Here is a 104,932-nt window from a genome sequence, read left to right on the forward strand (position 1 = left end):
AACGAGCGAACAAGAAATGTGCCTGGCACGGTGCTAAAAACAAAAACAAAAAACGGCAAAACATAGTCCCTGCCTTCATAGGGCTCACGCTCCAATAGGGGAGACACGAAGCAAGCTATATACAGAAAAATAGGAACTAATTAACAGAGGGAAACCGCTGGAATTAAGAGGGGTTGAGGAAGGCTTTGGGACGTTAAAAAAGATAACATGTAAAGCACTTTGCAAAAAAAACAAACAAACCTCAATTATCAATGCTAGCTGTTACCATTATTATTATTTCAGTTTTGCATTCTCTTTTTGGAGACCTTGGGCTTGGCACATAGCAAGTATTCGCAGAATTAGGCTGAGGCTTGTTGGAGAGTGAATAACCCGGGTCCAGTTTGAGATTTAATGTGTTTTTTTGGCACATGGCAAAGCTGGGGCGGGGGGGGGGGGGGAGGAGAGGTCCTAGGAACCAGCGCGCCCCGCCACCCCCCCCCCATTTTAAAGTGGGGAAGCCGAGGTCCGGGACGGAGAAGCAATTTGCCCAAGGTCACACAGTAGTAAGCGACGAGGCTTTCAATGACCAGCCCTCGGGTGCAGCTGGCTCCGGCGCCCCCTCCACTCAGCTGCCGCAGCAGCTACCGCAGCCCCCCGCCCTCACCGGGCGCCTCCCAAGCGACCTTCCCCTTCGCCGCCATCTTAGAGCCTGGTACTGGCTGGCCCACTGTCTCGTATACATCAAATAAGCGCTGAATCTTCCTCTTTCCCGCCCTCTGAGATCAGCTAGTTAGCTCAAGGCCACCTCGCCACCTTTCTAGAAAGTGAAGTCTTCCCTGCAGGAGGAAACTTGCCCACGCTCAAGATGGCGGCAAAGGCATCAGTCCTCTCCCGGGGACCTGGTGCAAGGCGTCATCAGAAGGCGCCAGCCTCTAAGGGGCGAGGAGGCGGTCGGGAGCCGTCTCCATGGAAACCCCTGGGCATAAGGCGCGTCCAAATAGTAGAGGGTGGAGGCGGGGGAAGACAAGAGGCGCCTCGAATCCCAGGCGTCCCGAATCTGACCCTGGCCCCCATCTAGGTTGGGGGTCCAACCCTGATTCAAGCCCCAGCTCAGGTTCGAGCCTCCGCCCCCGCCCCCATCCCCACCCCGACCAAGAGCCCAGTCTTGACCCAGGCCCTTATCAGGACACCGGCCGCGATTCTGAACCCAGCCCCGATCTTGACTTCGGCACCGATCCTGATCCTATCTCCAGTCCCGGCCCCGACTCCGGTCCTGACTCCGGTCCTGGCCCCGGCCCCGGCCCTGGCACCGGCCGCGACCCCGGCCCCGGCCCCGGCCCTGGCCCCGGCCAGGCTCCCGGCATGTTGCGGGACGAGACCCTGGACGGGGCCACGGTGCCCTCCCTCTGGAGAGGGTCCCTGGAGATCCGGAGTGAGCCGGTGAGTGAGCGGGGGAGGGGGGAACTCCCCGCCCCGAAGGACAGGTGGTGAAACCCATTTCCCTCCCCTCGGTGCCCCCCAAGCCCCGCCAGCCCCTTTGCCCCCCACTCCCAATCCAGCCTGCGGCTCTTCTGACTATGTAAACTAAGAAGAGTCACTACCCTTCTTTTGGACCTCAGTTACCTCATCTATAAAATAGGTTTGGGGGTGGACAGTTGGACATTGGACACAATCAAAATGCATTTATTAAGCTTCTTCTGTATGCCAGGTGACTGACTATGAGGCGAAGGGGTTCCAGATATAAAAAATGAAATAAACAGCCCCTACTCCCAGGGGCTTACATTCTATTGGCAGAAATGACATGTACACATATAAGTGTATACAAAATAAAGAGATACTGTCTCCATGACCTAAATAGGTGATTCTAAATTTAAGCCAAATGAAAATACGTTTAGTGTAACAAGTCAGGGATTTGGGACTTCGGTTACAATATTAAACATTGTTATCCTGAAAGGTAGCACCAGCAGAGTTTCTGAGGGCATTTAGAAAGTGTCTGTACAGCTTTATAAATGATGGCAAAAAAAAAAAAATAAATGATGGCGAGCTCTATCTGACCCATTGCGGTTGAGGCCAGGTGGACAGCTCCTTCTGAAAAAGGTATAGCCCTTGGGGCTGTTGGTGGGCAGCAGAATGCCAGAGCTGGCTGGCTCTATTATAGTGTCTGTTTCTAAAGGAGTGAACTGCTTTTGATTGGTCAGAGAGACCCAGAAGACAGTCTCTTGTTTCTAAGGGGAAGCAGTCGGGAGCAGGGGATTAGGTTCTAGCCCTGGCTCTGCTACTAACTAGCGTTGTAATTTTTGGTAAATAAATCACTTAATCCTGTTTAGGTCTCGTTTTCCTCTATAAAATGAGGGATCTGGATTGTATGGTCTCTCAGTTCCAAACTTTGGATTCTGTGTTCTCTTCCTTTCCAAAAGATTTTTTTTTTGCTTTCTGGTTTCAGAGTCACCAACTTCTTTTAATGCTGGGGAACTTTACTTTCTGCTTAACTTTTGAGTTTTGTTTTTTGTTTTTTTTTGTTGTTGTTTTTTAGCAATTTTTGCTGTTGTCTGGCTCTTCTGAAAATGTCCAGAGACTATTTCAAAATATTCTCCAAAGCTATATTATTTAAAACCACAGTTCCCAGCTCATCTGTTTTCCCCTGCTGTGCTCCAAAGGAGGCAGGCTCACCAGGAGTTTTGTGTCTTTTGTCTTGTCTGAGCAAGAATTTTGCTAACTTAATTGAACTCTGCTTCTTCTAAACTCTTCATTTATCACTGGTAGCACTCATTTGATACTTAATCTTGAACTGCCTTGCATTTAGTTACTTTTTTTTTTTTCTCGGGGCAGTGAAGATTAATTGACTTGCTCAGGGTCACACAGCTAGTCAAGTGTCTGAGGCTGGATTTGAACTCAGGTCCTCCTGAATCCAGGGCTGGTGCTTTATCTACTGAACCACCTAGCTGCTCCACATTTAGTTACTTTAAAAAAATATTCATTCAGTATCCCCAATTAAACTATATGTTTTGGCATCTAATCCTGACTTTACCATTTAACACACTGACTTCAGAAAAGTCATAGGTCTAGAAATGTAAGGGACCTTAAGGGTCTTCTAATCCAACCCTCTCATTTACCAGATGAGAAAACAGGCCTACAATGGGTAAGGGATTTCTTAAGATAAACCCCAGTAATAAGTAACAGAGTTGGGATTCAAAACTAGGCCTAGTGACACCAAATTTAGCATTCCACGTTGGGTGTTCTTTCCCCTGTACCATACTATCTCTATCCTGGGTTTCACTTTCTTCCTTTGTAAAATGAGGGGTTAGTGGATAAAGCACCGGCCCTGGATTCAGGAGGACCTGAGTTCAAATCCAGCCTCAGACACTTAACACTTACTAGCTGTGTGACCCTGGGCAAGTCACTTAACCCCAATTGCCTCACCAAAAAAAAAAAAAAGAAAAAAGAATCCCAGTTGCTTCACCAAAAAAACAACCAAACAAACAAAAAATTATAGCTACCAAAAAGTGAAATGAGCCTCCTGCCTTGGAGTTCCCTCTCACTAGATGTCTTCAGACAAAGGCTAGTTAACTGACTACTTATGTGGTATGTTGTTGGGGATATTTGGGTTTTTTGTGTTATGTGTTTTTTTTAGTGGGGCAATGGGAGTTAAGTGACTTGCCCAGGGTCACACAGCTAGTGTCAAGTGTCTGAGGGCGGATTTGAACTTAGGTACTTCTGAATCCAGGGCAGGTGCTTTATTCATTGTGCCATCTAGCTGCCCCCGGGATATTTGTTTTTTTAAAAAAAGGTTTATTAAAAACATTGGACATCAAAAAAAAACCCCAAAAACATTGGACATCAATATAACCAATTAATCATGCTTAGTAATAATTCACATTTAAATTAGTTAATTTCCATTTATAAAGTATCCTAAGAGGTTTTTCCCCCCTATAATGCCCCCTAAGTCCTCATCAGGATTCCATTCTATTAATTCTCATTCTTTTTTATAGACTATATAGTGTGGTAGTAACCAACTTTAGTATAGTTAGTGCACACTCCATTCTTTTACAGTTTTCACATTGCAGTCTTTCAAAAAGGACTTTCTAGGGGGCAGCTAGGTGGAGCAGTGGATAAAGTACTGGCCCTGGATTTAGGAGGACCTGAATTCAAATCTGGCCTCAAACACTTGACACTTACTAGCTGTGTGACCCTGGGCAAGTCACTTGACCCTCATTGCCCTGCAAAAAAAAAAAAAAGGGCTTTCTAGGTGCTTCTCACACCTGTTTTTTCACTTTTTTGTGTGTGTGTCATGACTTCCTTGGGCAGTCTAAGGAAATTTATGAACTTCTTCTCAGAATAATATTTTTAAAATAAATAAAGTTATATTGAAATACAGTAATTAAAATATTAAAAAGCTCACAGGGCTCAGGTTAAGAACCCCTGCATTATAGCATTCTATTACATAAACATATGATGATTTTTTTTTCTTTCTTTTTTTTTTTTTTTCAGTGAGGCAATTGGGGTTAAGTGACTTGCCCGGGGTCACACAGCTAGTAAGTATTAAGTGTCTGAGGCCGGATTTGAACTCAGGTACTCCTGACTTCAGGGCCGGTGCTCTATCCACTGCACCACCTAGCTGCCCCAACATATGATGATTTAACCATTTCTAGTGAAGGAGATTCTTGTTCAGCTCTGGGTTAGTCTAGGTAGCTTCTGAGGTCCTTTCCAATTTTGAGATTTTTATGATCCCAACTGTGAGATGAAGAGGACTAAGATGAAGGGACCAACTAAGTGCAGATAGAGACTTATCTCTGATGAATATTTTTGAGTATAGCAGCTCATGAAACTCAGTACTAAGGGAGGGAGAAGCTAGGATGGAAAGAGTGCCTTCAAAGGTGAAATTTTTAAAAAGGGCTTTGGAAGTATTGAAAAAGTTTTCAGAGTCAGCAAGTGGACAAAGTGGACTAGATTATTGAGGGTTTGGGGAGATAAAAATGGAAAATTAAGTCAGGACTAGTTTGTGAAAAGTCTTTAAAGTCAGGCTGGTCACCTTGGAGTTTGTGGTACTTTTTTTTGTTTGTTTCCAACTCTGCTACCACAAAAAAAAGTTGCTGTAAATATTTTCTTATTAGTGGCCTCCTTGGGTTAAAAACCTCTGGGTCAAAGAGTATAGACACTTTTGGAAGGAAAGAAAGAAGCTGTGTGCCAGGAATTGTGTTTACTTTATAAATATCTCAATTAAGGGCATGTCTCCATTTTGAATTTGTGATGGGGATACAGTATAAGATATTGGTCTATAAAGCAGTGTTATGTAAAGATTACTCTGGCTGAGGAGTTTGGCCTTCATTCTGGAGGCAGTGAGATGCTATGGAACACTTTTTTTTTTTTTTTTTTTTGGTGAGGCAATTGGGGTTAAGTGACTTGCCTCGGGTCACACAGCTCTAGTGTCAAGTGTCTAAGTCAAATTTGAACTCAGGTCCTCCTGAATCCAGGGCTGGTGCTTTATCCACTGCGACACCTAGCGGCCCCAAATGGAAGACTTTTGGGCAAGAAGATTAGGAAGCATAGGATAAATTGGCTGGGGGAGGGGGGGAGGTAGCCTGGAAGTAGAATGATCAGTTATGAATCTATTCCAATAATGCAGGTGTTAGTTTATAAATATGATTTTTTTTTTTTTTTGCTGGGCAATGAGGGTTAAGTGAATTTCCCAGGGTCACACAGCTAGTAAGTGTCAAGTGTCTGAGGCCGGATTTGAACAAAGGTATTCCTGAATCCAGGGCTAGGGCTTTATCCACTGCACCATCTAGCTGCCCCGTGAGTTTATAAATATGAACTAAAGGGGTGGCTATAGGAATGCAAGGGAGGAGACAAATGCAAGAAATTATAGGGATAGAATTGAGTTGATGTGGCAATGGAAGAGTCAAAGATGACTGAGTCTAGATGGTTAAGAGACTGAATGAAGGTACACCTAACAGAGAGTGGGAAGCCAGTTTTGTTTGGGGGGAGTAGAAAGTTTACATGTTGACTTATTCCTTTTCCCTTATCCTACCCTACCTCCATATCCAATTATTTGACAAGTCTTGTTGATTCTGCTTCCATAACATATTTTTCATCCATCCCTTTATCTACACACACATTACCACCTATCTAGTTCATACCCCCATCACCTGCTTTTTGAATATTTCCCAACCTAGACTATGAAAAGTTGATTCCTTCTTGTCTTTCCCCTCTCTGATCTGTCCTATTCACAGCTACCAAAATAAGCTTCCTAAATTGCATTTCTGATTCAGAGATGTCACCTGATGTTCAAGAGCCATCAGTGGTTCTCTGTTGCCTGTAGGGTACAAATTCTGCTTAACAGCTAAGGCCCTTCACAGTCTGGCTCCAACCTATCATTCTAGGCACATTTCATATTCTTTCTCCTACACTCTACATTCCAGCAAAATTGGCACACTTGCTGTTCCTCAAACTCGGTATTCTTTCTTCCATCTCTGTGCCTTTACAACAGGGTATTGTGAGAAATGATTATTAATAACCAATATCGGGGGCGGCTAGGTGGCGCACCGGCCCTGGACTCAGGAGTTCCTGAGTTCAAATCCGGCCTCAGACACTTGACACTTACCAGCTGTGTGACCTTGGGCAAGTCACTTAACCCCAATTGCCCTGCCCCCCCCCCAAACCCGATATCTTGGGGAGATTTAGAGCTTCCTCCCTTCTTCCAAAGTCCTGACTTTTAGAGCTTCAGTTTCTCCTTCATAATAAGATTGCATTAAATCTCTTCCTTTTGATCAGACCCATCCTAAGCTTGTAAGGAATCCAGGGTGGGGAAGCTCATTGTGTTCTACTCTAGTTTGTGTGGAGAAGGATGTTTGTCTGGAGAGGAAGGCCTCTCTCTCCAGGGAGGGGTCACTTGTCCCCCCTCCCCCCACCTCCACTCCCATTGAAGAGGAGGACATTCTTTGATAGTCCGGGGCTGGAGATAATCTCTCTGCAGGGGTCAGTTCTTGGCCCCATTGACCACCTACTGTTTCAAGCGTATTTAAGCTCTGTGCCCCACTACCGTGATAGTCTTTGGTCTGAGAGAGTTGGCCAATGACCATGCTTCTTTAAACAACCTGCTGGCCTTATTAATAAAGTAGTTAAGTTACCCAGAAACTATATTTCTCAAATTTGTAGTCATCAAATACACCCAGCTTCCTCACCTCTGCCTCTTAGAATCTCAAACTTCCTCCAAGGTTCAGCTGACCTTCTAAGAGAAGCCCTTCCTGATCCCCCTAGTTGTTAGTGCTGTCTTCTTCCTCAAATAATTGTATATTTACTCTTCTCTTTACAGAAGAATAAAAACTTCTTAAGTGTAGAGACTGTTTTGATGTTGTCTTTGTATTCCTAGCACTTAGCACTATGCCTTCCACATTAGGATAAGGATAGGGAATGGACCTGTGATTTCACTGGTTTAAGGAACTTCCCAAGTGAGGAAACCCCCTCTACCAATTCAGGTTGGCACCTTTTCTGCAATTTGTAGTCTTATAGAATTGCCTTAATTCCATCCCCTCTACCCTCTCCAGCATATTGATTACACTATTTCCCCCTCTCTCTAACCATCTGTCTTTCCCTATCTACTTGTTCCTTCTTTCCTACCCAAGCCTCCTCAATCCTTAAAAACCCCACACTAGATTCCAGCATCCATGCTGGCTTTCATGCTGTATCTCACCTACCCTTCTCAACTAAATTCCTGGAAGAAGTTGTCTGACCTTAGTGTCTCCACTTCCTCTCTTCTCACTGTCTTCTAAGCTCTCTGCACTCTCTCATCTGACTTCAGCATTCAACTGAAACTGGGTTCTTTAAAGTTACCAATGTGGCTTAATTGGCAAGTCTAAGGGGTCTCTTCAATCTTTATCCTTCTTGACCTCTCTGTAGTATTTGACACTGTTGATAACTTTCTATTCCAGAGTCGTCTTTTCCTTTCTTTCTTGGTTCTATTCCTCTCTCTCTAACCACTCTTCAGTCTCCTTTGCTGTGCCATATCTATATCCCACTCATGTACCCCACGGCTCCCTCCTGGGCCCCCTTCTCCCTCTATAGACTCTCTTATGGTGATCTCGTCACTTCCCCTGGATTAATTTATTATATTTGTGCAAATGATGCCCAGTTTTTTGTAACCAGTCCTAGTCTTTCTTCTGAGCCACATCACAAACTGCCTATTAGACACTGAATTGGATATTCTGTGGTCATCTCGAACTCGACTTGTTCATCAGAGAACGCATTATTATTCTCTTCAAACCGACCACTCGACTTGTTCATAAGAGAACTAATTATCCTTCCCTCCAAACCTATCCCTTTCCTTAACTTTGCAATTAGTGAGGAAGGCACCACCATCCTTGCAGTCACTAAAGTTCAAAACATTAATGTCATTTCTGACTTCTCATTCTCACTTACCTCACATATCCAGTCATTTGACAAGTCTTGTCATTTCTATTTTCCACATCTTTCCCATGTTCCTCTTCTCTCACACAGCTATCACCCTAGTTCAGTCCCTCATCATTTCTCTGTTAGACTGTTGTAATAACCTCCTATTTATTCTCTTTGCTTCAAGTTTTTTCTACTCAGCTGCCAAAGTGATTTTCCTAAAGTGCTGTTCTCCCTCCCTCCACTGCCCCCACTCAGTAGACTCCAGCATCTCCCTTATTACCTTCAGGATCATAAAGTTTTCTAGTATTTAAAACTCTTTATAACCTGGCCCATTGACTTTATGGTTTAGTCTTTGTTACATATGATATTCGGTCTCATCTGTTTTTTTTTTGGTGAGGCAATTGGGGTTAAGTGACTTGCCCAGGGTCACACAGCTAGTTAACTGTTAAGTGTCTGAGGCTGGCTTTGAACTCAGGTTCAGGTCCTCCTGAATCCAGGGCCAGTGCTCTATCCACTGCGCCACCTAGCTGCCCCCTCATCTGTTTTTTTTAAAAATTCAATTTTATTTTATTTTAGATTTTGATTTCTCTCCTCTTCCCCACCCCTTCTACATACATTGAGAAGGCAAGAAAAGCAAAACCCATTACAGATATGTATAGACATGCAAAATAAACTCCCACATTAGCCATGTCCAAAAAAAAAAATTAAGAAAAAGAAAGAGGGGGCAGCTAGGTGACAAAGTGGATAAAGCACCGGCCCTGGATTCAGGAGGACATGAGTTCAAATCCAGCTGTAGACACTTGACACTAGCTGTGTGACCCTGGGCAAGTGACTTAACCCCAATTGCCTCACCAAAAAAAAAAAGAAAGAAAGAAAAAGATAGAGAAGAAGATGTTTCAAGCAGTACTAATTATAAGTGGATAGTATGTTTCATCATGAATCCTTTGGAATTGTGGTTGGTAATTGTGTTGATCAGAGTTATTAAGAGTCTTTCAAAGGTGATTATCTTTTCATATGTTGTTATTATATAAATTATTCTCCTGGTGCTGCTTACTTCACTTTGTATCAGTTTATACAAGTCTTTCCAGGTTTTTCTGAAACCATCTCCATCATTTTTTAGAACACAATAGTATTCTATCACATTTATATACCATAACTTGCTTAGCTATTCCCCTGTTATGTGGCATTTCCTCAGTTTCTAATCTGTCACCATAAAAAGAGATGCTATAAATATTTTTGTACATATACATCCATTTTCTCTTTGATCTCTTTGGGGTTTAGAGCTAGTAGTGGTATTGCTAGGTCACAGGATATGAACTGTTCAATACCTTTTTTGGGCATAGTCCAAATTGCTTTCCAGAATAGTTGGGCCAGTTCACAGCTCTATAAGCAGTGCATTAGTGTAGCTGTTTTCCCAAAGCCCCTGGAATATTTATCATTTTAGCCAATCTGATGGATGTGAGATGGTACCTAAGAGCTGTTTTAATTTGCATTTCTCTCATTAGTGATTTGAAACATTTTTCATATTGCTATTTATAGCTTGAATTTCTTCCTCTGAAAACTGTCAATCCACATCTTTTGCCATTTATCAATTTGTAAATGGCTCTTTTTCTTGTAAATTTGACTCAATTCCCTATATATCTTTGAAATGAGACTTTTATTAGAGATTCTTGCTGCAAATATTTCCTCCCCAGTTTACTAGTTTTCTTCTAATTTTAGTAGCATTAGTTTTGTTTGTGCAAAACCCTTTAATCTTATGTAATCAAAATTATCAATTTTATCTCTTGTGAACCTTTATCTTTTGTTTGGTCATAAACTATTCACCTACCTATAGATCTAACAGTCAATATCTTCCATGTTTCACCAACTTGCTTATGATGGCTTTTTTTAAATCATAAAAGTATTTTATTGTTTTCCAGTTATATGTGGAGATAGCTTTCAACATTTGTTTCTTTTTTTAATTAATTAATTAATTAATCAATCAATTAATTAATTATTTTTGTGGGGCAATGGGGGTTAAGTGGCTTGCCCAGGGTCACACAGCTAGTAAGTGTCAAGTGTCTGAGGTAAAATTTGAACTCAGGTACTCCTGAATTCAGGGCCAGTGCTTTATCCACTGTGCCACCTAGCTGCCCCTCAACATTTGTTTCTATAAGATTTCTAGTTCCAATTTTTTCCCCCCTCCCTCCCTTCCCTCTTCCTTCCCCAAGACATCAAGCAGTCTGATACAGGTTATATATGTACAATCACACTAAACATATTTTTGCATTAATCATGTTGTGAAAGAAGAATCAGAATAAAAGGGAAAAACCTCAAAAAAGAAAAAAAAAGTAGGGTGCAGCTAGGTGGCACAGTGGATAAAGCACCAGCCCTAGATTCAGAAGGACCTGAGTTCAAATCCAGCCTCAGACACTTGACACTAGCTGTGTGACCCTTGGCACTTGCTTATGATGTTATCTTTTATGTCTAAATCAATTACTCATTGAGCTTATTTTGTCATAGGGTATGAGATGTTGGTCCTATACCTAATTTCTACCAGACTACTTTCTAGTTTTTCCAACAGTTTTTGTTGAATAATAAGTTCTTGTCCCAATAGTTGGAATCTTTGGATTTATCAGATACTAAGTTATTGTGGTTCTGTTTGTTTGTTTTGTTTTGTTTTTTTGCGGGGCAATGGGGGTTAAGTGACTTGCCCAGGGTCACACAGCTAGTAAGTGTCAAGTGTCTGAGGCTGTATTTGAATTCAGGTCCTCCTGAATTCAGGGCTGGTGCTTTATCCACTGTGCCACCTATCTGCCCCCAACACTAAGTTATTGTGTTCATTTGCTTCTACATATTGCATGTCTAATCTGTTCTGTGAGACAACCTATCTATTTATTACCCTGTACCAAGTTATTTTGACAATTAAAACTTTGAAGTATAGTTTGCTATTTGGTATTGCTAGTATCCCTCATTCCTATTAAAAAAAATATTTCCTGTATATTCTTTTTTTGTGTGTGTGAGGCAATGAGGGTTAAGTGACTTGTGTAGGGTCACACAGCTAGTAATTGTTAAGGGTCTGAGGCCGGATTTGAACTCAGGTCCTCCTGAATCCAGGGCCAGTGCTCTATCTACTGCGCCACCTAGCTGCCCCTCCTGTATTCTTGATCTTTTTTTTTCCTCCAGATCAATTTTGTTTTTATTTTTTCTGTTCTATAAAGTAATTCTTTGGTAGTTTGATTGATATTGCACTAAATTGGTAAATTAATTTAGGTAGTTTTGTCATTTTGATTTTATTGGCTCAGCCTACCCATGAACAATTTCTCCAATTATTTAGATCTGTCTTTGTCAGTGTATTTACGTAGTTCCTGTGTGTGCCTTGGCAGGTATTTTATAATATTTGTAGTTATTTTAAATGGATTTTTCTTTCTTTATTTTCCTTCTGGACTTTGTTGGTAACATACAGAAATGCTGATGATTTGTGTGGGTTTATTTTATATCCTCAGCTTTGCTGAAATTGTTAATTGTGTCATTTTATCTTCTAGTTGACTCACTAGTGTTCTTTAAGTAAATGATCATGTCATTTGTTCATGTTTCTCTGTATCCATCCCATTCTTTGTGGTTTGGGTATTGTTTGAGGTATAGATCTGCCCTGAATACTGCATTCTTTCTTCCTCCCTAGAAAATTTGCCAGACTGCCAGCATTTCCACTTCAGAAGATGCCTGCCAAGCCCGAGAGCAGGTTGATGCCGAGGTGCAGACTGATCCGCCTTGTCCTGTGGCCCTACGCTATGCATCCCAGCAAGATATCCCTGGGTTGGCTTCATTCCTCCGTCGGGTAGAAAACCTTATTATCCGGGAGCTGGATAAGAACTGGCAGAGCCATGCATTTGATGGCTTCGAGGTGAACTGGACAGAGCAGCAGCAGACGGTATGGAGGGGTGGGGTAAGAAGATGGGAATTAGGTTCCCCATATCCTCTGACAACTCCAAGCCTCTTATCTTCTCCCAGTTTTAGTTCCTACTTTGAGCTTTTCCTATTAGGACTTCTGCAAGCCTCTAGGGCTCAGAATTATTATTCCATGAAAATGGTTATCCGGCCCTAAAGAATTCAGAGAACCTGAGACCCAGGAAAGTTTAAATGATATTTTTTTCTCAGTCCTGGGCAAGGAAATGGGTGTTCCATTGAGTCTTTGTGTATCTAATTGTGGTTTGCCTTTCCCTGGTGACTTAGGGGAAGAACTTAATAAAGATACTTGCCCACAAATATAATTGAAATAATTTGAAGACTACCGTGATTGCTTTAGTAATTCTTCCCTTGTTTGGGTCCTGTGGGACTACTGTCCTTTCTGGATAGCAAATTTTCTGGCTAGCCCTAAGCAGTAACATTTAATTTATTTTTACCATTTGGGATGGAAAATTTTCTAAAAGATGTCACACATTTCCCTGCCTACTTAAAATGGAGAATATCACACACAATGTTACTTTCTTAAAAAAATATTTTATTGATGCTCTATTTTTTTTTATTTTAACAGTATTTTATTTTTTTCCAATTACATATAAAGATAGTTTTCACCATTCATTTTGGGGGGGGGGGCAGGGCAATGGGGGTTAAGTGACTTGCCCAGGGTCACACAGCTAGTAAGTGTCAAGTGTCTGAGGCCGGATTTGAACTCAGGTACTCCTGAGTCCAGGGCTGGTGTTTTACCACTGCGCCACCTAGCTGCCCCCTCACCATTCATTTTTGTAAGATTTTAAGTTCTACATTTTTCTCCATTCTTCCTTTCCCTCCTCCCTCCCTAAACCAGCAAACAATCTGATATAGATTATTTTGTTTGTTTAGAATTTTATTTTCCAAAATATATGTAAAAAGTTTTTTTGACATCAATTTTTTAAAACTTTGTGTTCCAACTTCTCTTTTTCCTTCCCTTCCTAGCCCTTAGCCCCAAGAACTCAAGAAATTCAATATAAGTTATACATGAGTGGTCATGGAGAACATCCCCACATTAGCTAGGTTGTGAGAGAAAACAGATAAAAAACAAAACTTCAGATTAAGGAATTGTCCAAAAATAAATGTGTTTCAATCTGTTTTCAGATACCATAAATTCTTTCTCTGTAGATGGATTGCAATTTTCATAAGTCCTTCAGGGTTATATTGGATCATTGCCTTGCTGAAAATAACCATGTGCTTCCCAACAGATCATCTTACACTATTGCTGTTCTTTTGTATGCAGTACATTTCACTCTGCTTCAGTTCATGTAGGTCTTTCCAGGTTTTTCTGATAACATCCTGTTCATCATAACTTTTATATAGTACCTTAAACTTGACAAAGAATTTTTTTCACAATAGCCCAGAAAAGTAGGTACCATACATTTTGCCATTATAGTCAATCATCATAACTATTTCCCTCCATCCTATTCCCTTCTCATGATATTTACTCTTATTTTTTATCTTCTTTTACCCTATTCCTCCTCAAAAGTGTTTTACTTTTGACTGCCCCCTCCCCCACTCTGCCCTCCCTTTTTTCACCCTTCCCTCCTTATCCTCTTCCCCTCCTACTTTCCCATAGGGTTAAATAGATTACTTCTCCCAATTGGGTGTGAATGTTATTCCCTCCTTGAGCCCACTCTGATGAGATTAAGGTCTTTGAGTTAATTCTGTGTTCTAAATTTTTCTTCCTCCCTCCTCACTCAACCCTCCCTATGAAATCAAGCAATTCAATATGTCATACATATGCAGTTATGCAGAACATCTTCATCTTCCTAGAAAGTGTTTGGCTTTTTACTGCTCTCTCCCCCAATCTGCCCTTCCCTTCTTCCCTTCTTCCCTTCTTCCCTTCTTCCCTTCTTCCCTTCTTCTCCACCCCCCCCCATCTCCTTCCCCTCCCACTTTCCTTCAGGGCAAAAATATATTAGTATAACCACTCGAGTATGTATGTTATTCCCTCTTTGAGCCAATTCTGATGATAGTAAGGTTCACTCACCCCCCCCCCACTCCTTTCCCCTCTTCCCCTCCCCTCCATAACCTTTTTTCTTGTTTCCTTCATGTGAACTACCTCTCCCTAGTCCACCTCTTCTCTTCCCCCTCCCCCAGTCCATTCCTCCTACCCCTTAACCCTGTTTTGTTTTTTTTTAGTGAGGCAATTGGGGTTAAGTGACTTGCCCAGGGTCACACAGCTAGTAAGTATTAAGTGTCTGAGGCCGGATTTGAACTCAGGTACTCCTGACTCCAGGGCCGGTGCTCTGTCCACTGCGCCACCTAGCTGCCCCTTCCTTAACCCTATTTTAAAGATGTCATCATGGGTCAGCTAGGTGGCACAGTGGACAAAAGCACCAGCTCTGGACCCGGGAGGCCCTGAGCCCAAACCTGGACCCAGATATAAGACACCCCACCCTGTTTGCCCCACAAAGAACAAGGATAAACAAAAAAATAAATGCTTTACAGATATCATCCCTTCATATTCAGATCAGACCTGTATCCTCTGTGTATTCCTTTCAGTATGTATTTTCAGTATACCCTCATACTGAGAAAGTTCTTATGAGTTTGAAGTATTATCTTCCCAAGTAGGAATGTAAACAGTTTAATCTTTTAATCTGATATAGGTTATTCATGTAAACATATCATGTTAAACACATTTCCACATTAGTCATGTTGTGAGAGAAGAATCAGAACATCACAAGAAAAAAGAAATAACAACAACAATAACAAAAGAAAAATGAAAGTGAACATAGAATGCGTCAATCTGAATTTAGACTCCATAGTTCTTTTTCTGGATGTGGAGAGCATTTTCCATCATGAGTCTTTTGGCATTATCTTCAACCATTGTATTGCTGAGAAGAGCTAAGTCTATCACAGTTGGTCTCTATTTTTTTTTTAAATGAACCATTTTATATTGAAGATTTCAGTCATCTTTGAACATGAAGGACAACACTGATGTAAAGTGACTCTCATTAGGGTTTTCCCTTGGCATATCACAAAGGCACAGTCTTTTTCTTCTCCTTTAGAGCTAGATTTTTCTTTTCCCATTTGTACATAATTTTAAAATCAGCCTAGGGGCAGCTAGATGGTGCAGTGGATAGAGCACTGGCCCTGGAGTCAGGAGTACCTGAGTTCAAATCTGGCCTCAGACACTTACTAGCTGTGTGACCCTGGGCAAGTCACTTAACCCCAATTGCCTCACTAAAAAAAAAAAAAAAAATCAGCCTAGCTTTGTAATTTATACAGCATATTCTTCTGCTTGTGAGATTCCAACTTTGTTGCCAATTAGAAATAGTAATTACTTCTACTGATTGTAGTATAAGTTTGCAGTAAAGCTTTGAGGCTAGGATGATAAATTATAGGTTTTAGAATTTGTTTGTACATTGTATTCATTTACTAGATGGAATTAAATACACTACATCAATTCCTGAAAATTTGTGTTATTTCCCTCTTCCCTAAAATCTCTCTGAGATACTATGATATCTTCTGCTGGAATGATAAATTCTGCTAGTGTGGCAAAGAAGAAAATAGTTTACTTTCATGTTAATGAGAAGTATATCTGTGAGTCATGAGATCCAAAAAAAGATTTCAGTAGACCAACTAAAACATAAAAGATCTTGTTTTAAATATAACCATAACTTAAAAACAAAGCCACAGAGATTTACAAGTCTCTGAGGCTCATAGCTGATTTTCATAGTAATTTGAAGAACTTCTAAGAGAAGCTGCTAAAATGTACTGCCATAGTTCAACTTTGCAGCCTCCTTTGTGTATATGACTACATTATTTCCACAAAAAAATTTTAATTTTTAAAATTTAAATTTAAATGCAATTCCTGCTATGTTCAGATTTTTATCTAGGATGTTACTAAGATCATGATTAGAAATGTTCTTTGGGGGGCGGCTAGGTGGCGCAGTGGATAAAACACCGGCCCTGGAGTCAGGAGTACCTGAGTTCAAATCCGGCCTCAGACTCTTAACACTTACTAGCTGTGTGACCCTGGGCAAGTCCCTTAACCCCAATTGCCTCACTAAAAAAAAAAAAAGAAATGTTCTTTGGGAACATTGTACACAGTATCGTCAACACTGAGTGTTGATCTACTGTGATGGACTATATTCTTCTCACCAATGCAATGGCACAGAAGAGTTCCAGGGAACTTGTGATGGAAGAGGATCTCCAAATCCAAGAAAAAAAAAAGAACTGCGGAATATAGATGCTGAATGAACCATACTATTTATTTTGTTTTTGATGCTATTGTTTTTTTCTATTTTGAGGTTTTTCATCATTGCTCTGATTTTTTCTCTTATAACATGACTAATGCAGAAATATGTTTAATGTTATGTGTGTATATATATATATATATATATATATATATAAAACCTATATCAGATTACCTGCTGTCTGGGGAGGGGGGAGGGAGGGGAGGGAGGGAGAAAAATCTGAAATTGCAAAGCTTGTATAAACAAAAGTTGAGAACTATCTTTACATGTAACAGAAAAAAAAAAACTTTATTAATTAAAAAAAAAAAGAAATGTTCTTTGGGGCTGAGCACCTTCCTATCTGGTAGCATGCCCATGCTATTGATAAATTCAAGGACATATAAATTAGTGTTATTAGATTAGGGACCCAGTTTTTGAGTGTTTAAGAGAAATTATTGCAAAGATTCTATAGTTTTTGTTTTTCCTTTCTCTGACTGGGCTTAAGTGAAGGAGAAAAGATATATCACGTGGTTTGTGCTCAGGCCCAGCTTGGCTCACGGTTCATATAGAGAACCTATTTCTTAGATTAAGAAACTTCATCCTAAAAAAAAAAAAAAAGAAAAAAAAAAAGAAACTTCATCCTGATACTTAAGATATAATCATCTGGAAAGTTTCCTTAGCTTCTCTTAGTTTGGAAGTCCATAACTTTGTAGGGGAGTGAGGGCCATTGGAGGTAGGTGAATCTTGGATATGGGATCTGATAATGCAATCCTATTTCAATTCTTGCTGCGCATTGTTTAATCAGTTTTGAATCTGTAAGAATTTTGTTTTTCTGAAAAACATACTGGCTTCATTTATTTATTTTTATTTTTTATTTTTTTGCGGGGCAATGGGGGTTAAGTGACTTGCCCAGGGTCACACAGCTAGTGTCAAGTGTCTAAGGACGGATTTGAACTCAGGTACTCCTGAATCCAGGGCTGGTGCTTTATCCACTGTGCCACCTAGCTGCCCCGATTTATTTTAAAATTTAAAAAAAATTGTTTTTTTTTCAAACAAGAAAGTTGCAAGGATTTATTGTACAGGTGTGCTACACTAAGCCACAACAAACAATCAGTCTGGAATGATAGGTGTCCCATGGCACAAAATCAAGAAGTAGGTAGGTGGAATCTGTATTAAGAAGTGGCATGTCCTTTTGTCAGGGAGCTGTCAAATGGTGGTGAGAGTCCTTTGTCAGATGGTAGAGCTAGCAGCATAGTGCTTTGTAGGGAGAGTGAAGTTTCCAGATGATTTCTGCCTTCCTGAGAATGTCACCAAGGGTCATTCCATCTCTGCTCCTGTGGCCTCAGTGCTCAGCACGGTCTGATTATTTGGACCTCTGCCTCATCTTTCTACTCTTGCGTTTCAGCCTATGCATTTGCTTCTTCCTCCACTTGGCTCTCATGGCGCAGTGGAAACTAGGGAGAAAGGAAAACAACAAAGTTAGTCTGGACGGCGGGTGGCAAACGCTGACTCCCGATGGCAGCGGATTATGAACTCCGGCTAAGGGGGTGGAAAAGGAGAAAAGCCTGGCTTCATTTATAACGTACTGCTTTTCTCTGAGGTGTCCTCCATCTGCCCTTATGTTGCCGGCCATCTTCTTACAAGCCTGAAAATCCTGTGGTACAGGCTGAGAACTTCTTGTCATGTTGCTTTTATCATCTCTGAATCCCTTCTGTGCCTTCTCCAGTCCTCCCTAAATAGAATCATCATCAGGGTTGTGAAGTAGACTGATCAATGGTGTCCATCACACCCTCTTCTTCTCTCCCCCCCCCCACCCCCACCCTGCCCCTGTCCTTGTGAGAAGAGGGAGTGTCAGGAGCTCCTTGAAACCAACAGGGACAGACCAGGGTCTGGGGTGATGCTCTATTTTTTACATTACTTTCACTTCCCAGTTAAGTGGACATGCCTTTAGTTTCCAGATCTTTGCTATTATGAAAAGAGCTACTGTAAATATTTTTGTATATAGGAGTCTTTTCTTCTTATTTTTTTATTTCTTTGGGTTATAGGCCTAGTAGTGGTATTATTGGGTCAAAGCCTGATGATTTGGGGGGTATAATTCCAAATTGCCTTCCAGAATGGCTATACCATTTCATAGCTCTGTTGTCATCATCACCATCCTTATTATATATAATGTAATGCAATACAATACAATATAATAATATATGATGTGATATGATATAATACAACATAAATAATAGGGTATAATATAATTAAAATATATAACTATATATAATAGAATTATAATACATTCTATTATATAATTACTATATTAATGATAACAATAACTAGCTTTTGCATAGTGCTTAAAGGTTTGCAAAGCATTTTATACATATTAGCTCATTTTATCCTCATGATAACCCTAGGATATGCTGCTATTATGATCTCTGCAGCAGACAGGTTAAGTCACTTGCACAGGGTCACACAGCTTATAGGTATCTGAGGCACAATTTGAATTCAGGACTTCCTAAGTCTAGCAATTCACTGAACCACATTGCTGTATCAACAGCATTTAATATTTGTCATTTTCCTTTTTTCTCATATCTGTCAACCTGATGGATATGAGCAGTGGCTTTAATTTGAATTTTCCTAATTATTAGTGATTTATAATATTTTTACATCTGGTTATTGATAGCTTGGATTTTTTCTTTAGAAAACTGTCTGTTCATATTCTTTGACCATTAATTGGGGCAGTGGCTCTTATTCTTATAAATTGGAATCAGTTCTTTACTTATTTTAAAAATGAGACCTTTATTAGAGAAACTTGTGCAAATTTTTTTTTCCTCATTCCCCATTTCCCTTCTAATTTTAACTGCATGGTTATTGTTTGTGTAAACACTTAAAATTGTTTCTGTGATCAAAATTGTCCATTTTGTCCTCTCTTGGCCTCTACCTTGTTTGGCCCTAAGTGTTTCCTTACCCATAGATCTGAAAGACTGGGGAGGGGGGCAGCTAGATGGCACAGTGGATAAAGCACTGGCCCTAGATTCAGGAGGACCTGAGTTCAAATCCGACCTCAGACACTTGACACTTACTAGCTGTGTGACCCTGGGCAAGTCACTTAACCCCCATTGTCCCACCAAAAAAAAAAAGATGAGGGGACTCCAAACCTTTTGGTTGTTTCCCTAGAATCTTATGCTTCCTACTATCATAACATCTTCTGATTCTCTCCTTTCCTTTCCTGAGGCTGTCCCCACCCTGCTGCAGGCCCTCAACATGTGCCTGAACCATTGCAAGAGGTTGCTGGTTGTTCTCCCTGCCTCAAGCCTCTTCCCACTCCAGGCTGTCCTCCCCTCAGCTGTCAAAGTGACCCTTCTCAAGCAGAGGTTTGACTGTGCCACCCTGGTACTCAGTAAACTCCCGTGGCTCCTTCTTACTTCCAGGATCAAATATAAAATTCTCTGTTGGCTTTTAAAGCTCTTCACAACTGGTCCCTTCCTTCCTTTCCAGTCTTCTTTACACTTTCCTCCCCTCCTTGCCCTCTGTGACCCAGTGACCTTTGCCTCCTTGCTGTTCTTCACAGACAACACTCCATGTTCCAGTTCTGCCTTTTCCCTGGCTATCCCCATGCCTGGAGTGCTCTTTCTCTTGGTCCCCAGCTCCTTGCTTTTCTGGCTTCATTAAAATCTTAGCTAAGTTTCTGTAAGAGGCTCTTCCCATCCTGCCTTAATGCTGGTGCCTTCTCTCTGAGGCCACCTTCAATTCAATCTGTGTGAGCTCCCTAACAGTAGGTCTTATTTTTGCCTCCCTTTGTATCCCCAGCACTTAGCACCAGGCCTATTATATAGGAAGTGTTTAGTAAATGCTGTAGTTTTTCCTTAAGGTGAAATTACTTTTGTTTTTTACAATTTTTCTGTGACCTTATTGTCCAGATGCCTCTTATCACTCATAGAATTGTAAAATATTTCGGCCTTAGGTGGCAACGCTAAATATCTAGGGAGAGGAACTGGATCTGGGATTCATTTATGTGGGTAATTTCTGGATGCAGATTTTCCTATATCAATGCAGATTGGCACCTTTTCTTCAATTATTGTCTAGGAGATAGGACTTGAGCCTGAAAGGGTAAGTGATTTGCCCAAGGTCACACAGCCTATCCATGTCAGATGTGGGACTTGAACCCAGGTCTTTGTGACTTGCAGCCACCAGTCCTCCATCCACTTAGTACACTGCTTCTCTGCTGACCAGATCTCTAAGATGGTTAGAATGGTACATAAAATAGGAGGCAGCAGAACATGATGGGCTTTCAGTGAGGAAAAGCAGGACACATGAGTGTATTGACTTTGTGATCTGGCTGTTCAGAGGACTCTTGGGCTTCTTTCATAGTACATTACTTTGTTCCATGTAGAAGATATGTTAACTCTAAGTGGCTCTGTTTCTTTCTTGTGCAGGGGAGAAATAGTAGGGAAACCTTTGGAGCATGCTTGTAAAATCTCTGTATTTCTTTCTCCAATCTGGGAGGGCCTTCTCTTCGCTTCAGGCCCAGAGAGGCCTCATCAACCTGGGCTAAGGAATGTGTGACTTTTTTGTTTGGCAGGTGATCTGCCAGCACACCCTGTGCTACCCTTTGGCCCAGGCTCAGAAGCTGCAGGTGACCAGCGTCTCCTGGAATGCCACTGGCTCAGTGGTGGCGTGTTCCTATGGTCGGTGAGTATCTGTGAGAGGGGACAATAGGAGCTTAAACCAGTTTGGAGTTCAAGCCGAGTCTAGTCTCAGCTCTGCCATTGATCTGCTTTATGATCTTGGATAAATGATCTTTCTGGACTCTGGATTTTCTTTCTTTCTTTTTTTTTTTTTTTTTGTAGTGAGGCAATTGGGGGTTAAGTGACTTGCCCAGGGTCACACAGCTAGTAAGTGTTAAGTGTTTGAGGCCAGATTTGAACTCAGGTACTCCTGACTCCAGGGCTGGTGCTCTATCCACTGTGCCACCTAGATGCCCCCCAAAAATCTATTGTCACAGAAAAAAGGAAATAGGAAAACTAAACCCTTCTAACAAACGTGCATAGTCTAGCAAAACAAATTCCCGAATTGGTGACATCCCCAAATGTCTATTTCCTTCTGTCCTCTGAACCCATCTCCTTTGTGTCAGCAGGTGGGTAGCACCATCATCAATACTCTGCAATCATGGTGGTAAGCTAGGCAAAACTTAGAAACTGATTAGAGGAATTGAAGGCAAGAGAAGAGTCAGGGATGGCTGTGAGGCTGTAAACCTGGAAGGCTACAAGGCTATTGGCCTCATCAATAGACATGGGGAGGTTTGGATAGTGAATACTGTTTTGGACAGGCTGAATTTGAGATGCCTATAGGACATCCAGGGGCCTCTGGGTGGTCTAGTGGATAGAGTGCTGGGCCTAGAGTCAGGAACACTTATCTTCTGAGTTCAAACCTGGCCTCAGACATTTATAAGCTGTGTGACCCTGGACAAGTCACTTCACCCTCTTTGCCTCAGTTCCTCATCTGTAAAATGAGCTGGAGAAGGAAATGGCAAACCACTCCAGTATTGCTACCAAGAAAACCCCAAAGTGTCAGGCATAACTGAAAGGACTGAACGACAATAGGATATCCAAGTGGAGGTACAGTCGATAATACGAAACTATAGTCAAGATTGAGTTGGAAGTAGGATATATAGTTTTTGGATTCATCTGCATAGACACAATAATTGAACCCATGGGAGTGGATGAGCTCACTAAAGGAGAGAGCATATTGAGAGAAGGCCCAGGGAAGAGCCTCGGGGTATACCCATACTTAGTGAGCAGAGCCCCAGAAGAGGCCATCAGACTTGTGGGCAGGGACCCAGGAGAGAACAGTGGCATAGAAGCCTTGGAAGGTGAGAATGTCTAGGGAAGGGGATGGTCAGTAGTGTTAAAAATGGCAGAGAGATTGAGGTCTGAATAAAACCATTGAACTTAGTAAAAATTGCTTGTTGGTAACTTTGTTGCCAGCACATCCACTTGGGGGATTGGTGAAGGATTCCCATTTTCTAAGGTAGCCCCCCTTTCCATTACTGGACAGCTCTAATTGTTCAAAGATTCTCCCTTCTCCTGTACTAAATCCAGTCACGGAAGTTCTCCTCTTCAGGGGCCATGTGCAGTCAGTTTTTTCCACTTGACAGACTTCCATACATTTGCATGTGCCCATCCTGTCTTCTGTAATCATCTCCTCTTCAGGTTAAACATTTCTCAGTTCCTTTCCTTCATTCTTAAATGACATGGTTTTGAGTTTCCTCAGAATTCTGTTCCCTCTTCTCTGGACTTGTTCTGGCATGTCTTCGGTCTTCTCCCAGGTGGGTTCTGCCCCAGGTGGAGCACAGTGGTACTGTCACCTTCCTCATGGAGGATAGCACCCCTAACTTCAGGGAGCTCACGTGGCTGCTGCGTCACACGTATTGAGCTTAGCTATAGCTAGCTATAACCACCAGGATTTTCCCATAACCTGCTGACTCATCTGTTTTGTACTTGTAGAGCTGACTTTCTTCAACCCTAGTGTAAGAGAGTATCTATCTCTCTGATTACATTTGCTCCATTATCCTAGGCTGCTGAGATTTGTTTAGATTCCAGGTCTGTCAGCTATCATGTTGGTCCTCCTTATCATTTTGTGTATCACAAATGTGATGATAAACATGCCATCTATGTGTTCATTTAAACCACTGATAAAAATGTTGAGCAGAATGTGTTATTTGCAGCTTGAGTACATTGTGATCCTTTTAACTTGTCCAATTACTAGGACAGGGCTGGACCAGGCCAGCTGGATAATGAGAATGTGAGAGAGTATTAGTGAGGGAATGGGGCCAGCCCACAAGGTGTTAACTTGTTTACTCAGAACAGGGATCTGCCTCACCCCAGGTTATCGTTACTGCTGTTGCTATTATTCTTATAATTATTTCCACTTCATCTTCAATGGGGTTCAGATGGAAATGGTTCTGGGACAAGTTGCTATCCTGCTACTATTCTTTAGTATTTAATGTTCTATTGCATAGATAATTAACATAGCTGTTTTTTGTTGTTGAGTAAAAGTATTGGGATGTTAGCTTGTCAAAAGCATCTTTGGCACAGCTCCAGAAGCACACAGGACAGGATGAGGATTGTTCTAACATGATGTTTATTTCCTCTGCTAAGTTTCTATATTTTGAAAGCTATTTATTGCATGTAGTTTGGAGGTTTTGCCTTTTATTTTATTTTGAGGCAGTTGGAATTAAGTGACTTGCCCAGAGTCACACAGCTAGTAAGTGGCTGAGGTCACATTTGAACTCAGGTCCTCCTGACTCTAGGGCTGGTGCTCTATCCAGTGTGCTACTTCACTGCCCCACTTGGAGATTTTGAATGATGGCTATGGGGAGATATATTAAAAACACTGTTAATTTTTTATGGATTTAGAGTTATATCTTATGATTATTGTCATAATGCCTAATAATATAATACAGTATAATTATATAAAATATAATAATAAACAACTGGTATTTACAAAGCAATTTAAAATTTGCCAAATACCTTTGCATACATTATTTCATTTAAGCCTCAAAACTACCTTATAAGATATTGAAGATATTATTCCCATTTCACAGGTTAAAAATCTGAGGATCAAAGAGTTAAAGTGACTTGCCCACAGCTCATAAATATCAGAGGTGGCCTTTGAACCCATATTCTGGACTCACCATTCCTGTGAAGTTTCAGTGATTTAATTTAGGTGAGGCTGTAGCTCCCATACCCTCCTCCTTGGGCTTTTTATTTGTACAGCCTACATCAGATTATATCTCTGCTACTTGGAGGGGTTTTTAAAAATTAACTTTTTGAGGGTGCAGCTAGGTGGCACAGTGGATAAAGCACCAGCCCTGGATTCAGGAAGATCTGAGTTCAAATCTGGCCTCAGACATTTGACACTTACTAGTTGTGTGACCCTGGGCAAGTCACTTAGCCCTCATTGCCCTGCAAAAAATAATAATAATAATAATAAATTTTTTGAGCTAAATGTTAGCTTAAAAATAAGTTTTCATTGTGTTCTGTCTTTTTGTTTTTGTTTTTTTTTTGCAGGGTAGTGGGGATTAAGTGACTTGCCCAGGGTCACACAGCTAGTAAGTGTCAAGTATCTGAGGCCAGATTTGAACTCAGGTCCTCCTGAATCCAGGGCTGGTGCTTTATCTACTGCGCTACCTAGCTGCCCACTGTGTTCTGTTTTTTACATCATCATAGTTCTCCCCAACATCACTCCCTCCCTCCCAGAGAGCCATCACATGTAACAAATAGTATTTTTTAAAAGATAAGGAAGGATGGTGGAGGAAAGGCAGTGAGCTCTCTAACTCATGACAGGATCGCTCCAAAAAACATCCAAATAACTCCATAGGAAAATGCCCAGAGCAGCAAAACTCACAGAATAATGTGCTGAAATCATCTTCTAACCAAGAACGGCTTAGAAAGTCAGAAGGAGGGAGCTACTGTGCTGAGACAGGAGTGGAGCCCAACCCCACAGATCCAGTCCCAGGAAGGCCTCACCAGAGAAGGAGACCCCCAGAGCCTCTGAATCAGCTGAAGTGCCAGTGTCGTCTGGAACTAAGCTCATAGTCTGGTGAGAGGGCCAAGCCCTGGGCAATGGGGAGACTACAGGAGGTCTATGCTGGTGCTGACGAAGAACGTGGATTTTTCACCCCTGCTAAGAACCAGGAGGTAGGCTTGAGTAGCAGTGGCCCAGGTGGGAGAGGGGCACAGGCTCGTCGCCACAACACGCAAAGCTGGTTGATTAGCAAGTTGGTCTGGAGTCATCTACAGACCAGGGAACAGGCTAGGCAAGTGAAGAACCTGATCCTCCTTAAATCATACCACCTGGGACTTCTTAAGCTTGGGATACTGCAGCCTGGAAACAGTGCCCCACTTTAAGGAGCTAAAAGTCAAGTAAAAGAAAGGCAAGATGAGCAAAGAGAAAAAGGTGAGGACCATAGAAAGTTTCTTCAGTAACAAGGAAGACCGTGGTGCACCCTCAGAGGAAGATGTCAACATCAGGGCCCCTATATCTAAAACTCCCAAGAAAAATATGGTCTCGGGCCATAGAGGTGCTCAAAAAGGACTTTGAAGATAAAGTTAGAGAGGTAGAGGAAAAAATGGAAAGAGAAATGAGGGTGATGCAGGAAAGACATGAGAAAAAAGTCAACAGCTTGAAAAGTCAAATTGGCCAAATGGAAAAGGAGGTACAAAAGCTCTCTGATGAAAATAATTGCCTAAGAATGAGGATTGAACAAATGGAAGCCAGTGACTTTATGAGAAACCAAGACACAATAAAGCAAATCCAAATGAATAAAAAAATAGAGGGCAATGTGAAATATCTTATTGGAAAAACTGCTAACCTGGAAAATAGGTCCAGGAGAGATCATTTGAAAATTATTGGTCTACCTGAAAACCATGATCAAGGAAAGAGCTTAGACACCATCTTCCAAGATATTCTCAGGGAAAATTGCCCTGAAATTCTAGAAGAAGAAGCTAAAATAGAAATTGAAAGAATCCACCGATCACCCCCAGAAAGAGATCCCCAAAGGAAAACTCCTAGGAATTTTATAGCCAAATTCCAGAGCTCTCAGGTGAAGGAGAAAATATTGCAAGCTGCCAAAAAGAAAGAATTCAAGTACTGTGGAGCCCCAGTCAGGATAACACAAGATCTAGCAGCTTCTACATTAAAGGATCAGAGGGCATGGAATGTGATATTCCAGAGGGCAAAGGAAATGGGATTACAACCAAGAATCACCTACCCAGCAAAACTGATTCTTTCAGAGGAAAAAATGGGACTTTAATGAAAAAGAGGACTTTCAGATATTTGTGATGAAAAGACCTGAATTGAATGGCAAATTTGACTTTCAAATACAAGACCCTAGAGAACCATAAAAAATTGGAGTTGGGGGACATTCCTGGGGTCATACAGTGGGTGACTGTCTTGTGTCTGAGGCTGGGTTTTGGCTGGGATACCCCTGGGTCCAGGGGTTATGCTTTGTCCACTGTGTCACCTAGCTAGGTGATGACATCTTTAGGGTTAAATTGAGGTGTGAAGGGAATGCACTGGGGGAGGGGGGAGGGCAGAGATGAAATCCTACATGAAAGAAAAAGGAAAAGACTTATGGAGTGGGGGAAGAGATGGGAGAGGAGCAGGGTAAATGAATTTTACACTCATCAGAAAAAGCTCAAAGACCTTAAACTCATCAGAGCTGCCTCCAGGAGGGACTAACAGACACACCCAACTGGGTGGAGTAATCTATTTAATCTGGGCAGTAAATGAGCCTAACACTCATCAGAATTGTCTCAAAGACCTCAATCTCATTAGAATTGGCTCAAGGAGGGGGCAGCTAGGTGACGCTATGGATAGAGCACTGGCCCTGGATTCAGGAGTACCTGAGTTCAAATCAGGCCTCAGACACTTGACAGTTACTAGCTGTGTGACCCTGGGCAAGTCACTTAACCCCCATTGCCCCGCCAAAAAAAAAAAAGAAAGAATTGGCTCAAGAAGGGAATAATGTACATACTCAATTGGGTGGAGTAATCTCTCTAACCCTGCAGGAAAATAGGAGGGGAAGGGGATAAAGAGAGAGGGGCAAAAGAAGGAAGGGCAGAGTGGGGGAAGGGAGAAACAGAGGCAAATCCCTTTTGAAGAGTGATAGAATGAATAGAAGATGGATAATAGAATAAATATCACGGGGAAGGGAATAGAATGGAAGGGAAACAGTTAACAATAGTAATCATGAAAAAGAGAAAAGGGGAAAAAATTGTACAAAAAATATTTATAGCAACTCTTGGTGGAGGCTAAGAATTGAGAATCAAGGGAATGTCCATCAATTGAGGAATGATGGAAAAAGCTGTGCTATATGATTGTAGTGGAATGGTCTTGTGCTATAGGAAATGACAAACAGGATGATCCCAGAAAAACCTGGAAAGACTAATGAACATTGATGTATAATGAAGTGAGCAGAGCTGGGAGGACATTGTACATAGTGACAGTAGTATTGTTCAATTAGCAAATGTGAATGACTTAACTACTCTCAGCAGTGCAATGATCCAAGACAATCCCAAGGAACTAATGAGGAAGCTTACTATGCACCCCCATAGAAAGAACTGATAAAAAGAACACTTGTGGATTGTACATATATAACCTGGTTGTGATCTTGTGGAGGGGGGAGGAAAGGGAGGGAGGGAGGGAGGGAGAAAAATTTGGAACTCTAAATCTTATGAAAATGAATGTTGAAAACTACCCTTGCATGGAACTGGAAAAAATAAAATAAATGTTTGTTGCTAAAAAAAAAAAGATAAAGAAAAAAGAGGGGAAAAAAATCAGAACTGATCAAAAGCTTGAAAAAGTAGGGTGGCTCAGTGGATAAAGCACCGGCCCTGGATTCAGGAGGACCTGAGTTCAAATCCGGCCTCAGACACTTGACACTTACTAGCTGTGTGACTCCGGGCAAGTCACTAAACTCCCATTGCCCTGCAAAAAAAAAGGAAAGAAAAAAAAAGAAAAAGTCCAAAAATGTGAGTGGGTAATTTCCGTGGACCTGTTGCCTCCACAAAGGAGCAGGTTGCGTGTGTCCTCTCATGTCTCTTTTATAGAAATAGGGGAGATTAGGGAGACGTTTGATCAGATTCAGAGCTACCCATGGTTAACCTACTGCTGAGAGGCTGAATTTATAACCCAGGGAAGATTCTTTCCTCAGTTCCTTATCAACTCCCTGTTCTCCCAAGGGATTTTGGGGAGATGGACAAGGGATGTTATATCATTACCCTGGAACCAGAAGCCAGGTTAGGTTTTGTTCCCCGCCTTCTTTGCCCCTGTTCCTGATTCAGCCCACAAGTCCCAACTGCTTACTTTGAAGGGATTCTACTTCAAAGCAAGTAAGTAAGCAGAATGCATTTGAAGAATACTGTCCTGGGAATCAGGAGGCTTGATTTTTGCCATGACACTCACTTGTGTATATTTGTCAGGCCAGTCACTGCCTCGCCCTGGCTGCTCTGTTTTTTGGCTATTCTCCCTGGGTTATTGCCTTGTGACCTCAGGGTGTTGTGCCTCTCTGGTAGTGGAGCCCTATGTGTGAGTTGGTGCAGCTTGTTGTTGGCATGTGATGGATGGAGACAGGACCGGTGTGTGTGTTCGATCCTACACACCATTTTCTTGGGAGAGGGATAGTGTAGGGATCCTCAAATCAATGAAAATCAATTAGAGGTCAAAAGCAGTGCTTGGCTTATTGCATTAGAATTTACTTACCCTAGTTTTTAAGTGAATTTTGTCTCCTAATGTCCTAAAACACTAACACGTTGAAAGTTTTTATTCAATGGGAGGATGTGGTCCCGACCACCCAGTTTTGCTTTCTAGGAGAGGGGAAAGTGGAGACTTAGAATCTTGTCCAGTATAAGTGTGTCTGGTGTAAGATAAAGGTGCTTTCTCAGGTCTCTAGAGTAGGCATATGGTTACAACTGGCAGGAAACTCCATTTCTACTCCTCTTTCCCCCCTCAGTTTAGATGATGGTGACTGGAGCATGGAGAAGTCTTTTGTGTGTACCTGGAACCTGGATCGTCGGGGACTGAACCCCAGGCAGCCTTGTGCTGTGGTAGAGGTGCCCAGCTCAGTCATGTGCCTGGCCTTCCATCCAGCACAGCCCTCTCACATTGCAGGTAAGCCCAAGCCTCAGCCTGTTAACCAATGCCTTGCTCTTTTCCAGTGTGGCTCCCCAAAACGGGCAGGCAGAAGGGCCTCTGGGAAAAGTAAATCCACAGTTCTCTAGGGATAAGCTACTGTGGGCATGACATCAGGCCTGTGCCCCCCAAGGCAGTGTGTGTTCAGAGGACAAAGACAAGGAATGATAAAACTGGCTTGTCAGGGGCAGCTAGGTGGCATAGTGGATAAGGCACTGGTCCTGGATTCAAGAGGAACTGAGTTCAAATCTGGTCTCAGACACTTGACACTTACTGTGTGACCCTGGGCAAGTCACTTAAACTTCACTGCCCTACAAAACAAAACAACAACCCCCCCCCTCAAAGAAACAAAAACAGGCTTGTCCTCAAGGAGTTTACATACAGATAATGAAATACAGTCTGGTTTGGGGAGTGAATCAGCAATTAGGGAGATCAAGACAAGCTTCCTAGAGGTGCGCTGCCCCCTGAACTAAGCTTGGAAAGATCCGAAGCCTGAAGAGGCAGTGGTGAGGGGGGTGTACTCCAGACCCGGCAAGGCTGCTTGGAGGCTGCTGATCCAGGAAGGGCAGGGAGACCACAGTGGAGGGTGGAAGCACTCTTGGTTGGGGTGCCTAGGGAAAGTTTCCTAGAGGAGTTAAGACTGGGTCAAGACGGGTCCTGAAGGATATGTGGGCAATGAAAGGTAGTGGCAGGATGACCCGGGCATGGGAAACGGGGCAGTTTGCATGCATGTCTTCTCTGTGTGTTTTAGAATGTGGTCTGGGGGGAGGGGCTTGGAAGGGGACAGGAAATGGAGGGGGTTTGAATCTTGCCACCGTTCTCATTCCTCTTTCCTCAGGTGGCCTCTATAGTGGGGAGGTGGTAGTCTGGGACATGAGCCGGCCTCAGGACCCCTTGCTCTGGAGAACAGGAATGACGGATGACACTCACACAGACCCTGTCTATCAGGTCAGCACAGGCCAGCTCTGGGAGACACATGGTTGCATAGAGGCTCCCTTTAAAGGAACAGAGGCAGAAGCTGAGGGGCCTTGGCTCCTCCCTGATTCCTCTACAAGGGTCTTATATCTATAGTATGTCCTTAGGAAACATGCAAGGAGCGGAGCGATGCTACAATGAGAAAGTAGCATCTCTCCAACCTCCTTGTCACAAAAGAAGTCCAGGGGCTCCCATTTAATCCAACCAAATGTGAAAGCTCATCCTCCTAGAAATGAAATCACTGGGAATCAGGGAGATGTTAGCTAATAAGTAGCTAGATGATCTCATCATTCTTCATTGTCATCGTAATGACTCCCACCCACCTCCCAGAGGCTTCCTAGTCAGTGCCCCCCCCCCCAAATGTCTAGACAAAAGTGTTATTGAACTGCCTCCAGTTGTCCTGGCTTCTGGCTGGCATAGGAGTCCACAGCCAGAGTGATCTCAAAGCTGCCACTGTTTGCCTGCCCTGGGTTCTGCGGCTATTGTGAGAAAACTCCTCGGAGGAGCCCAGCACATCCCATGACGGGATCTGAAGCCTGGCATGGATTGGGTGCAGTTCTGCCCCTTGGGGAGTGGTCCTCTCTTGCCCATCCTGCCCTCTCTTGTATTGTGGGTGGGTGATTAGAGCAGTTGATGGGGAGGTCAGTAGCCCAGTAGCCCAAGTTCTCCTGCTTGCTGGGGTGGAGTTCTGTGACCTTTCTCACTTGTGCCCAGGGAAGGATATCAAGGTCACACTGAAGGCCCAGAGAGCAGAACCAGGGAGACACCGGCTAGAAGTTCGAGGAAAGCAGGGTTAGGCTCTGAAGAAAACATCCTAATGATCAGGAGTTTTCCAGTGTACCATGAGCTACTTGAGGATATGTTGGGTTCTCCCATCCTGGGAATTCTTCCCACAGAAGCTGAACAACCACTTGGGGATACTTTAGATTTCTGCTTGGGGTTGGGGTTAGGCTTCAGTGAGCATGTGTCTTTACTCACAAACTTTAACTCTGCTTGCCTCAGGAGGTCCCAGAAACCCAGCTGTGCCCTGGATGATGCCATCGCGAAGGCACCCAGGGCAGAGAAATTAGACTTGAGAGCCCTTAAGAACCCCTCCACTCAATTCTGATGCCAGACTCTCTGCCCCTATGGAAAGGGTGGGGGGGAGTCAAGGCTCCTGTGTGCTACTGAGGTGGCAGGGAGAAGCAAGCCTCTGCCCATTCTGCCATCTCCAGCCGTGAACTCTCCCTTCCCTCGTGGTCTCCACAGGTTGCCTGGCTGCCAGAACCGCGGCACAGCCACCGCTTTCGGCTGCTGAGTGTCTCCACAGATGGAAAGGTGCTGCTGTGGCAGGCGGCCGGTTCAGGACAGCTGCAGCTGACAGAGGGCTTTGCTCTGGTTGTCCAGCAGATCCCCCGAAACACCAAGCTGAAGAAGGTGGGCAGAGCCAAGGCTGATAGGGAGGAGCTGATCACGGGGAAAGGGACCAAGGACGTCCTCAGGGACCAGTCAGAGCTGATGGTGCCCCTCTCCCACCTGCCTTCACCTTCCTGAGGACAATAGAGGCCTAAGACCCATGGAGGCGAGGAGCCTAATATGGGAAATGCCCACGCCTGAACCTGAGGAGGGCTAACCTGGCTGGTGACTCCTTGGAAAACAGGGCTGGGTGATAGGAAGGATTCTGAGCATCAAGGAAGGGTGGTGGAGCTCTGAGCCCAGTTCTGGTTTCCAGAGCCATGTCCACAACTTGGTCTAGTTGAGGGAACACTGAAGTGGGTAGGCAGGAGGCCTTAGGTTGTATCCCTGCTATGTCACTAAGTATGGAAACTTGATCTGATCCCCTTAAAGAAAGGAGCTGGCCTCGATGCGCTCTACTGTTCCTCTCGCTTTCTAATGTTGTCTGATTTCACATGGGGAGATGGGTAATGCTTGTTGGCTGACCCTCCTATTGATGTCTTCCTGTAGCCTACCCGGGGTGAAACAGAGGTAGGGGTCACTGCCCTAGCCTTCTCCAGCTTTGACCCCAGCTTGTTTATCCTGGGCACTGAAGGTGGTTTCCCACTCAAATGTTCGACGGCAGTGGAAGTGGCAGCCCTTACCCGAATGCCCAGCTCCCTGCCACTCCGAGCGCCTGCCCAGTTTACCTTCTCCCCTCATGGTGGCCCCATCTACTCTGTGAGCTGCTCACCCTTCCACAGGTAAGGTCCAGATATTCAGAACCAGGTGAGTATGCAGCTTCTCTCATTAGTCTACAAGACAGTCATTCTTTAGACCAGACTTTTCCTGCTTGTGACTCCTTTTTGCCTCAGAAAGTTTTACACGGCCCCAGTATATAGGTATATAAAATAGGTACATGTGGGGGCAGCTAGGTGGTGCAGTGGATAGAGCACTGGTCCTGGATTCAGGAGGACCCGAGTTCAAATTTGACCTCAGACACTTGACACTTACTGGCTGTGTGACCCCGGGCAAGTCACTTAACCCTCATTGCCCCACCAAAAAAAAGAAATAAAATAGGTACACATAACCTTTTACCGTTGCTGAATTTTTTGCAACCCCCACATTGTTATGCAACCCCATATGGGGTCATGGCCTACAGTTTAGGAAGATTAGGCTTAGAGCAGGGGTCCTTAACCTGAGGTTCATGAACTTGTCTTTTTGTTTGTTTTTTTGCGGGGCAGTGAGGGTTAAGTGACTTGCCCAGGGTCACACAGCTAGTATCAAGTGTCTCTAGATTTGAATCCACTGCACCACCTAGCTGCCCCCATGAACTTGTCTTAATGCAGAGCATAGCTTGCTGATCTTAGGACAGTATAGTTCAATGGCTAGAGACTTCTAAAAAAATCTTTGACATTTGATATAATGAGTTGGAGTTAAAGTACGGCTGCTTTTGGTGGCCTCCCCTTTTCAGTTGCTTTTTTTCTCTCAAGGCTTTTGCAGCCACAAGTTCAACTTGTCTTTTTCCTTTTTCAATGACTGAATTTCAGTTGGTTTTCTTTGTAATCCAATGTCCTTTATTTTATGCTTTTAAAACATTCTGAGAAGGGATTCTTAGGCTTCACCAGACTACCAAAGAAGGGTCCAAGGACCGCTCCCAAAAGTCCAGAATGCTTGTCCAAAGGGCCCTTTGACAAGTCACTCATGCTCAATGGGGTTGGTCTACCAACCCATTGACCCCCATTAATTCCACTTTCCTCTCCTAAGGAAGGTTATATATCCTTTAATGATTCAGACTTTTGATCTCTACCCCTCTATTTCATTCTATGTAGACCAGCAGAATAATCTTTTTAAAGATTAGGGGAATGCAGAGTGTGGTGCAGAGCCCTGGACTTTGAGTTCAGAGATCTGGGTGAGGGTACAGCTCAGACACACATTTGCTGTGGGACCTTGGGCCAGTCACTTATCTTTGTTTCTTCATTTGTAAAATGAGGAAGATGGACTCAATCTTAAATGGATGTTATGATTCCGTGACTCACTAAGTTTTAATTAAAGGCTGCATCCACTCTCCTCTATGAACCCCAAGTCTATTCACTATCTCTTGAGCATGCCTTACTTTTTCCTTCTAAATCTTTGCTCACATCAGTTTTTCCCTCTTTATTCAAATACTACCTATACTCGTCAAGGTTTAGGACAAGTCCCAGGTCTGTGCCCGTACTTAATCACTGTGGCTCCTTTTTGTTCAGTCATTTTTCAGAGTACTCACTTTGGGTTCTATTTGGTGGCACTTATACCTCAGAAGATTAAGAGCATATACTGCTTATTGTTATTTATCTTTGCAAAGTATCTTGGAATCCTTTTGTACATTAGAAAACACTGGGAGGGGGGCGGCTAGATGGCGCAGTGGATAAAAGCACTGGCCCTGGATTCAGGAGTACCTGAGTTCAAATCCGGCCTCAGACACTTGACACTTACTAGCTGTGTGACCCTGGGCAAGTCACTTAACCCCCATTGCCCCGTAGTTAAAAAAAAACAAAACACTGGGAGATAAAATGGGAGCCCAGTACACGATCATTTTTGTTGCATGTTGGGTTTTGTCTACTGTATAGGCTCACTGGGTAGGCTGACTTGCTCCCTTGCTTTTTCCTAGGAACTTGTTTCTGAGTGCTGGGACAGATGGCCACATCCACCTCTATTCCATGCTGCAGGCCCAACCCTTGACGTCGCTCCAGCTCTCCCACAAATACTTGTTTAGTGTGCGCTGGTCTCCTGTCCGTCCTTTGGTCTTTGCTGCTGCCTCTGGGGAAGGTGAGGTTTTCCTTTGTTTTAGAAAGCCTAATTGTGTAGGAGAAATTCCTGCTCCTCTTCAATTTCTTCATTGGAGTATGGGATGAGATTGTCATAGCTGCAGTAATTTAATTTTAATTTTGGGTCTGGGTTTCTGGAAGCCTGGCTTTAAAGGATTCCAGTGATAAGGTGGCAAAGAGGAAATTATTTCTTATCCTTTTGATGCAGAACTGACACCTTGAGAGCATTCATCAAGCAAGCAATCATTCTGTACAATTCCAAGTAAGAAATTCCTGTCCTCAGAATTTACATTCTTACCTTTTTCTTAAAGGAGACATCCAGCTGTTTGATCTCAGGAAGAGTTCCCAGAAGCCCACAGTTTCTATCAAGCAAACCCCGGATGAAAGCCCAGTATACTGTCTAGAATTCAATCTTCAACAGACTCAACTCCTGGCTGCTGGGGATGCCAAAGGGGTTGTAAAAATATGGCAGCTAAGTACAGAGTTCACAGAACAAGCACCCCGGGAAACAGAAGATCTGGACCAATTGGCAACTGAGGTGGCTAGTTAAGGACTAGCTTTCCTTTTGCAAGAAGGTAGTGACAAGCAGACATGAGCAGCATAGGGCAAACTCTTACCCATGGTATAAGGAATGTTTAAAGGCTTGGAGGGAGAATTCTGCTCCTATAAGCAGATACTTGAGTAAGTCTTTGGGTATAATGAAGATTCAGGCATTTGCTAATGATTAAAAAGAAAAAAACCTTTTTTGGGGGTTGAGTCATTTATTTATCTTTTGCATACAGAAAATTGGGAGGAAACAGGAATGAAGTGAAGCCAGCTTTATAGATTTATTCCCCTTCAGGTCTGGTTGGGGTAAGCTGGTTTTAGGACATATAGGAGACAGGGTGAAATCCCATAATTTTAAACATAAATCTCCTAACAGTGATCCAGCCATTTCAACTGGTCTCATAACATTTTATTGAAGCACCATATTCTCTAAGTATAATCCCCAAGCTAAGCAGTTTTAAGGTTACATTTGGAAGTAACACTGTCTGAATTTTTTTTTTCCTTTAAGAGCACAAAGATGGACAGACATGCAGTGAGGCAGCAAGACGAGCAGTGTTTGGCTGTGGCTAACACTAGGGGGGGTCTGAATCAATTCACAAAGAGAGAGCGGGTAAATTCTACGTAGTCAAAAGCAGAGGGGAGTTCACGGCCCTTGCCATCAACATAGGGCTTCATGTGTGAGATGCAGTAGTCTGCTTGCTCCCTTGTCAGATTCTGAAAGGAGAAAAGAAGAGAGATTAGGGCTAGCATCACCTCACCCTGGGTGAGGAAGCTGAACTTTTGTCTTTCACCAAAACCGACTCTCATGATGTCCTGAGTGGGGACATTCCCACTATCTTTCTACATAAGGTATTGGGATGGTCTATCTGCAGCTTATATAGGAAGACAGATTCTGGCTCAGTGGGAAGAGTTTAAATAACAAACATGGAATGGGGCTGCCTTGTGAAATTCCGGTTACTGGTGATGCTCTAATCTGCTACCCTCGTCTATTAGTGCGACTCATTATAAACCCCAGTGATTGAAGCCTCTCACTCTCTTCTTGAGACAAGAATGCCCTACAGTCACCTGGTGGATGAGAACCATGCATTTCACGCATACCTGGTACAATTCTTCCTTGGTCACATAGGGTTTCCCCTCAGAACTGAGGGCACGGAAAGCACTCTCAATCTCCTCACTAGATTTGACATTTTCAGTCTCTCGGCTGATCATAAAAGCCATGTATTCTTGCAGTGATACGTGGCCATCCCTAGGAAAGGAAGAAAGAGAAATGAGTAAGATAATAGAACATCCATCCTAGAGACTGCGAAACTTTTTTAGCTTGGCCATCACCTTGCATGATCCATTGTTCTTGCCCACTCTTTAGTTCTGGCACACTGTACCTGTTTGGATCCACGGTGTCGAGGATGGCTTCAAACTCAGGGTCTGGTTCTCCTTCTTCCACCATAGGCAGATCGTAACCCAGAGAACGCAAGCAAGATTTAAACTCTTGGTGATTGAGTCGGCCAGATTTATCCTTGTCAAAATGTCTGGAATGCAAAGAGCCAGGGAATTAGCTCAGAATTGGGTTGGGGAGTACAAGGCCCAAAGTGATACACTTTTTAGAAAGCTCCTTAAAAAAAAAAAAAAAAAAAGCTCCCTTTTAGGGGCAGCTAGGTGGTGCAGTGGATAGAGCACCGGCCCTGGAGTCAGGAGTACCCAAGTTCAAATCCGGCCTCAGACAGGTAACACTTACTAGCTGTGTGACCCTGGGCAAGTCACTTAACCCCAATTGCCTCACTAAAAAAAAAAAAAAAAAAAAAAAAAAAAAAAAAAAAAAAGAAAGCTCCCTTGGGAATTGTGGCAGTACTCACTTAAACATCATGCTGAACTCCTTCAGGGCCTCTTCAGTCACACCAGTTGTATTCCTGTAAACAAAAGCAGAGTTATGGACTTACTCATGTAAGCTGGGCACTTGCATGTGCCAGCGACTGGGTGCTCACTTGTTTTTTTTTGGCCAATGAAAACATGGTCCTCTCGTTTACCTTTCAAACACTTGAGTCCCTAGAGAGTCCTGAATCTTAACTAGATGAATGGCTGTTTGTTAAGTGGTGGTGGTTCTATTTTCATGAATCTTCCTGTTGATAGTAAGATCATTACCCTCCTCTTATCTAGAATCTCTAAGACCCACCCAAGTTTCCATGAAAAATAACGAGAAGAAATTTCTTCTAATCTCACCATACAGCAGCCTAACATCTTGGACAGATGGCATACCTGGCCTGGATCTGCTGCTCCAGGTTGTGCTGCATTCGCATCCCAAGTTGGTCCAGTTGATCCCACTGCTGGGCCAGCCCTACAGTGCTATGCTCAGTGTATTTGTTATCCAGGATAAGGGCTTCCTCCATGGCTGCCCCCAGGTCCTCGATCTTCTTCAGCTGACTCCTCATGGCCCGGATCTCCTGGTGTTTACGCTGTGGGCAGGAAGGGGAAATTAAAAGATACAGGGAAGAGCTGGTGGCAAGTCATTTTTTTTCTTTCACTTTTTGAAGAAAAAAATTCTGTTGGATTCAGTTTTTTTTTTTTAAATTAGAATAAGAGAAGCCTAGTGAGGGCAGGAGGAAGAACCAAAAAACCCCTGGCTCTCACAGAGCAGGCCCCCTGGCAGCTTCTGGGGTTTAAACACCTTGTACCAAACTCTGGATCTCACTAATTAAAGGAGCAAAATGCCATACCCTCACGGGGAAGGGGTGCTGGCATTACTTCCAGGAAGCCAAGCAGAGCCACTCCTGGAGTGACCTCAGGCAGAAGAGAGAACAGGAGCCATGTCTGGCACTTACTTTAGTGGCTTCCAGCTGGGATTCCAGGGTCCCAGATTCTTCCACCATACAGGACCTAAACAAAGAAGCAGGATAAACACTTGGGGAAAGAAGAGCAGGTTGGGGGCTTGAAATTAACCCCATCCTCTCAGGAGTGAGATAATAGCTTTTGCACTTCGTTTAAACCATCTCTTTCATTAGCTGACATCTCTTCACAAACGCCCCACGAGGTGGCTAAAAGCAAGCACCTCCATTTTATAGATTAGGAAGCTGAGTTAGGCAAAGAAAGATTGAGAATGGAGACAGGAATAGAACCAAAGCCTCCTACCTCCTCAGCCTGCTACTTTAACCACTTGCTGTGCTTTAACTGTCTCATACTATGTTCCACCGCAGTCACATTTCCCCACTTTTCCCCACAGTCCTAGTAGGTTAAATGGAGATCGCTCAGTTTAGGCATTTTAGTGACTTGGGAGTCAATTTCAAGCCCCACGACTCCCACAGAAAGAACTGATAGTTTGTGCCCACCTTTCTCCCCACCTTGTAAGATTAGAAACACAGTGCAGCTCCAACAATCGTGTTCTACATACGAGAACAGTAGGAAGCTCGGGAGAAGGGTGACATAGATGGCCAAGACGAGAGGAGGCTAGAGGCCAAGAACATTAAGGTTGGTTTGCCAGGGGCTCAGGGCCTTTCTGCCATCTGTACACGGTGGGAGGGGCATCTATGGTGCTAATACCAAAGTGCATGGGTATAGGCAACACTGAAAATGAGGCCAATACCTTAGAAACTTCGTTAGGGAATTGAATAATCTTTTCTGCTTAAGAGCTGCTAAGACTGCTGGCATATATTATTTTTTAAAGTTTCTGTAAAACCTAAAAACAGTGACTGGTCTCCTGGGTTCCTGTTCCAGACTAGGTTACACATCTCCACAAGTTTTTTTTTTTTGGGCAGGGCAATGAATGTTAAGTGACTTGCCCAGGGTCACACAGCTAGTAAGTGTCAAGTGTCTGAGGCCGCATTTGAATTCAGGTCCTCCTGAATCTAGGGCTGGTGCTTTATCCACTGCGCCACCTAGCTGCCCCATGCACAAGCTTTTGATGTTGATGGGCAAAGGTTCGATGGGAGTACTACTAATCTGCTTTGGTTCTTAGATGCTCTGGGCTCTTAATGTGTCAGTGTGAGGTTTCACAGCAGGCAACCAGTGAACAAAGAACAGGTTGTGGTTACCATGCAAGGACAAGGTAATACTGTGTTCTTGATGGAGGAAGTTTAAGTTTATGTGCCATCTACTACCTCTGCCCCTGGAAACTACCTTTCCATATCCCTGGGGGTTGGAGAACGTGATTTCATCAGGATCAAGAATTTCTGATTAAAAAGACAAACCTCCCTCTACCAGCAGTTACATGCCTGCCAGAGGCAGAACTTCAACTCAGGTTTTCCTGATTCCCAGGATTTCTCTTTAGTTATGCTGAGACTCTGTCACCCCTTGAAACTAAGGATCATAATTGCTCTAGCAATGGAGATCAATGAAGCTTTCTCCTATAAGAGCAGGTCAGATCTAGTTCTTTATATTATGCTCTAACCCTATGGGAAAAGCACACACCAGGACCTGGGGTAGGGTGGCAGGGCAGGGTGGGAGTCTGGGCACTGGTGCAGGGGAAAGGACAGAGGCCCCTCCTTCCCAAGCGGCCACAGGCAGTGAGTTAGTGAGGAAGCAGAGCCGCCCAGGAAGTCAAGAGTGCATTGGGAAAACCACAGTGAGGTAAGAAGAGAAAATAAGAGGAGAAAAACCTTCCAGACAGATCATCCCCAACTTCATACTGATAGACACGAATGACCCGACGATATGCTATGCTATTCAAAGAAAAGAAACCAAATGAATACACACCAAAGAGGAGGAAGGGAAAGAGGCAAGAGCACACAGATGCAAACACACTATGAGGTCCGAGCTGGCAATGCACAGAGAACAGTGATGTCAAAGCCAGGCAGGTGTCCAGTGCGGACTAGCACCTCTATCCACAAGGGACCACAGGCGGGTGCTTTTTAACTCAGACAACTACGGTGGAAAGGTACAAGGACTTTGTGGGACCCACAAAGAAAAATGGAGCATTTTACTTCACTCAGACACCACTGGGGCAGATAGAGACGCAAGGGTTTAGAGGGTGGGAATCTGGGAAGGAGAGCCAGGTGGCCAATTGTTCCAGAGGTCTCTAGTTTCTTTGGTGTTGACCTTCTCTTGCTAAAGATCCCCCTTTCTACTCTCCCAGTAGTGGCTTCTGACCTGGTCCCCTAGCTTGTGCTCTCTAAGACCATACTGATCCCATCAACCAACTGATTAAGCAAGGTGGTGGGGTACCAAGGTGTGGCCTAACTTCAGTGGATCCAAAGGCTATGGATGCGGGTGTTCCTGTCTTGCACTGGAAGAATCACAGTGAATTTTACATCCTTTTCTCAGCCACTGACTTAAGAAAAGGAACACTCAAAACTCTTTTTCCCCAGGACAGATTCCTCACAGGACCCTTTACACCTCCTTGATGGTTTAAACAAAAGCATATTTTTCTTCCAGAGACCCAATAAGAGTCTTGAGTCTAAAATGAGCTATCACAACCCAATCAATTTCAAGTAACTTGCACTAATGATACCAAAATTGACAATAAGCTGATGTTTCTCTGAACTACTCTGAGCTTTCTCGCTTTACAAATTAGATTCCACCTGGCTTTGCAACAAAGTACCTGAATGGCAACTATTTTCCTACTGGGCAGATGGGGGGAGAGTAGACACACATGATAAGCTACATTAAAGGAGAAACAACAGTTAAAAACACAGATGAATCCAATCAATGCCTTGTCTGATCACGCCGCTTTCACCAAAGGAGACTGTCTGGTTGACCAAATAAAAAAGAAATGGCTCTCCTCCCCAGGCTTAGGTCCTGAGGGGAACAAGCATACTTTTACAATTAACTGATATCCAGGCTGGGCATTAGGGTCGGGGGCACGCTCCCTTTTGGGGAGGGATGGTACCTGGCACATCAACTTCAGGGTGGTACAATCCACCTCTGGACAGGCAGGCCCAAAGAAACACTTTAAGCCAAGCCACTGGGCAAAGAGGGAAACGGAGGGGTGGGGAACAAGCACACAATACACCAATGCCACAATACAAGCCTGGGGAGAATAAAAAGGTGATATTAACCCATCGAGGAGATACGTTCTGTGAAGACATGGATCCAAGAAGTAGGAGGTGGCATCAGGAGAAGCAACCATTAAAAAGGGAGAAAAAGGAAGAAAAAAGACATTAGTATAATATCTATGCATGGTACAATTCCACTAGTTCATCAACAACTAAGCACTGAGCAACTAACTGCTACACACAATTCACAATGAAGAGAAACCTTTCTGTTCTTAATTCCTGGATTTGCAATTGATCCCTTTGGGAAAATGGTATGGAAAAACTGCTTTGCCTTCTCTATCCAATCTCCTCTAACTGGAGAAACAGATCTGTGTCTACATTTTCTTCTCCCTCCGCAAGCACCTACTACAGTCAGACACATGAGAGCTTAGGCAGCGAGGGTATAAAAACAACCATCCCTGTCACGTCCTAAGTTTTGCTGGAGTATGGGGAATGGCTGCAGCAAGACTGCCATAGGCTTTTTTTTGCAGGGCAATGAGGGTTAAGTGACTTGCCCAGGGTCACACAGCTAGTAAGTGTCAGGTGTCTGAGGCCGGATTTGAACTCAGGTAGTCCTGAATCCAGGGCCGGTGCTTTTTCCACTGTGCCACCTAGCTGCCCCTGTCATAGGCTTTAAAAGACAAATAAGAGTTTCTATTTTATCCTGGAGGCAACAGGGAACCATTCATTACAAGACAAGCCATAAGACATCTTCTCAAATGAGAGCTAGGTTTTGGAAGACTGGCAGTACTGCCTCAGAATAGAAATTCTGCAAAGAATTGATGGTCCATAATTACAGAACGCTTGCTCTAAGGGCACTGTCATTTTGCTGTGTAATGAACTAACAGAAAAAAGTTAATGGATATCCCTGGAGAGGGTCTAGCTGAGCAGGATCACCCTCACCCCAGCTGCCCCTCAAGACTGGTGAGGTCCACTCTGTGCTGGCTTAACAAGGGGATGGGCACCTGGTTTCCTGGATCCACTGGTGGAAGGCATTGGCATGCTGGGCAAACTCCTGTCGTAACTTGTCATTCTCCTCTTGCCTGCGCTGCTCCTTCTGTAGCTCCAGCTCCCGCTCCTAAGAACCAGAGGGATGATGCAGATGTAGTATCCAGGAGGACAACAACCAGGTCAATAAAGGGGCTCACTGAGCTTATGGCCTGTATAGACTGACTGAAGCAACGAGTGATGCTTAGATTGGAGACTTATCTTAGATGGGCTGGTGTTGGAAAAGCACCAGTCTGGTTGTTTTTTTTTTTTTGGTGGGGCGATGGGGTTTAAGTGACTTGTCCAGGGTCACACAGCTGGTAAGTGTCTGGATTTGAACTCAGGTACTCCTGAATCCAAGGCTGGTGCTTTATCCATTGCGCCACCTAGCTGCCTCCCAGTCTGGTTTTTAATTGGCACCAGAGGACAGAACAAGGCTCAGTGGACAGAAGCTGCACAGAAGAGTGGTTTTTTTTCATCTTTAACAATCAAAGAATGGAATGGGCTCCCTGAGTTTTGCTGCAGTAAAGGGCCTGGAATTTATTACTTGTTGGGGACCCTTCAGAGAAGGCATTCTCTCTCTCTTTTTTTTTTGCAGGGCAATGAGGGTTAAGTGACTTGCCCAGGGTCACACAGCTAGTAAGTCTCAAGTGTCTGAGGCCCAGATTTGAACTCAGGTCCTCCTGAATCCAGGGCCGGTGCTTTAGCCACTGCGCCACCTAGCTGCCCCAGAAAGTGTTCTTAACCTGGGATCTGTGAACTTGGGTTTTTAAAAGATATTTTGATAATTGTATTTCAATATGATTGACTGGTGTTATTTTATTTTATGCATTTAAAAGGTTAAGGAATCTCCTATTATAGAGTTCTTTCTACTGGGGTAGAAGTAGCTCAGAAGTCTTTTCCTTCTCTTGAGATTATGTGATATACTGGCAGGAAAGGTGAATTGGGGATGGAGAATCAATGAGTCAGAGGGATGTGGCTTAAAGTTCTGCTTAAAAGGATGTAGAAAACTTACTTTGATGATCTTCTGTAGGTTCCTCCAGGTTTCTTCCAGGGCCTCCATGGTGAACCAAGTGTAGGGATTGGAGGCCACCCGGAAGCTCTTGATTTGTCTATCTAGCTCAGCCAGCTGATTAAAATCTGCCTGGGCAGAGCTAAGTGAGGAGCGGAAGGCGTCATGGGCCTCTCGCAATGCTTTGATTTCCTCCAGTGAATTGCAGCGAACAGGGTCAGTTAAGTCCTCCTCAGCATTCTCAAACCAGCTGTTGAAGGCTGAAGCCTTCTTGGCAAAGGTCAGGAAAAGATCTTCCACCTGAAAGCAGAGGAGAACCCGGTTTAGGACAGTCACTAGGTGATCAACACAGCCTAGAAAAATACCGAAGACTTATGGCATCAGGAACACATGCTGCTTTCTGGTCCTCTTTACATTTTAATCCCTACTTCTGTCTGATTCCTCTCATTTTCATTTCTGTAGAATTACAAAGTCTTTTTTGCCTACTAAATCATCTACATATGCTTGCACTATGTGTCATATGTAGCTATCTATCGACCACCTGTGGTTTACAGATATTACTATAACAAATAACGCCCTGGTTCATACATCTCAGAAAATTGGGCAGTAGTCCAGTTGAGCCTCTAATCTCCAAGAGCAGACTCATTCTGATCTTTACCTTTCGGAAATGTTCCTGGGCTTCTAAAAGCTTCTTCTTGCGGGTGGCTGAGTTGGCTAGCAACTGGTTCCAGCGCTTCATCAGAGAGGCATGCCGTGCCTCGATGGCCTTGGACTGAACGTGCTTGGCAGCCACCAGCTGATCTTTGAGGGCTGTGATGTTGGCGATGCCTTCCTGTTGGAAGGCCTGAAGCCCTGCATCAAAGGTTTCCTGTGATGATAAAGGGGTTAGGGTGCTGAGAGACACATGGAATAAGCAGCTCACTTACCCTTCTACGGGGCAGGGAGGGGCACTGACCTGCTTGGTGAGAAGAGTTTGAACAGAGGAGAGGTCCCGGCCATAGTCATCGGTCTTCAGACTGTTTTCTTTCTCACCTGGAAATTTAAGTTTGAAAACTATGTATCACCCTTCTCTACAAAGTAAGAAGGGAAAAGCAACACTTTGAACAAACTCGAATTCTATCAAACTTTCTCCAAACAGTCTTTGCTGGTTGTGTGATCATGAGCAAGTTACTTCACTTATAAACTTTAGTTTCCTCAGTTATAAAATGAAGGTGTTAACGAATAGCTCTATACCCCAAAGAGATCAAGAAAAAGGATAAGGACCCATATACACAAAAAATAGTTATAACAGCTCTCTTTGTGGTGGCAAATAACTAAAAACTAAGGGGATACTTATCAATTGGGGAATGGCTGAACAAATTATTGTATATGAATGTAATAGAATACTAATATTATTCTAAAAGAAATTAAGAAAGTGATGATTTCAGAGAAACTTGGGAAGGCTTCTATGAACTGATGCAGAGTGAAGTGAGCAGAACCAGGAGAAAAGTTTATAGCAACACTGTAAAAGAGAAGAAAAACTTATGAACAATCAATACAAGGACAAACCATAATTCCAGCAAACTGATGAAAAAGCATGCCATGCACTTCCTGAGAAGTGATGGGACTTGATACAAAAAGAGATGTATATTTCTGGATAAGGCCAATGTAGAATTTGTGTAGCTGACTTGATTATGCATATTTGTTATAAAAGTTCCCCCCCCCCACAATGGGAGGGCATTGAGGGAAGGTGGGGGATGCATGCAAAAATGCTTGCTAATTAAAAAAAAGAAAGTTAAGAATAAAATAAAGATGGTAAACAAATGATATTCTAGGGCCTTCATTATCTATGAAGGAAATCTAATCAGCTGTGACCTGCATCCATAATATTCCTTTACCTTTCAGATCTGGGTAAATCATGTGATCCTAATGATCAGAAATGATGGATCTTGCAGAAAAATCACTTACCAATCCAAGATTCTACCACATCAGCCTTCCAGTTGAACTGAAGGAAAGCTGAGTTCTCATCTAGCTTGGCCTTCCTCTGAGCTGCAGCTTTTTCTAGGTCAGACACCTTTCCATTCAGGCCCTTCATTTTAGCAGAGATATTCTCCTCGTGGTGATTATTCTATGGGTTCAAACAAACAAACATCAACTCCTGATCTAGGGCCCTGAAAGTGGCCACCTTCTATTCTACCCTTCATCCTAACTCAGAAAGGCAACATTCTGAATGAGAATGGACATTTAGAGATGAACAGTTCTATGCAAGAGGGTAATTAGCTAAGACAGTAAAACAAGAGATAAGCTTTCACCTTCTGTTTGCCTAAGGCCAGTAAATATTATTTCCTGACCTGCTAAAAAGAAAAGTGTTACTTTTTGTGGGATTTTTACCAGGAAAAAAAATTGCAGAGCAAGTTCTCGGGGTCAATCACTAAGCAGCCTACCTACTTAACCACAGGAGGATTAGCAGGTGGGAAACAATTTTTCTTTTGATCTATGTTTACCTTCTTAATGAGGTCTTGTCCATTAGTACAAACATCATTCACTCGGTCTTTGTGGACAGTGAAGTCTGTCTCAAATGCTTCATGTTTTTTCAGCAAGCCCTGTGGGAGAAAGACAGTACCTGTAGCTGTGACTCAGAGCCAGATTAATACTGACTCATAGTTTGCTAGCTCCATCTGTTCTCCAAAAGACAGTAAGAAGTAGGGCAAAGGTTTAAACTAAACAAGTTCAGCAAAAACAAAGCCAACTTAAATTTTTTTTTGGTGGAGCAATGGGGGTTAAGTGACTTGCCCATGGTCACCCAGCTAGTTAGTGTCAGGTGTCTGAGGCTGGATTTGAACTTAGGTCCTCCTGAATCCAGGGCCAGTGCTTTATCCAGTGCACCACTTAGCTGCTCCCAACAGGTAATTATTTTAAAAATTTCCTAAGGTACTTTCTATTCAGGGATAATTAACAGTATTTAAACTGTGAGTATGGGCAATAGTTTTTCATTTGCTCTTCTATGATATTCTACATAAAACTTGGAAAACAAAGTTAATCAAGTTTAATTCAGGCTAAATAATCATGCCGAGCAGGCTACTGACTCACTTAGTGGTTCAAAGGTTAGAGAGCCTATTCTGTAATGGCAGTTTAGGGAATTCCAAATCCAATTCAGCTTCTCACAGGGCACTATCAGAATGTCTGAGGTACATTTCTGATCTCTGAGAACCAATACCATGCTCTCTCATAAAATGTCCTTTTGTGCCACCATCAGACTGAAAGCTGGCTGGCTGGATCTCAGGTCTAACCTAACCTGTTATTTCCATGGGAAAGATGAAATGTGGTATCCAGGTGGGCATTATCAGCAAATAGAAAACTAGATCACTTTCATGCTGTTCTAACAAAAAAGAAAATTATTTAAAAACAGCAGCTATTCCAAGAATGCTGACCTTTTTAGTGTCTCATTTACCTGTATAGCAGCGAGAGTATCTCCATAGTCCTCGCTAGCTACCAAGGTCATTTTTTCATTGATCCAGGCTTCCTCCTCCTCTACATTGGCTACAAACTGCTGATACTCCAAGGACTCTTCCAAACGCTGGCCCCTATTAGGAGTAAAAAAAAGCCATTCTAAGTGGACCTCTGGTGTCTGATCACCTGGTATACAAAAAGGATGCTAAGACTTCCTTTCCCATATTAAACAGGCAACCACCATTGCAGGGATTATATAGATCCTGGAACCCTATGTTGGATCTGGATGTGATTGCACTTCCTTGCAGTCAGAGTATAACACAGACTAGAACTGGCAGATCCCATGGATATGAAGGCAGCTTCCAGATATGGTGTGTGATGGGTTATGTATTTGCTAGAGGAGGGTCCAGGAATGGGCTAAGAGACACCAAAGTGTCTTTTAGTTCAGTCTGACCTTAGGGGACAGCAGACACTGTTAGCATTTGATACTGCACACAAAGAGGAAGAATGGCGTCCTCACTTGCTTCATGAAACTCAGAGCAGCAGGCTCAGGGTTTCACTCACCGAGCAGCTGCCAACTGCTTCAGCTCCTTCCAGTGCTCCACAAACTGAGCCAAGCGCTGCTGGATCTCCTCTTTGCCGATTGTATTGTCATCAGACAATTTCTTTCCAGTGTCTAGAACAGCCTGAGGGGTACAAAATGATCAGATGAACACTGCTCTCCCACCACCCAGTCCTATCACTTGGCTGTATGCCTTTTTTTTTTTTGGGTGAGGCAATTGGGGTTAAGTGAATTGCCTAGGGTCACATAGCTAGTAAGTGTTAAGTGTCTGAGGTCGGATTTGAACTCAGGTCCTCCTGAATTCAGGGCCAGTGCTCTATCCACTGCGCCACCTAGCTGCCCCTGTATGCTTTTTAAAATGACCAAATCAGATGCCCTGCCCCCCCCCCCCCATTCCCTCTTTTGGGTCTTTGGATGTATTATAAGGTAACTGAAATGCCTATCTATGCTGGAAATGCCAATTACTATCCTGATGATCCCTCAATCCCACTCCTCTCTTCTCTTCCCTTTTTTGGGACTTACTGCTCTCCCTCTGTCTGATCAAAAGTTCACAGCTCTTTCCCCACCCTGACTCCCACAATTCATTTACCTGGATGGCAGGTTCATGTGCAGCTAACTCAGCTTCTAGGCGTTTGTGTTTTTTCCTTAGGTTCTGTACACCTGTTAAATCCCGGCCATAGTCCTCTGAACTCACCAGAAGCTTCTTTTCTCTGTAGGAGAGCAAAGGAAAAAGCTAAATTTAAAGATTTTTTTAGGGCTTCGTTAGGGTAATGAATTGGGAAGTTGTATTTTGGTTTGAAGGATGACTCTCAGTGTAGGCAAGACCCAAAATGTCCTTCGACCCTAACTACAGATATCTTCAAAAATCCAACCCACTCCCCTATTCTCTCCAAAAATGAGTCTTCTGGGATGTCAACTATAACCTTCACTGGCCAAAGAGAACTAAGTAATTAATTCCCTGACCCTTCTTTGCAAGTTCTCTTGGAGAAAAGGGCTTCTGCATGCCCTAGGAAAGGCCTTTTTACTACTCAGTTTAGCTCCAGTACAAAAACATATTTTAAGAGGATAAAATCTCTTTTTGAAGAAAGGATATCAAAAAGTTCCAGGTCATGATACCCACCAGAAGCTCAGACTGATTTACAAGCATGATCTCATCTATCTTCTTTAGAATCATAAAATCTTAAGAGTTTAAAGAGAACTCAGAGATCTAGTTCAACCTCCTCATTTTACATATCAAGAAACTGAGGCCTGAAAGACAACTTTCCCAAGGGTATACAGCAAGATAGCCCTAAGGAACAGAGGCAGGGCTGAGGTGATTTTGCCTAATGTACTGCTGAAGACCATCAAGGCCTACAGTCCAAAGGGATAGGCCTCAGGTCATACAACAAATCAACAGCAACAGACATCTGAATAACTGACTGCCATTGACAGTGCTTGATGCCCACTGGTTCCGCCTATCTGCCTTAGGTAAAGACTTGATGACAAGTCTCAGAAGTACATACTTGATCCAGGACTCCTCATCATCCATATCCCGGAAGAACTGGTGCAGCCGATGAGACTCATTCAGCTTGGCTCTCCTGGCAGCTGCCATGCCTTTGATCCTCTGGAAGCGGCTGTTGATGGTTTCGCGCTTCTCCTTCACTTGAGAAGTGTCGAAGGCGCTACTTGTCATCAGGCTGTCCGCTTGGCCATTAAGATCCTTCAGACGATCCTGTGGATATAGGCAGAGGTGTGGGAGAGCTGGGTCTCTAGCATCTCGATTGAAAGCAATGAAACAAGAAAACCATCAGTTAAGCGCCTAACTTTGATAGCACAAGCATCCCATCACCAGCTCCCAGTATGTTGTGCTGGGTAAGTGAGTCCTCTTGAAGGAGTGAGCATACTGCAGACTCAGAGGCATCAGATCGCAAAAGCCATTTGTGTTACTGTCACAGAACCCACCCTGGCATGTCCTGTGCTCTCTGCACTGAGAGGTCTTATCTGTCTTTTCTGGAGGCAACCTTACCTCATGGGCTGAAATGTCTGCCTCAAGCAGCTGATGCTTCTTCAGTAGATTATTCACAGAGGCTAGGTCTTTACCATAATCTTCTGATGCCAAGAGAGCCTCCACCTGGCAAGGGAAGGCCCAAAGATGAAGATGCAATTTCACACAAATTGATTAAAACAAAACTAAACTGACCAATGAAACACCCACATGCCTAGCTTTTGCATGAACTATTTAATTCTAGGTTTTACATCACTTAGGCCTGTCCTGGTTGCCTATCCAGGACAAGATTAGAGAAATAGCCAACCAATCTTAATATTAGCATAAATAATTCAATTTCAAGTTCTATCCACTGCAGAAACATTAGGGTGAGTTCAAAATCAAATAAATGATTTTATCATCTCTGTTCTGCCTTATAAGTCAGGAACTTTTGCAACCAAAGCCAGACCAAGTACAACATATTTCTTCTCAAACCCTATTCAGGGAGGTAATTTACAGTAGACGAGCCATCTGGGCCAGGGTACGTTTAAAAAAGTCTTGCATCCTCTCTTTAAATAAGGCAAGTAAGGGCCATTCTCCTAACTTCTGGATTAGATGACAAGCAATATACCAAAACGAAGGGAAAAAAATTCTGCTGGTCCAGTGGAAAAACCACTACACTGACCTCTGAGAGCCAGAAATCAAAGTCCTTGATGCCAGTGTTGAAGTTCTGCTGCTTGTTGGCTTCCTTCAGCTTCTGGCTCTTTTCAGCTGACTTCTGCACCAAGAACTGCCACTGATCAGCAAGGGCTGCCAGCCGGGCCTGCATGAGAGAGAGCAAGGAATTGAGAGCCACTGCTGTCTGCTCCAAGCACAGACCACCCTAGCTATCCTAGGATCTCCAATTAGTATAGTGATGGGTCTTGGGTTGTGTGACAATTAAAACTTAGTCATCTCTTCTCTTGCTAGGTGAGAAAGGCCAGACAAGACAAAGCATGACAGAGGGAGAGGTAAAGCTTCAAACCTTAACAGCATCTTCACTGCCAGCACAGGCCCCTCTATCAATAAGGGAGTTTCCCATGTCAATGACGCCTCGGATTCGGTCAGCATTGGCGTGCAGCTCGGCTTCGAAGGCTTGGTGCTTCTGGTGTTTGCTCTGGGGAGAGCAAAAACAGAGTGTCATCATGCAGCAAATTGGACTGGGCCTCAAAGCTGTTCTCATGGACAAGGTCAGCAAGAAAAAATTCTTAAGAGAAGAAACTTGTAGGAAGTTCAAAAGGAAAATCGGTAGCAAAATCAAAAGCTACAAATGACAGACTCCTTCCCTTTTCCTCATGAGGTGAAACAGCTTTCAAGGAGAGCTCTAAAAGGATATATTGTCACACTCTAAATACTGTAAGTAAATTTCAATTCTGATTTTATTTGCAAATTACTTTCCCCAATGCGGAGTTCAAATTTACAAGACAAAAATCAATTTTTAAAAATGTTTAGAAAGCTAGTCAGTAAAAAACTTAATATAATTTAACCTAGTTTAGGAAACAAGTTGGTATCTTCCCTCCAATCCATCTGAAAGGCCTCTTGCATACACATATTGCAGGAAATATGTTTTTAGGTAACTGTGGTTATCCCAAAATCAAATCTACTAAAGAATCATAGGCTTCTTATTAAGAATCTGTCTTGGTTAAGAAATGAGAGGCAGAGAAGGACAGAACCATGAGAACAACTGGACCCCAATAGGTGGAGGACTAATTTATTTTAAGAATCTATAAAGAAAACAAAGAATGTACTCTTATTAGCATAAACAAAAAAACAAGAGCAATGATGACAGCTGCAACATCCCAACTCTGAGAATGACAACCAGGGGAGAAGTATATTAAAAAACAAACAAAAAAACCCCAAACAACCCCCAACAGCACTCAAAAGTATAGAAGACAGGGGGGAAAAAAAAAGGAGGCAAGGTACTACTGTTGGTGAGGATTCTGCATCAAATGTTTACTTACAGAGGCAACTATTCAAGGAACTGGGGCTATGCCACAGGCTATCAAATCCATTACTAAAAGTTAAAATGGGTGAAAGCAATGGAAAAAAGGAACTCGAGAGAGAATTTTTAAAGGGGAAAAATGTCACTCAATATGACAATCTCACCAGCTTCTTTCCACAAACCCAGAAGGACTTAGGTGGCTGAACAGCCTGCCCATCTCTCCATTATCACTGAGTCAAGTCTACTCTCCTCTTGTTTCTAGTTCTGATTATTTTGTAGTTCAATCTCATTCTTCTTATCAAATTCTTTTTGATTTTTTTCATCTGCTTTTTCCTTTGCTCCCCATTCATCTAAATTATATTTTTCTTAACTGTCCTCTGGGCAATCTCATTTATCTTAGCTTATTAAGCTACAGGCATACCAGACTTTTAATGCAAAGATCTGCACCTCTTTATGCCATCAAGCAACTTCTTTTTAATGAACGGCAACATTAGGCTTTGTACACATTATGGATTTTCTATCCTTGGTCACAGAAGACATGAATACGAAGTCAAAAATCTAAAGGAGATGGTAACATCGGCTTATGGAAACAGTTATCAATGAAATACGGAGGGGCAGCTAGGTGGCGCAGTATATAAAGCACCGGCCCTGGATTCAGGAGTACCTGAGTTCAAATCTGGCCTCAGACACTTGACACTTACTAGCTGTGTGACCCTGGACAGGTCACTTAACCCTCATTGCCCTGCCAAAAAAAAAAGAAAAAAGAAAAAGAAAAAAAAAGAAATAGGGATCTTACTATTTTCTGATACTAAATTCTGATACATTCCTTTGTAGAGAACCCAAATACTGCCTCAGAACCAAACAGATCATGCAGAATTATGACTAGACAATGAGCTTCTTTGGCCAGAGGATTAAAACAGAGAAAGCCACATCCCACAAGGGACATCTGGATGGAGCATGATGGATGATTAGAGATGCCAAAGATGAATGGATTAACAAAATGAACATGACCAGGTATCAATAATCTATACAAAAGAACACAAATACTGGCAGCTAATGAACCAAGCTCTAAAAAACAAAACAAAACTTACCAGCAGCTTGGAAAGCTATAAAATAGATTAAGAGAACAAAAATTCAGTACACTGACACAGACCCACCTATCAGTTACTAAAAAAAAAAATAAATCCTTTACTATTATACTTACCCCAAAAAGCCAGCATTATGAAACAGTAAGATAGAAGGAAGATTTAAAATGTTTTGTTTTAGACTAATTATGCTACATGGTCTCATGTCACTGGGAAAGAAGATAGGCATGAAAGCAGCTTACAAAAGGCTACATTCATTTCCAGTGCCTGGTTCAATTTAGTATTTTCTGGAGGTTCTCCATGGGTAACAAAGTGGGTTGCTTCACTTTCATGTCTCTTCTAACACTTGTTACAAGAGCCAATCTGGGGCTAGATTTCCCATCACTTCAGTAACTCACCTGAATGTTGGTAGGATCCTTATAGGATTCATCACTGGCTGTTTGTAGCTTTTCACTGATCCAGGCCTCAATCTCATCCACATCTCGACTGAATTGTTGAAGAGTTTGGGATTCTCCCAGCTTGGATCTCTTCTCAATCATTTGGGCTTTTAGGCGTCTCCACCTATAGAAAGAAAATTAGACCATGTTAACATACTTCAACAATGCAGTATAAGACAAAAAGCCAACAATGATGACCAAGAGCAAGAATTGGCATGCAGCTGCATAGAATGGTTTTTTTATGTTTTAAAATAAAGTTTGAAAAAAAAAAGTTTGAAGTATGCCAGCCCTTGACCTAAAGGGTCAAAATTAATTTCCAGAGAGATTTCACTGTTCAACCTAGAGTCTATTTGATGATGAAATTCACCTATTATCATACCCACCTATCCAGAACCTCATTGCGACGGTTAGCAATGTCTCCTTTAGCATAGTGATCTGCAGAGATTAACTGATCAGCAAAGGACTGCAGAGCTGCAATCTTCTCTTCCTGTTAAAGAAGAAAACTACAATTTGAAGTTGGGAAGCATATGCAGGATGAAATGCCTAAAGAATAATCATCAAGCCATGGTTACACGTGAAGCTGCTGAAAGAAGAATGATTATCAGAGTGCTTTCTTTCTTGGGGAGGGGGGAGGAAGGAGAAAAATTTGGAACTTGAAATTCTATAAAAACAAATGTTGAAAACTATCTTTACATGTAAATGGAAAATAAAAAACTTGATTTAAAAAAAACATTAAATTAAAAAAAAAAGAAAGAAGAATGATTGCTTTGGGTGATTCAGAAAACATGCTTGGGTGAGAATATTAATGTGAATAAGCCTTCAATTTGCACTTCAACTATGATGTCTGCTTATTCATTATCAGAAAAGAATCTGACAGAAGAGGAGCTCGCAGCTTCAGAAGGAAGACACAACTCCCCCTCCCTAATGGATCAGTGTCAATTTTTCTCTTGGTGGATCCCGGGAGTTAAATAGCCTCATCATTTATAGGCCACTAACACTGCCCTTTTTTTGTGTGGGTGACAAGTGATTATCTCAGATTCTAAATTGGTCAAATTAGGTGATTAAAATATGTAAGTAAGAGGCAAAGGATGTTAATCTGGGGATGATTCATCTTATCATTCAAATGCCACACCTGGACATTGATTGCTTTATCAAAGTCTTCATGTTTCTTGATCAGAGCCTCCACACTATCCAGTGAGTCCCCTTTATCTTCAGTATTCAGGAAGGCCTCCCGAGCAGCCATCCAATTTTCCGCTTGTTCACAATCCCGGTGAAACAACTAAGAAGGAGAAAAGACTGATGAGAGCTCAGTGACTAGGAGAGGTCTGTGGTGAAAAATGAACAAATATCAAGGGTGAACAGGTACCTGCAGTTCAAGACATTGATCCAACATCATCCTGCGCTGAACCCAGGCTTTCTCCAGATCGGTCCTCTCTTGATCGAGAATATCTAGTTTCTCTTTGATCTCTGGGCTGGCATAATGCCCACGAGCCAACAGCTGCTGCCCAAACTGCTCAAATGCCTGGAAAGTGCCAGCCCTGGCATCAATTTCTGTTCGGTGTTCCTGCCAAAAGGAGGGAAAGGATTATATAACTGGCAGTGGAATGCCCACTCCAATGTTATCAACCTACTTATAACAATAGGTGGAGAGAGGTCTTCAACAGATAGTGAATAAAATGACTTCAAATACATAGTAGCTTTGACATCCAGCAGGAAATTTCACCTACCTGATGTCTTTCTAACAAAGCTTCAGCCCCCGTGACATCCTTGGCTAATTCATCAGAGGATACTAAGCCCCGGATACCATTGATCCAAGACATGAGGTCCCTAGAAAACAGATCCATGGAGAAATATTATGTTCTCTGGCAGGCAGGCCATCTGTCCAAGAAAACACAGTAACTTGTAAGTGCTGGGCTAAGACACTCACGGGGCATAGCCTATACAGGATTCAAAAACCAGTATTACTCCACAGAGGAAAAATAATTCATTTCCTTGGTCAGGTTTGTTTTGTTTTGTTTTGTTTTTTACAAGACAGACACCTGGAAATTTGATAAAAGCAGCAACTAAGAGAGGAATGGGAAAGACTGGTCCTACTTTTTGTTTAGGACCACAAAAAACCCCATGTCCAAATGGTACTGTTACATGCTAAATCACCTCATTCATGTGTACAAATGCTTTAGATCTTTACCGAAAATCACTGAGAAAACGTTGCAGGTCATGAGAATCGCCCAGCTTGGCTTTGCGCTGGTCAGCTCTTTTCCCTAGGCTATTCCAGGCCTGATTTAGCTCTGTGCATTTCTCTTGAAGGTCTTCAGCCGACTCCGGATGGGACTGAATTAGGCGCTCAGCAGTCTCCCCAAGGGAATTCACCTGGAGAAGAAAAGAAGTCAGAAGAATGAAGTCAGGACCCATGCTCGGGATAATCACAATTCTTTTGCTCTTCCTGGGAAGGGGCCTGTGTCAGAAAGCAGCTCACCTTATCACCTAAGGCTGCCAGGTCTCTCTCAAAGCCCTCATGCTTACGCTGCAATGCCTGGACACTGGCCAGATCATGACCATAATTGTCTGTGTTTAGAGCTTGATTCTTTTCTTCAATCCATTCCTTGGTTTCATCAGCATCTCTACAGAAAGCAAAGGATTATTTTAGATGTGTCCAAAGACCAGTTTATGTGCTTTAGGAACGTGTTTTTTGAAACATTAAAAGCCACAGGATTTTAACCCTTGCAGTATCTGTGGTTTAAGGAGCAGAATAATTTTTTTTTTCAATTTTTAAAATAATTTTATTTTTTAACCAATTTCAATCTTGCACTCTACTCCCGACTCATCAATAAAATTCTCCTTTACAACAGAGAAAGCCCATAGTTAAACAAAACAAATGGACACAATGGCCGTGTCTGACAAAGTATGCTTCATTCCATATCCACGGTTTACTACCTTTCTGCTGAGAAGTAAGTATATTATGTCATTAGTCTACTGTAGTAATTTTAATCATTACCGAGAGACAGTGGCAGTCATGCCCAAACTCACACTGGCACTTTTCACGGCAGGAAAAGAAAAAAAAAGGAAACAAAGTGGGCACCCATTGATGGGGGAAGGACTGAACAAATTGTGGTATATCAATTTAATTTTGAGGAATACAAAACAAAACAAAACTTCTAATCAAAGTCCTATGTCAGCAGAACCAGGAAAAAAATTTACCGTAATATAATGAAACTACCATTAAAAATGGTAGCTGAGCACCAATTATCTGCAGTGACCAATCTCAGGAACAGATACTGAAACATTGCTATACCTGCAGTAGTGAGGTAGATGAGGTGCCAAAGGAGCAAAATGTTGCATAGACAAGGCAAGGCATCAAGCACATATTAAGACAATACTATATGCTAGGCACTGTGCTAAGATACACATGCTGTCAAGATAAGGTCTTTTGTCCATTGGTTTTACTTAACTGTTTTTCTAGGATAACAAAGGAATCATTCAACTGGGCAGGGATGGAGGAAATTACACAGGTAAATAAATGCCTGTGATATAAGAAATGAAACATCAATGAAACTTTTTTTGGGGGGGGGGGGGCCCGGAAGGGAACTGGGGTTAAGTGACTTACCCAGAGTCACATAGGCTAGTTAAGTGTCTGAGGTCAAATTTGAACTCAGATCCCTCCTGACTCCAAAGGGTTTGTAAATTTCCCAAGGTCACAGTCAGTGGCAGGTGTTCTTTTCATTACACTGTACCGCTGAACTACCATGAAGTAGCTCAGCTCACTCTGTTATAAAATATCTTTGAATCCACTGTAAAAGGAAACGGCGAACCACTCCAATTATCTTTGCCAAGAAAACCCCATGAACAGCCTGATCCATGGGTCACTACCAAACAACTGAACACCACTGATTTTTAAGGTTTACCTAAATGATGCTCATCTCATACTGTTTTTCACCTCAGCCAAATGTGTGTATACTAGAGCAATTAAATTTTAATGTCTATGATTAAAAATGTCAAAAAAATTAAAACTCTTCAATTGTGAGCCCCCCAAATTAGGCAGCAGGTTGGATTTGACCTGCAGGATAGAGTTTGCTAACCTCTAGTCCATGTAGTCTGCCTTTCCTAGCCCTTTAGGGACCTAAATCACTTTAAGTTCTAAGAACATTACAAGTCGAGTAGTAGTATTTTCTTCTTCTCTCCTCTGCCCCATTCCTTTCTTTTTTTTTTTTTAGTGAGGCAATTGGGGTTAAGTGATTTGCCCAGGATCACACAGCTAGTAAGTGTTAAGTGTCTGAGGCCGGATTTGAACTCAGGTACTCCTGACTCCAGGGCTGGTGCTCTATCCACTGCGCCATCTAGCTGCCCCAACCTCTGCCCCGTTCCTAACATGATCATCAACAAGGACCTCTCACCTGTGGAATCTCTGTACTTCATGGGCACTGCCCAGAAGCTGGCTCCGCTCTTCAGCCAACTGTTGTAGGGACCGCCAACGCTCATTTAGTTCCTATATAAAAGAATGCAAGTCATAAGTTTTGCTTAAGGTTTTTGCCCTTCCAATGAGGTTTCACATTTTTTCTCAAACACTTCAATCTTGGTGATAATGGTAAAAGGAAAATGAGATTAAGGGAGCCAATGGGTTACACCTTGAATGTAAGTTCTAGTGTACATGTAATATGTTCCTTAGTTTCCAGGGAAGCCTTTTGACTTGAGTGATGAATAAGCAAGTGTGGTTATGCCACAAAAAGGCAGACCACAAAACATTTGGGCTCTATAACAAAAATTCCATAACCCTCCTCAAAGTGATAGGACCATGGTTACTAACACTCAGCCTTTAGTGGTGCTGGATACTTCCTAGCACTTGAGCTGTATTCAGATCTTTCAAAAGCAGCCTAGGGATAGTCTTGACCTCTACAAGGACTCTTAAGGAGTAAAAGCTAACCCTGAGGGGGCTCAAACATCTAGGGAGAAAATGAATTTCTCATGTTTGGTTCAAGAGCCCATTAATAATTATAAAGCATGCTACACTCTTCCGACTTCAATCCATTATGGGCCTTCACAAGTTTAAGAAAAGGGACTATTACTGCTTATAAAAGTGAACTTTCAAAATAAGACTTCGTTTCAAAGTAAAATGGGAAATAATGCAAGGATTAATGATAGCTACTTTTTCAGGCCTAAAGCAGATACCAGTCTTCACCAATGGCATTAATAACTTGGAAATCAACTAGTGTACTTTTTGTTTTGTTTTTCTTTTTTTTTTTTTGGTGAGGCAATTGGGGTTAAGTGACTTGCCCAGGGTCACACAGCTAGTAAGTGTTAAGAGTCTGAGGCTGGATTGAACTCAGGTACTCCTGAATCCAGGACAGGTGCTACTATCTCCCGCTATCTACTGTGCCACCTAGCTGCCCCTAGTGTATTTTTTACAGTAGGTTCTCCCATGGAATTTCTATAACAGGCGTTCTGAATAAGAACATGTAGCCTTGGAATTAGTATTTGAAATCCAGCACTGAATCAAGAGATTCCCGAATAGTGGAGCTCACATAATTGGATATTAGTCACAACAAAGGGAAGAAAAGAGCTGAGGAAAAACAAGAAAATAGCAAGTAGAGCTGTTCATTGGTTCTTACCTTGATTGAATTAAAAGTGGCCACTGTGTGAACCATCAGACGTGCAGACTACATGGGGAAGGAAAGCAGGAAAGCAAATGTAATCAAAGATGTGCTAATCAGGGACAGGAAACCAGGTCTTCAACATCAATCATGGCTGACTGTCAACCAATCTGATGTTAAAAGGAACTGAGTTTTCATTAAAGATGTCAATAGTAGCATTGATTACAATGTCCAATGTCAACAATTAGATACATTTCAATGGCTCATTTTCCCCATTGCATAATGAGAAAGATACTGAAGCCACAATAACTTATATATGGGGTAGAGAAAACCAAAGATCCAGAACTTGTGGCATGGGGAAAAACTCCAGAAATTACAAATGGAAATTAAGCTTATTTAATCAAATAGCTAGATTAACCACAGAGAAATGACTAATTATGGTCATAAAGTTGTTTTAAATCAGCAGGGTCAACTAAGAAAAGATCAAGAAAGAAACACAAATAAAGGAAAATTATTTAAGTAAGCAGAAACAGCAAAGACAAGGAAAAACAACAGATTTGTCGAAGAAATCCTAATCAGTGGGCCTCCCTGAAAGTTTTGTGATCTATCCTTTAGATGACACTATGAATAGGTAGGTAGGCTACATGCCCAACCATGCAGTACAGTACCCACTATAGTTTTGAACCAGAAGCTAAATAACTATTCTCCAAAGTTTAAATTGTGTGCTTAGTTTCCACTCTGACCGAAATACGGATCCATCTACAAAAGAGACCTATCCATCATTCAATGAAAATGTAAAAGAAAAAACCTAAAGGAGTTCAAAGCTCACACGAGTTCAAGAGAATTCTTAATTTCTTGGTTGTTCCAGAAGAAGAGATGAGAAAAATCTCCCTTTCTTCCTTCCTTGCAGACGTGGGCCATGCAGACCATGGGTGGAGACTATTGCATATACTGTCAGCCTTGGGTGATGTGCTAATTTTTAAATCTTTTTTTTTGGTACTAATTTTTACTGAATTGTTTTTTTCTTTCTTCTAATTTTTTGTTACAAAGAATGGCTCTAGGTGGGGGAGAAAGGAAGGATATATTCTGAAATAAAGGTAATGTAAAACCAAAAGATATTAATAAATATTTAGGCAGTACATTATAAGAAAAAAACTAATAGTTTTAAATTGTTAAAAATCTTTTACAGACAAAACACTTTAAAGGCAACATAATGTAATGGAGTCCTTACCTTCCAGGGAGAAGCAGTCTTAGAATCAGTATCGTCCTATCCAAAGAACGAAAATGGATTCAGATCAGCCATGCAAGCAAGTACAAAAATACTATTAGGCCAGCCCCATTTTATAAGTTCTTTCCATAGCAGATTTAAAAACAAACTGGCTACATCATCATTTTTACCTGCCTAGCAAAACCTATATCTTACTGCTGTCAACTATTTTCAAGATTGGTTGAAAGGGGTTAGTCAAACAAAAATGACACAGTAATTTGGTATAAAGAAATATTTCAGATTGCAAAAGAAGGAAAAACAATTATTTCTCCTTATTCCACACTTTTACTACTTTTTCAAAACAAGGGGAAAAATAAACATTGAAATGACAGATGTGGAAAATATCTTGAAAGGTTAAAATTATAGCTTCCTTTGATCTTTTGCAGTATGGGCAAGAAAAATTTTAAACCTTCTACTTTCTTTCAAAGGACTCATCTACTTAAGACATTTCTGAGGGTTCAGTAAGAGACATTTCAGGTGGTTTTAAAATCTTTGCCAGGTCCTAAGCCTTACCATATTCAAATTCTTCAAAAATTCTATTTGCAATAATTAAGACTTACCCTGGGCATCATACCATATACCTCCTGCAAAGAAAAAAAAGGTATGAAAGTTTACTACGGCAGGGAGGGAAATACACACGAGTTTTAGAAAATAGTTATATTGTTTTTGAAGTACTCATCCATGCATTACCTCATTTGATCCCCCAAATCTTATGAAATAAATACTAACAAAGGTATTCTTATCTCTATTTTAGGGATGAGGAGGTTATGACTTGCCCAGAGATACATGACTATTAAGTGCCAGAGGCAGGACCATAACGCTGGTTTCTCCTGACTCTGAGTCCAATGTTCCTTCCATCACTTTACCTGTCTGAGGAATTATGCCACACCAATCATGTTGATTAGCACTACGGTAGAAATCGTAACTCTAAGTTGGATAACTAACCTGGGTATAATGGTTCTGCTAGAGTGCCGGGCCTGGAGTCAGGAAGACTCATCTTTCTGACTTTAAATCCAACTTCAGACACTTACTAGCTGTGTGATCCTGGGCAAGTCACATAAGCCTGTTTTCCTCAGTTTTCTCATTTGTAAAATGAGCTAGAAAAGGAAATGTTGAACTACTACAGTATCTTTGCCAAGAAATCGGGTCACAAGTTGGACACACCTGAAATGAATGAATAACAACTAAGAAGCTAATTAATTGTAATACCTGTTCTGTGTTTGCTCATTATTCAGAAATTTAAACAAATTAGCATACCAATGCAGAATTTTTATAGCTTAAGTCTAAGTGCTTCCATAAAAAAAATCTTGGTTCTTACAAGCCACCCCAGCAGAGTGCCACCAAGCTGGCCTGGTGATGGGCAGGTTGGCTATCACCCAAACTAGCTAATGTATCCTCAGACTGGCTACATAATGAATAATTCTTACCCAAAGAAACTTGTGAAGACTATCTACTAAACTGTGGAGTACATAACTCCTGGAACACAGTAAATATTTAAAAAATGTTTACTGACGGACTGGAAAGAATTGCAATCTGCGTCAATGAAGAGTATTTCCATTGATGAAGCCACAAATCCTTTTGTTCAAAAGGCATAAGAACATATTTATTTCAAGAAGAATTTTGAAAAAGAAACCTCCATTCTCCCTTGGTCAGAAAAGAAACTTCTTCAATATAGTCTGGAAAAACTTTGATATGTCACACACTAACTGAAGTTAACGGACCGAAACACACTTGTCAAAGTAAGTTTGGTTGATGGTCCTGATGCTTTATATCAAGTTAAAAAAAAACCAACTACCAACATAAATACAGAATAACAGTAAGTAACCTTCTTCTATAAGGAGAAAGAAAGTTTGGATGACATTTTCTCTACTGACTCAAGGAATTTAAACAATTTTCATGAAACTGCCCAGAAATCAAGTCTAGGTAATCTCAATTGGCCAGCCATGGTATAAATTGACAGTCAATTGTGGTTGATAAGGTTTTTTTTGGGCTGGGCAATGAGGGTTAAGTGACTTGCCCAGGGTCACACAGCTAGTAAGTGTCAAGTGTCTGAGGCTGGATTTGAACTCAGGTCCTCCTGAATCCAGGGCTGGTGCTTTATCCACTTCGACACCTAGCTGCCCCCCCCCCCCTTTAAGGATTTTTAAAGGTACACAGCTGTGTTGACATAAGACCTTGGTCCAGAGGGAAGGAAACTTCCTACCTGTTGCTGTACAGCTTGAACTTCCTCTGCCATCAACCCTTCTGACTCCAGGTCTTCAGCAACTTTGTTGATGTCCTTTAGTCGGGACTCATTAGCCTTCAAATCCTTTAATTAAAAAACAAAACAAAAACAAAACCATGTAAATGAACACAACCAGATATAAGTCAAATGGAAGCAGAGTTGTCAACAATGATTAAAGGTTGGTAAAGAGAATCTTCTACAGTGGCGATTTCTTCATAACCATGTCATTATGTTCTTCCAAAGTGACTTAGACCAGGAAGTCCCAGCTACAACAGTCAAGGAAATAAGGATACAAAGGCAGCTTTCCCTGTCTCAAAGGAGCAGTTAATTATCCATGTCTAATTATCACGTTACTTTGGACAAATGATAATGTTATTTAAATGAGATGAGTAGTTTGAGAGTAACACTAGAATACCACATTTCGACCTAGACTGTCAGAAGAGATAGATCTGTTTCAAATGTTGGCTATTCTGGAATTTGGGGTAAATGTGACATTTGTAAAAAGAATATTCTAGAAATCTTTTTTTCCAAACTGTACTTAAGTACTTAATTGATTCCAAATCCAAAGTATTAGCATCAGAAAACCCAGTCACACCCTACCTTCTGGAAGTCATCAAACTTCTTCTGTAGCACCTCCACCTGTTCTAGATCTGTGCCAACTTCCTCATTTGTCAATGTGGCCTCCTTCTCATTGATCCATTGCTGTAGCTCATTAGCTTCACGGAATAGCATGAACTTCTTGCAGCTCTTCTCTAACATGCCTTTGCGCTTCTCCCCCAGTTCCAGCAGAGAGTGGTACCTGGCAGGATTCAGGAAGAGAATGAGGTTTAGCTGTTTCATGATGCCAACACAAAAGGCCAGCACTGGGGAGGTGCCACGGTACAAATCCAAAAGTATTACAGCACATGATACACATGGTATCTAAGGATCTAGATCTCTTGGAGGTCAAAACTCCAAGTTTTGATACCAGATGATCAGGAAGAGGACACCCTCAATCCTCCATCCTCCATCCCAAAAAGCACCTAAGCACAGGAATAGCCAAGCACACCGGTCACAAAGTCTGTCATTTAATACCACCACAACTAACAACTGCAAATGACTGGAACAAAGCACATGGTACACGTGGTGCATGCAACTACAAACAACAGATGAGATGGATATTCTAAGTGTGATGTATCACAGAGGGTTTCCTTTTTCCTCCCAGACAATTTTTTCTCGAGAATCCTGAAGAGGCCAGTTGAGCTTGAGAAAGCAGCCTGATGTCACAGGCATCTAGCTAAGGATTTTGTTCCAAATACATTTTTTTAAATTCAAGGTAGAAAGATGGTGAATGAGTTTTAAAAAATGTGTCCCTAAAAGATTAAGAGACCAACACATCCTGGTGTTAACTGCAATGCAGTTTATGATCAGTTAAGTAAGTCTAAGTTAGGTCAAAGATAGTTTCTAACTTAAAAGTCTGCCAGACAAAGACCTGGCAAAGAATAAGAATCAAAGATGAGTATTCTAGCTATTGGTAAAGAAAATACAAAGGCTGTAACCTCATTGGGTTAATAGAGATTAATAAAAATTGAGGCAAAAAACATCTCATATTCCAAAACGAAACCTAAATTTCTAAAAATGAAGTAAAGCAAATCTTGAATTTACACAATATTCAACATTTCTTGAAGGCCTATTTAATCTATGGGTATTAAGAGCAAATCAGTGCCTGGTGCTGACAAAATGACTGGTCAGCTAAACAGAACTAAGAGGGTGAAACCAAGGACACTCTGAACACATAGCAAGACATGAAAGCAACCGATGAGAAAAGCAGCAACCAACCGAAGGCAGTTTAAACTAAATCTCTTTCCTTTTGGATGAAAGATGGATGACTAGTAGACATTCTTCCCACCATTCTACCCTCTGTGGAGAAGCAGTCGTTGCCACCCACCCCCTCTGAGCTATGCAGCAGAGGCAAGACCAACAAGCACATCAATGGACAGTGGGGGCTCAGGAAAGGCTCTCAGCCTACTCACAGTTCTTCCACCTGTTTCATACGTAGAGATACACTGCCAGCCTCCTTAGTTATGAGTGTCCTGCACAGACAGAGGGGGCACAGCAAAGGCATGCAAAAATTAGTGAGATTAATTCAACTAATGTAAAGCGGGAACCTCCACCAGACGCCATGGTGGAGGACTGAGGGGAAAGGACCCATCTGAGTGAAGATCAGGGAGTCATCATTCAAAAGCGATTAGAAAGCAAGGCAGGCCAGCAAATGGCAAAGAAATAATCAGCAGGGCATTTATTTCAATTTATTAGTAGGTCAGAATATCTCAGATCTCTAAACCTGAAGACAACATTCATTAGACGTACACCTTGGCTTCAAAGTTATGAAGGCAATGGGAGTGGATAGGTATTTCTTGGAGTCAGATCTTAGGTTCAGAACTGGTTTCTTTTGCAAATGGAGACTCTTACTGATGGCTAATAAATTCCCTCTGGCACATGATAGGTAAGGATGGTTTAAAAACAATGCCAGGTTTAGCTTGTACCATTATAATGGAAATTGCAATCTTCCCAGAATACTATGGAATAGTAAAAATAACTTGTGTTACAAACTATCAAGTGCTATATAAAAGCCTTTTCTTCTTTGACTATTAACAAAGTCAGACAAATATTATTTAACCCAGTTTTATAAATATGGAAGTTAAGGCTCAGAACGACTTCTTTACCACCAACCTAGCTACAAAAATGTTAATGCCGGGACTAGAATCCAGGCCTTTTGACTCAGTGTGCTGTCATTCTGAATATGTCAAGGCTGCCTCTCTAGAAAACTCCTAGGAGGAGTCACTGAATAAACAATCAGCTCTATTTTTTTTCTCATAAGATTAACCACAGTGAGGCCAATCTAAGTGGATTTGCACACACAAAAAAGGTGTTTTACCAAGCCTCTAGGCTGGAAAGTCCATTAGTGGAATTAATCATGCCATAAAAGTATCATATAGTCTAACAAAGGAATTTGGGGAAAAGTGCTATTCTTCACAAATTAAACTGAAAAACTGCAAGCCCCTTTAGAGAATCTATTTTGTGCATTGGAGTGGGGCTTGACCAGGGGCCCAGGACTGAAGTCTATGCTGAAAACCAATTTCAGATAGTATTCCACACCAGACGAAAAGATTAAGAGGGTTGTAATTTCAAAAAGGAAAGTTGCCTAGAAAAAAAGAACTCTTATAAAAGTTAGGAAAAACAAAAAATATGGAAAATAAGCCAGGAAATCTGGTTAAAACTGGGGATATTCACATATTAAAGGTGATTCCAAGAAAAGCAGCCAGAGTAAGGAAGCACATCCTGCAGTAAAGATGTACACCAGGAGACTATTCAACTCTAGAAGTCAAAATCATGGCCTAAATCCCAGCAGTACTGACCACACCCACTGATACACTTTGACTTTGAGTCTTATCTGCAATGCCCTTACTGGTTGTCAATCTGTTCCTGTCTCAGTGCGATACTGCCCTGTTCTTCCAGTAAGTTCTCTCGTGATGCTGACTGGGCTGGGTCCAATTTCTTTACATAGGCAGCAGGTACAAAACCCTGACGGTCATTCACTTCCACTTTCCACCAGTCCTGGAGGGAAAGAGAAGAGTACTTGTATCTTAAGTTCAAGGCTGGTCCTCAAAAGAAGTTGAGAATTTATTTAAGTTTTTATATGTTTGTACAAAGACACCATACTACTCCTAAAAACAATCCTACTGTATGCCACTTATAATCATCCAGTAGATTATATCATTTTATATAATAATTTTAATTATAATTCCAATGCTACCTGAGAAACTACTAGGAAAAAAAAGGTTACTAGTTACTACTAAAGACTTAGAAACTTTTTCTGTCCAAGCCACTAAAAAGCAAACCCCACCAGTATTATGGTATTCATTTTGGATTAAGTTAATGTCAGCCTAAAAGAGAGGAATAGTTATTTCTTTCAAAAATTCACTCTATGTCTGAGTACAGCTGAAGACTAAGCTTCTTACCCAGAGAACAACGACTGGGACTTTCTCTTGTCTTAACTAATGTAAGGCACTACATTTATAAAAAGATATTAACAAATACACTCTAGTGTGTCCAGGATACATAATCAGGGCTGCAATCTATCACGTAAGAAAGAGATCGAGGGGGTGTGTGTGTGTGTGGGGGGCTGGCAATGTTATGAATCCAGGAAAAGCATGACGGGGGGGAAGAATTACAGCTGTCTTCAAATATTTACAGAGTCAAGAAAAATAAGGAACCCTCTACAAGCCCACCTAAACCAACAGGTAGAAATGAAAGAGAAGTCGCTTTCAATTAAAGAATTTTCTAACTGAAAAAGCCTGTATCAATAGGTGTCCAAGCAGAGGCTAGATCTCTTCAGATTATCAGAGAGCAGATTTTCTCCTCTGCTAGAGATACTTACTTTCAAATACTAGGGACAATCATAGGAGGACAAGATTCAGGGATAAGTACAACTGTGAAAATTCACAAACTATTGGAGTGCTGATTTAAAAAAAAAATGAAGGATTGCCACCCTCTAATGCTCCTCACCTTATTTGTACTGTTGAGTAGTGTGAGGATATCTCCTTTCTTCATAGTGACTTCTCGAGGACTCTTTTCCTGATAGTCATACAGGGCCAACACTAGCTCTTTCCCAGTTTCGTCATCTGTGGGAGCCACTTGTTGCTAAAATGGTGAGACGAAATTAAAACATTTAATAGTTAAAAATCATCTCTCTTACAGAGTGTCATTTAAATGCTAAATGAAGGGGAATATCAACTTATCACTATTCCCAATTTATTACTTTTATTAAAGTTTCCTTTCTAGACACGTTGAAATTTTAAGACTCGTGCGTGTATGTGTGTGTGTGTGTGTGTGTTTGCAAATGACAACTTTAATTTACTAATGCAGTAACAAATCTGCCTAGCCACCATACCTTAAAAATATGGAATACTTCATGATTGGGTGTGTCACCCTTGCCATGCCAATCTCTATTGTCCCAATTTTAGTTTAGGTGCTGCTGAAGTAAACACTTAAGTTTTTATGTTGTTTAAAGTTAATGCTCTTATAAATATACTAAACTTTATACATCCTCCTCCAGAGGAGATCAAAGAGGTCAGGCCATGTTCATTCTGATTGTCAGTCAAACAAGTGTCTACTATGTGCCAGGCACAAATTCACAGCCTGTTATTGAAAGACTTATTAACAGTATCCAGAAGCATATCAAATGAAGAGGAAAATAATGTCTTTACCCGGCATGATTGAGCTTGCTCCCGCAAAGCCTGTATACTGCTGCCATAGGCACTCAGATCTGACATCAAAGCTTCATGTTTCTTCAGAAGAGCCTGAAACCAAAATTAAATATATCAAAAAAATGAACAAGAAGCCTGTGGCTGGCTTTATCAATACATTCTATCTCAAGCTTTATTGTATTGCTTGCTATTTTATAAAGTGAGAAAAAATGCTGGCTATTTTATGTCATGCAAATTGAAGTTAAGGATCACAGTGTCACCTAACCTTATTCTTTGTATCCATCCTAATAACTGTTGGCAAATTCAAATTGATGATATGAAAGTCAAAATTCTACCTCCTTAACACCTTTTAGAATACCTAAAAGAAACTAAGAGCAGCCTTTAATGTTGCTGCAGTTTTGTGACCCCCATCATCTACTGCAGAATGACCCACAAAGTGAGGTAGAAGCAAACACAGAGTCCCCATGTTTTTTATTCTAACCAAATGGTTCATGTCAGTCTGTCAAATGCCTCAGACTGCTCAACTCCCCCCCACTTTCTGAGATGACCTTACCTCAGCAGAGTCCTCATCTTTCCCATAGTCTGTACTTCCCACAATAGGTTCTTTCTCTCGCATCCAAGATTCGGCTTCATTGGCATCAGCAAAATACTGCTGAGCCTGCAGGGAATCTTCTAAATCCTGCCTACGCTGGGAAGCTTTTGCTTTTAGAGACTCCCACTTCTGATTCAATTCATTTAGCTTGGCCTTCACATCCTCAGCAGCGAAATGGCCTGAGGTATGAATGGGGGGGTGGGGGTGGGGGTAGAGAAAAGGGCATTAATAAAGGAGAGGATGAATAAAAAACTTCCCAAGAGCAATGATCAGTACATTATTCTGAATCACGGTTACTGTGCCTGCTGTAAAGAACTCAGAAACAACTTTGGAATCCCAAGATCTAAGTGAGCTAAAGTTCAATCAGAACTTGGAACCTCATTTCCTTAACCATAAAATGCCCCTAGTTTTTAATAGGAGTAGTGAACAAAATACAATGGCCAATACTGGGTTTTAAGAAGAGATTCTTAAGTTCTGTTAACTCACCTTCTTCTACCATGGCATTTCCTTTCTGTGTAACAGCTTTGATACGGGGCTCATGACCAGCAATCTCAGCTTGAAGGGCCTGGTGCTTCTTTAGGAGGTTCTGGACCCCAATTAGATCCTTGCCTGAAAAAAAAATCAATTCCTTCATCCAAGTCATTAAATAAAACAAAGTCAAGGCTGAAATGTTTCCCTAGGAATTACATTATTCACTTTAACCATCAAGTGACTCCTATGTGCAAAGGAACCATCACCACAGTTGAAATTTAAGTGAACTTTGACCTATGCATTTTTTTTTGCGGGGCAATTGGGGTTAAGTGACTTGCCCAGGGTCACACAGCTAGTAAGTGTTAAACGTCTGAGGCCGGATTTGAACTCAGGTACAGTAATCGAGGGCCGGTGCTCTATCCACTGCACCATCTAGCTGCCCCGACCTATGCATTTTAAGACGACAAAATCATGAATCAGAAACAACTGACATTTACACAGCACTTTAAAGTTTCAAAGAGAATAATCAACATATATCATTTTATTTGAATATTAGAACTCAATTAGAATGGAATATTAGCTCATTAAACTTGCTTTACATACAACGGAGATGGTCTCACCTCTGTTAGTGGAAGCAGCAATGGGCTCTTTCTCCCGGATCCATGTTTCTTCATCCTCAACATCCCGGAAGAGCTGCTGTAAGCGAAGGGAGTCAGCTAACTTCTGCTTTCGGGCAACCATAGGATCCTTCAGAGCTTCATATCGAGCTACAAGGGCCTCTTGCTTCTTCTTGATGTTGTCAGCATCAAAGTGACCAGCATCCTGAAACTGCCGGGCCTGGATGGTGATGCCATCAATTCGATCCTGGCATGGGAGAGGACAAGATAAAACGAATGATTAAGATGGTCTCCATGGTTTACTCTATTACCTGCTAGGGCATTCTGAGCCTAGACAATTGCTTTGTTTCTGAACTAACCAGAAATCAATGCAGGATTCTGGCAAGTTTATTATGTGGCTGTTAACCTGGAAATTAAGGAAGCAATAAGGTCTTTTTGCGCGCGCGCGCGCGTGTGTGTGTGTGTGTGTGTGTGTGAGAGAGAGGGGGGGGGGCAATTGGGGTTAAGTGACTTGCCCAGGGTCACACAGCTAGTAAGTGTCAAGGGTCTGAGGCCAGATTTGAACTCAGGTCTTCCTGAATTCAGGGCCGGTGCTCTATCCTCTGCGCCACCTAGCTACCCCAAGTTTATTAAGTCTTATCACTGAAAAATCCAGAAGGATGTTAGTTTCTTGTGGGCAGGAACTACTTCCTTTGTCTTTGTAGTCCCAATATCTATATAATCCTGACTGGACCCTCCCCTTGGGAGGGAGATGCCTTACTTGGCATCTTATGAATAGAGATCCTAGTGTGGGAGCACCTTTTCTACATTCCCAAATTATAGTGTTGAAAATGCCCACTACCCCAAAGGAACAGACTTTACCTGGTGGGCTGCCACATCTGCCTCTAGCAGGGCATGCTTCTTCTGAAGGTTCTGGACATTAGTAAGATCTTTCCCATAATCATCAGAGGCCAAATGACCTTCTACTTCATAAAGCCACAATTCAATATCCTCCACATTACGGTTAAACTGTTGTTGCTGGTTAGCTTCCCTAAGCTTTATTCCTATTCAGAAAGAAGGGTATGAGATTAAGAGACAATTTCTATATGCTAATACAGAAGGTCACTTTTTATGTCAATACTTGCTCTCAAGAACTGATAGCAGTATAGAAATTGGGATCAGAAACCTATTTCACTTTCTTTTCTTGTCATTCAATGACAAGAGAAAGGTTAATAACCACCTTTCATGTACTTCGATATGATGGGAATACCAATTTTTGTTGTCTTCCTACTTTTAAGGGATGGGAAGCTGAATCAGATGATTTTTTAAAAAGAACTCTGAACTTTGTGAGAAAAAAATTATAAGAAACATAATTGAACATTCAATTCAGTTTTCATTTTTATTTTTAGCTATGGGGCCTGTCTCCATCAGATAACTAAAACTGTCTGCCCCACCCCCTTTCCCAACTGGTTCAATAGCTTATTTTGGGGGCAGGGCAATGAGGGTTAAGTAACTTGCCCAGGGTCACACAGCTAGTTAGTATCAAGTATCTGAGGCCAAATTTGAACTCAGGTCCTCCTGAAGCCAGGGCTGATGCTTTATCCACTGCGCCACCTCACTGCCCCCAGGTTCAATAGCTTATTAACCATTTCTCTAATCTTTTTCCAATAGTGGGAAACAACACCTATCTTATCTACCATGTTCAATTATATTTACCAAATAAGCCTGGCACCCAAATCTGTTCCCAGTAATTCTCTCTCAGAATCATTAACCCTAATACCAAAGTTATCTTCACATCTACACTTCCCAAGGCATAACCTTCTCCAGTAAACATGTTTTGCTCAAGATAAACTCAACAAAACTGATCAACATGTTGAAAAAAAAAATCTGACTTTATATCCAATGCCTTAAACCAATAGAGTCCAACTACCCATGGATTCCTATTTTGAAGGACCCACCAATATTGGAATGAATTATTTCTTACCCTTCAGTTCTGTAGCTTCCAACAGTTTCTTCCACAAACTGATTACCTCGTTCATACGAGTTGCTACCTCATCCTTGGCATAATGATTAACATCAATCAGCTTTTGTCCAGCTTTCTCCAAGGCATCAATTCGACTCTGATTAGCTGACAGCTCAGCTTCAAAAGCCTGATGCTTCTGAACTTTGCCCTGCAAGTTAGATGGATCCTGGAGGAAATGAAGAGAAATATCTCTACTTAGAATTTTAATGGGAAATTTCATCCAATACTTTCACACTCACCATGTCTGAATTATAATCAGCAGTCTTAAATTAGAAGGTACCTATATTCCTTACAGAAATCTCATTTCCTGATATTATTATAGCCTTATAGTTCTCTCTCCTAAACAGTAATAGTAACACATTACCTTGTAAGCTTCATCTGTTGCAGTTTTCATCTTCTCATTTACCCAACTCTTGAGCTCATCAGAATCTCTGAAAAATTGCTGTAGGTGGAATGAATCAGCCAGCTGGGCTCGTCGACACATAGCACGTTCATGAAGGGCATTGCGTCGGCTCAATAACTGAAAGACAAAGATCATTTGTGAATCCCTGTTTCTTGGCTCCCTGTGTAAATTTTGTCTAGGAGACCTTTTCTTTCTCTTAGTTTCATGGTCAATTGGAAACTTACTGCATCTCTCCGAGTAGCCACATCTTCCATTGCATAATGGTTATTTTGGATTAGCTTGGTTGCAAACTCATCCAGTGCCTAGAAAGACAGAATCATTCATTAGTAAGGATACTATTTTCTTTGAGCTGAGCTCACTACACTCCACTTTAAAACTCATGCAGGGGTAGCTAGGTGGCACAGTGGATAGAGCACCGGCCCTGGAGTCAGGAGTACCTGAGTTCAAATCTGGCCTCAGACACTTAACACTTACTAGCTGTGTGACCCTGGGCAAGTCACTTAACCCCAATTGCCTCACCAAAAAACCAAACCAAAACAAAACCTCATGCAGAGGGGGCAGCAAGGTGGTGCAGTGGATAAAACACCAGCCCTGGATTCAGGAGTACCTGAATTCAAATCTGGCCTCAGACACTTGACACTTATTAGCTATGTGACCCTCGGCAAGTCACTTAACCCCAATTGCCCTGCAAACCACCCCCCCCCCCAAAAACAAAACAAAAAAACCTCATGCAGAGGCAGCTAGGCAGTTCAATGAATAGTGTGTTGGAATTGGAGTCATGAAGAGCTGAATTCAAATCCTGATTTAGCTACTTACTTAGTTGTATGATCCTGTGTAAAGGACCATTTTTGTAAGGTTCAGTTTCCTCATTTGTTTTTTTTTTTGCGGGGCAATGGGGGTTAAGTGACTTGCCCAGGGTCACACAGCCAGTAAGTGTCAAGTGTCTGAGGCTGGATTTGAACTCAGGAACTCCTGAATCCAGAGCTGGTGCTTCATCCACTGTGCCACCTAGCCGCCCCCCAGTTTCCTCATTTGTAAAAAAATGTGGATAATAAGAGCACCCCTTCTAGGGCTGGTGTAGATCAAATGAGATGATACTGGTAAAGCACTTTGTAAACCTTTCAGTGCCATAGAAATGTGAGCTACTATCATATCCTATTGTCAAGACTACATTTGTGCTCAGAATGCCAAATTTATTCTCTTGGTTTTGTGTCTCTGGCTGGTTTTCTCATCAGATATTTTAAAGCAGTGATGTCAAACTCAGAAACAGACCCCTGTGGACCGCATGTTGACTTAGAAAACCAGAAAATAACCATCTATGTTGTATCATATTTTTTTTTTTTTGCTTAAAATTTCCCAATTACATTTTAATCTGGCTGTGGTTACACTCAGGAGTTTTGCAGGCCCAGAGTTTGAGGCCTGTTTTTAGAGGCTCCTGACCTCTCTCTCATTTCAGCAGACAGCAGCAGAGTGACCAAACCTTGGTTCCATACAAATCAGACAAAGTTATGGGCCTGCCAATGTCTACCCGCCTATCTTTAACCAAAATGTCAATTTCAAATTTGGAGTCAAACACACCAAGCTGGCTGCCTGTCACCCAACTCATCATGTCATTGAGGATCCCTGTTACAGATAGGTAGAAAAGATTTTGGATATCAATGGAAAACATCAAAGCACCTTCCACACAAGTATTTTGTGTAGGAATCCCTTAGAAAATTCTTGAGATCATTATGAAGGGACTAAAGCTAAGTAAAACCTCTTACTGTAATTTTTTCTTCCTGAGCACTGAGGGATTTCTCAAAGTCTTCATGCTTCTTGAGAAGAGCTTCCACACTGTCCAGAGAATCTCCCAGGTCTTCATTGAACAGAAATGCCTTTGGAAAAGAAACAGAGGGTTTGTGATGATGTTCTCGTTTCAGAGAATTCATTGGCATAAACTACTTCAGACAGAAAATGAGAAAAAAGAGTCTGTGTGTGCTAGTCTCCAAAGGAAACTTGGAAGACATTTTCAGATACAACAATGAACAAAATCAACCCTGTCCTGAACTCTTCAGGCTGTCCTCTATCTTTCTATTGGAGATATACAGCTCCCAAAGACTGTTGGCCCTCAATAAAAAGGTTATACAAATGAAATCTCTCCTGAGGAAAGGTCCAAATGCAATGCTTGCTGAGGGAGAAACGCCAGTACATTTAAGAACACTGACTCAGTACTTTTATTTACTGGTTCAGACCTTATCTTCTGTGGTATAAGATTTACTCAGAAAGGAGATTTTTCTTCCCCCAAGCAGAACACCAAAACCTCCCATTTCCCCAACAGATTCTCATTCAAATTCTACCTCTTGTTTGCTCATCCAGTTGTCTACTTGTTCAGTGTCTCTGTAAAAGAGCTGCAGATCCATGCACTGTTCATACTGCTGCCTACGAAGTTCCCAAAGTTCCAGGAGGGCAGCTCTTTCATCAGAAAGGATAGTCAGCTAAAGGTGACAGAAGACAAAGAGAGTATCATTACTTTAGCTATAATAATTAGATGGTCACACAACTAAGCGACAAATTTAGAGGTTGGGAATTCTATTGCAAGAATGGTGACGTTTCCAGAGCCTAGTTTTCTCATCTGCAAAACCCTTACTTGTCAGGGTGATGGGTTAATAAAAATAAGACACATGGCAAAAACTATACAAATATTAAACAACCAAGGAGACGAAAATATCAGGGATTATGCTAATGAAAAGAGAAAAAGCTCTACTTGTCTATCTTTATTCTGGGGTTAATTCACTGCTATATTAGCATAAGTTTATCTAACAGAAAACTGTTTAAATGACAATGAAACATAATGAATAAAAGTATTAATCTAAAAGGTAAGCATCAACTTTAAATTTTAGTTTCTTATCCACTATTAAATGGCATATTTCTTCTATTAATTTATGGTAAAGCCCTAATAACTTTGGTCACTCCAAAAGGCTAGAAAACAGGCAATAGCTCTAGCTCTTAGATTCAGACAGTTCTCTACCCTCCACAATCATGTTTACCTTCTCTCTCACTTCATCAGAGGCATAATGACCAGCAGCAAGAAGAGCCTGTCCTGATTCATCAGCAGATTTAAAACTATCTTCATGAGCATCAATTTCACCCTGTGGGAGAAAAAAAACCATATAATTCAAATCCTGCACTTTCCAAAGTGGAAAATAAAAGTTTCATCCTTTTATTTCCAATGGTCTTTTGGAGTACGAGTCACAATATCATATGGAATTAGAAACTAAACCAAATATGATGATAAGTTTCTAAATAATCAATAACAAAACCTCTTGGTTATTTCTAGAAGTCTGAAATAATAGCTGAGATTACTGAATCTCATTAACCTTTCTGAACAAAGAATTTCTTCAAAAAAGAAAAAAAAAGGGGGGGGGAGGAAGGGGCGGTGTGGTGGTTACCAAAAAGCTTAAGAGGGAAAGAAGTCAGGAAAAACAGTATTCACAGAAAGCTATTGTTCAAGAACACTCCCCTTGGAGAAAGAAAAATGTACAAGTTTAGAACTTGAAGAGCATGTAATAAAAAGACCAGGTTGCTGTAGCATAAAATCATGAGAATGTTACCAAAACATATAAACTATGTAGGATCACAGATTAAGGGTTGCAAAGGACCTTAAAAGTAATCTAGTTCATGAGGCCCTGAAATCCTAAGTGCTAAACCCCCTTCACCAGAGAGTATGTACTACATAATCAAAACATCATCACGTCTATCCTGCCAGAACTCATCTCTTGGCCTTTACTGGCTCAAGTTAACTTCTTGATGTTTAACCCAAAGTCACTGCCACTTACTAAAAGAAGCTTATAACTTAGTACCAAAATAGATTAAGATTATTCATCCTAGGAATTATATGTAAACAAGGTTGTGATAGCTCAAACTACAAAGCAGACAAGAGGTGATCCTGATAAGACTCTAAACGGGATCACTGGAAATTAAAAAAGAAACCTAATGGATGTACATATTTTCAGAAGATCCTAGTGCAGTTACCTTGTGTTCTTGGTGCCTATCAAGTAGAGCTTCAGCCCCAGCTACATCATTGGCAAGTTCATCTGCATTGATGAGAGCCTTCATCTCAGTCACCCAACTGGTAAGATCTCGGAAGTCTGCAAGGAAGCGCTGAAGTCTTTGGAAAATCAGAAAGAAACAATGAGCTTTCTTTACCCAAAATATGGAAAATTCTGCCATCTATTCCTAACTTGAAAAAAAACAACGCAGGGCTACTCCTGAACTGGGATGATACCTCTCTAATTCATGCTATTATATAATAAAGGATTGAAGGGAATTTTATAGGCAAAGAAATGGTTTTAAAATGATAATTTCGGGGCAGCTAGGTGGTGCAGTGGATAGAGCACTGGCCCTGGAGTCAGGAGTACCTGAGTTCAAGTCCGACCTCAGACACTTAACACTTACTGACTGTGTGACCCTGGGCAAGTCACTTAACCCCAATTGCCTCACTAAAAAACAAACACACACACACAAAATGATAATTTCAATGCAAATCAAGCCAATCCTTAAGTTTTACCATTTTCCTGGATTGTTGGAAAAGGTGACAAAAGATGAAAATATCCAGTGTTAAAAGGGCTGTGTGAACACAAACACACTAATGTACTGTTGGTGGACCTGTGCACTAGTTTTCAACCACTCTGGAAAACAATCTAGAATTAGGTGAGTCTAATGACCAAAATGTCCATGTCCTTTGACTCAGATTCTATCGAGAGGTATCTGCCTCAAGGGAGTTACTAATCACTGACAAAAGACCCCAACAAACACCAAAATATCAAACAGCACTTCTGTGGTAGCAAAGAATTGGAAACAAAATAGATGTCTATTGAACAGGAAATGGATAAGTAAATTGTGGCCCATGAGTATAATGGAGTATTATTACTGTACCGTCAAATAATAACCACAATGAATATGTAAGCAAGGAAAGACTTAAATGAACTGATATAAAGTGAAGTAAACAGAGCCAGGAAAACAATATACAAAATGACTACCTACATGTAAATATGTGAAGAATAACCATAACCAACTGATATTGAATGTTGCAAAATTACAAAGCAAAAGTTTAGCCTCACAGAAGAAATAGATGACATGGCCTTTACTCTTTTACAGAGTTCAAAGTCCACAGGTGTATAACATTACATATCAAGTCAGATTTTTTCCCCCTCTGTGTTCACTGGTTTCTCTGAATTTCTTCCTCCCTTTTCTTTTTTTCTTTTTGGGGCAGTAAAGGAAAGGAAATAAAAATAAATAAATAATAGGGATTCCCCTACCTTTAGATTTAATGACTGTGTGTGTGTGTGTGTGTGTGTGTATGTGTGAGGCAACTGGGGTTAAGCAACTTGCTCAGGGTCACACAGCTAGTAAGTGTCAAGTGTCTGAAGCCAGATTTGAACTCAGGTCCTTCTGCATCCAGGGCTGGTGCTTTGCTTTATCCACTGTGCCACCTAGCTGCCCCCTCCATTTTCTTTTAAGAAGAATTATTTGTTATAATGGTTCTTTGTGATGAGAGAAGGGGAGGGATACAGGGAGAAATATAAGTGATGTAAAATATGTTCTCCCTACCTGTAAGAATCATTGAGGCGTGCATGTCTTTCAGCTGCCAGGGTACGGATCTGCTCCCAATTTGTAATCAACTCCTCTCGTTTCACTTGGATCTGAGTAGCACTCAGAGGGTGGGATTGCTGCAGACGGTCTGCCTCAGCACACAAAGCTTTGACCTACAAGCCATTAACTCCAAGTAAGTACTATTCTCTAGACTTCTGTTTACCTGAATGAATGCATCAGTTTTCTATCAAACCCACCTTGTCTTCTAGGGCGGCAAGATCTCTTTCTAGTCCCTCATGTTTCCGGAGTAAGGCCTGTACACTGGCCAAGTCTCGGCCAAAATCATCAGAGGCCATTAATTGCTCCTTCTCCTTAATCCAGCTTATAGTTTCATCTACATCCCTAAAAGATACACACAACAGTTCATGCACAAGAATTTAGGCACATCAAGGAGCAGGAGCCCTAGTATTTTTGTATGACTGGTAATATCTCCAAGCATACGAAGTCTTTCTCTTGTATTACATAGATAGGCCTGTGTCTCATCTGTTCTGCTGTTTGTTAAGATGCCTGTCTGCCTGTCTGTCTGTCTCTCTCTCAGAAGGCTCTCTGGGGCCTGTACCTGTTAAAACGCTGAACTTCAGCTGCTCCAAAGAGCTTCCCCTGTCTTTGGAGGGCCAAACCCTTTAGTCGCTGCCAGGCCGCATTCACTTCATCCTGCTTGGTCTTGATCAGGTCTTCTTCAGGATGTTGCTCCTAAAAGAAATAAGATGGAATAAAGAGGACATGAATGGAAAATAACTTCTGGCTCTTTCAGTTATAGAAAGCCAACTTGGGGTTATAATGGCATCTCTTTAAAGATTAAAGATAATTTCATGTTAAGATATATGTATTTCATGACAATTTACTATATAGTTTGAAATTAACTGCTTACATAAACCTCAATTACTTCTTTGGTAATTAAGATCAATGACCTTGGAGGGAATGAATTCAACCGGCATTTTCTAAGCACCTCCTATTTGCCAAGTACTGCTAGGTGACTGTGATGCAAAGATAAAATTTAAACAATTTCTGACCTCAAAGGCCTCACATTATACTGGGAATAAATAATACAAACATGGATAAGTAAAGACAAAACAGAAATGAAGTAAATATAAATGGGAGTGAGGGAAGAAACTAGTTACTAAGGGGATCAGGTTAAGACCTTCAATCAGAGGTAGCACTTGAGAGCTGAGGCCTGAAGGGAACTAGGGATCCTGGGTGAGTGGTGAATGTGTTCTGGGTGCAGGCCTAGGGATGGGCAGTAGAGTGTTCTGAATGGAGGAGAGGTAGCAGGATAATGTGGACAGAATGTGGAGTGCACAATGACAGTTATATGCAATAAGCCTGAAAAGGTACACTGGAGGCAGGCTGAAGAGGATTTTACTCTAGAGGAAATCTGCAGCCAATGGAGCCTCTTTGACCAGGTCACATTATTAGGAAGCTAGCTGAAGATGGAAAGAACAGATATAAAGAGATGAATTCAAAGGCCATTCTAATACTCTAGATAAGATGTGATAAGTGCCTGACCTATGGGTGGGTAGAGCAAAGGAGACAAATCTAAGAGATGCTGAAGTATACTCAACAAGACTTGGTAGATGATTAGATATGGAAGGTGTGGGAGAGAGGAAGGTTGAGGATAACTTTAAAATTGTGAATTTCGGTGACTGGAAGGATGCTGGTACCCTCTTCAGAAATAGGGAAATCAGGAAGAGAGGTTTGGTACAAAGATAATGAGTTCTATTTTGGACATAAAGAGTTTGAGATGCTTACAGGTGAGTGGGCAGTTGTTGTTGGAAGTCATAAGACAGACTACAGTCAAATGTATACACATTTGGAAATCACCTGTATAGAGATGGCAGGTGAACCTATAGGAGGTGATGAGATCAAAGGAGAAAGAAGAGGATCTAGGACAGAGCTTTAACACAAGACATGCCAGGGCACACAGGAGATGATGCAGCACAGCCAAATAACAACAGGAGAACCAGGAAAGAGCAGTGTCAAGAAAACCTAGGGAGGGGGCAGCTAGGTGGCACAGTAGATAAAGCATTGGCCCTGTATTCAGGAGAACCTGAGTTCAAATCCAACCTCAAACACTTGACACTTACTAGCTGTGTAACTCTGGGCAAGTCACTTAACCCCCATTCCCCCCGCAAATAAATAGATAAATAAAAATTAGGCAGCTAGATAGTGCAGTGGATAAATCACTGGTCCTGGAGTCAGGAGTACCTGAGTTCAAATCTGGCCTCAGACACTTGACACTTACTAGCTGTGTGACCCTAAGCAAGTCACTTAACCCTCATTGTCCCACCGAAAAAAAAAAAAAAAGAAAAAAGAAAGAAAGAAAACCTAGGGAGGAGAGCAGAATATATCCAGGAAGATGGGATGATCGACAGTGCCAAATGCTGCAGAAACCAAGAATGTTGAGAACTAAGAAGACACTGGATTTGCCGATAAAAGAGGTCATTGGTAACTTTGACGAGCATTTTTTCACATTTTCAGCTGAGTGATGAGGTCACAAACCAGAATGCAAAGGGTTGAGGAGTAAGATGAGAAGTGAGTTAGAGTGGAATTTTGTCTAGGAATTTGGCTGTGAAAGGAGAATTTTTAAAAAGAAGATAGTTTATATTTCATCAGACAAAAAAAATTTTGTCCATTGGCTTAACCTACACTCATAAATGCTATCTAATTTACTCCTTCCATTCAACAACTTAATATTTGTATTTCCAAATTCCAAATTCAGAAATTCATTCGTTCTCAAGTGCTGTGCTTGTGAACTGTTTATGGGCTTATCCAGTAACTTAGCCTGCACACTTAAATATCCAAAGCAACCAATCTGCTCTTGATTTAAAAGTTTCTTAAGGATATACAAGATAACACATCTTTTACAGTATTTTGTGCCACATGGGAAGGTCATATTTCACTGGTAAAATGAAAGCCAATTTATTTCATTTAACATAACTAGGTCCAGAGAATCCAAGAATATGTTTTCAGTAAAGAGCATTTAAAATTGAAATTACTTCGTAAGGAATAGCTGAACAAGTTATGGCATGTAGATGTGATGGAATACTATTGTGCTCCAAAAAATGATGAAGGGGGATGGTTTTAGAGAAACATGGGATGACTTGTATGAACTGATACAGAATGAACAGAACCAAGAGAACAATTTGTACAATGATAACAGTATGGTAAAAACAAACAACTACAAAAGAGTTAGGTAGGTACTCTGATCAGTGTAATGACCAACCACAATTGCAGAGGATTAATGATGAAATATGCTATGCCCCCCTCCCCACCTGAAAGAGACTCAGTGCAGAATGAGATATATACTTTTGAACACAGTGAATGCATAGATTTGTTTTGTTTGATTATTCATATATTTTTATTGATCGACTTTTTTTTTAGTGAGGCAATTGGGGTTAAATGACTTGCCCAAGGTCACACAGCTAGTAAGTGTTGTGTCTGAGGCCGGATTTGAACTCAGGTACTCCTGACTCCAGGGCCGGTGCTCTATCCACAGTGCCATCTAGCTGCCCCTTGATTGACTTTTTGTTTTTTTGGTGAGGCAATTGGGGTTAAGTGACTTGCCTAGGGTCACACAGCTAGTAATTGTTAAGTGTCTGAGGTTGGATTTGAACTCAGGTACTCCTGAATTCCAGGGCTGGTGCTCTATCCACTGTACCACCTAGCTGCCCCCAACTATACATATTTCTAAAAAGGGTTTTGTTTTTTTGTTTTGCTTTCATTCTCAATGGTAGAGGAAAGAGGGAAAGGGGTGGATTTTTGTTAACTGTAGAAAAAAGTCTGTGTAGACCTTTTTTTTTGTTTGTTTGTTTTTTGGGGTTTTTTTTGGTGAGGCAATTGGGGTTAAGTGACTTGCCCATGGTCACACAGCTAGTAAGTGTCAAGTGTCTGAGACTGGATTTGAACTCAGATCCTCCTGAATCCAGGGCCGATGCTTTATCCACTGCGCCACCTAGCTGCCCCCTGTGTAGAACTTTTACACACATTTATTTCATTTTAGGTAAGCAAGCTAAATTTTTATTCTATGAGGTGTGCTACCACATTTTGCTTTGAACTCTTTAGAAGGAAACAGACATGGGAAGGATGTTTTTACACTATAAAAACAGTGGGGTGGAGTTTAGTCCTCCCTCTCCCATTTAGTAAGGCTCCTTTTCATTCACCTATTCATTACAGTGCTTTCCCTAAACCAGAATAGCCTAGGGACTTGGGAAGACTTCTAATCACAGTAGAGGCAAAGAATAATCAGGCTTGATGGAAGCCTGCCAATCCTTTCTAAGAAAGCTCTCCCCACCACACCCTCCCCTGAGAAACCCTTTGGGGCAGAGCTTCAAATGAAGCTTGATTAAGCCACACCCCATATTGGGTGGAGGTAAGAATGCTCAAATGGACTCTGCCTTTTTTGCCCAAGGTGACCAGTATAGGTAGCTTAAATAGGAAAGCAAACATTGTCAGGAAAATAACAGGGACCTGTCAAACTGACAAACCAATAGATTGAATACAAGTCAGTCACTAGTTCTATTTTTGGAAATGTGAGCCATTCAAAGATTATAAACAAAACCCAAATTGCCATTTTTTATCTCCTTTCGAATACCCCAGAAGAAGTTGGTATCCATGATGTTCTAGAATACAGGATTTTTTTGCTGTTTACCTGGATAAGTTTGGCAGCAAACTGGTTTACTTCATTTACTCTTTCCTCATGAGCAGCCATATCTGTCTGAAATTCTTCAAATTTCTTCTGTAAAACTTCCACATGTTCCAGGTCCTGACCAAGCTCCTCTGAAGTAACAATTGCTTCCTGTCCAGTAACCAAACCAGAACCATAGTTAGCCACCAATGCACAAAAAATATCCTTCTTTATGAAGACCTAGATATGGGGATACATATGTTTATATCATCCCTGAGAGCAGAACAAAGCCATTAGTATCATTTCACTCCAAAAGTCCGGTTACCCTCATTTTTGCTGTGGACCCCCCTACAGTCTAGAGGCATGGCAATCCTAATCATCATCTCCATCACAAAATCCCATTCCGAGAGTATCTATTGTTGGGCTTTCCTTTACAGCCCCAGAATCTGGCAAGGAAGATGGGGCAGGCTGTCTTTGCCCAGACCTACCCACCTTGTCAGTGATCCAGTCCATCACATCTTCACACTCTCGTAAATACTGTACCAACTTCTGTGCTTGCAGTAATTTTACTCCCTTCTCCCGCATCTTCTCCAGGAGTAGCTCCCACTGTCGGTGTAGCTCCATCAAACGGGCCTATGGAACAAAAAACCAGTCTTACAGCTCTTGGAAAGGGTTACAAGTAGAGTCTGAAACATCACAAGGCTTCGCAGCAAAATCTTCCTTTTAGATAACTACTAAGTTGAAAGGGCATTATAGCAGCAAGAAAATATGAGCAGGGACAATGAGGAGAAATGACTGGGCACTAAAAGCTAGTTTGATGTGACAAGCTTTTATTCATTCATTCATTTATTCATTTTTTTTTTGGACTCAAGTCTTCACAGGCATATTTACTCTGGTTTAAGGTAGAATTTCTCAAATTGGATTTGCCAAGCCAATGGAAATCATCTAAAGGGAAGAATTCCCAATCAAGGGGTAGGGGAGGCACGGTCAATAAGTGAGTAAGTATCTGTGGATATCATAGATGTTAAAAAAATTTTAGTTATGGGACTTAATGGAAACTGAAATAAGCATAAAGACTGAAAAAGAAGAGTTTCTGAAATTTAACCAGATGGCAAAAATGGCTTCTTGCCAGAGTAAGTTTGGGAGCTTGTGTTGAAAAGATTATCAGGAGAAAACCTTGATCAGATCTGACTTAATTTAGACATCCTACAAATGACAACCATAGGTCACATGCTCTTTTTCCAAAGTAGAAGTAAATATATCATAAACAATGTTCCCAGCATCATTGAGTTTCCCTGGTTTGAACCTGGCCAAATTAAGAATCTTATGCTGGCTTGCAAAGAGGCAGGCCAAAACTACATTCAGATTTGGGATAAACTGCTTCATACAGTTGTGCCTACCCAAGATGCTGGAAGTTTCTCCATAACACCAACAAAAGCAAAGAAACTAAACACAAAAGAAAGAGGTATGAATCCCACCCCCTATTGACAATTCCACTCCCATGAAAACTGTAACTTGAAAGTCAAGTTACTGAGGCTAATGGACATTCAGCATAGGAGGATTCTCAGGAGACGGCTGTGGATATTTAGTCTGAAAGGAGAAAGCAATAAGGGAGAGAAAAAGTTCCCATGAAACTCACTCCCAGAACTGCTCATTAACACTGCAACTAAGTCAAGGAAGGAGGAAGACAGTGGCATGTCCAAGGAGCAGAAAGAAATAGCACGCATGGCACTGTAAACATTCCACCTACTCGTATGTGGGACCCGATGTGGGTGGCTGTGACTATAGGACGACACGCAGTCCGGTAAGGTGTGAAAGTCTGCACCAGTAATAGACACGTTACCCACAATACAGCACACAGACAAGCCTTCATTCACCCATCCAACCCCAAGTCAGTGATGACCTTTTGCAGATTTTGTTTGCTAAAAGCACAATAATGAATTACTGGTTTCTGAGAAGCAGAGGGAACTGAGAACACACTAAGGTAAAGACTAGGGAGGGAACAAGCCCAAATTTAAAATGTCATAAAAGACTAGACATCTCAGAAAAAATTTTACTTCAAAATGAAATCCTTATCCATAGCAAATTTAATTTCCATAGTATTGATTAAAAATCTGATACAAAACAAGCTACTAATTCAAGAACAGTCTTTTCTTTCCTGATTAGTCTGATATTCTGAATTGTGTAGGTTAGACACCAGTTTCACAAGGCTATTATTATTATTATAAGATTGTGGGTGGGTATGGTGGCAAGGTTTACTAGTCTGAACAAGGACTCCAACACTACTATGTAACACTTGAGAAATGTAGTGAAGGTTGACTAGCTGGAGGGAAAATCCTGGTCTTGAGTCAGACGGATTTCTCAATAGAAATTTGATGTAAATAGCAATCTTTTTCAAAGGAGTAGCAGAGGTTAAAAAAAAAAAGGTGGAAAAAAGGAAAGCTAACAGGCATTAGCAATCAAAATGGGTTAAAAACAAGGGGGGAAAAACAAAAGTATATTTAATACAGATTAAGAGAGAGAACTAGAATAATATTTTGATGACCTAGTTTGGATTTGGCAGGAGTCCTGAGGTGACTTTAGGATGTTTGAATTTCAATATCAACTGATTTCCTAAATGATGCTACAGAAGTTATTTGTTTGAGCTAGTCTTACCTTTTTTTTTTTTTTGTTTGTTTGTTTTTTAGTGAGGCATTTGGGGTTAAGTGACTTGCCAAGGGTCACACAGCTAGTAAGTGTCAAGTGTCTGAGGCCAGATTTGAACTCAGGTACTCCTGAATCCAGGGCCCGTGCTCTATCCACTGCACCACCTAGCTGCTCCTATTCTTACTTTTTAAATGAGTAACACAGGAATTTAACACTACTGACATTTATAAAAGAAGCTCCATTTGAGGTTAACAATTTATACCAGGAAGTAATGAACAATGTTGATTTCACTTATCTCATTATCTGTATACCACTCTAAGAGGAAATATGGGCTAACACAAATTTTTCCTTAATTGAAAGGAATTTTCTTTTGATTTCTCAGAGGGTTGTTATAGGATTGGAGAAACAGACACTTTGTAAAGAAGAAGTGCATTTGTTACTAGCATTTCTTCTATTACTAATAAAAGTAATGAATGTTTGGTTTCTACCATGATGGTTGCATGTATTCATTACAAGATTGCTTATTATAGCAGGTCAAGGGAAAAACTGACAAATTAAAAAATTGACAAGTAAAAAAAGTTATTAGAGGCTTGTAAATGTAAAGAATATTATATATACTAGGGTACAGAAGATGCCTCCTCACACTTGGTAGTAAGACAATCTACTGAAGTCTAAGTCCTGAGGAAAAGTTTTATAGAATATAGAAAAGCATTGGTCAATCCCCCAAGAAAAGTTAAAGTTACCCTGAAAAGTCAAAATGAATAAAAAGCACACTGAAGAAAGCAGCACACAAGTCTTATCCTACAGAAAATTATTTCCTGGGCAGCTAGGTGGTGCAGTGGATAAAGCACCGGCCTTGGATTCAGGAGGACCTGAGTTCAAATCCTGCCTCAGACACTTAACACTAGCTGTGTGACCCTGGGCAAGTCACTTAACCCTCATTGCCCCCCCCCCCCAAAAAGAACAGAAAATTATTTCCCCCAACTTCAAGGCATTGGAAATGTGCAAAATAAAAGAACCAAAGATCAGTTATTACCATACCCCATTCTATGCAAATGTTGAATCTAGTCATACTGGGCTGGACAACAAGTGTGTTTCAGACTATTTGTTGTGACTACTTTTCTGATTTTTTTTTCAGGCCAACAACATTCCCCAGGGTAAACCCAAAATGAAGAAGTGGCCAACGTTTGGCAGATTTCTGTTGGTATCACTGATTAATCCTGTTTATCATTATGTCAATCCTCATGTAAATTTGTCACTGATATGCTTATCTCTTATAAGGACTCAATAAATTCCTTTAGAAGGTTTGAGAAAACTAAAAACAATCTATTAAGTTCGCCAAGCAATCATGGCCTTTATCAAATTCTTCCTAGTCCCAGCTAAAAGTCACTGCAAGGACTACTCATACTTACTCTTATAGTTTCAGATGCAAAATGCCCTTCTGAGATCATTAGGTTGCCAGTCTCATCCAGCTTCACGATGGCACCTGAATTGGCCTGCACTTCAGCTTCAAAGGCCTGATGTTTCTGAAGCTTCCCCTGTTGGGAGAACAAGAAGAAAAGAGGTAGGAGGCAACCACTTAGCTCAACACAGCTTTCTTCCTAAGCCTCTTCTCCCAGCCCTGTCCAACATCTTACCCATTACCAATGTTGTCCCTCCTTTTCCCACTACTTGGCTCAAATACCACAACAGTTCAAAATACATTTTATCTATGAATAACAAGTGTATTGTAAAGGAAAAAATATATGTGTATATATATGCGTACACACACACATATATATGTGTTTATATATATAAAAAATAGAAAAATTCAATAAAGTATTTTAAAATGAAGCATGAAAACTACCATATTAATATATATTTATTGCTAATGTTTTTAACAGCTTTCACTTCTATGAGAATATTTTGCTTTAGAGTTGCTTGAGACACTGACAAATTAAGTGAACCCATCTCATGTCACATGAGTCAACCAGCATGTATCACAGGCAGGACCTAGATTTTGTAATGATTGAAATGATGCCACCTGCTGGAGACTTACTGTAGCAAAGCTCCTCCATGAGGAGAAGGCCTCTGAGGGCAAGCCATGTGGTCAAGGTCCTTAGCGTTTGCTCGTGGGTACTGTCTGTCTATCAAGGCTACCAGCCAATCAACTTGAGGAGCCTACCATTTCTGGGAGGAGGACACCAAGTAGGAAGCGGACACTGGTGGAGGGGTTCTGTCTCTTTCTGGTTCCTGACCTTGCCATGGTGGGTCAGATGATAGGGTCTCTTAGAAATAGTTAGATTTTTACCTTTCTCTCTGATCCTAATGCTCTTTAATAAATACTTAAACATTTAAATACTCTTGCTAAAGCTTATAATTTATTGGCAACCACTCGTTAGATTTTAGATAGTTTAGCTAGAATATTCCCCCCTTACAATTTTGAGTCTGACTCCAAGGCCAATCATCTAACCTACTACGTCATGGAGCCTTCCTTTAAGAACAGTTGCAAATCTTCATTGGTAGAAGGGGTTTCCTATACAAGTGAGGTCCACCTTCCCTCCCAACCCTCCAACCTCTTTTATTTATATTGATAATGGCTATCTTTATCTTTATCATTCTCTTAACAAAAATGTGATTACAGGCTACCAAGTTTTATGATGCCAGGATCTATAACTGGGGAAACTCCTTGGCTTATGTGCAAGGTACTCTGACTGCATTCATGTTGGGGCTGGGAGGCTTCCAAGGGAAAGACTCTGGCAGCTCCAACACCAATGCCAACCACACCTCCAAGAATGGATTTGATGAAGGTGCAAAATCATCTTATTTTATAGTCATAGTAAGAGCTAAGCACATATGTAGGGCGAGGAGGGAGGTACAACAAATATAAATCAGCTAGTCATGTCTAATAATGCCATCACTTTGCTTCACGTACAGGTTTACAACATAAAAATCTTTCCTCTTCACAGGCTTTTGGACACCGACTTGCTACAGGTGCAAGGCTCTACAATCCTGCATGGATTCAACTCTTTAATATCCTTGTTCCTATTTTCATAAACTATTATTCTATCTAAGGCAGTTCTAGGCAAATCTTTTTAATTCATAGCATTCTTTGGCAGGACAAAAGGATCCAAACCCCATCTATTATACACAAAACTTTTACTTGAAACCATAGAAATTATACTCCAGAATGAACAGAAATAATTGATAAGCCATTGATGAAACATCTGGTATCTATTAAATATTCTACACTGTCCAGAAGTAGTATGGAATAGTGATGGATGGAGTGTTGGACTTGGGAGTCAGCAAGACTTGGATCCAATAACACCTTTGACACTTAGCCAGCTGCAGGACTCTGGACCTGTTACTTACTCTTTCTGTTCTTTAGGCACCTCTAATTAGTATTTATATATAGTAAATCACAAGTGAGTTCTGATCTGCACTAGCTGAGGGAATCCCCTGATCAGAGTTCTCCACGTATTCTTTGTATATCATCATCAGCAACAAATCATGTTTTCAGAATTAATACTGTAAGAGATTAATGAATGTAAGAAGATGCTTACAGATCATTCAAGACAGATTGTCTGCCTACTTAAAAGATTTTAAAGAAAAAGTTCTAGAGTCAGCCCTACTATTAGACCAAAGTTTCATATAAATTCATAGTAAATATATTTTGTTACAATCATTTTGTATAATTTATTTTAAATTATTCCAAGTACTAAATAGGTTATACAGGGGATAGAGAGCTGAGCATGGAGTAGGGAAGATCTGAGTGCACAATTCTGGCCCTAGATATTTACTAGTTGTATGACCATACACCAGTCACTTCAAAAAACAAAAAACCACAACTCCATTTGCCTGTTTCACTTTCCTTCCCACACCCCCACAAATATATGTATTTCCTGAAAATTGGGCTCTTTTATAGCTCAATTCTGCACCACCTACTTCATATTTGGAACATTTTAAAATAAGTTATACAAAATTAATAGAGTAAAATATGTTTGCTATAAATTTACATTGACAATATTCACTAAAAATTGAGCTCTCATAGCCTAATTCTTCTTGGAATCACCTTTTTTTAAATAAAAATCTTTCACCTTACGTTATAAACCAAAAATTTCAAGAATTTAGGCAGGCATTTCAGAGGGCTGAGACCTACCTGCAGATTGGTTGGGTCCTTGTAATTCTCATCTGATGCAATCTGTAGCTTCTCCTGGATCCATTTTTCCAACTCTTCAGCATCACGCTGGAAAAATTGGAACCGATAAGAATCCTCAAGCTTCTGACGCCTAAGGGTTGACAGTTCCTTAAAGCGGTGGTATCTGTCTAGAACCTGCTGTCTCCTTTCCTGAATATCTTCAGCTGTTTCCAGCACTTTGACCCCACTTGGGTCCATTTTCTGAAAAGCAAAGTGCTCTACATTATGATATGCTTAAACAGAAGAGGATCAGCAAGAATATTCCCAACTTCTTTTTTTTTTCCTTTGACCAAGTCCAAGATTTCATGGGGTTGGGGAATGGAGGAGATAAGAATGGGGGATACTGGGTAAGGAATTTCCTTTACCAGTGTAGGTCTTTATCTTTACTGCAACTTAGTTCTACTAAAATGCCTGGGGCTCTGAAAGGTTAAGTGCCTTGCCGATGGTCATCCAGTCAGTCACCTATCAGAAGTCAGGCTTGAACCCAGGTTTTGCCAACTTTTTATCCACTCTTGCTATGTGACTTCCCCATTCCCAACATATCTAAAGGAAAGCCACTTTCTAGAAGAACAGATCATACAAGGGGAGATAAGAAAGGGAGATTACTTCCTAAAGCCCAACAAAGAAGTTCAGATTTGGACTGCTTACCTTTTAATTTCTAAAACCTGTACATATCTCCATGTATCCCTAAAATGACTAACCAACGTAGCAGAGGGAAATTCAAATGAAGAACAAAGCTGGGAGAAAAGCTGGCCTACAGTTTGTGATGCAGAATCCTAAAAGGCCTTTTGAGAATTCAAAGGCTGTCTGGTCCTATCTATAGTAACCTAGAGTTATTGCCAAATTCATTCAAAAAGCTCTCATGTATTCTTTCCATTTCCTTATGGGGAAAGTCGAGTGAATTAGACTTTTCCACTGCCTGCCAACTTTTAAAGTCAGTTATTTTCTCTTTCATCCCTGTTTCTCAACCTCATTTAGATTTTCTTTTATGTTTGTTAGGTTTGGTTTTTTTTTGCAGGGCAATGAGGGTTAAGTGACTTGCCCAGGGCCACACAGCTAGTAAGTGTCAAGTGTCTAAGGCTGAATTTGAATTCAGGTCCTCTTGAATCCAGGGCCAGTGTTTTATCCACTGTGCCACTTAGCTGTCCACATAGATTTTCAATGAAGATGAAAAGTGACTATATCAATGCTCAACATCAATTAAGTTAAATATGAAAACCAAACATTATTTATTGGCTGGCTTCTCTCAGTCACACCATGACCTGAGACCAAAGAAATGAGATAGGTGACAGATTAAATCAAGTTAAGCAAAATGGAAAGAAATCTAAAACAAAGCATATCTAAATAACTGTGGTTACAAAACTTACACGCATAAGTTAAGGTAATAAATAACCTCTAGGTTTGCCTCACATAGTCCCTACTTGTCCTCCTAGAAAAATGGCAGGGGAAAAGGGAGTAAGCTTAGCTTCTATTTCAAATCCCTTTAGCTCACTGGCTGGGAAAGTCAGTTGGTCAAAAGTTGGCAAACCAAGAAGGCAGAATTCTGTGGCACCTAATTTCAAACAGTCTAGAAATGCTTGTTGACTGGGTAACTTCACTGAAATTTAAATGCCAAAGAGGCAGTAACAGGATCTTCTGGTTTGGACAAGTTAGTGTGGGTGTGGTCAGGAGGAATCCTAGAAACTTTAATAATCAATTCAAAGGGCCATTCTGATTTCTTAAATGACTGATAACAATAGACAAATGAAATGGGCAAGAAAGGTAACATCTACAAATCTGTAAAAGATTCAATATTTGTTACTCAGGAAATGGTTAAAGAATTGAATAAAGTATATCTTCTGGTATTATTTGCTTTGGGAATGTGGTCATTTGTGAGAAATTTGCACCTCTGTCTAGCTTTGGGATTAAAAGTCGATAAAGAGAAGAGACCATTTTGAAAGGCCTAACAATGAAGCTCAGATTACTCTTTGGTTTTTTTAAGGTCATACATATTTACATCTAACAATTATGACTAGCAGAATTTCCTGTAAAATTGCACCACTGCTGAGGAGAGGTCTAGGTATGGTCAGTGTGTTTTCAACTGAAGCACACTAAGATTATTTTATAGGAAATACATGAAGTGATGTCAGTCACATTATGACTTCTCTTTCTCATAATATCCAGAGAAGACAGATTATAATGGAAGAAAGCAGCAGCTTTTTGGTTGAGCCCTGAGCTTAAAACTGGATTGCAAGAGTGTATTTACAAAGGATGAAGTAAGGGTTTAATAATCCCTCTACAACTTCATTTTTCAAATTGAAAAAACTGGTGTTTCATCTAGAAACATGCTGAAATCATCACTTAAAAGACAAAGCCAGAAAAAAAAAAAGACAAAGCCGGAAATATTAACTAGAGAAACATAGCTGAGCATCAACTTCATTAAGCAAGTCTGAATCACATTTAAAGAGTTCAGTCCAAGGTAATCTTGGATCTACCATAGGGCAACGTTTTGAGAAAATTTGTTACTCTTTTCACTGTAACTGAAATATGCCACAGGAAAATAAAAATTATGACAGAACTTCTTACATTGTCATAAGGACAATGGTAAAACTGTTTCTAGAAAAACAGGAAAAAAATTAAAAAAAGAAAAAGTAGTACTTTCTTTTCTAGTTTCTGAAGTGTTTCTCTTAAAAAAAAAAGTGCCTTGCAATGAAAAAAAAAATAGCTCTTGTGAAAACATACCAGCCAGGAGATGAATCTTTTCTAATGTAAAGGTATTTTAATAAAAATATTCCTTTTACTCAAGACTATTTTGGTGAAATAAAATTAAAAAGTAAAAATCTTGCTGATAGCACTATTGATGTGGGAGGTAAAAAGGGGTTAATAGAAAAACCTAAGACCCAAACTCTAATTCAGATATGAGCTCTCAGAGGGACTCAGACCCCAGTTAATGGATAACTTACAAGTCAGGAAGCTAAGTTCTCTTACCCACATAAATCAGTACCCATAACGGGAACAGAGAGGCCTTAGACTAAATGACAGGCTACAGAAATTTAGACTAGAAATAAATGATAAATGAAGATGTTTTGAAACTAGCCATGGGAAACAGAAAGAGACATGCACAGAAAACGCCAAATTTATCCCCAGATTCACCTTATGAAGTATAAACCCCCAAAACACACCTCCACAGAAAAAGGTACCCGCCTTGGGGGTTGGCTTAGGACCCCAGGAACTCCAAAATAGGATAGGCCCTCCCCTGTACCTCCCTAAGGAGGAGATTATTATAATGAGACTGATAAATCAATTTATTCATATCTTTCCTTTCACTATTCGAGAGATACCCTTCCACTATTCTGGTTCTCTCCTTGTGGTCACCCACAGTATTGCAATAAAACTTGGGAAACTGAGTCACTGAGTCTTGTAATTCTTTTGGGAAGACCCGTGATCAATTTTACCCCAAATTCCATCCCATATCACTATCACCACCTCTACCCCCTGTATTTTCTATTAGTTCTTCATTCCTTACTTCATGATGTTATTAATGAAATTAATAACTTCATTAATCCTCAAGTCATTACTGGGGAAATAAGACCTGTAGAGTGTTTTCATTCTTACAGCTCAAGAAACAGGTACACAAAAGCAAAGTGATCTATTCAGTGTTATCATGAATTCAACAGTAAACCTAGAAATTGATCCCAAGTATTCTATATCCTGAGCCATTGCTTTGCTTACTTGACAAGGGATTGCTAACAGTTTTTTTTTTTAAGAGTTAATAAACTCCTACTGTGTCTGTGTCCTCCACTGTGAGCTATATGGCATTTATCTACACTTTAATTAAAATGAATGTTGCAGTTAAGAATTGAGACACTGCCTGAGATAGCTGGGCAAACCAAATCATGGTTGAATGGTTGAGAATTCCTGCACTGGACCATACCAACCACTATGTTTTTATGTTACTTACATTTCCTAGTGAATAGATAAGACACAGAAATAGGTTAAGTAACCCTCCTTAAGAAAGGAGGAAACAGTTTATCCATTTTGCTTTCATAAATACAAAATTTTAAAGAGTTCCCGTCAACTCCTCTATAGCAAAGAATGTCAAGTACAAATATGATATAGCCTCTGGAATTTCTGAAAGACATCTTAAATCCTAGGGAATCATTACTGTGTTATTTAGCCCTGTCTCTTCATATCACAATCTCCATTTCTATTCCAAAATCCTTCAGCTGCTATGGAAACCTCCAAGAAATCATTGAGTGCTATGGAAACCTCCAAGAAATCATATTCAGTAAAAAGCCCTTTGTGATGGAAAAAAACAACCCACCATTACAATATGTTTGTCTTCTGAAGGTTTTCCAGTACCCCCTAGCTCACTGGTCTCAATATACCAATGAGGTTAGACCATCCAGAGGCTTGTGGCTGAAGTTATCAACCTAAAAGGACCTCTTTGTAGCCCTAGTGAAGTAGAGCCAGTCAATTGTATACCAAGTACTTTGGTCGGGTGATAATGGACTGTTCTTTCCCCCACAGATCAGCTGACATCAGCAGGCCTGGGTTCTGCCAAAACCCAAGACGCAATCAGCAGTCAGCAGCCACTAGGGAGCTTGGAGGCTGAAAAGTCATCCATGCTGCAGAATGAGGTCTGCATTCAGTGTTTTCATTTGTAGAATTACTAAAAGCCCCCAATCTAAAATGGAACTCTCCAGATTAGCAGCTATTTTCAACCTATTCTCATTGCCCCATTCTCATTGGAATAGTCCCTAAAAGTACACAAGTAGGAAAAAACCCAACTACCTTAAGAATTTGCTGAATTACCAAATACCATTATCATCCTATGGCGTTACCTCATACAACAACATGAGATAACACTGCATTTTTGGACTCTATTTACAAACAACCCTCACTCTGACAAGCTGCAGAATTCTAAGGAATCTGTCCCAGGGTCTCTCCTATCAATATATAGTGGACTGTTAAGGTCAAGCTGAAGACAAAGTTCCACACCAGTCCTAAAGGTAAATCAATTTTATTCATGAAGACTTTAAAAACAAGGAGCTAAAGATATTCTTTCTTGCAAAACAAAATGTTTTTTTAAAAACCCAGAACTTTATCTTTTTTCAAGTTCTGAACACTAACTTCCTAAAAAATCTCAAATGAGATAATTTTTTTAGACTTACAAATATAAATCAAACTACTTATCTCAAATCAGCTTGTAAACTGATTAAACAAAAAAACCACTGTCTGAATAAGAGGGGGCATTTAACAGTGAATGAAGCTGGCCTGATAATAAAAAAATATGTATTTATTTTTAAAGCATTTGTAAAGACACTTTTTAAAATAGTGGAATTTTAAAAAAAATCAGCTTTTTGCAGATGGGTTTTGAAGAGTGATGCTAAAAAATAATGACGCCATTCAATGGGGGCTATTTATAAATACTGCAATGCAACAGTCATGATGTCAGCAATCTTTCAGCAAAGAAAGCAGCTTGATCTCAGGGGGTTAAAGAGGAATTACAACCATGCCACCAACAGTGATACATAAAAAATTAAGACTGTCAGCATTTCTAGAGCACTACTTCAATTCTAGGAAGAGTAGGGTCCAAAAATGTGGAACTTAACACCTAAGAAGTCCCAGATCAATTTTTCAAACCTACCTTAAAGCTTAAATACATCATCAACTGAATAATAGGCTTGCATTTTCTAGATTTCTTGCTAGAGGATGGTTTGACATTATTTAGCATTTGTAGATTCTGAATCAGTGCCCTAAATAGACTTTAAAACGTACAAGTTAAATCCTTAGTGAGGCTAAGGGACGTTTCCAAGGTAGAAAAGACTGTTAAGCAACACATTCAACCCAAAGGTCAAAGATTTGGGGCATTGCAGACTTGGTATCTGCAGTGAGCCAGCAATTACAGCTTCTTTCTAGGTCTCTCATGAGTGGAAAAATTTGTAATGAAGATGGTCAGAAGTTTCTACAAAAGGAAAATCTTGGATCACCATCCTTTCAGAAAGGAGTAGCACAAAAGTTTGAAAAGAATTCAAAGCAATCACTATATAAATTAAGGCTTCCAGAAAAAGCAATGTATAGTAGTTGTTGTTTTTTAAAGAGATGCATCTCCAATTCCACTCATTTCATTTATTTTGCTGGAAATTTAGAATACCACTTCACCAACTTGTTAAAAACAAAATCAAAATGTAGCTAGGGAGGGGTTTTCCGGAACAAATCTGTCTTTACTCATTAACAGGATGAACAAGTAAACCTGTTCCATGGGGAAAATCTTTGCATTAAACCAAAGAAATGAGTTAGCACTATCATTCAACAGTTTTGCTTTTCTGCTTAGTCAGACCTCAGATATTTTAAAAAGACAATGCAGTTTACCATGGCTTTGGCGAATAAATAGTAGTCTGTTAACTATATTTTAATGTTCCCCAGCAAAAGTAATAAATATATAGATTATTAGTTAGTACCCATAAAATGTTACATTAGTTTTCAATTTAACTAGACATCAGCAGAAATCAGCAGCGTTTTAGCTTTGAAAAAGCAAATTGTTCAGACTGCATTGCATCAAAATCCAAATAGAATATGTTTTTTTGATGATCTAATTCCTGAATGTTTCTCGAATACCATCATACCACTTACCTTTTAACCTGTAACATTCAGATAAGTACTTAAGCACAATATTATCTTTACTGTAATTCATAAAGGAAAATGTTCTATAATGGAGTCCATCTTTAAAAAACCCCATTTAAAGAGTTAAATAGGGTCGATTAAAAAAAAAAAAAAGGCCTGCACCTTGGATTTATTGCCTATAATCACAAAACCACAGAATCACAGATTTGGTGATCTAGTCCAACCCCCTCATTTTACAAACAAGGAAATAGGCTTGCAGGGATTAAGTAACTAGCTCAAGATTATACATATATTAGGTGGCAGAGGAGAGAGAACATGAATGCTGGCCCTGATTCCAAATTGAGGGCTCTTTACACTGCACACAATTATCTCTCAGCTTTGATATTTCTCTTTATGGGACATGAATTCTATCCAACAAATGCTCTGAAATGTTTAAAATAAATTGGTCATTAGCCATTTTTGGTATTTTTTAAAGATAAAATTAAAAATTTCTATTATTCTAGGGACAAGGTTACAATAAAAATAAAAGCTAGTGGAGACAGGAAACAAACCCAAGTTGTGAACATATGGCAATGAGAACCAAAATATCACTTTTACTAAGTGAATTGTGGTTCAAATTCTTTTCCAAACATTAACATCCTGTTTTATCCCTTGGTTCCTAAAAGCCAAGCAATGATCAAAAAAGAAAAAATCCAAATCCATGACACATGCAAACTCTGGTCCAGTGATGAGATAATACGTTCATGCGTCAGAAGAGGAGGAAAAATACTTAAGATTTAGAAATCTTAAAGAGAAGCCACTAAGAATCCTAGGATCACACGACACACACCTTTTCCCTTCACTCTTCAATCTCACCCCCACCCACCCAAACACCCTCAACTTGTTTGTGTAACAGAAAGGTCCATGCAAATCAAATTCCTACCCCCTGTTCCCTTCTCTGGATCACAATCCTCTCTGACATCAATATTGTACCATCACTGCAAAACAGGCAAACCAGAAAAAGCAACACATTTCTTGCATGCTTCATGTCAAATACCTGGACTCTGCGCTTACGGAACGATGACAACATGATGGAAGAATGCAGAGTCTAAAGGGGGCGGGGGAAGAGCAAGATAATACACTGCTAAAGGCAAACTGAACAAGGGTAAAATAAAGAGATATATAAAAACCATATGGGTAAGGTAAATTCCATTTTCAGAATTCTTTTCTTTCCTTCTTCATGCTTCAAGGAATTAATGTAGCATGTCATTTACCACAATGCTATTTTTTAAGTAAGCATTATTCTACCAGATTGCAGTTCTTTTATTTATTTTTTAAAATAAAGGTGTGGCTGATTTACTTTGAAACTATAGGCAATAATTCTGAATATGGTTCCTTAAGGAACTCCCTTTCCTATGTTCTGTAGAGTGTTTCATTCTGATTATTTAAAACATCCTGAACAAAAAAAACAGATAGCGAAAAACATAATTTATTTCCATACACTACCATAACCCAAACCACTGAACTGCACCTAGATGAAGTCTGAGCTTCCTCGCCCAAATATCATTTCCTGTTTAAAAATAAACAAAAACATTGTTCCAAAGGGAATAAACAAAAAACATGAAAGAGAAGTGACAATTCAAGGCAACAGCTGCTCTACTGAATGAGTCTACTCAAACAACTGGCCGTAGGAGCTTTTTTACTTTTGCATTCTCTTACTCTGAATTTGCCATCAAGGCACTGCATTCCAAGCTACTGTACATGGCTAACTGCTGCAGATGGACCCTTGCAGTTGTGAATGCATACCTAGCAAAATCCTTGCATAGCTCAGAAAGGATTGATTACAGAGTCAGTCGGGTAGGCAGGCAGATTGGACGCCTATTGCCCTTGACACAAGTTCAGCAATGGGAGGATTGTGCTGGACCTCTCCCAGTTATCCAACTCCCAGTATCTGCACTATGCCCCTCCCTTTCATGGGGCTTATTCCAAAGAAACAAAATGTAATAAAGCCATTTTGAGCAAAACAGTTATCTATTACTTAAAATGACTTGTCAGACAGCCTGATAGGAAGATGTTAAACCTTAAGAATAAGTAAATTTTTTTCTATTAGGTCAAAAAAACCCACACAACCAAACCACCCAATAGGAACTATTTTACATCTGTCCATAACATCCTCCAATTCTTTTCCTGTAGGTCCCTGGATAACATCTAACACAGTTTAAGTGTCCCTTTGCTAATTATTGATCCACTTACCAAAAAAAGAATTAATTTCCTGCAGTTGACTGCAGCAGTCTTTTCCCTGATTGGCCTCAATCTGACCTTGCAAAATGGACAACTTATGCTAAAAATTTCAAAAATAAATAAATTCATAAGACAGAATTAGTTGCCCTAATTCAGCGACTTTTACATACCTCAGCAACTACAGTGTTACTCTTAAAATCTGCCTCACTTTCTTCCTGTATAAATAAAAAAAAAGATTCCCTCCCCCTTTTTCTGTACTCTCTTCTCCCCACCCACAATATATGGTGATATATTTAAGTCTGTATTCCATACTTAAGACAATTTTTTTTCAATATATCACTAAAATATTGTTACACGTTGTCACTGGAATGCTATTCTCCCTCAAAAGGCCCGAGTTTGGGCTTTTCCAATATAACTTGATACAGCTAAAACAAAGAGCACAACACAAATATTTCAGGATTCATTATATAAACATCCATTTTCCAAGTTGATTCACCTCATCCCAGCTTTCCCAGTCTGCCCAGTAACTTACATATATAGCTTTTAAACTGCAGGAACAGATTAAAAAAAAAAAAGCAATTTACATTCTTGAGTCAGAGAGAGACCTTTAAAGGCAACGTCTTTGAAAATAATGCCTATGGTGAATTTTTTCTAAACAGAAACATACAAAAAGGCAAATAAGTAATTATCTTATAGATTCTAAGTACAGGGGAAAAAAACTTTCCTAACCTATTAAGGTTTTATTTGAATGGTTTCACAATTTTACGTGTTGCATGATACCAACTTGACGGACAAATAAACCACAGCTGAGCTGGAAAAAAGGGCATGTTTAGTGGAATTATAGAAAATGGTTCCTGAGGTCTGGTAAGGGCTAGAAAGATAGAAATAGTCTTTCTCAGATCTTTCATGTGAAATGGACAAGGACAAAAAAGGGGGGGGGTGCAGAGATATCATGGGATTTATGGTATGGGATTTATCTTGAGGCTATAAAGACATCCTCCCAGATCTCCCCTCAGTCAAAGGGCTGACTGGTCTTTATATCCAGCACAAAAACTCTGCCTTTCACAGGGTGGAGATTCGGTAAAGGGGGCTTCCTAACCGAACCCCCTCCACTCCCCGTGTCTACCTCAAAGGGGATCTAAGCCGCCCCTGACCTTGGTCAGGGTGAGAGAGGGCGGGGCCGGGATGCCTCACAGACCCAGACTCTGAAGCCCAGCAACCGGGGCAAAGAGAAGGCAGAGCGGTGGGTGGGCTGGGGCGGAGGCCGGAGCGGGCTGGGCCGGGCCGAGCCGGGGCGGCGGGGAGGATGGAACCAGCTGCCCTGGCGATCCTCTCAATGACATTCCTGCCTCCGTCTGCCCTGGGCGGATCCGCCGCGCTCTCCCACACGCCACAAAGCCGGCTCCAGCCCCCGGCCCCCTCGAGGCGAGGATGCGGGGGCGCGGACGCGGGCGGGGCCGAGCGCGGGCCCGGCGATCCGGAGAGGACAGGCTGGCTCGCCGCGGCCGCCCCCGCCCGAGCTCACCTGTCCGTTTCCTCCCGTCGCCGCCCCGCCCCTTCCCGAGAGCCCAACGCCTCGAGCCCTCCCGGGGACCCTTTCTCCCCTCTTCCCAGCCTCCCTTCTGTTCCCCGCATCGCCTTCCCCCGCAAATAAAAACCCCCCTTGGGTGTACTCCCCTCCACCTCCACCCTCACCTCCACCTCCGCCCCCCCTTCCCAGGGCTTTCCAGGTTCCCCACCAGGATCCGAGGCAGAAGAGGAAGCCACCCTCGCCTGCCCCGGGAGGGTGAGGGGCACCCCACTGCCTCTCACCGGTTCTGGGGCGGGGGTAGTGGGGTTCGCGGGGGACAGAGGAAGGGATAAAAGGCTCGGCTCGGCTCAGCTCTACTCCCTTCGTTTCCGCAGCGGCCAGTGGAAGCAGCGCGCGCTCCCCTGACCCTTTTATAGCAGCCCAGGCGCGCTCCCGACCGCAGCGCGCAGGAGGGAGGGAGGACTAGTCAGGAGCGGCGAAGAGGAGAAATCACGCAGGGAGGGGTGGGGAGGAGGGGGTGAGGGGCGGGGCTTTGGGGCCTCGCCCCAGCTGGATGGGGCGGAAAGGACCGAGAAGTTCCGGAAGGAGCCGAAGGGGGGTGGGGATTGCAGAGCAAACTGCGTGGGAGTAGAACGAGAAAGGAAGACGCCAGCGGGTGGGGGAAGAGAGCGAGCGGGGCTCCGTGAGCCTTGGGTGGGGCCGTTCACTCAGCTGCCCCCGCCCCTTTGCACAGCTTCCACCCTCTCCCACCCCTTGCGGAGATGCTGTCTAGGGGAAAAGAGCGGAGTTCCTGTCAGGTTGGGGACCAGCCAGTCCTAGGGTGGGCAGTCAGTGAAACATCGACTTGAGGGGAACCCCTACACCTATTGTCCCCCCTTTCTCTCTGATTCCCGCTGAAGTCTATGGGAAAGGAGCCTGCCTATGCTCCTGCATTCTCTGAGTCTAGGATCCCTTCCCCCGTAGCGAGGCGGGGCTGGTCCACTGCAGTTCAGCCCAGTAAAAATAGCTCATGCAGCCTCCGCTGCAGCATCTGCCTCCTGGGAGAGATGGGGCCGAGACACACGGGATTAAACCGGAGGGAGTGAGAATCTCGGCATCAAGGGGTCGTCATGTCAGTAACACTATTGAAACCAGCAAATATCCTGGGTTTTAACCTCAGATACCTGAGGGAGATGGTCAGAGAGAAGCTGATACTTTTGCTAATCATGACAAAAAACAGCAGCAGGGTTGATTAGAAATAACGTTGGGTTTGGAATCTTAAGACCTCTGTTCAAGCCTACCGTTTATTAATATGGCGATCTGTAAATATTCATCTGTAAAATGGGATAATACCTAGGTCACGGATGTGGTAAGAAATAATACATGTAAAAACCTTTTGTAAGCCTAAAGAGAAATATAAAGGTGGGATACTTTTAAGACATTTTTCAGAGACCCAAGGGCTTTCAGATCCCTGCCTTGGGGTAGGAAATCTGCAGTATTATGCCTCCTCCCCACCCCCACTTCTCCTAATGGCAGGAACTGGAAGAAAACTGCCTTTGGAAGCAGTGGGAAAACCACTACCCCACTATCAGATAGAAGAAGATCTGCAGTGCTGAGCTGGAGAGGCTCAAAGCCGCAACCGTGTTCATTAAATAAATATGTAAAGCCCTGGCCCTCTGCGTTAAAGGTTGGTCCCGGCTCAGCTCCGAGACTCTCTATACTCAGACGGGCGGGTTCTTTAACTTATGGAGCTCTGCCCAGATTCCTAGCTCCCTGCGCCATACGGCAGGGCAGGGAGGGAAATGTTTTTTTTCTAGAGGAAGCCATCATCCCAGAGGAAAAGGACTGGCCGCTCCCAAAGAGTGGAGAAAATGGGGCAACGGGGAAAATGTTTCCTGAAAGCTTCTATGTAGAGAAGGAAAACCAGAGCCGAAGGATTCTTCCCTGGGGGAATCATTTCAGTGAACAGCTGATCCTTTCAATATCTTCTTCCACTCCTGGCAGCAACAAAATGTCTAATCAAATATTCAGCTCAGTGTACAAAATGGCTAACATCTTCTAATGTGGCAGAAGCAGCTATAGCTACCTCCATGAAAATGAGAATGGAAATACCAGTTTGCACAATAAGGAATGCATTTAATTCCAGTTATGGAGAGATAGCTATAAAACCCTTTTTGTGCCTTTGTCTCCTTTTGAAAAATCACCCTGGCCCCATGAATGCTCTGAAGTGAGGTGGGGTTCCAACTATTAATGCCAAATACCAAGGAGCTAGAAGCTACAGTAAGTAGACTGTCAAATTACTATACAGATTACAGAAACTACAATCTAATTTTTGTTAAGATATTAACTATGGCTTTACCTGAAAAACTGTAAATCTGTATCGAAGACCATCTCACAATTTTTTAAAAAACAGAAACATAATTTGTTTGTATAAAATTAACCAAAACCAGCTAGGCTGCATATTACTTCTTTTCCTGAATGGACATCCAGGTAACTGCTTTCTGTGCTTCATCTGCACCATCAGGAGAGGCCGGTGGATACCATCTGATGATACATTCAACCAGTTCTTTTTCTATTATTCTACAATGATTACTCCAGAAAACCAGGACCTCTGCTTTTTTCAGGCTTTTCACCATTTACCTTTTGACTGAATAGATCTATTTTAATCTGAGCTCCCGAAAGGGTTTTCATTGCTAGAATCCTCAATCCTTTCATCCCTATGAGGGCCCCTACAAGCCAAGGCTCGACCAGGAACCCTAGAGGGCCTTTTTCTTGGGGCTTGGGTCTCAGTCTCCGAGGACAGGGCTGGTTATACTCTTCTCGAACAAAGTGGTTGCTCATGGTGTCCTCGGTATGCAGGTGAAGTCGGCATAGAGTGGAAGCAAAGACTACTCACAATTTAATACTAAGCATTTTAAAGGATTTCCCAAAAGATCTATGTCAACAAATGCATGAACCAATTTCCATTTCATTTAACAAGAATTTATTTAGTGCCTAATTTAATTAGGAGGAATATCCAAGTAGATTATCACAAAGTATTTTCATGGAAGAGCTCATTTAATGAAATACACTTTAAACTGTCTTTTTATCTTCATTTTTGGGGGGAGAGGGGGAAATGAGGGTTAAGTGACTTGCCCAGGGTCACAAAGCTAGTGTCAAGTGACTGGGGTCCTCCTGAATTTAGGGCCGGTGCTTTATCTACTGTGCCACCTACCCTAAACTGTCTTTATCAAGTTCTGGCCTTTTCCAGGTGAATATACTCCACCTTCAAAAATAGTTACTTGCTTCTTACCCAGGAACAATTACCAATTATTTGAAGGCAAGTATAAGAGAATTATAACCTATATTTCACTACAAGGTATCTCCTACGAAAGAATATTGTGAAGCCCTGTGGGCTGGTAAAATCACACTTGTTTACTAGTCAACTTTTTGAGTTTTGGGAGTATGGGTCCATATGCTTTCCACCAGCGAATTTCACTCCTTCCAAATGCCTTCTTATCATGTAAAAATTTCATTCAGGTTCTTCCATAAATCCTCCACAGGGCCTCTACCCAACACATTGGAGGTTTTATGTGGTTGTTTCCTTAGTAGAATGTCAATTCATTGGTTGTTGAAGGTTTCACATTTAGCATACCAACAATTAATGTTTGTAGGCAATCTAAAAACCCCCAAAACACCCAACTAATTCTTTTTTTTTTTTTTTGGTGAGGCAGTTGGGGTTAAGTGACTTGCCCAGAGTCACATAGCTAGTGTCAAGTGTCTGAGACTGCATTTGAACTCAGGTCCTCCTGAATCCAGGGTCAGTGCTCTATCCACTTCACCACCTAGCTGCCCACCCAACTGATTCTTACCGATACTTGGCTTCTTTTCTACCATGGTCACCACTGAGGCAGGAGTAGGCTACACATGGGACCAAGGGCCATTTCGTACTTTTATCTATTTCATGGGTAACCATGGCTGAAGAATTGGCCACTTTTCGTGGCCAATCTGTGGGCAAATTTCTCAATATTTAGCTAAGCACTTAAGACGTGGCCTATGGGAGGAATCATATAAAAAGTCTATCCAAAAAAAAATGTCTATCCATCTTGCTAGATATTCCATGAAACCTCTCTGTACTTGATTGACTTGAGAATCTAGGATCATACATCAATGGTGAAGTAAAACTTCTGTGGAGGACAGAATAAAGCTTTAAAAACAACAACACTAATGCTATAGATGGCAAACACCACTTTTAGCAAAGAAAGATGAAGAGAAAAAAGGGAAACTTAGATAATATAGGAAAGCTAACATCCCTCAAACGAGAAGCCCTATTTTCTTTTTTTTTTTGATGAGGCAATTGGGATTAAGTGGCTTGCCCAGGGTCACACAGCTAGTTAAGTGTCAAGTGTCTGAGGCCGAATTTGAACTCAGGTCCTCCTGACCCAAGGGCTGGTGCTCTATCCACTGTGCCACCTAGCTGCCCCTATTTTCTTAACCTTAATAGCTATAACCTCACCTAAATTTATGTATGGATTTCTGTGCAACATAGAGCACGATGTGGATCCACAAATACTTAAGATGATTGGATTCTAGAAAGTTTTCATACTAAGCAGTGAAACTTTAAATGCTTTGCAAAGCACATTACAGTCAATACTGTATCATCTATACTGTTGTTTGTTCCTCATTCTTTTTTTTTTTTTTGGTGAGGCAATTGGGGTTAAGTGACTTGCCCAAGGTCACACAGCTAGTAAGTGTTAAGTGTCTGAGGCTGGCTTTGAACTCAGGTCCTCCTGACTCCAGGGCCAATGCTCTATCCACTGCGCCACCTAGCTGCCCCTGTTCTTCATTCTTAAAAAGGACCATGACATCAGGGTGATGCCATGACTTTCAGAGAATTGAATTTAAGGGAGAGAGGGCTCTCTGCTCCAGAGAGATCTGGGTCCAGTGGCAAGATATATCTCAAGATGACTGGGGGCAGCTAGGTGGCTCAATGGATAGAGTACTGGCCCTGGATTCAGGAGGACCTGAGTTCAAATCTGGCCTCAGACACTTAACACTTACTAGCTGTGTGACCCTGGGCAAGTCACTTAACCCCAATTGCCTCACCAAAAAAAAAAAAAGATGGTCCCAGAGGTTTAAGGCAATTGGGGTTGTGACTTGCTCAGGGTCACACAGCTAGTGTCTGAAGTGAGATTTGAACTCAGGTCCTTCCAACTTCAGGGCCAGTGCTCTATCCACTGCATCACCTAGCTGCCCCATCACCTATGCTAGTACTATACAATAGAGTAACGTCTGCCAGTGATAGTTACTGATGGTGGTGGTAAAAAGCCTTAAGGTTGCCTTCTTATCTCTGCTCATGGCTCCTATTTTCAAACTTGCAGTATTGAAAACTGTAATCAGTTCATTGAATAACCAGGCCCCAGTTAATTAATTCACATTGACAGAACTCACAAGAGGGAAAATGTAAAGCAGAACATCAGTTTATTCTATCACAACGGGAGACACTGTATATACCTCAGGACCTAGAGGAACTGTGCTATCACCAGTGTGCTTCCTCTACCAACACAATGGAACCCCTCTTAAGAAACAGTTGACAGTCTTGTGATGGCAAGAACATTTTGTCCCCTTGCAGCCAGCCTGGTGACAAGCTTCTCCAAATTTAGCTAAGTTGGTCCTTAGATAACATACAGTACCCACTACTGGGGCCTTTCTAATCCGGTTTGAACTTGCAAGAGGAAGGATGCATTTAAGAACCCACGGTTGCTTCCATACCATCATCAAGTAGGGGTTTAATGGAAGGGGAAATATTTAAGTTAACAAATTAATCTGAAAAGTATGACGAGTTATATACACAGAGGGACCTCTCTTTTCTGGCAGGTTCATTTAGGGAGCCAAAGCTCAGATCATGGTTAGAACATGGAAAAGAGAAAAGAAAAATACCCAGATTTAGTGTGGTACTTATAAACATCTAGAATATGTTCTCAATTCTGTAATATATGATCAGTGATTCAGCCTGTACCTCCCTTACAAAGTGATAGCTGTCAATCCACTACTGCCCACATCCTCTCCATACAACATCACTCCTTGGGCTGCTTTTAGTTCCACCACCTTTCCTGTTGTCATCTATAGGTAGCTTGATTTGGCCCAATTCTGGGGAAGGCCCCGGACCCATATTTGAAATTGTCTGGAAGGCAACTGACTTCCTATAGATAAGGGATATCAAGGACTTCTGCCCTATTTCTAATTCATATTCATGATATTCAATTTAAGGTTACACAGAGCACTAATTAAAAAAGAAAAGGAATATGGGCTTACATCCTGAAATAGTCAGACCTGGAGGAAAATGAGAGAGCAGGTAAAAACTTGAATAAAACCTGAATCGAATCACTACTACGTTAAAGAACACACTCATTCCATTACCAGTTACATCTATCTAGTAGATAGATTTCTTTCTGTGTAAACTACAATATCAGTGAGCATCACAAAGCTTACCACCCCCGACTCTCCATTTTCTTATTTGTAAAAAAGAGGAAGTGTAGTACTGTGAAGAGTACCAAACCTAGAGACAAAGAACTTGGGTTCGAATCTCAACTCTGATGCTGTGTAACCTTGGCAAATCACTTAATCTTTCTGTGCTTGTTTCTATAAAATAAAGGTATTTGTTTAGATGGCTTCTAGTTCTAGATCAACTGTCATAAACCATAAAGATCACTAAGTGACCTTGAACATATCAAACAAAATACTACGTTAACAATCAACTAGTTCTATCAC

At 41.4% G+C, this 104,932-nt stretch overlaps 2 protein-coding genes and 2 pseudogenes across 9 annotated transcripts; 1 reads left to right on the forward strand and 3 right to left on the reverse strand.

Annotated features, from left to right (window-relative positions):
- Nucleotides 1-930: 930 nt before the first annotated feature.
- DYNC2I2 (dynein 2 intermediate chain 2) lies at nucleotides 931-35,142 on the forward strand. Its single transcript, XM_043984044.1, has 9 exons — nucleotides 931-1,419; nucleotides 12,029-12,277; nucleotides 21,091-21,200; nucleotides 29,026-29,183; nucleotides 30,043-30,152; nucleotides 31,428-31,595; nucleotides 32,124-32,356; nucleotides 34,243-34,400; nucleotides 34,711-35,142. Exons 1-9 carry the CDS (start codon nucleotides 946-948, stop codon nucleotides 34,947-34,949), a joined length of 1,899 nt encoding a protein of 632 aa, XP_043839979.1. The 5' UTR covers nucleotides 931-945; the 3' UTR covers nucleotides 34,950-35,142.
- LOC122742218 lies at nucleotides 15,095-18,266 on the reverse strand (annotated as a pseudogene).
- On the reverse strand, nucleotides 35,141-98,641 carry SPTAN1 (spectrin alpha, non-erythrocytic 1). Of its 8 annotated transcripts, XM_043984036.1 has the most exons (59): nucleotides 98,485-98,589; nucleotides 95,489-95,539; nucleotides 87,808-88,047; nucleotides 85,082-85,207; nucleotides 81,516-81,656; nucleotides 81,048-81,194; nucleotides 76,959-77,092; nucleotides 76,597-76,741; nucleotides 76,358-76,512; nucleotides 74,780-74,915; nucleotides 73,795-73,896; nucleotides 73,105-73,242; nucleotides 72,532-72,642; nucleotides 70,993-71,070; nucleotides 70,730-70,885; nucleotides 70,327-70,531; nucleotides 69,225-69,406; nucleotides 68,367-68,610; nucleotides 67,762-67,884; nucleotides 67,237-67,454; nucleotides 66,684-66,776; nucleotides 65,983-66,117; nucleotides 64,883-65,031; nucleotides 63,447-63,506; nucleotides 62,035-62,233; nucleotides 61,414-61,518; nucleotides 59,771-59,794; nucleotides 59,175-59,210; nucleotides 57,962-58,009; nucleotides 56,750-56,841; nucleotides 54,835-54,979; nucleotides 54,547-54,728; nucleotides 54,086-54,185; nucleotides 53,725-53,922; nucleotides 53,491-53,637; nucleotides 52,742-52,845; nucleotides 52,320-52,482; nucleotides 51,928-51,942; nucleotides 49,880-50,011; nucleotides 49,541-49,678; nucleotides 48,898-49,002; nucleotides 48,395-48,603; nucleotides 47,482-47,602; nucleotides 46,895-47,016; nucleotides 46,332-46,464; nucleotides 45,385-45,483; nucleotides 44,849-45,008; nucleotides 43,857-43,933; nucleotides 43,560-43,769; nucleotides 42,905-43,201; nucleotides 41,868-41,980; nucleotides 40,927-40,944; nucleotides 39,529-39,591; nucleotides 37,759-37,813; nucleotides 37,196-37,392; nucleotides 36,796-36,849; nucleotides 36,325-36,471; nucleotides 36,044-36,191; nucleotides 35,141-35,659 (listed from the first exon to the last, which is right to left on the reverse strand). In XM_043984036.1, exons 2-59 carry the CDS (start codon nucleotides 95,519-95,521, stop codon nucleotides 35,534-35,536), a joined length of 7,533 nt encoding a protein of 2,510 aa, XP_043839971.1. In that variant the 5' UTR covers nucleotides 95,522-95,539; nucleotides 98,485-98,589; the 3' UTR covers nucleotides 35,141-35,533. The 8 variants fall into 8 exon arrangements, with proteins under 8 accessions (XP_043839971.1, XP_043839973.1, XP_043839974.1 ...); XM_043984038.1 differs by lacking the exon at nucleotides 95,489-95,539 and having other exon boundaries at nucleotides 98,485-98,641; XM_043984039.1 differs by lacking the exon at nucleotides 63,447-63,506.
- Nucleotides 66,371-66,464, reverse strand: LOC122745037 (annotated as a pseudogene).
- Nucleotides 98,642-104,932: the final 6,291 nt, after the last annotated feature.

The sequence above is a fragment of the Dromiciops gliroides genome, chromosome 2, assembly GCF_019393635.1.
Source record: "Dromiciops gliroides isolate mDroGli1 chromosome 2, mDroGli1.pri, whole genome shotgun sequence".
Lineage (NCBI taxonomy): Eukaryota > Metazoa > Chordata > Mammalia > Microbiotheria > Microbiotheriidae > Dromiciops > Dromiciops gliroides.

Bases quoted from the DNA above. Each gene is read 5' to 3' on its own strand.
- SPTAN1 (XM_043984036.1), bottom strand. From the start codon at position 95,521: ATGTTGTCATCGTTCCGTAAGCGCAGAGTCCAG. The intron at 62,234-63,446 runs GTGAGTAGGCTG...GAATCCTGCCAG, and splicing joins ATGAAACAGGTGGAAGAACT to GTACCACTCTCTGCTGGAAC. The intron at 47,017-47,481 runs GTAAATGAATTG...TGTACCCCTCAG, and splicing joins CACATGAACCTGCCATCCAG to GCTGTTCTAGACACTGGAAA.
- DYNC2I2 (XM_043984044.1), top strand. From the start codon at position 946: ATGGAAACCCCTGGGCATAAGGCGCGTCCAAATAGTAGAGGGTGGAGG. The intron at 29,184-30,042 runs GTAAGCCCAAGC...CTCTTTCCTCAG, and splicing joins ACAGCCCTCTCACATTGCAG to GTGGCCTCTATAGTGGGGAG. The intron at 34,401-34,710 runs GTGAGGTTTTCC...TTTTTCTTAAAG, and splicing joins TGCTGCTGCCTCTGGGGAAG to GAGACATCCAGCTGTTTGAT.